A 141,498-nucleotide genomic window follows, 5' to 3' on the forward strand; every position below is an offset into this window, starting at 1 on the left:
ATCGGGTCACCGTGTGACAACGCCAGGCCTCTCACCTCTCTGGGCCTCGTTCGCCACATTGGAAATGAAAGGTTAGGCTTGAGGAGAGGTCCTCAAGCCACAGACAGGGTCTGGCCCTCAGGCAGCGGCAGGAAGGCAGCTCGGATTGGTCGGCTCCGTCCCTCGGACTGATTCTCGGTGTCTTTGATGCCCCAGAGCACAGGTGAGGTCTCAGAGAAATAAACAAGCACGCTCATCAGGAATGGGCCGGGACCCCTGCACCAGACGGTCCCTGCCTGTCGCCTCCCCACAGTCCCTGCCTCGTCCTCCAGCTGAATCTCCTGCTCATCCGTTTCCTAAAGATCATCACGGAGGCTCCGAACCTTCCCTTTTTAACAACTCTTGCTGATGGAAAATTCTTCCTCATACCTAATCTAAGTCCATCTGCTGCAATTTCTGTCTATTTTCTCTCGTTCAGTCCTTACTGGAGATGGAGAACAGCTGGTCGACACCCTCCATATAACATCCCCTCCTAAACCAAAATCAGTTATTACATCACCCCTCAGCCCGTTTTCCTTCTGGTACAGCACCCACCATTCCTTCCGACCTGCCTGCACAGGATTTCGGCTCTGGAAGCACCGCTGAGCGCTGTGGCCTGCGCCAGAGCAGCTCTGTAAACCCGAGTCCTTCTGGAGCTGTTACATCCCCAGCTGGATTTAGGACTCCGGTGGCAAAATGCAGAGAGAAGGTCAGAGCAGAAAAGGATGGATGAGAACACAGTCCAAGCCCCGGGCTTTACATGAAGGTCAGAAAAGGAAAATAGATGCAGAGCCCAAGGTCAAATCTGAGGAATCAAGCTTCAGCTGCTAGACCCCAGATCCTACCAGCACTACGCCCTGAGTAACTGCAGCGTGTCCATGGGTAAGACCAGAACGAGCCTTAATGGAAAAGCAAAGAGCCACAATCGCACAGACACTCCAGATCCAAACTCACCGCCCAAATCCCATTAGCAGACAAATGAAACTCCACTTTGAATCCCATTAAGAGCTCAAACACCTCCGAAAGTGACAACACTGTTAACTATTCACACTTTAGTACGAATAAGTCAATTGATCCTAACTCTTGATAGAGAGATTTAGGGGTGAGGAGAGAACAAAAAACAAAGAATGGGAGACTGACCAAACCGACGCCAACGCGTGCTGGTTTCCAAGGTCAGTCCTGCGCATGGAGGCTACGGGAGGGTGGGGCTCAGCACAGCCGGTGGGAGGAGGGGGCGTGACCCCGTGCCTGGTGGGCATCCGTGTGCATCTAGCAGGTCTGTGGCCACCGGCCTCACACAGGGCGGCTGCACCACCCCCGGTGCCCGGTGAGGTCTAGGACTGAAGACAGTGCTCCCCCAGGGCCAACGCCAGGTGCATTCCAGAATTCCTGACACCCCCGGTTCACTGTTTCAGAAGTAAGGTAAGCATGGTGTCTAATATTAAATCTCAACCTCTAGGGTGCCCTTAAGTGACGGCAAGGAAGAACCAGAAGGGAAGGAAGAAAGGACAGGCATCTATTGGGATGAAGTAAGATGGTTCAGGTCCCAGCTTCAGTGTGAAATCGCTCCCAAGTGAGGAGAGAGGAAGGGACCACGTGAGTGTACGGAAAAGGCAGACAAGCAAATTAGTTACTGAAAATTTGGGCTACGAAATGGTCCTAAGCGAAGAACAAAGAGGGAAAATAACAGAGTAGAGTGAACCCATTTCAAAACAGCCTTCACCGCATCTTGAATAAACAGAAGCGTCACACTCCAACCGCTCCACCTTTCAGAGGCCACTCCAGACTCACTTCCGACCCCTAGACACACCCCAGCCCCCAGGATAACTGGGAGTTCACACATCTACCAGAGAAAAAGAAGACGCTTCAACGGCGTTTACAAAAACACTTAACACAATAAACGTGCTGATTTGATTTCCCCCAAACCGCAACACTAAATCTTAAGATAGAAGACTCAAAGGCTCGTCTCTGATCAAAATCTTAACATGTTTTCTACCCTACTTCAGGGGACAGTTTTCATTAATAGCGTGATTGGCACAAAATGACAAGATCAAAGCAGGTTGGCAAACAGATTATTTACTGATGTGTTGATGATGAAAGAATGGGAAAGAGTAGCAGGAAAGTAAGGAAGGGACTTTGGCCAGGTAAATCACCCGGGGCTTGTGAAAGCAGAAAGAGGCAACCCCTCCACAGCACAGTGGCTAAAGGAGAGAAATCCTGTTTGGCCAGCTGGAGGTGCTTATCCGGGGTCCAGGCACAAGCTATCACGTTTGATGAAATGACAAGTGACAAATTTAATTTCCTCAACACTAATCAGTCCCTTCAGACACAAACAGGTGCCTGGCTTCACAAGGAACTAGTCAGCCCAACACCAGCCAGCAGTGAAATTCTCCAAACTGGATCACGCAGTGGTTGGACCCTGGGTTTCACGCCCCATCCAAGGGGAAGTTGCAGTGATGGTGTTTTGAGACCCTTCAATTATTCTTCAGCTCCCATTATGCTTTTTTTAGCCTGAAGTTGTTATTTTAATGATCTTTGTTCCAAATAGGGAGCTACAAGGAAGCCGGAGGAAGAGGAGAGGGAGGGAGGAAAGCGAGTGTTTCCAGCGGGTCCCACTTGCACTTCGCAGCTCCCTCTGCTCCCGCCCCCACCCAGCCTTCTGGCTCCGCGTGAGTCACCACTTCGGAGCCGGTTTCAAAGCCTTACTTTGAGTGTCCTCTATCACGATAGAAATCTAGCAGATCGGCATCGGTGGGAGGGACCCACGATTTTGCTAACTGTCCCCGGTTCTAGATACCCCTCCAACTCCAAAGCATGTTCTCGTGTTATCACTGCCTTCATGAAAACCAAGGTGCCCCTTTTCAAAATCTCCCACTTGCTGGATGTCTTCTCTCGTGGGCTCTCTGGGGGTCACCTGCCCCAGACAGACCACAGAGGAGAAGGTCTTGGGCCAAAGATGCCCCAACAGGCAAGACAAGTTCAGCCTCCACTCCAGCCTCCCAAACACAAAGGCATTCTCCTCTGCGGGGTTGCAAGCTTGTTTTGTTGACTGCCAGGCAACATGTGCAGAGGAGAAAGCTGACTGTATCCTGACCAAGAAAAACAAAAGTCGGGCAGCTGGTTCTTTTTTAAGCATTGTGAGTAGAGCTTAGGCAATAACATCTCCCACCCGAAATAGCTGTGTAAAGGGGGCGGAGGAGAAGCCCTTGTGGAGGTTAAAGAAAACAAGAATTAAAGCGCGAATGTGATTCGTGGAGCCGGAGAATGGAGGCATCTACACCTCGGCGGGAAGGGTGTCCTGGGGACCAGGTGTCCTGGACGAGTCCTCCCAGCACATCCCCATCCTGCCAGGACTGGGAACCGAACTTCCCAGCTTCGGGTCTAGGCTAGAATTCAGAGGGACTCAGGGATGTGGAAGATCAGTCCTGGACCAGCTGCTTCTGAGGACCCAGCAGGTGGGAGGACACACCTGGCCAAGTGCTGTGGAACATTCAAATAGGAGCTGCCTGCACCAAAGCAGGAAGGAAGTTTAAGACCAAGCACATCACCTTCTCCCATGGGGACCCTGCTTCCTAGGAGGCCCACTGACCTAATACCTCCCGGGTGGCAGAACGTGGGGAGAAGGACTTCTCCTCAGGACCACAGGTGGGACTCAGAGCAAGCAGGGCCCTTGTGGTCCTAACTGTTCAGAAAGGAACAAGGATGCTACAAGCCTGGCCCAGCCTGCTGCCGTGGCCAGCCCTTCACTTGAAGAACAGTCATCACAGGCAGCAGGGATGGTGGTACCAGCAGCCCCTCAGCCCCCCATGCACCCAGAGCCTCGGGCTTCCTTAGCACCCTACGGCCTGCCCCTGGTGAGGGTGTAACCTTCACACGGGCTGCAATTTCACTCCATCCCCTCTATTTCAGTACACACCAAGCCCAGACAGTCTTCCAGAGTTTTCGGGAGCTAATCAGTGGAGTGACGGTTTTTCCTCTGGGAACCGTTTTGTTGCTTTCTCACCAAGTTATGTGACAGGCAGACGCCCATCAGGTCAAACAGGACAGTCGCCCACACCCCAGGAAATGTCTCCTTCCACCACATTAAATGAGTGCAGACAGAGTCGGCAAGCGGGAGGGGCGAGGAAGGAGACAGAAGTTTGAGGAAGGACTCAAACTGAAGGTCACAAGAGTTGGGGGACAGCAGGTCAGGAGAAAGTCAAGGGGGCAGACCCTATGGTGGAAAACCCAACCAACCCATCACGCTTCCCAGAATCAGCCTCCCAGCAATGGGTCCGCCAGGAAGCAGCACATCCAGGGTTCAACCCCCTTCACCCAACAAATCCAAATCTACACCCCAACAGGCAGGCACCCTAGCCCAAGACCAGACCTATTTCCACAGACCTGAGCGCGGCTAATTGAGAGAGTAGTAAACCAATCCAGTTCTAGACAGCACAGAAGTTTCCCAAACCGTCAGCTTGTTTTCCTCCCAACAAAACACGGTGACTTCCCTCCGTTGTCACATTTCCTCCCCGAAACTTTTCTTTCTGCAACCCCTCTACAGAGGCTAAACTGCAAGCCGCTGAGGACGGACACGCAAGAGCAGCCCAGCCGGGATGCAGCAGGAGTAACTTCTCCGTGGAGCAGAGGGGCCAGTGCCCAGAGGCTCGCTGCCCTGCCGAGCCGTGGAGGGCTGCTGTCGGGATGGAGCACGCTGAGGATTACACGTCCCCGTCTCTGCGACCAGACCTTCCGGCGGCTCGGACCAACTGTGCGAGCGAGGCACTTAGCAATTATCTGCTGGCGCTGACGCCCCGCCCGCTGCTCCTGCGATTGTCTCCCGGGTCCCGGGCAGGACCGCATTGGTTTCAGACGACCTCACTCATTGCCTTGGCTCCTACTATTACCTGAGCCATCAAAGGAAATAATTCCAGGTTTCATTGACAACCTGTAAGGCTCTCCTCCAACCCGGTGTGGGAGCGGCCCTGGGAGTCCAGTGGAGGGAAAAGGGGAGAGTAGAAAAAGTGGGGGTGGGAGAGAGGGAGAGCCGAGAAAGGGTGGAGGGTGAGAGAGAGAGAGGGAGGGAGAGAGGGAGGAAGGGAGAGAGAGAGAGATGGAGAGAGAGAGGGAGTTATCAAGCAATCAGATTCCTGCACCAGCATTTTAACTTCCACAAAACAGAGCCCATAGCCACAATTTTCTGGCCTTATTTTCCCCCCAACTGGTGAATGTTCCTGAGGGCAGGGAGAAATATGACGGTGGTGTTTCTGCCTGTGTAACACAGGCTCTGGGAAGCAGAGCAAGGTAAAGCCTGGAGGAATCTAGTGATGTGTTTCCCGGGGCCACCCTGGAGGGCATGTGAAGGTCATTTTAGATTGTTTGGGAGGACAGAGTATGCACCTTCCCTGGATTTATCCATCCGTTCTTTCCCTCATGGTCCACCCAACCTGAGAAGACAGTTTCCTTTTGCACCTCATTCAGTCTCAGGAGAGCTGATTTTAAAGTCTGCGAAAGTCTGGAAATCCTCACTGGCCTCACAGGGAGGTCCAGAGAGACAGGCATTCCCCAAGCTAGTAATTCTGCTTGGACCCTGACTTTTGCTTGTTCTCACGTGGCTTCAGTGAATTGCTTAGACTCACATCATCAACCAAAGCAAGGAAGGAGAGGAAAAGGAACTCATCACGGGGTGAGAACAGTCCAAATGCTTTTCCTTGTTCAACAAGGAATCATAGAGCATGAGTCTTGCCCTTTTTCTTTCCTTAGTGTATATTTTTCACTGTATGGAAAGGACATCATTTGATAGTGGACAACATTTGATAACTGAATTTTTTAAGAGGAAGGAAAAGAATTTTAAAAGGGCCTTTTAAAGGAAGCTCTTGGAATATCAAATTTCAGATTAGTTAGAACTCGCCTTTCACCCTTTTCCTTCTGGGATCCGCATGTCTCTGAGCGCAGGCTATGGTTCCAGTTCATCCCCTGTAGCCTCAGACAACTGCAATCTTTATCACCATCTGCATCCTTGGAGGCAAAAGTTCCTGCTGCCTTGTTCAGTGAGCTTCTGCTTCATGGGGATATGCCTGGTTTCCCGAAACACATTGCAAGCTCTGTAGGGGCAGAGCCGGTATCATGTATATCTTTATAACTCCAGTGACAGCACGTAGCACTCAATAAGTGGGCTGACTAATAAAACCCAATTCAAAACGTAGAGCGTACCTCTGAGCCTCCTGGCATCATTATTCCACTGTGATCACTCATCCAGCTGGCGGGGTGGGGAAGGGGCCCATCCTGGATTCCAGGAGGTAAAAATTCAGGACAAAACACTGTGACAGCTACCGCCGTCCCTCCAAGCTCTCAGTGCCCCTATTCTCTCTGGAAAATGAGGCAGCTCTTCACTCCATGTCTTCTTACTCCCTCGAGCGCTGGAAGGAAATGAGAAGATGAGGGACACACATTTTATTTATGAGACATATACCTCAAAAAATTAAGTCATTTCCATAGTGGCTTTCCAAATATCAGCATGGGTCAAAGGAGAGTGACCCTCTATTAAGAGTCAAAAAATAGGACAAGGGGTGTAGCAAAGTATTTGTTTTCTATTTCCTTCCTTTGTCTAGGTGAAATTCTTACAAAGCCCCAAGGATGAAATTAACCTTAGCTGGTCCTTTGAAATTGACCCTGTCCCAGAAAATCTGGCATGTTCAGTCATGGAGTAAAAGCCATAAATAATACTTTTATGATTTAAGCCGTAAGATTTCCACATCCACAAGAAAGCAGAGAGCGAGAGCAAGAGGGAGGGGATATGGGGATGTATGTATAAGTATAGCTGATTCAGTTTGTTATACAACAGAAACTAACACACCATTGTAAAGCAATTATACTCCAATAAAGATGTTAAAAAAAAAAAAAAAGAATGCCTTTGATGGGCTCATTAATAGACCGGACAAGACTGGGAAAGAATCAGTGACCTTGAAAACCTGTCAACAGAAACTCCTGGAGCTGAAGGGCAAAGAATAAAAGAATGAAGAAAAGAACGAAACGCCCCCCAATCTGGGAGAATTACAAAAGATGTTAACACTTGCATAATGGGAAACCCAGAATAACAAGAAAGAAAGAAGCAGAAGTCTATTTGAATAATGGGTGGAATCCACAGATACGGGAATCTCAGGGAACATGAAGCAGGATAAATACCAAAAATTAGACACCTGGGCACATCATACTCAAACAGCAGAAAACCAAAGACAAAGAATATCTTAAAAGGAACCAGAAGATATTAGGAAGGGGCTTGCCTATAGAGTAACAATGATATGAACTGAAGCAAATCTCTTGTCAGAAACCATGCAAGCAAGAAGAGAGTGAAGTGTTTAAAGTGTTGCAAGAAATAACCCCAGCAAACTAGAGTTCTGTATTCAGTGCAATTATCTGTTAAACATGAAGGAGAAATAAAAACTTTCTCAGACAAACAAAAACTAAGGAAATTTGTTGCCAGTAGACCTGCCTTGCAAGAAATATTAAAAGAAGTTCTTTAGCAAGAAAAAAAAGGATATAAATCAGAAACTCAGAACTGTATAAAGGAAGAAATAAATGAAGGTAAAATGAAAAAAAAAATGCAGGCTTCAGTTCTGTGCCTTCACACTATCCCACTTCTCCCCCTTAAGAAAAAATACGAGAAATAAACTAAATTAGTTTATTTAGGCGGGTAGAGGCACCGAGTCTTGCAGCGCGCACAGGTCCTCACAGCGCGGTAAGAAGCCGGCCGCGCTGTGGCCGCGCAGCTTCACCGAGTCATCATGGCCCGAGCGCGGCCTCGGGGACGCTGGCTGTGGACACGATGCCCACACCCGCCTGGGGACCCGGCTCGCCTCCCGGCCCCTCAGGCGCCCACCGCCCGGCGGCTGCGACCCACAGCGTGCGCAGAACCCGCGTCGCAGCCAGAAGACGCAGGGCCACGGGCCCCAGTTAGGCAGACCCCTCCGTGCCGCGCTCACTTCGGCGCCGGCCTCATCGCCCTCCGCGCCGAGGGGCTACCGTTCCAACCGGCAGGCGGCCCCGTGGGGGCGGGGCTCGAGGACGTCAGTGCACTCGCCGTGCGTCCGCACGCAGCCCCGCCTCCCATGGGGACCTGGCCTGAGGAGCAGGGCAGCCGGAAAGGTAGGAGGTGTGGAGGATTTGGGGTTTTCAAAAAGCGTTTGCTGACTGATCCAAGCAAAAGTGAGACATGGTTGTATCAACGCATTTTTTTTTTAATATTTAATTGCGGGGGAACGGGCGGCGGGCGGCGGCGGCGGGCGCTGCGCCGGGAGGGGGCTGCGGCCCGGCGGCGGCGCCCGGCCGCGCACCCCGCGCCCCCGGCCCGCCGTATTCCCGGGGAAAGTTTGTGGGGAGTTGCTGTGGGGGTGAAGCACCTGCCTCTCCGGGAGGAGCCGCCGCCGCCACTGCCGCCGGCGCGGCGGAGGTGGGGCTGGTGGCGCTGTGCTGCCGCCGGCTTGGGGTAGGGTCAGAGCGGCCGGCGGCGGCGCGGCCCGGCTCCGGCCAGGCGGGCGGGTGGCCGGGTGGGCGTCCGCGCTCCCCGGCCGGCCAGGGCCCCGGCCGCGGCCCCCGGCTGTCAGCGGGCGGGGACCGCGCCGCCGCTCCGCCGGCAGGCGTGGGGCGCCCAGCGCGGACCCCGGGGTTTGTTTACGTCCGGGCGGGTGCCCGGGGGCCACCCGCAGACCCCGTAGCCGCCCCGCTCTTTTGTGTGCCTGCAGGAGCGGCGCGGAACCGGCCCCTCCGCGGCCGGGGACCCAGTAGGGGCGCTTGGGGAAACTTGCTGGGGGCGGCGGGCGCCGCGCACGCGGAGCCCGGGTGTCGGGTGTCGGCTGTCCCGGGGGCGCGGGTAGGGGCGCCGGAGGAGGAGCGCAACTTTCCCCGAACGCAGGCCCGGCTCTGCGCCCGGGCGCGCGGTTTGTCCGGGCCGGGGGTGCTTGCTCCCCGGCGCCTGTCCGGGCGGCCCTCTCCCCGCGCCCGGGGGCTCCCGCGGACCCCTGTAAACACCCCCCCCCCGCTTCTCTCTGATCCTCTCCTCCGAGGCCCTGTTCTCCCAGCAGGGTCCGCGGGGGGCAATGGACCGCGCGGCGGGTCCGCTTCGAAATGCCTACTCCGATCGGGTTCTCGAAAGCAAAGCCCCAGGGGCCTCGCTGGACTGTGGTGTGCTGGGCCGTGGTCCACGCGCCGAGCCCCGGGCGCCGAGGGGGCATCGTGCTGGGGCTCCACATCCGGCGCCCGAGCCGCAGCCGTGCCCAGGGGGCGCGTTCCTGCCTGCCAACCCCCACCCAGGGGAGCAGCGCGCCCTCGGGGTCCGCCCGGGAGCTGCCAGCTCCGCGCTCGCGGCGCCTGGATGGCCCCGGGACTCTGCCAGGCGGATGTTGTGCGTAGCCGGAGCCAAGTTGAAGTCTCATCAGCGCTTTCTAGAGACTTTTGCCATCCTGATGGTTTTAAAGTGGCATTTCAGCGTTGTGATTTTTCTCTGATCACCGAACTAAAACCCCCAACAAATGGAAGATGTTAGCATTCTTCATTCCGGAGAAGACCACAGTTTGATAATCTCGAGAAGTTTATCAGGAGACCACCTGGGACCAGATTAAAGGAACCAAGAGAAGCTCATTAGGAGAAGACCACCTGAGGCCAGATTAAAGGAGTGCAGGCCTTGCACACACCGGAATCTTTATCAGCAACCCGCCCTTGAACCATTACTATAAAACTCCTCACCAAATCCTCCCGGTTTAGGGACAGTTTTGAGGGGCACGAGCCCGCTGTGTGCCCCTTTGCCTGGCAGAGCAATAAAGCTATTCTTTTCTACTTCACCCAGAAAAAAAAACAAAAAAAATTTAATTGCAGTGGTTGATTTTTTTATTATTTTTTTAAATTTAATGTTACATATTTATATATAAATTTACATTTATATATATTTATATTTATATATATATATTTATATTTAATTAATTTTATATAATTTAATTTTTAATTAATTAATTTTTGGCTGTGTTGGGTCTTCGTCTCTGTGTGAGGGCTTTCTCTTGTTGCGGCAAGTGGGGGACCACTCTTCATCGCGGTGCGCGGGCCTCTCACCGTCCTGGCCTCTCTTGTTGCGGAGCACAGGCTCCAGACTCAACGCATTTTAAAAGTAGTAAAACTCCCTATAAGTGTCTGTGCTCGCCCCGCCCAGGAGAGAGCGTGCCCTCCGTGAGGGACACGTGAAAAGCTGAGTGAACGTCTGCCTGTGGTCTGTTACCTGGTGCACGGGTGTGTGAATTTCTGCAGAGAGCTCAGTTTCTGTAGTTTCTGCTGACTTGACACGGTGGTTGGCAAATGGTGACGTGTTCCATGCATTCAGGACGTGATCGTGGTTACTAATAATCACTTTGTTCTCTCTGTGCATGTCTGTGTCCTAATATTTTCTTTTTATAAGGACCCCAGTCATATTGGACTAGAGCCTACCCATTTGACCTCATTTGACCTCAGTTACCTATTTAAGGGCCTTATCTCCAAATACAGTCATATTATGAGGTATTGGGGGTTAAGACTTCCACATATTAACCTGAGCAGGACACAATTCAGCTGATAATAGAAGGTAAGAGTAATTTAAGCAAGTAAGTAACTATTTTTTAAAGTGAGTTGCTTAAAGACATGAATTGACTCAAGAAGAACAAGAAGAAATTACATAACACTGTATGTTATACAAAGGTATTAAATTAATCATCATAACATCCTGTGAGATCCACATGAAATCAGACTAAACAAGATTAAGCAACTTATCCAGAGTTGTATAAGTTAGTACTTTCCAGAATTTAAACCAGGTATTTTCCCAGTTCCATTCTACATTATATTCTCATTTCATTATTTGAAATGAATTTTGAGTCTTCATTTTGCTTAGTTTCTGAAGTTCTATGGAGATAGAATGGAGTTGGATATTTTCAGTGACATTCACACATGGGGAAGGAAATTGAGTCCAGAAGCTTCTGCGATGTTTCCATGGAGAACGCTAACAACAGAACCAGAAACACCGTTATCCTTTTGGTTCAGTCATCTTCCGTAACACACTACAAGAATTAATTTTAAGAAGCCCAGTGTTTTCCAAACTTTCACCAATGGGCTCTGTAGGGTCCTCTAATAATATCTAAGAGACTCATTAGTTTCACATTCCAAGCCACTTAAGACCAGGAGTTCTGATTGTTCTTTGTGAGAAAATCAAGTGACAATCATAGCTCGTAATTTAGGATGGTTTCTTCAGGGCCCAGGCAAAACCTAATACACAGTAATAATCATTGTTAATTGCATCTTTGACAATGATTAATCGGGTATCAAAGAGGTGTATAAATTGGGAGAAGTTATGATCAAAGAGAAACATAGGCCACAGATGTTTAATTAATGCTCAATTATTTATGAGTTTAACTTTGGTTAAGCTAATTTTCCTTCTTCTAGACAATTTCCAATTCACCTCTACAAAGAGACCAGAATAATTACCTTCCAATACAAGATTTATTGTGTTCCTTTAATTAAGAGCCTACAGTGACTTGTACATTCACTCCACGAAGTCTTGCTATGAGAGAAAAGGAGCCATTATATTTTGTCTTGAATTAGATATGCCACCATACTTGACTTAGCTCATCTTACTGGAAGCACTTTGAGGGCAGATCCTACAGTCTTGTCTTACATCCTCTACAGAATCAAGCCAAGGTAATCACACATAGTTACAGCTGGAAAAACACTTGTTCTGGGTTGATATTTTTAGCCTTTACCACCAAGACTTTATCACCAAGACCTATCTTTACAGTCTCTAAACAGAAGACCTTCTTGCCTTCCGTTTTCATATTGACTAGGAATGTAAAGGGAAGAACTGAGAAGTAGCCATAGTCGGCTAGCAGCCAGCCCAGATAAATCATCTGTGGAGATATTGTTTCTTTCAAAAGATATAAACATAAGAGGAAGTCCTAGAGTTTGTAACAATTGTGCATAATAAAATTCCATGAAAACCTAGAAATCCAGATGCAGATCAGTAACATATTGGTTAAATAAGCTGTTCTGTTCATGCAATGGACAAGTGTACAGACATTAAGAAGAACGAGATACTCTTTTCTATGAGATTCTCTTTTCACTGAACTCATCAGTGCTGCAAAGACAGTGTTACATCAGGCATCTTCATCTTGTCCTGTATTTATTGCCAGTGTTACTAAAGGTTATCATTTACCTCTTTCTCTTTTAGATATATAATTTCTTCTTACTGTGGAAGCATTCATCAATCCCTATTTTACTATTTTAAATTGGAAATGAATATTGAATTTTATAAAATGTCTGGGGGATATTTCAACTGATTGTATAGTTTTGTTCTCTTTTGACCTTGTTATATGGTAAATTATATTTTGTTATTTTATATTATGCTATTTATTATATATGGTATTATGTTTACTAATTACACTTATTATATTAGAATTACATTATAATTAAGGTAGCATTTTGTTTCAGATAGACAAAACAACCAGTGGAATAGGAAGCATCTTAAAATTAGATGCAAGAGCGTAAGGGATTTGAGATTAAAATAAAATTGACATTTTGGATCAGTAGCCAAACTTATTCAACAAAAGTGGGAAAATATGGCTATCATTAATAAATTCTAGATAGAGCAACTAGTTAAAAGTAAAAAAATCATGAAACTGTAAAAGTATCAGAAACCTGGGAGACTTGAAATAAATTATTCATGAGGAACATCTTTCTAAGATACAAAGAAAAAGGATACATTTAATTATATAAGAATTAAAATTTTCCTCATGGCAAAATGCACTACAAAGGTCAGAAAACAAGCAAAAGAAATTGGGAAATATATTTAGAAATAGATATGCTCTCTTTACAACTTTTGAGAGAAGCACATGTTTCTTTTTCCTTTAACCTGTTATATGGGTATTAACCTATAATGTAAGTGCATGGTTCCTTTCCTTTAACCTGTAAGGTGAGATTTCATCTGTATGGTAAGTGCATGCTTCCTTTCCTTTCATCTGTAATGTGAGTGTCAACATGGGGCACTGTTTCCAAGCACAGACTTTGGATGTTCCTGTACTGGTCCCATCACTGACCATCCACAAAAACTTGCAAATGTTGCTTTACTTTCCTGGGGGTTAGAGTCTTAGCTAAGAAATGGAAGCAAAATAGAACCTTCGCCCAGGGATAATAGAAGGTTTAAAGGAGTAAATATGTAAATGACTTAGGACAGTGCCTAGTACAAGAGAGGTCAATATAAGTACTTATCAATTTTTTACAGAGACAGATGAAAGAAATAAAATGTGGTGATTTCAATCTATTGATATATATTCTTGACATTAAACTACCTTTTCATTCATTGGATGACCTAACTTGCTCATGCTTTTTCTTACTCTAGTGAACCTGGGTAGCTAATATCATAGCTTAAAATGTTTGCTTTTATATTTACAAGTAAATTTGACCTGTAAGTTTCTTTTTCCTTACAGTCCTAATCTATTTTAAGTATTAGGATTATATAGACTTCCTAAGATGAATAAAGGAGCATTCTTCCTTTGCTACTCTCTAGAAGTTTTTCTTTATTAATACTGATGTTATCTGTTTAATAGACGTTTGATAGAATTCCCCACCCAAACGTTCTGGGTGGGTCTGGTATTTTCTTGGTGAAAGACTGTAAACTATTGACTTAATTCCTTTACTGGTGAAAGAACTCCAGCTATATAATTTCCTCTTGGGTCAGTTTTGGTAAACTTTAGGAGCTAGGAAATTGTCCACTTTACATAAATGTTCAAATTTACTGGCATTTCATATATTCTCTGTTTGTACTCTCTGCTATAACATTGTCCTGATTCTTTCTGTGTATTATTTACTTATGTTTTTGTTTTGCTTAATCGAAGTGTGTTTTTAAAATCTTTTCAAAGAATATTCTTTTGATTTACTAAATCACCTCAATTTTATACTTTTTTCTGTTTTATTAAGTTCTCATATCTTTATTATCTATTTTTTCTATGTTCTCATGGTTTATTGTTTTGCTCTTCTGATGTCAATTAAAACACTTGGTTTTTAATTTTAATAAATCTTTTTAGTTATAAATAGTTGCACTTTTTGAAGATGCCAGCTTAGTTGTAAGTGTCTAAGGGTCAGCACCTCCACATTGTTGCTGGCCTAAGCCTTAGTGCACCCTATAGCAATGTATATATTGACATTTTTTCCCCTCGACTTTCTGTGTTTTGCTACTTCTCACTTTTCTTTGGAGAGAAGCCCTCTGAAATATCCTTTAGTTATTTTACAGCCAATAAGTCTTTAAAACATGTGTACTTTTTTAAAGATAAATCTACTTACATAATTAGGCAGAAAATCTGATTTGCCATATTTTTAAAAAGAGCATAATTTCACTCTTCTCCATGATTAATCTGCTGTTTTACACAACCTTTGAGTTTTTAGCTTTATCAATGACATGTACTTTAGAAATTTTTTAAAGAGCCTACCCACTCTTTTAAAACATCCTGTTCCTTGTTTCAGTTCTAGTTTTATGTCTGTTTTCTGCCTTGCACCTGATAATTCCAACATTCAATGGATGGCCTTGGGAATCTAATTCTGGTATTGATTGTTTTTGCTGATTCTCTCCCATTGTAGCTGATTTCTTCATTATTGTGTAAATTTAGATCATGAGCTCATGTTTAGCTAAACTTTATCTGTGGGAACGCTATAGGCCTGGGTTGAAGGTCTACCTCTCCAGAGAGTGTTTAGTTCTGTGTTTGGAATACCACCCATCTGGGAGCATTTTAAGGTAATTTCTTCCCTTCTGTTTGCAAGACCGCAAATAAATTTGCAACTCAAACACTGTGAACACAGATCTGGGGTTCAGAATTCTCAAGATGTCCTACCTGTTTCCTACCCAGAGCAGAGGCCACGAGAATTTGGTCTTAGTCTCCCTTTGCCAGCAGATATTTTTTTTTACTAGCACACCCTTTCATTAGAGGTGAACCTAGGGATAGATGGGTTTAGTTCTAACTTCCCATCTAGGAGGGATGGAGTCATCTCCTGCCTCCCATGTGGTCATGGCCATTTTAACAGCAAGTCTCTGTGTCAGGTCAGGTGTGTCATTAAACTATGGCCTGTATTCCAAATCCAGACAGATGCCTATTTTTTATGGCCTATGAGCTATGAATAATGTTCACATTTTAACTGCTAATAGTTTAAATGGTTACTTAAGTACCTAAATAATATCCTCAATTTTGCCTCTTTGGTCCACAAAGCTTAAAACATTTGCTATTTCGCTCCATAAAAACAGGATTGCCAGCTTCTGTTCTAAGCTATCAAGATCTTCAGTCCACTCTTAATATAGCTATAACTCTCACACATGTACCCCCCTTCTTTCAGGGGTCCTGGAAATTTCTACTGCACACTTCAAAAATCAGACATGCACTTAAAAATAAGTTGTTTCCATTTCACCTAGCATACCGAACTCTTTTCTTTTAGGAGAGTTTTTCAAGTAATCTTGCCCACCATATTCTTCAGAGCTTCATTAATAATGGCAAAAATTAAAACAACTTAACATTCAACAAATGGGAATTGTTCATAACAATTATAGAAGCACATACAGTAGAAAACTATAAACTGTTCTTGAAACGGTGAGACATAACTAGTTTTATTCTTTGAGAACTATGTTTATTTAGGTCTCTTTTGTTTAAATAAGTATATTTCTGTGTATGTATGTATATAATCATGTATTTATACACACATACATTATTTATATGATATATTTATATAAATATGTGAAATACATACCTATACACATACCTTTGATTTATATCTGTCTACATACACAGGAATATAATTATATATATCATATATGTATATACAGTGAACTGAAAAGTGGTAGTATACATATATATTGTGTATAAATGTATATGTGCATGTGTAGAAAAACAGGTTGAGAGATATGTAAGCATGATTTAGACAGGATTCAAGATTTTAAAAGTAGTTATGTGTAGGTAATGAGATTATGGCCCATTTGATTTAAAATATTGCATATTTTTACATCAATTTGTATGAACAGATTCCTTCGTAAATAAAGTTATAAATAGTTATACATATTTGTATGTGTAGTGTATAATTAAAATATATATACTTTTATATAAGTATTATATAATATACTTGTCTTATAAACATTATGTATTGTGTTATATAGAATACATTAAATATAATGTATTCTATCAGATAATAATGATATATTTCTATATTATGATATAATTGTTTTATAATCAATATTACATGATATATTAATACTGTGAACATAATAAACATATAAATACATTGCATTAGTCATATAGTTTGTACAATATATGCTATGCAAAAATACGTGTTAATATAATACATAATTGTTATACATTCATATAAACAGTAATATATTACATTTATACACCAATATAATATTTAATATTGGTATATGTATATTATATTTAATATATGCATAGCTAATGCTCTTTAAAGCCATCTGCTACAAGAAGTAGAATGAGACCAGGAGTATGGCCAAAACAAATTCTAAAAATATTAGATTATTTATATTCACTTATATGTCATTTTCCTGGAATCTGCATCTGACTGTTAGAGAGCACACACAGCAAAATCCCGATAAAGTGCCCAGGAGGACATGGGATCCTTTATTTACTGGGACCTCAAAGGAAACATAGTGCTATTCAGTCCCCCATCAAAGAGCTAAGAGCAAATCTTGAAGCACCCAGTAAAAGCCAGTTCAAACAAAAAAGCTTTTCCACTTCAACTTGAAAAAGTTAAGTTCCCAAGAGACCCCCTACATCAACCACCGAAGCTCATTTGGCAGTAAAAACAATAACATTCAGCGAACAACAAGAAATCTAAAACAATAGTTGTTTAAAAAAAAAAAAAAATCCAGCAGCTAATCAGTGTCTTTCCTGTTTGAAAGAAGGCAGTGGGAAGTGGACAGAAGACCTGATAGGAAAGATAAAAAGAAGAGGAAAAGGAAAATAAAAGTTTCCAGTTTGACAAGCTGTCTTCTGCATCCATTTCATCCCAAGACCAAGCCAGCGTGGAGGCTTTTTCCTCCTTTCCTTTTCGTGAGACTGATCTCAACCTTGCCAGGACACGGTGAGCAAAGGGAACAGGAACGAGGAGCTGTGTGTCCAGGGCTTGGGACCTCGGGGCTGGAATACACAACACAAACACAGGATGTGACTTCTGAGCTGCTGCAGAGGCCGGGGTACTGGGGGAGGGGAGCCCTCCTCACGTCCTGGGCCAGCGGCAGGGCCAGATCAGGGGACAGGAAGTGACCAGCAACTTCCCAGGGAGAGAGCAGAGCAGTGGAGGGCTGAGGCTCTGAGCCATCCCGGGAAGGGAGGCTGCCCCCATTTTCCAGACCGTATGGGAGGGAAGCCTACCCTCGCTGGCAGCTCAGTGATAAAGGTGAAGACTTGTCTGCAAATAGACCGTGGGCTAGAAGGCCTGCAGGAGGGAAGCAGGGGTCTTGGCAATGCATGCTCTTCTGCAGGGAGTCCTGTGTGTGCAAATGTCCTAATGAGAGTCTCTGAGTCCATCTCGACCGGCACCTTAAGGACAGCCAGACTTTCGTCTCCTTGCGAGACGAAGTGATCTTGAAGCAGAAGGTCACAAGCCACACGAGATGCCGCCTCTGTTGCCTTTGGGCCCCTCCCAGAACCCTGACTCTAGTGCAAACAAAGCAGTGCTTTGAATGGTTCTCATGGGGCGGGGCACGCCAGGTAACGCCAGGTATGTGTCCTGCGCTCCATATCCCTCCACTGGTAGAGGTTTGGGTTTGGGGAGGCTTTTTTTTTTAACAAAGAGAGATGTATCTAAATTAAGAGCTGCACTATTCACAATAGCCCAGACATGGAAGCAACCTAAGTGTCCTTCGACAGAGGAATGGATAAGGAAGATGTGGTACATGTATACACTAGAATATTACTCAGCCATAAAAAAGAATGAAATAATGTCATTTGCAGCAACTTGGAGGGACCTAGAGATGATCATACTAAGTGAAGTCAGTCAGAGAAAGACAGTTGTCATATGATATCACTTATATGTGGAATCTAAAATATGATACAAATGAACTTATTTATAAAACAGAAACAGACCCACAGACATAGAAATCAAACTTCTAGTTACCAAAGGAGAAAGGAGGTGAGAGATAAATTAGGAGATTGGTATTAGCAGATACAAACTACTATATATAAAATAAGCAAGGTCCTTCTGTGTAGCACAGGGAACTATATTCAATAACCTGTAATAAACCATAATGGAAAAGACTCTGATAAAGAATATATATATATATAGTAAATCAACTATACTTCAATTTAAAAAATAAAATAGAATAAATTAAGGGCTGCCAATGGAGACTTCTCCTTCCCCAGCTCTTACGGGAATTGCTCTTGAAAAAGACTCAATGGATTTACTTATTGAGTACCTATGCATGTGAAACACCATGCCAAGCATCATGAGAAGGATACAGAAATGAGGATGATTTTGGTGATGCTTGTAATCTGGTAAAGGAGACAAACATATACATAAATCACCAGCATCAGGCAGACAACAGTCATACAAGACCATGGAAGATAAAAAGGGACTTTTTCCTCCTGGGAGGATGGAGCACGTTGGCACGGACTCGGTCGGCAGTCAGAGGAGCGTAGGGCCGTAGCTGTAAGAGAGGCTTTCCATCAGGACCCAAGCTGGGAGGAGGGGAACAGTAGGAAACTGACTACTTGGGTGTGGTTAGAGTTGGCCTTGGATGGAGGGTGTGGTAGGAGGGGGGAGAGAGAGAGTAGCGTCAGGTAACAGGCTGAGGTTTGGACTCAGTTCTCTGTGAAAGCGGGAGCAGCGAATGTTTTTTTTTTTTTTTTTTGGTTATAGAAGAATTATTTTATTCAGTGATATTCAAGACATTATTAGGTCATGGCCTTATATTCACAGTTTCAAGTTGGAAATAATTCAGAAATAATGATTAACATTTGGAAATTAGCCATTAGTTATGGATTCAGAGGAAAAAAGAGCTTTTGCTGAGTGAGTCATAAAGGATGCTAATCACATTAAAAACAAATTTAGTAAATAGTATCAGTCAACCATGCAAATAGATGAAAAATATTTACCAGCCCACGAAACGTTTTACCAGCCCTTCTGCTTTTGTGACATCCCAAATGTAGCGAATGTTTTTTAAAATGGGAGCAAGGCTGTCTGGATGGAGTCGGCACAGAGCAGGGAGGCCCATCGGGAGCCATTGTGAGAGTCCAGGAGGGAGGGGGGGGGCTTGAGCCGTGGGGAGGGGATCCTCGGGGTCCTAGTTACTCCGCGTCCTTCTCAGCGGAGCCTCAGGGAGCCAAGCGTGTCCAGGTGGAGATACAGCGGCTCCGTCCATACCGAGGGGAACGGTGGCCACAGTGCATCCAAGGACACACGTGGGTGGTCCTGTGTTATATGTTTCTCTGGATTTGTGCTACAACCTGGGGTCTGCAGTCACAACCCTTTCTTCTCGATGCTTTAGTGAAGGGGGAGAGAAAGACCAGAAAATAAGCCAGACCCATGTTTGGGGGTGGCAGGGAGCCAGCAACACTCTACAAGCCCAGTTGAATGGGGATGCAGGCTGAGCGTTTTAGATTTGACGAAGGTTTATTATGTGCTGTGCTGGCCACGTGCTGTGCCTCTACCCCCAGATCTGCCCTGTTACATTCCCGGGGGCTCCCTTGTTGTCTGCTCTAGAGTTGGGCTTGACCTGCTTCGAAGGAGTCGGATTTCAAACACGTGCTCACACGCTGTACCAAGTGGCATCACTCACTGTCTCTGGGAACAATAAATTCTTGTCAGTGTGCCAGCTGCTTCCTGCCAGGACCCTGACAAAGGTACTATGCATCCTCTGTACCTACTATTAATCCTCACAGCCCTGGGAGGCAGTCTTTCCATTTCGTAGATACGGAAAGTGAGGCGCAGGAGAGGCTACCGGACCAGACGTGGCCTGGGGGCCGCCAGGAGCAGCGCTGTCTGGACGCACAGAAGACGGGGTGGCTCTGGCGCCACCCGCCCCCTCCGCCCGGGCGACTGGGGAGACTCCTCCTTGGGAGGCGTGAAATGGGAAGGTCCTGGTGACCTTGGCCACGGCAGGGAGGACAGCTTCCTCGGACCTACAGCCAAGCTTGCCTGAGTGAAAAATAAACTTCTACGCGTCCGCCGAGAGATGGGTTAGCTCAGGACCCATCCTGAGCCACACGCTTCTCTAAGTCACTTAACCAGTGAACGGCAGGACCAGGTTACAGGCAGGATACGGACAGGATGCGGGAACTAATTAGGAGGAAGAAAAAACCCCACACGGTGCTCCGTCAGTTGAAACCAGAGCCCGGGGCATTTTCTCTTGCTCACTTTTTCCACAGCTGTTCTGCTGTTACTAACATCACTACCCATAACATTAGGAACTTAAATTTCTCGAGTGCTTCACGCTTGTCAAGAAATGTGTTGAAGGCTTTACCTTATCTCATCTGGTCCTCTGCTGAGATGTGCACTGTTATTATCTATGTTTCTCATTTCAGGGAGCTGAGCTCAGAGAGGTTAAGTAATTTTCCAAGTTCACATGGGTGGTAAGCGTCAGCACTGGGGTTTTAACTCAGAGTGTGTGACATTACTTTCTACTGCCTCCCAAGACCAAGGCCAATGCCCACAAGGAAAGGAGGTGTGAAAATGCAAACACACACAGACACACATTGAACCACTTAGGATGGAAGGGGGCAGATCCAAAGAACCCTGAATGTTGAAAACATTCCCCCAAGGTCCTGCCACAGTACCTGAGCATGTGCTCGCACCAGCCAAGATGAAGACGTTTTCCATCAGTGGTTTTGAGCTGCTCTGAAGAACCCCATTGCTGCTCCTACACTTGACACAGTTTCTGTTTTGCAGGGCCAATGGGTCAGGTTTGAGGAACCAGCTTGTTGTAGCTTGCTCACTACGGTAGCTACCTAAGCCCAGGCAACCACAGGGTCTTAGTCCTGGTGGGACAATCACGCCCCAGCAACTGCAAGTGCCACCGTGCAAACCATTCTTCTGGGAGACAATTAAATTTACCTACGAGTGGGCCTGCCCTGGTTAGCATCCAGTATCCAGGGACCCATCCCACACACACGTGACATTAACCACATCGCCCAACACACCTCGTCCTCTTACTTAGCAATATCATTTTTCCTCTACGATCCTGTTTATTTCTTTATCTGTCTTCCATTTGGCCCATATAATTACACTATGCTAGCAAGGAATTCATGTTAGCAGAGCAAGGATATATCCTTTTTTAAATGAAATTAGAAGATTAAGTTCCCTAGGGACTTCCAAAGTGAAGGAGTAGGTCTGGGGATGGAGATGTGATCAAAGGCATTGTGTTCCCACCTCCCCATTTCTAATGATATGGCAGAGGGAATCCAAACATAGGGAAGACCCTTCATTGGCACTGCAGACTCGTTAAGGATGACATTCACACATCAGAAGTACTGAGTTTCTGCTGGCTGTTAAATAGTCAATTTAATCGAAAGAAGGGCTAACCTGCCTCTCAGCCCTTATCTAAAAGAACAGTTTCGGGAAGTAAATGGGAAAGATCTTGACCTCCGAAAGAACCTGCATTGTAGTCCTTGAGTCTGGAGGCCCTGAGTGCTGAGTTTTACCAGTGATTGTACCATGTTTGTACTTCTAGAGGCACTCCCAGCAGGAACCTTCTAGGAGTCCTTTTCTCGCTTTCTCCCTGATGGCAGTGGGCACAGCTGTGCTGGGCAAAGAAAAGGGACTGCCCCGACGGTGGGTTAGAGCTTCCTGACCACAGCAGAGTCAGGCTCAGGCGTACCTCACTTGGAAGAGGAACTGTGGGACACACATTCAAAACACCCTTTTCTGGCTTCTTTCCAATCCCCCCAGCTCACTAAATCCTTGACCTGGAAGAATAAAATCACAATAAGTTTAAGCTCTTCCTAGCTCCCTTTATCTGGGCCTAATGGACATATTTCAGTTGATTAAGTGGTAATTCGAAATGAATACTTTTCTTTATTTCTTTCTCACTATGATTTGACTAATTTGATTAATTCATATTTGCCAGACTGATTCTAAGAGAACCAAAAGCTTCTTTTTCTCAGTACATAGTTATAAATGTGTAATTTTGTTTTACAACACACAGAAAATCACTGGTGAAAAAATAATACAAATTCACTCTATAGCATGTATTTTTACGTGAAACTTTTAGTGTCTTCAGTATAAAAGTTAAGCGTTAAAAACTGAGATAAACAGATAGTGGACCTATACGATTTACCCTTGTGTATTTAGATGTGTGTGGAATCCCTGTATCTGTTAGTGAAGGTTATTTACAATATCGCTGCACATGGGCCTTGACCCTAGCCTCCCATCACTTAACTCTTCTTAGGTTTCCTCTTACTCGACCTGCGTGCATCTATCCACATGGCTACCTTTTAATAAGAATATTTTTATATTATGTAAATTCTTAATCAGCCTGTCCTGTTTAGATTGTGTATGTCATTGTATCTGACATTCTTATAACTGCTATGTGATCAATCAGATTCCTGTAAGAAATATTGCTTTTTAAGAAGAACAAAGATACCATACTGGGAGGGGTGACTTATATTCCACATTAGTGGTGGTCACTTTAGTTATAGGATTTTAAAAGAAGTACATTTTTAAAAAATTTACTTGATTCAAGTCTACTTGATTTACAATGTTGTGTTAGTTTCTGCTGTACAGCAAAGTGATTCAGTTATGCATATGTATACATTCTTTTTCGTATTCTTTTCCATTATGGTTTATCTCAGGATATTGAATATAGTTCCCTGTGCTATACAGTAGGACCTTGTTGTTTATCCATTCTCTATATGTAATAGTTCGCATCTGCTAATCCCAAACTCCCACTCCATACCTCCCCCTCTCCCACCCTTGGCAACCACAAGTCTCTTTTCTATGTCAAAACAAGTACATTCTCAACAAACTAAGGTAGTAAGGACACAACTAAACACTGTCAAAAAAAAAAAGATTCACAGGGCTGGTGTTTTAATCCAATTCCTCCTTGGTGTGTTAACACTGATGTAAGCTAGTTCTTTTCTAAGCAGGAAAGTCTGAGTGTGCCTTTTTTTTTGAATAAGGTTAGAAAACTGAATTATGTCCTCTTCTTAGGTTTCCTCTTACTCGACCCAGTCTTTGTAAAAAATGGGAGGCAGCCGTCAGAAGGAAAAACTTGAAGCCCACCAAGTACAGCAGCATTTGCTCAGAACACTTTACTCCGGACTGCTTTAAGAGGGAGTGCAACAGCAAGTTACTGAAAGAGGACGCTGTCCCCACAATATTTCTTTGTACTGAACCACATGACAAGGTAATAAGTGTTTTAAAATATTGGGTGGTTTTCTGTTTATAAAATTAATGTGTTCACTGTGGAAAATTTGGAAAATCCAGAGTAGTGTTAAGAGAATAAATGTTGCCTGGAACCCATCACTTGTAAATAACCACTGTTCACAGTGAAATACTTTTTAAAAATACAAAGTGCAGTTTATTAAAGTTAAATATCCTCACGCTAAGAAACTCAATCTAGCTTCATAACTTACTTTGAGATCACTCTGTAGTCCTACTTACATGTTGATAAGTTTTGATTTTTCTTTGTCAGTGATAGTTCAGTTTCAAAGTATTTTTCCCCTCAGTTTTAAGTGCTTAGTATTTAATTAAATCTTAATAATCATTCTGTGTTTCTTGCACCCCATTTCTACTTCAGAAAGAAAAGTACAATTAAAACTTGAACTGTTTTCTCATTTTAGAATGTTTCTATACCGAGGAGACAGAAATGAGTCTAGTATTCTTAAATTCCACAGATGAGTTCTTGTGAACCGTTTCGTCATAAAACTGAAATGTGCTCTGCATCTTTGGTTTAGAAGGAAGATCTTCTGGAGCCCCAAGAACAGCTTCCCCGACCTCCTTCAACACCCCCCGTTTCCCAGGTCGATGCTGCTATCGGGTTACTCATGCCTCCTCTTCAGACCCCTGATAACCTCTCCGTGTTCTGTGACCACAACTGCACTGTGGAGGACACCATGCACCAGAGGAAGAGGATTCACCAGCTCGAACAGCAAGTAGAGAAGCTCAGAAAGAAGCTCAAGACCGCACAGCAGCGGTGCAGAAGACAGGAGTGGCAGCTGGAGAAGCTGAAGGAGGTCGTGCACTTCCAGAAGGAGAAAGACGACATCTCCGAGAGGGGTTATGTGATTCTACCAAATGACTATTTTGAAATAGTTGAAGTCCTGGCGTGAAGAGTGAAATCTGTGTTGGTGTTCAATGGGGCAATACCACCTGCCCTCTTCTAGCCTGTAGAGGAGTTTCGTTTGAAAAAAATTACACTTGGTCACTTGTATAAAAACAATTCAGAATATTTTTTTAAAAGAATAAATTAGATATATACTGTAAACTTGTAAATGTTTTGTTTGTAATTTCAGGGTTTTTACATTTTAACAAAATATTTTTAAAGTTATAAACTAGCTTCATTGTAAGTTGGTTTCAAGATTGGGGATTTTTGTTTCTTAATTTGAGTATTTATAGAAATGATATGAAAAAAAGTAAAGAGAATGATAACAGTGCAGTAAGGGTGATTTAAGTTTAAAGTTTAAAATTTTAAATGAACAGTTTATTGAGAGAACTTAGTCACATTTTAAATCAGAAGCATAGGGCAATAACGTCTCAGAATATATATATATATATATATATATATATATATTCTTATTCACATATTCTTATTTGTAAAGTCAGCAGATTCATTTATCTTTCTTAATCACTTATCAAAGATAAATTGGCAAGTCAATACTTAAAAAAAAAAAAGATTGGTTGTCTTTAGAGCAGAAAATGAGTCATTCCATACCTACTCAAAATGGTTAAAAGACTTTAAAGAATGGATTTTTAAAAAGTGGACCCTTCTTTTCCCCCCACTGTCTGGCATTATAGAATTAGAAGTGTGTCTCCACTGGAAGATACACTCTCCAGTAAGCAAAGTAGGCATTGTTATCAGTGAGGTAATGACCAATGACCAATGGGGGCTGATCCGTGGCTTGCCTTTTTCTTTCACTGCCCCGAGCTAAGGGACATCCAGTCCCCAACTGTAGGTGTACCTGCATCCAGATCTCTGCCAGATGTGTTGTGTGGGTAGAGTTTGACTTGTTCCATAAGGTGGAAATCTTGCACTTGACTAATTGATTTTGGTCAAGACTTCACGTAAAAAACGATTTCTTCACTTTTACCACAAGTTAGAAATTACATCCCATTTACCTTAAGGAGTGATTTGCATTCAAAAGCGTCCTAATAGGTAATGTTTATTTTACTTAATGCCGAGACTCAAATACTGAGGTTTCTGTTCAAACTGTGAGTTGTGTTCTGACTTTGTGAGAAAGTTTACATATATTTGAAATGAAAACCGTTCTGAGTAAACAAGTACTGCTGTAGGAATTACCTACTGAGATTTAGAGTAACTGCTCCAACTGTAATTATTTCATATTTCAAAGTGCTGCACAGACCTTTGAAGGCTGTATTAAAGATACGCAGTGGTGATGTCCAAGAGTGTCTTTTGAAGACCTGATTTTCAGTGTAATTCACTGCCATGCCAGTACTTTGATTCAGGGAGATTCGACTTTTTATGAACCAGTATTTCAAAAATAGAAAATTATGATGACTTGAAATTATATCATCTGATAACACTTAGAACTAACTCTAAGGAATCAGGATTTTTTTCTAGTTATTCATGAGTCTCATCACTGATTTTAGAAGCCACAAAATCTGTAAGTAGTTTGTTTTTACATTTCATCTCTCTAGCGATTCCTGGAGAATATGTGGGTAAATATTTTGCAAAGTATATATCTTAAATCTAAATTGTCATCTACGTAAAAAAAATCTGTGTGTGTGTGTGTGTCCATGTCCTCAGAACCAAGAATCCAACATTGAATTGTAAAAGTGATCATCATAATTACTTAATGTCTTAGCGTTATGATTTAACCTGAAGCTACTTTTTTTTCATGAGACATAAATCCCTATTTGGAGAGAACTGAGCAAGCAGCATGTATACCAACTGTTTGCATTTAAATCATTTATTATGTTTAACACAGGGAGTTTGAGGTACAGGCGCTTATTTCTGAATTTGAAAGGAACATTTGTTGAAATGTTTTAAAAATTCATTTTGTTAAAATTCATTTTGTCTATTGTATCGTTTATGACATTGCCAAGAGAAGGAGAACATTTAGGCTAAAATAGGTCCTCTTCAATCATAGTGAAACTTAGTCTGAAACAGCAAGGACAAGGTCTCAGTCTGGAACAAGTGGGGAGGAGACCCTTGTGAGTTTCACCATAGTATGAAAGATGACATTTATTTTAAGCACCAATAGTGACATCCTAAAGTTTCCATCTATGAATGATATAATTTGGCAATAATAGAAGAAATAACTGTTTCTTAATAGAACTGCTAGGAAAACTGTAGAATTTTAGAATTAGAATGGACCTAGAAATCACTGAACACTTGCCTAACCTCCAAACCCTGCAGAATCCCTTTGTGAAATACTCCTGACAACTGGACATCTGTTCTCTGTATGCCATTTACATTTAAGCAATTCTGTTCAGATTCTTTAAAATGGGTTTCTGGAATAGAGTAGAATTTGTTGCCACTTTTTAAAATACTTGTTTATAATGCAACTATAAACTTTGCTTTAAACTACTGCATAGTTTGAACTATCAAATTCCAAATTAAAGAAGTTTCAAAATTTTGTAAAATCTAAATGTTTATTAGTTGTGTACCTGTTACGTGTACTAAAAATAATTCTGTCATTACAGTAAAGAAACATTGGTGTCTAAAGTTATTAGCAAAAATTTTTGCTTGGAAATTCAAATACATGAGGAGATTTTTTTCTTTTAACTATAATTTGTGTAATCCCTTTCTTAGAAGTATAACCATAATGGTGAAGGCAGTTGAAAGTTTCACTTGATACGTTTTTTTTTTTAGATTGAAGTAATATTCTCTGATCATCTTTAGTTATTTAAAAAATTATGCACACATACACATACCCACAACCTATGGCTTTTATAAAGTCAGTCATAAGTGACATATCTAAAAGTCCATGTGATCGATAAAAGAAAACTCCAGCTGTGTTCCAGAATTTTAAAAAGATAGCCAACTATGAATAGCATTTAAAGGAAAAAGAGAACAAATTTGCTTGTTGGGTTATTACTCTTCCTGATATTGGGGACCCTGTGAATTGGATAAGCAGTGAGTGAAGAACATTGCTCTTGGCTGATGGTAACCGGTGTTTCTGGACATGACGGTTTTATATAGTTGTGTATTAAAATGCAATCTTTGATGTGAAAGAAAAATATCCAAGCAAACAGTGATTTACACACAAAAAAGCAATTATAAGTTTAGCCTTAAAATAACAATAGTTTGCTTGAAGTAATATTCTCTTACAATTCCATGTCTGGATACATTTTTTTTTTACCTTGGATGTGGTTTTACTGAGATATTTTTCTGAATGATACGTATTTTTTTTAACTCTCAAAATCTTCAGGATTTTTATTCATTTCTAAATTCATAGTTTGGGTTTAGAGATTATAAAAGTTTCATTTTTTAAACGTCATAAGGGATATGAATAAACTTTCATTGTTTTAAACTGGTGAGACAAACTGTACAGTATTAACAATAAGTAGGTAAACAACTTCTGGAATGGCTGCATGAGAAGCTCTGAACTCCTCCACACCATAACTACCGTAAGTGGTGAAAAAAAAAAAGAAAAACATTTAAAATCTGTGCATGTTGTCCTAAGGGCATACAGCAGATGAACATTCAGGAACATGTAAATCTCATAAGAAAGTTAAGACTGTGTGGCATGTATGTTTCTTCTCCTCCCAGTTCCCAGTCATGGGCTATAGTATGTATCTCCCAGGGAGGGGAGGCTGCCAATATTTCTCAGGCCCCCCACCTTTGTGTTGCAAAGGCTAAACTCCAGGCAAGTGCAGCCAAGAGGTCAGGACTCCCTTCCTCCACTCAGCTCCCACTATAGGATGGAGGCTCTACCTCAGGTGCAGCAGGCCAAGAATACTGGGACCCTGATCACCTTCTCCCTAATATGCTCAAAGGGTGAAGTTTCCATGCCCGCAGAGGCAAGTCAAGGGGACCAGAGGCTACAGTACAAACAGCTCTGCTCATAATGCAGGCATATCAGTGCTAGAGAAGCAGACCGTGGGCCCCACTGCCAGCTCCAGAAGGTGTCTGAGGTTTTTTTCTCGGGGGTGCGGCAGGCTATAAAGACAGAGAACTCTGAAGCTCTCCCCAAAGGAAATTATTTTATTTGCAAGTGTGTAGGGGAAGTTCACGCCTAAGGCGCTCTCAAGAACGATGGAGAACCCGGTGGTTAGCAATTAAGAGGAGGCTGGTAGCTCCACAAGAGCAACAAGTTAATTGTACAAGAGAGAACAAGCTAACTTACCAGAGAGAACCAGGGAAAGAGGCAGGTAAGAAAAGAAAGAAAGATCTGTTAAAACCCGTCACCCCAAGTGACTGTGTGCATGCCCAAGGCTGCACCTTCAAAGGAATGAAACTGGAGACATCACACTGAAAGGAAAATAAACCTCACTAAATTAGTCCAGCCAAGTGATTAAATAAAGAAGAAAACAATCACAGCAAGCCGGAGGTGGGGGTGGAGAGTAACTGGAATCAGTGTTCAGAAATCCCACAATATATAAAATGCCTAGTTTTTAACAAAATGTTATGAGACATGCAAAGAAACCGGAAAACATAACTCATACACAGGAGACAGAGTAGGCAATAGAAACTGTCTGTGAGAGAGCCCAGACGTCAGAATTAACAGACAAAGATTTCAAAACAGCCATTGCAAATCTGTTCAAGGAACCAATGGAAACCATGCTTAAAGAAGTAATGGAAGATATAATGACAATATCTCATCGAAAAGAAAATATCGATAAGGAGATACAAATAAAAAGGAACCAAGTGGATATTCTGGAATTGTAAAGTACAATAACCAAAATGAAAAATTCACTAGAGAAACTTGATAGTGGTTTGAACTGGCAGAAGAAACTCAGTGAACTTGAAGGTAAGTAGAGATAATGCAAGCTGAATAATGAGAAAAAAGAATGAAGAAAAATGAATAAAGCATCAGAGAAACATAGTATACCATTAGACACACCAATATATACATAATGGGAGTCCCAGAAGAAGAAGAAGAGGAGAGAGAGAAGCTGAGGAGGGAGGGAAGGAGTGGGGAAGGGAGGGAGAGAGAGAGACAGAGAGAAGAACAGAAAAAAATATTTGAAGAAATAATGGCTGAAAACTTCCCAAATTTGAGGAAAAACACTAATCTACACACACAGGAAGCTCAACAAATACCAAATAGGATAAACACAGAGATCCACACCCACACACATCATAGTAAAAATGATCAAAAGCAAAGATAAAGAGAAAAATTAGAAAGCAGCAAGAGAAAAGTGACTATTTATATACAAAGGAACACCAATACAATTAACAGCTAAATTCTCATTAGAAAAAATAAAGGCCAGGAGGCAGTGGGATGACAAAGTGCTGAAGAAAAAACCTGTTAACCAAGAATGTAATTATGTAACTACATAATGTTACAAAACTATCTTTCAAAAGTGAAAGTGAAGAAAGAGGTTTCTGGCAAGATGGTAGAGTAGGAAGCACCACGAATCTGTCTCCCAACCAAAGCAACAATAGTACTGGCAGAGTCTATCTGATATAAGTAGTTGGAACTCTGGAATCTATGAAAGGCTTGTAACTTCCAGGCGAAGGCTTGGATGGTAAACAGTGGTTAATTTTGGTCAATTTCAGCTCTTAGCGTAGTGACAACTACCCATCTCACACCTCCAGCCCATGCAGGCAGTGGAGGAGTTGCAGGAGACCTTGCACACAGCTTGTGAGAGCCATGGTGGGCAATCAGGTCCTTTCCTCCAATATCAGAAGTCTGTGTTCTGTTTGCTGATTGCTCCTTCTGATCACAAAGGTACAGACACAGAGGTGGGCAGCCATCGGCGCATGCCCCTCACTACTGCAAGCTGCTCCGCCTCTGGCTAAAGTGACTTCAAAGGATTTAAAGAACTGGCGCCTTCTCCTCCCCACTTCATTTTTTTCTCCTATCTTCGGAACCAGGCATTAAAGACTAGGGCACTCAAAAGCAACTGCACATACAAGGAAAGCAGAAAGTCACCATGCATACCCAGGGAAAGGCTCAGGCTCAGGAAAGGCCTGAGATGATCTTAAGTTTACACTTCATGTTGATCTTTGGCAGGTCCTTAGGAGACAGCCTAAAACAATAAAAATATAACAAACAAACAAACCAAAAAACAAAACCAGAAAAACCCCAAACCCAGAAAAAACCAGTAAACCCTGAGGAGGGGGTAGAATCTGGTTACCACATCATTAGATCCAAACGTCCAGTTTTCAACAAAAAAATCATAAAGCATTCCAAAAAATAGTCAAGTATGGCCGAATCAAAGGAAAAAGTAAACCTACGGAACTGTCCCTGAGAAAGACAAGAAAGCAAACCTACTAGACAAAGACTTTACAACTGTCTTAAAGATGCTCAAGAACTAGAAAGGAAGATATGGAGAAAGTCAAGAAAACTAAGTATGAGCAAAATGGAAATATCAATAGGTAAAAAACCTTTAAAGAAACCAGAAATAAACTCTGTAGCTGAAAAGTACAATAAAAGAAATGAAAAATTCACTAGAGGGGTTCAAAGGCAGATTTAAGCAGGCAAAAGAAAGATTCAGCAAACATGAAGTTAGGACAATTGAAATGATCAAATCTGAAGAAGAGAAAGAAAAATGATTAAAGAAAAGTGAACAGGGCCTAAGAGACCTTTGAAACAACAATTAATAGAGCAGCATATGCATGGTGGGAGGCCCAGAAGGAGACAAGAGAGAAATAAGACATGAGACATGTAGAAAACAAAAAGCAAAATGCTAGACACAAATCCAGCTATATGAATAATAGCCTTTAATGTGAATGGATTAAACAATCCAATCAAAAGGCAGAGATTGTCAGAGTGGATAAGAAAAATAAGCTCCAGCTATATGCTGTCTATAGGAGACACACTTTACATTAAATATAAAAAAGGTTGAAAATAAAAGGATAGAAATGACATACCAGGCAAAGAGTAGCCAAAACAGAGCTGAAGTGGCATTGCTGACATCAGACAAAATAGATTTTAAAAGAAAAAAAAATAATTACTGAATATAGAGGAATACTTTGTAATGATAAAAGGGTCAATCCATCAGGAAGATATAACCATTATAAACATATATGCATCTAACAACAGAGCCCCAAAATACATGAAGTTAAAAGTAATAGAAATTAAGGAGAAATATCAATTCAATGCTAATAATTGAAGATTTAATATCCTACCTTCAATAATTAATAGAACTAAGTAGAAAGATCAACAAGAATATGGAAGACTTTAACAACAATATAAACTAACCAGACCTAGAAGACATCTATAAAACACTGTACCCAACTACAGTAGAATACATATTCTTTTTAAATCACATAGACCATTTCCAGGATAGATCATATGCTGGGCCTTTAAAAAGTCTAAAGAAGTTTTAAAGTATTGAAATTGTACAGTGTGTATTCTCTGATCACAGTGGAATTAAATCAGAAATCAATAATGGAAATAAATTTGATAAACTCACAAGAATGTGAAAAGTATGAGACACTCTTAAACAACCAATGGATCAAAGGAGAAATCACCAGAGAAATTAGAGAATACTTTGAGATAGATAAAAATGAACACACAAAATACCAAAACTTATGGGATGCAGTTAAAACAGTGCTTAGAGGGAAATTTATAGTCTGTACTTTAAAAAAGAAGAAAGAGCTCAAATCAGTAACCTAACTTTAAGACACTGGGAAAACAAAAGAGCAAAATGAACCTAAAGCATGCAGAAAGAAAGAAATAATAAACATTAAAGAGGAAATTAATGAGAGAATAGAAAAACAATAAAGAAAATCAAAGAAACCAAAAGTTGGTTCTATGAAAAAATCGGCACAATGGACAAACTTTAGGAGACTGATCAACAACAATTAAAGGCCAGTTTGGCTGCCTGCTAAAGATATGAACAGGAATTTCACAGAAGTGGAGACACATTTAGCTAATAAACATATAAGGAAATGTTCAATGCCATCAATAATTAGAGAAATGGAAACAGAAACCATAATGAGATATAATTTCATACCCATTTGATGATTAAAAATGAAGAAGTCTGACAATACCAAGTGTTGGAGAGAATATAGACCAATGTGATATTTTATATATTGCTAGTGAGAATGTAAATTGGTACACCCATTTTGGGAAACACTTTGGTACTATCTTGTAAAGTTTAATATTCAGGTGTATATAAATTAGCACATCCATTATATTTATATTCACAAGAGAAATTCTTGCACAAATGCACCAGAGACATGTACATAGAAACAGGGTCAAAGAAAAAAAGAAAAAAGGAAACAGTTCCAATTCCCATTGATAGAATAGATAAATTGCAGTTTAGTCACATGATACAACATTATACAACATTGAAAATAAATGATTTAGAGCTCATGAAATAACATGGATAAATCATTGTAGCAAACTAATGTGCAAATCTTATTTTTTTAATGAATTTTTTTAAAGTCTGTATTGAATTTGTTACAATATTGCTTCAAGATTGTGGTTATCTCTGGGAGGGGAGAAGGCTAAAGAATAGGACAAGATAAGAGCCTTTAACTAGATGCAAGTTATTAGTAATACCTAGTCCTAAAACTGAGTGGGCTAGTGTGTGTCTGCTATCATATTAAATCAAGTTAATATACAAAAATTAACACAAATTAAATAAAATGAAGAAAACAGTACCATACACAGGCCAATAAAGATAGTGGGTTGTGAACCAAGCATTCTGATTAATCTAATGTTGTACACCCGAGGTTCCAAAAACAAAAGGAGAAAAATAACAACAAATAGCTGATTTACTAGTGGTTAATGTACATTAAAACCTTGCCAAACAGTTCATGCCATTTGATCCTCAGGACACCTCAATGAGTCAGAGAGGTACTATTATTATCCTCCTGTTGTAGCTGGGACCACTGACGTAGGATTTGAACTCTGGCAGCCTGACCCCAAAACCTGCACCCTCAACCATCATGTTACACTGCCTCCCTAAGAAGTAAAAAAATAGTCCTAACTCTAGATAATAGAAGAATATGGTGAAGAAAACCAGACCTATTAAACAGGTTACTATATTCTTTACAAAAGTGAACAATTTGAAAAATCAGAGCCTGACTAGTGTTCCAGATTCTTAAGAAAATGAAATGGTTACACATTTTGAACATGCTGAATTCCAGCCTCCCGTGAGGAAATGTTTTAAATATTAGAAGCACATTGGAGATGACCTCAGGTACTTACTTGCACAAATTTCAGGACCTGTGGGAAGCTTATGAGTATTTGAGCAAAATTAAGTAACATCTATGAACCTCATCTCCAAACACTCATTATTTCTTGGTGTAATTTGCTACCAAAGCTTCTGTCGAGGCCCTTTCAGCTAAAAACTGCTAGCAAATGAATCATGCATCTGAGGACACAGAACTGGACTTTTTCTTCTATACTGTTTCCTCAGGGAGGTCTCCCAAGGTCTGCACTGCAAGTTGTAGGCCGTTGAACTTGCTTGTAATGTCTCTGGAGAACAGGCTGACAGCTATGAAAGATGAGTGAGTTTGCCTCATTCCTAATCAAATGAACACTCACAAAACTTGGGACAAAGAATAACCCTTCCCTCTCTTCCATGTCCCCAGATTTAATCAACATTTTTAGATTATTTCTAGAAAATGTCAGTGATCTTCATTCACCAATAAATATGCGTTAGAGGCTAAAACACAAGGTATATGGATGACAAAGTCAGATTTTAACATCTACACTACCTTAAAATTTTGTTTTAAGTTGTAAGTTGCTTAAATATTGGTCTCTGTTTTTTTCTCTTAATTGAAAAGAAAATTTTAAATCTTTTGAATAAATAGTACGTGCAGGTGGTACAAAATTCAAATGATACCTTTTGACATACTCTCTACACTCCCCGAGATCACTGTAAATAATTTCTTGCATATCCCATAAGAATTTCATTCACTTGCAGAGAAAAAGACATTTTTGTACCACAACTCCTTTTCTATAATCATTATTCCCAAAGAAAAGTGGTTTGTGGTTGCTTAAAAATAAAATAAATGAGGACTTCCCTGACAGTCCCGTGGTTAAGACTCCATTCTTCCACTGCAGGGGGCTCGGGTTCAATCCCTGGTCGGGGAAATAAGATCTCACATGCCATGCGGGGCAGCCAAAATAAAATAAATGAAAGTAAATTCTTAGAAAATGCGGAAATTTTACATAAGCATGGACTAGTCTGTGTGTGTGTCAGACCATGACTGAAAGAAAGAGCATCGTCATGAGAAAACACTGGTTTGAGAACGAGTTTAGCGGCCATTGTGCTAGATCAAGACTCAGGAAACTGGATTCTAGTGTCAGTCTCTGAAGTCCTATGTGAAATGTGTCCTATATTTAGCAATTCTACTTTCTGATCCTGTGTCTTCCATCATGCTCTGTTCTTCTTAGGTAACATTAAAAAAAAATCTTCCTTCCATTTATAAATACAAGTACAAAATTTTACCTACCAGATTTCATGTTTCAGCTTATTAATTAAAACATCTCAGGGACGTCCCTGGTGGTCCAGTGGCTAAGACTTCACCTTCCAGTGCAGGGGGTGTGGGTTCAACCCCTAGTCGGGGAGCTAAGATCTCACATGCCTCGCAGCCAAAGAATGTGAAAACAGAAGCAATATTGTAACAAATTCAATAAAAGACTTTAAAAATTGTCCACATCAAAAAAAAATCTTAAAAAAATATACCAAGGAGTGACCATATAATTTTTTTTCAAAAAAGGGACTTCCCTGGTGGTCCAGTGGCTAAGACTCTGCGCTCCCAATGCAGGGGCCTGGGTTCCATCCCTGGTCAGGGAACTAGATCCCATATGCCGCAACTAAAGATCCCGCATGCCACAACGAAGACCCCACGTGCAGCAACTAAGACTCGGTGCAGCCAAATAAATAAATAAATATTTTTAAAAAATGTCTTAGTCTGAAACCAGCTGATTTAAAAATGGTCAAAGGACTTGGATAGACCTTTCTCCAAAGATGATATACAAGGATCCAATAAGCACATGAGAAGGTGTGCACCATCACTAATTGTTAGGGAAATGCGAGATACCCATTAGGATGGCTATTATCAAAAAACAGAAAACAACAAGTATTGGCAAGGATGTGAAGAAATTGCAACCCTTGTGCACTGTTGGGAATGCCAAATGGTGCAGCTGCTGTGGAAAACAGTATGATCGTTCCTCAAACAATTACAAATACAACTACCAAATGATCCAGCAGCTCCACTTCTGGGTATACAACCAAAAGAATTCACAACAGAGTCCTGAAGAGATATTTGTACACCCGTGTTTATAGCAGCATTGTTCACAATAGCCAAGAGGTGGAAGCAACCCAAGTGTCCATCAATAGATGAATGGATAAACAAGATGTGGTCTCTACATACCATGGAATATTATTCAGCCTTAAAAAGGAAGGAAATTCTGACACATGCTACAACATGGATGAATCTTGACAGCATTATGTAAGTGAAATAAACCAGTCACAAAAAGACAAATACAGTATAATTTCACTAGAGTAGTCAGATTCATAGAGACAGAAAGTAGAATGGTGGTTGGCAGGGGCTGGCGGGGACAGGAACATGGGGAGGTGTTTAATAGGTATAAAGTTTCAGATTTACAAGATAAAAAGAGTTCTGGTGATGGATGGGGATGGGAATGTACTTAGTACCACTGATCCGCACACTTAAAAATGGTTAAGTTGGTACATTTTATGTTATGTGTATTTTACTACAATCACATAGAAAGTGATGTGGATTATTGAAGCCCAGGCTGGTGAAACAGGTCACACAGCTGTCATTTTATGAAGTGTCTGCTATTCCACCTAAGTCTCACCATATCCTTGTGAGATGGGTTCATATTAACGCTACAGTATCGTAGGGGACTAAGCACAGCCCAGGAACACCCTCCCACCAGCACCAGGGCCCGCTGATTCCTGGGGGTGGGGACAGCTGGCCTGGAGCACGTCTTTCCTGCACAGACTGGCAGATCCAAGGCCCACCCTACCCATCCCCTTCTCTGCTCTCATACACACTGAGAACATTTCCCCTGCCCTGAATCACCCCAGGGCCAGGCACGGGATGACTGGAGACCGCCCCTGTAGCCCACGCCACTGGAATAATTCAAGCTAGCCAGTCCTCAGTGAATACTCTGCCCTGTCTTGCCTTTCTCAAGGACACCCCAGTAAAGGCTGTGGCCTCTGCTTAACCCTGACCCTAACCCTAACCCTCCTCTTGTCTGCTGCCACCTGAGCAGACCCGGGTTTCCCCCTGTTGCCCTGCATGGCATGGTGTCCCGTTCTCTTGGGAAATGTAATAAATCCTTCTTTCAGTGGTTTTGACCCTCTGTCCTGGCACTTGATCACCTTCATAAATTAAAATCCCGCAGGGGTAATTTTAGAACACAGGTCTGAAAGGCTGGCCTCTGGAGGTCCCTCATTCTAAAAGGCCATTCCCTCCTCTAGGAAGTTCCCACAGTTAGGGCTTCACCTCAGTGTCCCCTTTGACCCCACCCCCTTCTCCCACACACATAGCTGGAGAGTAATTATGGGACTGGAGGCCTGTTGGTGCTTCCACAGTGCTGCCAGCTGTCTCAGCCCAACCGGCCACCGACCTGCAGGATGACAAAAATGCAGGAACTTTGGGCTCTGCTGCCTTCCTGCCTGTGAGCTTCCAAAGAAACACTGCAACCTCCAGGTGCTGGTGATGGGCACCTGGACTCTGGACCCTTTTGCACAAAGGAATCACAGAGGGGGGTTATTAACTTACCCAAGGTCTCCCAGCAACAGGTGGTTGCCCTGGGATTGGAAACCAGGTCCCAAATGTCAATTTTCCTGATTTTCACAAATCCCATCACTGCCCACACTGCCTCTTACTTTTTTTTTTTTTTTTTTTGTCTTATACTTTCTCTGCCCGGCATTCACCCGCTCCAAGCATAAAATGTCGCTATTGCATGAAATGTGGCTATTGCACGAAATGTCGCTATTGCGCAAAGCAGCTAAGTGACAGTTCAGGACGGTATGTAATTAAAGGCCATAATCAGTGGTTATGACAAGTCAAATGACTGGCTTTTAACAACTTCTTGCCTTTGATGACTCTCCTCCTCCCTGGAATGGTCTCTCCTCCCCAGCACCTGGGAAATAAACGCCTCTGGTTCCAGTAGACCTGACTACACCCTCCTTGGTACTCAGGAGACCTTTTATCATAGTATCTATAATACAGTAGTGAACTTAGTTGTTACCATGACTGTCTCTCTCTGCTGGACTGCACGGTCCTTGAGAGCAAGGGTCCACTCCCTCCCCTCAGTCCACTGGTAGGTATTCAGCACACAATAGGCATTCAGTTGTGTTCTCACCACAAGGTAGAAATATTTTTTTCTTTTTCTTTTATTTTGTATCTATATAAGATGATGGGTGTTCACTAAACTTATTGTGGTCATCATTTAACAACGTATGTAAGTCAAACCATTGTGCTGTACATCTTAAACTTACGTAGTGCAGTATGTCAATTATGTCAATAAAACTGGAAGGAAAAAAATTTTAAAAGAAAAGAAAGAATATCCAAAACAAGGAAATAAGGCAAAGAATGCCTGCAAGTCCCTCCAGTGTCCTAATAGAGCGTGATCTAATAGGCCCACCAAAGACTATATAATTCTCTAAGGAACTGTAACTTTGTTTGATTTACTATTTACTACTGATTGTGAAACGGAGCAGGACCCTGTGGTCCTTCCCTCCTATGTCCTCCACCTGCCTTTTGTCTATAGAAAAACTTTAGTCAAAGAGTAAGTTTAGGGACTTCCCTGGTGGTCCAGTTGTTAAGACTCTGTGCTTCTAATGCAGGGGGCCAGTGTTCTATCTCTGATCTGGGAACTAGGATCCCACATGCCACACGGCCAAAAAAAAAGGAATACGTTTAATCAGAGAAGTGAGAAAATGCAGAAGCAAAGGAAAGTGGTCAAACATGACAAAATAACAGTAGTTTAGTCATTAAGTAAATTCAAGGACCTTTAGTTCCTCTTCAAGAGCTATACACAATATTCTGAGCTGTATCCTGTGAGCTGTTTTGTAGATACTGAAACCCCCAGCAGGTGGAAGAAGTTAACGGCACGATGACCAGGCTGTAGCCATGACATAAGCTACTCCATCTTGCAAAATTCCGAGAACTGGTCTCAAAGAAGTGGGAATAAACTGACCCTGGAACTGAAGATTAATTGTACTAAATCAAGATGACGCTGATCAAACCAGTGCAGGACCAATTTCAAGACGACTGTCAGAGTTGACTGTGCTGTTTCTACACGTAGCCCCTTCCCTCCTCCTGTACACCCCTGAAACACCCCTTTCAAAGCTCTTGCCCTCTGATCGGCAGGAGGGGAGTTGGCCTTTGGGCATGAGTTCGCCCTCTCCCCTGGTTGCCCGCCTCCTGAAAAAAGCAAACTTTCCTTTCCACCAACCTTGCCTCTCGAGTGTTGGCTTTAGAGCGGCGAGCAGCTGGAGCCCACTCTCGGCAACAATTAGGACTAAGACTCTTACCTGTAGGGCTGATGGGATTTCTGTCTGGTAGAAGAGGTCACCTCGAAGGTTGCAGTTTTATTGCCTGTACAAACGTGAGCCTGTTTTGCATCCAATCCAGCCTCCGTATTCCAGCATCTGTAGTCAGTACCTATACACCAGTCTTTCACAGGCTCTGCTGGCTCCCTCGTGGAGTTAAATAAATCTCTGACATATGCTCACTTTCTATTTGTATGATAAGTCATGCTTTTAATTTAAAAAAAATTATACTTTGACAATTTGGAGGCCCCACCAGGATGTCCACGTGGACTCACCTGTCTGAGCCTAAACTGTGTTGCCCAAGAAATAGGCTTCATGGGCTGTTTAACCCCAGACACATCTTTTCTTGGCTACCAGAATGAATCCCAAGTGGAAACAGAACTTTCCTTTCATTGACTTTCTGATTCTTTCTCTTTCTTTTTCTTCTGAATCCATGTTTTTGATTTTGTTTCTGGTTCTTGGTCGTCTGTTAGTTCTTTCCTGGCTCAGGCTCTGTCTTTTTCCGTTACTGGGTCCAAGGACTGGCATGTAATGGACTGCTAAGTCAGCGTCGATGAGTGGCGAGAGAACACCCTATGTGTTGGGTTGGCCAAAAAGTTCATTCGGGTTCGGTATCATGGAAAACCTGAACGAACTTTTTGGCCAACCCAATACATGGGACTATGGTGTGTTTGTGGCCAACAAATTGCTCCCCATTGGTGGCAGCAATTTTGGGAACTGTGTTTGGCAGTGCTTGGGAACCTGATTTTACTGTCCACATATTTGGTGATCTCTGTTGAGATGGTGGGGGTCTAGTCTCTGTTGGGTGAGAGATAAGAGATAATCTGCTTTTGTTTTTTTTTTAATCTATTTGTGAGTTCAAATTAATTAGGAGGATATCTTCTTATTTGAACTGGTGAGGGTTTTTTTTGTTTGTTTACTTTTGATGAGTGACTGATGCTGTAAAATTGAAGCTGTAAGTTCTCTGGGTGTTTGTGTGGCTGTTATTGAGAAAAGGCTTTGCTTTTCTTTATGTGTATGAAATATTTTCTTATCCCTGGAAGGCATTCAGAAATTAGATGACAGTGTCAAAACAGGAGCTCCATTCTGGTTGGTTTATAGAGACTAATTAAGCACTTTCATAAATCTAGTGCTTCCAGAATTCCCAGAAAGTAAAGAAACAAAACTTCTAATATGTTAAACCTAATAGCTTTTTAAGAAAAATCCTTCTCACAGAAACTGCTAGCTCAGAAGCAATTTTCTATAAGAAACCAGGTTCATGTAATCAATGTTAATCCTTGGACAAATCAGACTGGTTCTATTTTCTCATGGGCATAGAAGGAAGCCCTTTCTCTTCTTTCATAGGCTCCTCTAATATATAATTTCATATACTATACATTTGTAAAGTGAAATGAAGTATTACTTAAATGTTCTCACTGCCCCTCAGAATTCAGGAACAAATATTTCTACTAAGTCTTTAGTTTTTGTGGCAGAGAACAGATAGTGAGAATATGCCCCAATTCATTTTATGTGACCACTATAACAGAAGCAGACAAAAGAGTGTAAGAAGGAAAATTACAGGCTGAGCTCACTCTGAAATAAATTCAAGTTATGTTTATCCCTCAAATGCAAGAATGGTTGAAGTCTGGGGAAAAAAAATATCTATTAATGTAATTCACTAGATTAACAGAATACAAGAGACAAACCAAATAGAATTATCAATATGTGCAGGGCCAAAAAGATAAATTTTTTAATAAATTTATTTATTTTATTTTATTTATTTATTTTTGGCTGTGTTGGGTCTTCGTTGCTGCGCGTGGGCTTTCTCTAGTTGTGGCGAGCGGGGGCTACTCTTCGTTGCGGTGCGTGGGCTTCTCATGGCGGTGGCTTCTCCTGTTGCGGAGCACGGGCTCTAGGCGCGTGGGCTTCAGTGGTTGTGGCTGCAGGCTCTAGAGCACAGGCTCAGTAGTTGTGGCTCACGGGCTTAGTTGCTCCGCGGCATGTGGGATCTTCCTGGACCAGGGCTCGAACCCGTGTCCCCTGCATTGGCAGGCGGATTCTTAACCACTGTGCCACCAGGGAAGTCCCCAAAAGATAAATTTTAACATACATGATTTTTTTTAAAAAAGTAGACTCTTAGAAAACGAGGACTGAAGAGTACTTCCCGATAAGATCAAGGGCTGTAACAAAGGTGGTGGTTTTCACCATTCCCATTCAATGCTGTGCTACATCCCAGGACAGTGTAATAGGAGCAGAAAAATTGTTAAGAGGAATAAGAATTTGAGAGGAGAAAAAAAAATAATCGAAATTCTTAGAAAATACGATTGCCTTTATAGAAAATTCAAAAGAATCTACAAATAAAGTCTTTGCTGTTAATGAAATAATTTCTGGACATAAAATCAATATAAAAAATGAGTTACATTAATATACCCATCCTAATACCGAAAAAGGTGAGTTAGGGAGTCTCATTTCAAAACTACACATTTATAGTATTCTAAAAATATGAAATATCTTGAATCTAATAAAAGAAATGCAAGATCTTTCTGGAGAAGATTATAAACCGCTATTCAAGATGACCTAAACAAAACATATTTGCCAATAGAAAAATTCAATAGTAAGGGTTCTCCCCAAGATGATTCATATATTCAGTGCAAAAGTCCATCAAGGGAATGAAATGAAGCCCTCTAGATGTATCACTGCACACCCATCATAACTGCAAACATTCAGAAATCTGACAATATCAAGTGTGGATGAGGATGGGGAACAGTGGGAACCATTATACACTGCTGGTCAGAGCGTAGTACATTGATAGAATCGTTCTGAGGAACAATTTGGCAATGACAAGAAAGACAAGATGTGTAAGGATTACGGCAAGACAATGACAATACCTTTATCTAAGAACTCAGCATTTACACACGGCAACATATCCTAGAATGGTCAGAGAAACAATGTTTGCCGTAGTAAAAAATTGGAAGCTATCTAAAGACCCACCAGAAAGAGTATGGGCAAATAAATTATGACATGTCCATTAAATAGAAGTCTGCACAGCTGTGAAAATGACTTCACTGGTTGACGAGGAAGAATCTCATAAATGTAACGCAGGTTTAAAAAGCAAACTGCAGAGCATTTCATACAAGATACCATACAGAATGATATCATTTATGTGCACCTCAAAAATATGCAAAACACCAGCATTACTTAGAGATACATATATATGTAGGAAAATTATAAAGAAGTGTGTTGGGATGATACAAATATAATTCAAGGTCATGGGTATTTCTGAAGAGGAGGGAGATGCAGTCAGGGAAGGGGAGACAGGAGATCTCAAGCTTTATTGATGATACTTTGCTGCTAAAGCTGGCATATTAATGTTTGTGGTGGTGTTCTTTATACTTTACCTTATTCAGATTTTTTTTTAAATTAATTAATTAATTTATTTATTTAAGCTGCGCCAGGTCTTAGTTGCGGCACTTCATTGAAGCATGCAGGATCTTTAGTTGCAGCATGCGGGATCTTTTTTTTAGTTGTGGCATGAAGACTTCTTGGTTGTGGCATGCACGCGGGATCTAGTTCCCTGACCAGGGATCGAACCCCGGCCCCCTGCATTGGGAGTGCGGAGTCTTACCCACTGGACCACTAGGGAAGTTCCCAGATTTTTTTAAAAATTGCATCCAACAGCCAGTAGGTGGCAGGGAAAGCTTGGCATTTGCAGCGTCTGAAAGAAGAAGAATGCTTCCTTTAAGTGCCTGTGATCACATGTCACTCTCCAAATTAAAGTGAATTAACTGAAACCTTTATTTTCCCTTTTTGTATACATTTGCATTCTGGTATTCATCGTCCCTAATAATAACACTTTCTTTCAAAACTTATTTAACTTTCTGAGGAGGCAACTCTGGCTTTTACTTCCCTAGTGTAACTACTGCAATGCTTTGCTGAAATGGACTTGCACAGAAAGTTCATGATAACAGAGGGTTATTGCAGCACTTGCACACCACACACACACACACGACACACACCACATACACACACCACATACACACACCAGACATACACAGAATAAATCACTGTGAGTTTCTCACCATCTTCCTCTCCTTAGGTGCAGACCACCAGCCATATTCCTGAAATCTGCTTTCCTACTCACTCCCAAGAGTTTTCTTCTGTCTTTTTAAATTTTTTTGGCCCTGAAATTCCACAGAAATCAAACATTTATCTTATTTGTTACGTAGAGCAACTAGGCAGTGTAGCCTAGCTCAGCAACAAGATCCAGCTGCGTTTTCCTGAGTGACACAGCAATCCTCTCCTTAGCAGACAGTTTTCCCCCAGAGCATAGTTAGAAAATTGAGGGTTATGGTCTGATTCTGGCCAGCAGGTATATTTTGTGAGGCCACCAGCAAAATAGCTTTGTCCAAATTAAAAATCGAGAGTGGGGCTTCCCTGGTGGCGCAGTGGTTGAGAATCTGCCTGCTAATGCAGGGGACACGGGTTCGAGCCCTGGTCTGGGAAGATCCCACATGCCACGGAGCAGCTGGGCCCGTGAGCCACAATTGCTGAGCCTGCGCGTCTGGAGCCTGTGCCCCGCGACGGGAGGGGCCGCGATAGAGAAAGGCCCGCGCACCGCGATGAAGAGCGGTCCCCGCACCGCGATGAAGAGTGGCCCCCGCTTGCCGCAACTGGAGAAAGCCCTCGCACGAACCGAAGACCCAACACAGCCAAAAATAATAAATAAATAAATAAATAAATAAATAAATAAGAAAATCCTTAAAAAAAAAAAAAAAAAAAAAAATCGAGAGTGATCACGTAGAATTGAAATTTTGCATTTCTCTTAAAAAATCAGAAATTCTGGCGACATCATTCCAGGTGGCCCAAGGGGCAGGGGCTGAGCAGGGCATCTGGCAGCCTGGAGGGGCAAGTACAGGTCAAGTGCCCCCGCCCTTTTGCTCTTGGCTGTTACTTATTTGGCTCTAAAGGTGTTTGAGTGGCAGTCCTTGCCTAGAGCCACAGGCTTAAAAATAGTGAATATTTTTACTTGCTTTTAAAAATAGTGAATATTTTATAATTTTTTAAAAAATTATTTATTTATTTATTTATTTATGGCTGCATTGGGTCTTCGTTTCTGTGCATGGGCTTTCTCTAGTTGTGGCAAGTGGGGGCCACTCTTCATCGCGGTGCGCAGGCCTCTCACTGTCATGGCCTCTCTTGTTGCAGAGCACAGCTCCAGCCGCGCAGGCTCAGTAGTTGTGGCTCACGGGCCTAGTTGCTCCGCGGCATGTGGGATCCTCGCAGACCAGGGCTCGAACCCGTGTCCCCTGCATTGGCAGGCAGACTCTCAACCACTGAGCCACCAGGGAAGCCCTAAAAAATAGTGAATATTTTAAAATAGTAAATATTTTAAATCAGCCGTAACAAGAATGAAATAATGCCATTTGCAGCACATGGATGGACCTAGAGATGGTCCTGCTAAGTGAAGTAAGTCAGACAGAGAAAGGCAAATATCACATGATATCACTTATATGTGGAATCTAAAAAAAATGATACAAATGAAATTATTTACAGAACAGAAACAGACTCGCAGACATAGAAAACAAATTTATGGTAACCAAAGGGGAAGAGGGGTGGGGAGGGATAAATTAGGAGTTTGGGATTAACATATACACACTACTATATATAAAATAGATAATCAACAAGGACCTACTGTATAGCACAGGGAACTATACTCAATATTCAGTAATAACCTGTATGGGAAAAGAATCTGAAAAAGAATGGGTATATGTATATGTATAACTGAACCACTTTGCTGTACACCTGAAACTAACACAACATTGTAAATCAACTCTACTCCAATATAAAATAAAAATTAAATTAAAAAATAATAAAATAAAATAGTAAATATTTGCTTGCTTTTTAAAATATTTTCTCCCCACTGCCCTACGTTTCCCTCACGAACCCTGTGGGATGTGGCAGGTGGTGGGAAGCTGGGTTCTGTACACGCTGCCCTGTCTCCCTCTCTGTTAGCAACAGTAGGAACAGCTGAAGAATATAAGACCAGGGTTTTCAATCGTCTCCAGTTTTGTTGCCTTAAAAAAAAAGGACTTGGGACTTCCCTGGTGGCACAGTGGTTAAGAATCTGCCTGCCAATGCAGGGGACACGGGTTCGAGCCTTGGTCTGGGAGGATCCCACATGCCGTGAGCAACTAAGCTCGTGCGCCACAACTACTGAAGCCCTCGCACCTAAAGCCCCTGCTCTGCAACATGAGAAGCCACCACATTGAGAAGCCTGCGCACCGCAACAAAGAGTAGCCCCGCTCGCCACAGATAGACAAAGCCCATGTGCAGCAACGAAGACCCAACACAGCCAAAAATAAATAAATAAATAAATAAATAAATAAATAAATAAATTTATTAAAAAAGATCTTTATTATATTTTTTAAAATCAGAGAGATGAGTAATATAGTTTTCTTCTTTTCTCAGATCACCCATTAGCTTCAAAAGCCTAGAAGATTTCCAACATCCTTTTCTTCTGTGAAATTTTGAGTCAATTCCCTCATGAGGAGGTCATGAACTCATGAGTTTGCTGGAGATGGGCATCATATTTAGAAATTTATTATTTTTTTCACAAGTGCATTGCACATAAAAACTGTGATGTTGCAAGAAAGTACATCTTAGCATCAAGATAAAGGACATGTGTGAAAAAAAGTACTAAAGTGTTTGCACTACTTATTTGTGTGCAATTTAAATGTAACCCACTGTGCACTTTTCTTATGAAAAAAAAGGAGACTCTTTATTCTCTTATAGTCTTTCCTAAACTACAAGGTTTTTGTAGCAGGCAATTCAGAAACTCTGCCCTTCCATGTTTTTTGCTTGTTTATTTTATAAGGCAATATGACCATGCCTTCTATTCTCTGTTTAATAAATTGGCTTTCTCTTAAAATTTCATATTAAAAAAGCTTATGTTTAGGGCAAATTTTAATTTCAGACAAAAAATTCACTTGATTAAATTTGTTAGAGGTTCTCTAAATGTCTTGAAGAATAGAACAAGGGGTTTTCAAATGAGTGCCATATATATATATATATATATATATATATGAATGTATGAATGCCATGGTAAACAAAATAGCTCAAACTTTTCGATCTAGTCTATGTTGGCCACTGTTATATATATATGACCTTAGGATTGGAGTCCTTGAAGTAATTTGACTTAGTATTCAGCTTGAGACCTATCATAAGCCTGTCCTGTAGCTCCCTGACATTTCTCTTTACACAGAAGGAAAGGGTCACTGGCTAGCCCAGCAGGATTCAGGCAGTGTAACCACAGGCTCTAAAGCTTTCCTCCCTCTGTGATTCCAGGTCTTGTCTGGGTGGATCACCTTTATAATCATCTTGCCTTTACTATCTCACTGGTTTATGCATAAATATAATCTCCATACACTGTATTTATGTACTAGATCATTCCCTCAGTCAAATAAACACCCACGCTCACTGCTAAAGATGGAACTATCAAACATGACCACAGCCTTTAAGAGGTTGTCTTCTGGTTCGGGTAAGTGGTTTGGAGTTGGCGTTTCCATGCCTTAATTAAGGTTCCTGAGGGTGAACACTGTGGTTGATCTCAAACACCCACTCCACCCTGATGGTTAGGCTTTAAGTCACTAGTCAGTTCCATGCTCCTTGCCTGTGATTGATTTAGGATTGGGTGGGTGACTTGGTTCTGACCGTTGAGATGAAGGGGAAGTCTGCTGGTGGCGGGGGTCTTTCCTTAGAGAGTCACAGGAGACAGACTTCTGGTCAGATGTGATGGGCTGGAAAAATGCCTCTCATCCAACTGAAACTCCATTAAAATGCTAAAAGGGATTAAAAAGAGGATAAGTTCATAAGGGCAAAGATGATGGGAGAAAAGGACAACATTTTGGAGGCTAGAAGAGAGATAGATGGATGATAACTGAATTAATGAAACCTAAGCCTGCAGTGGAGAAAGCCCTTAGTCAGTGGACTCTGCAGTGTCCCAGAAAGGCCAGGAATTGGAAGCACTGGACACTTATGAAATGAGGGATGTATGTGAGGCAAGAACAGGATGATTTCAGAGTGTCTGCTCCTCACCTAGCTCAGCCTAACAAAAGGTCTACTTCGGAAGGCTGGAGCCAAGAAGACAGGGCCTATATAGGCATAAAGTTTCTATATCTCACTAGAATTAAGTTAGTAAAGATCTGAAGTAGATTATGATAAGTTAAAATGTATATTGTAAGCTCTAAATCAACCACTAAGAAAATAAATTTAAAATACAGCTGAAAAATTATTAAGAGAAATAAAGTGTTACATTAGAAAAATTCACTTCATACAAAATATGACAGTGAAGGAGAACCAGAGACCAAAAAGGACACCACAGAGACAAAAAGTGAAATGACAGAGGTAATACCAATAATAACATGAGATGTAAATGGATTAAGTAATCCATTAAAATGCAGAAAGTGTCAGACTGGGTAAAAAAGAATGGTCCAACTATGTGCTGTCTATAGGAGATGCACTTTAGGTTCAAAGATACAAATGGGTTGAAAGCAAAAGATGGAAAAGATATACTATGCAAACAACAACCAAAACACAGCTGGAGTGGCTATATCAGACAAAATAGACTTTAAAACAAAATGTTAGTAGAGATAAAGAAGGACATTTTAGAAAGAGAAACTGGCCAATCCATCAGGAATATCGAACAGATAAAAACATATAGGTGCACCTAATAACAGAGCACCAAATATATGAAGCAAAAACTGACAGAAACAAAGGTAGAGAGATATAATTCAACAATAATAGTTGGAGACTATTAAACTCATACAGTGTAACAATGTATATTCTTTGATCACAGTGGAATTAAGTTAGAAATTAATAACAGAAAGTAATCTGGAAAATTCAGCAAATATGTGTAAATTAAATAATACATTTTTTTTTTTTTTTGTCTGCACCACATAGCTTTCAGGATCTTAGTTCCCCAACCAGGGACCAAACAGTGAAAGTGCCAAGTCCTGACCACTGGACCACCAGGGAATTCCTAAATAATACATTCTTAATCAGTGGGTCAAAGAGGAATTCACAATGGAAATTAGAAACTTTTTTGAAATAAAAGAAAACAATAACACAATTTATGTGATGCAGCTAAGGCAGTGCCCAGAGGGGAACTTACATCAGTAAAAATATATATTAAAAAAAGAGAAAGATCTGAAACCAATAATCTAATCTATTTTAGAAACTGGGAAAAGGAGAACAAACTAAACCCAAAACAAGCAGAAGGAAGGAAATAGTAAGGACTAAAGTGGAATTAATGAAGTAAAGAATAAAAAAATAGGGAAAAATAAATGAAACCAAAAGTTGACTCTTTGAAAAAAACCAACAAAATTGGCAAACTTTTAACTAGACTGACCAGGAAAAAAAGAGAGAATAATGAAATTACTAAAATGAGGGATGAATGTGGGGAATGATTACTACTAATTTTACAGAAATAAAAATAAGGGAATATTTTGAACACCTGTATGCCAAGAATTAGATAACTTGGATGAAATAACAACTTCCTAGAAAGACATATAGATCAATAAGAAGTAAAAAGATTGTTAGTAATAAAAATTTTTCTTTAAATCTCCAATGAAGGAAAGGCTAGGATCACTGGTTTATTCTACCAGAGAGTTAAAGAATTAACATCAATCCTTCATAAATTCTTTCAAAAAATAGAAGAGGAGGGAACCCTTATCAATTATTTTCTGATATCAGTATTACTCTAATACCAACATCAGACAACAAATTACAAGAAAACTGAAGTCCAATATTGCTTATAAATATAGATGTCAAAATCCTCAACAAAATACTAACAAACTGAATCCAGAAACATTAAAAAGAGGATTAGGGCTTCCCTGGTGGCGCAGTGGTTGAGAATCTGTCTGCCAATGCAGGGGACACGGGTTCGAGCCCTGGTCTGGGAAGATCCCACATGCTGCGGAAGAACTAGACAACTACTGAGCTTGCGCATCTGGAGCCTGTGCCCCGCAACAAGAGAGGCTGCGATAGTGAAAGGCCAGCGCACCACGATGAAGAGTGGCCCCCGCTTGCCACAACTAGAGAAAGCCCTCGCACAGAAACGAAGACCCAACACAGCCAAAAATAAAAATAAATAAATAAATAAAAATTAAAAAAAAAAAAAAAGAGGATTAGACACTACGACCAAGTGGGACTTATCCCAGGAATGCCAGATTAATTTAACATCGAAAACCAATTAAAATGGATTTTTTTTGCAGATACATGTGAGTCTTGCTTTTTTACGTTTTACTCTAGTATTCCAATCTCTGCCTTTTAAACGTGTATTTTGATCATTTACATTTAATGTATTTATCAAAATGGTTGGGTTTAAATCTACCATTCTATTATTTATTTCTGTTTGTCCTATCTTTTATTTACTTTCTCCTCTTTTCCTACCTTGTTTTGTATTAATTGAACATGTTTATTATTCCATTTTATCTCTTTTCTTGGTTTGTTATCTATGTCTTTTTTGTTGTACTATTCTAGTAGTTGCTGTAGGTTTATAGTATACATCTTTAACTTATAGCAGTCTGTCTTCATGATTTCACACATAGTATAAGGACATTACAACAGTATATTTTCATTTTTCCTCTCATGACCTTTGTGCTATGGTTGTCATACAATTTACATTCACATGTGTTACAACCCCCATAATACATTTTTTTTTTTACTTTTGCTTCAAAAAGGTGACTATCTTCTAAAGAGACTTTTAAAATAAGAAAAAAACTTTTATATTTCCTCACATATTTACCATTTACCAAACTCTTAATTTCTTTGTCTGTCTAGATCCAGATTTTTAACTGGTATTATTTCCCTTCTTCTTGAATAGCTTTCTTTAACATTTATTGTAGCATAGGTTTGTTGATGATGACAGCTTCCCTGCTTTTATGTGTCTGCAGATACATTTATTTCACCTTTGTTTGTGAAACATATTTTTGCTGGGAATAGAATTTTAGGTTGACAGTATTTTTTCCTCTTATGCATATGCCTAATTATGCATATATTAGGCACCCAATATTTAGGGTGGGCCCTAAATCCCATGGACATACAGCAATAGAGGGAAGAGGTCATGTGAAGACAGAGGCAGAGATTGGAGTGATGCTCCCACAAGCCAAAGACACCAAAGATTGCTGACAACCATGAGAAGCTAGAAGAGAGGAAAGGACCAGGTTCTCCATCAGAGCCCCACAAGGAACCAACCCTGCTGACACCTTGATTTCACGCTTGTAGCCTCCAGAACTGTGGGAGAATAAATTTCTGTTCTTTTAAGCTGCTCAGTTTATGGTAACTTGTTATACCAGCCCTAGGAATGAAGAGAATGCCACAATTCTCTCTTAGCAGTCTGGCATGGAGATGAAAGTGCATAAGAATGTTTTAAAGAGAGAAATAGAATTTGGGGTTGAGAAATCTCTGTACCTTCTAACTAAGTCTGATGGATAACTTATTTGGTGATATTACAGTTTCCTTTCCTTGCGAAACAGTGCCTTATACAAAATAAAATCATTCTAAAAAACTATGTTACAAACACAAATTTCAAAATTTCTCTTGGGTGGAGTGGGGAACTGAACAGAGGATTGAGGTGTGACTTCACTGAAAATACTTCTCAATTGATAAAAATTTTGGAACCCCATAGAATCTACACACTATCACTTTGTTGTCAACTTACATTGCATATTTAATTTTGTGGTAGATATGTAGTGGTTATCAAGTTTATTTTTCAAAAACTTTTCCTTTGAATCTGTCAGATCAAAATACCACCAGAGATGAAAAAGACCAAAGTGGAGTGTATTGCTTCCTGGGCAAGAGAGAAGTACATCACTCAACCAAAACACAGCACAACACAATGAAACACAAATGAGATCAGTGAGTCTCCCTGAGCAGAGATTGAAATGGCTAACCACAGGACAGGAAGAAGGATGGACACCAAATAAGACCTCTGGTTGACTCACCAGGCAGGTTGCAAACTCTTCTTCTCAACCGGTCATCATAGGAGTGAACTCAGTTCTCAAGGAACTCTGGGGTGGGTGGAGTTTTTTGTTTTTTTAACTTTAATTTTATATTGGAGTATAGTTGATTTACAATGTTGTGTTAATTTCAGGTTATACCAAAGTGATTTAGTTATACATATTGATATATCTATTTTTTTTCAGATTCTTTTCCCTTGGTATTACAGAATATTGAGTATAGTTCCCTGTGCTGTACAGTAGGTCCTTGCTGATTGTCTAGTTTACATGGGATGGGTGATTTAAGGCTCTAGTAGCCTCGGGGTCACATAGCAGGCAAATTAACATGTGCACACTTAGAGGCTTGGTGACATTTTTCTTCAACAAATTCAAGTCGGTGAAGATACTTTAAAAAAATACAAAGTTCCCATTATAGGTCCAACATCTGTTGCTTCCATCAGGCCATATATGAATACATTAAAAATCATTTTTGTATTAGTATTAGACACAGGCAGTTAAACAGCATATTCAACTGTGTTAGCAAGTTTGGAATTGTAGTCCTCTGATAGAAAAAATATTTCTCCTTAGCAAAAGAGATAGTCTTCCTTCAAATATCAGCACTAACTTCTTATGAGATTTGGAGGAAGCTCGGTTTTCCCTGTTGAAAATATCCATCTATGTGTTATTTAATCAAAGAGAGATAGTTGGTGAATTTTCTAGAGAAGAAGCACCTCTATATGTTTCCAACCTTTGAAACTAAAATTTTAAACTACACAAAGTGATAAATGCATGTTCCTACAATCTGCGTGGAACTTTCCTATGTCCTCAAAAGACTTATGTATTTTCTCAAGAAATGTTATTAACTTTTCCATGATTTAATAAAAGTCTCAAGAGAGTGTCTGAATTAAATGGTAAAATTCAGGGTTTAAGGTGGCCGCTCTAAGACATAAAAAATGTGGAGCCGGATCAAGGATACACCATGGTGGTTGATTAATTTCACTATGTGTGTGTGTGTGTGTGTGTGTGTTTACTTGTAGCTTTACTGTGTAGCTGGGTTTTACCAGCTGATAGAATATGTGCTCTTGTGATTTTTGGAACATGCTTGGATGGCTTCCTCTCTTGAATCACCCTGCTAGGCCAGGGTGGGGGCCTTGGGAATACTTAAGCGCAATTGTAATACACTCTTAATATTGCTCACTTTGTTTGTTTACATTTAGGAAGGTCTAATTCTAAACGTGACACTTGGCAGCTCTCTTGCACCACTAACTCACATAACTAATTCTTCGTGCATCTCCAGTATCATTCCCTCTCCAGGTAAAGTTTAGAGAAGGGGAGTGGAATTTATGTAATAATGCTCTGATACCGTCTTTTATATATATATTTTTTTTCTCAGTAGTTGTGGCTCACGGGCTCTAGAGCGCAGGCTCAGCAATTGTGGCACACAGGCTCAGCCGCCCCGTGGCACGTGGGATCTTCCCGGACAAGGGCTCGAACCCGTGTCCCCTGCATTGGCAGGCGGATTCTCAACCACTGCGCCACCAGGGAAGCCCCCTTCTTATATTTTTAAAATGACAACACTGGCGCATTGGGCTACCACTGCGTATCTGCTCTTGTCACTGTATTGAGTACAGCTGAGAGAGCTGGCTAGGGCCTTGCATCCATCTGGTCGAGTCACCCCACCTTAAGGAAGAAATGGCAGCCTGGACAGGTAAGGTGACTCCATTAGGGTCTCCCCGTGAAGGGGGCCGGTGGTGGTGTCAGTAGATCTCTCGACCCCGCCATGGTGGCCTCCAGCACGCCGCCTTGACGTCTCCTTTTAGGCCAGAGTCCACTTCCTTTCCCACAGGTTTGATCTCCTCTATGAGTTAATCTATGAGCTGGCATCGCTGAGTCTGGACATGCGGGTTCCCAGGCAACATCTCTTTTCGATTCGAGGAAGAGGGAGGTGTTCCGATGTGGGAGCTCCGTTAAAGAGGGCGCTGGGGTTTGCAGATGGAGACTGTGCCTGGCCGGCGGCGCGGCTGACACCCTTGTTGGAAGGTTTATGAAAGTCTGGGTGAGGCCTCGGGCACGAGCAGCCGTGCTCTGGCACGTTGCTGGGGGCATTGGTGGAGGGGCGGTTCTTTCCGGCACCCCCTGCCCGGACCCCTTCTGGCCCCATCTCTCATCCCCCTCCCCCGACCTCAGACCCAGGACGGCCCTGGCTTTTGGGAAGACAGCCGAGCTCAGCAAAGAATCGAGAAGGCCTGGGGTGGCCAAGCTCCCCCCGGGGGCCCTGACAGCAGCCTGAGTGACAGGCTTGGGGAGCGCAGCTCTCTGCACGGCTGGTGCAGATCAGGACCTGAGATTAACAAGATCTCAGCTGTGCTCCAGCCGGTGAAACCCGAGCCCTAAGAGTTCTGTTCATCATTAGCTTTACCTCCTCCCAACCCTAAAAAATAAAAGGCCGAGATAACATTTAAGACCTGCAAGAAAGGGAAGTTGGGGGAATTCTCTTGGAATTGATGTTCCATTTTGCATTTTTACGGACAGAGAATCTTCTGTACGGTATATATTCTTTGATACTTGTTGAGACTTTGTTGGTTCCTAAGAAGAGGTTAGTTTTTGTAAATATGCCATGAGTACTTGAAAAAAATAAATGTGTATTTTCTACAAGTATATTTCAGTATCTATCACTGTGCCCAGAACATAGCAGGACTTAGCCAATACCCAGGTTGAATTAGCCTTTTTTACACACAACACGGTGCCCATATGGTAGCTTCAGACTATCTCTAACATTTTTATCTTGTGATGTGCACATTTGCTGGGACGCGTGTGTCCCAGAAACGTCTGACCCTGTAACATCAGAGCTGCGCGGGTGGGCTGTGTGGGGATCTGCCGGCAGCCCTCCAGAGGACCGGCTGCATTGGGATCAGCTGGGGAGTTTTTTAAAGATGTGGCTTCTGGGTCCCACCCCAGGCCTGTGAATCGGAATTTCTGAGGACGGGGCCGGAATCCGACCTTTTAAGAATGCCTCCTACTCTCGATTCTGCTGCACACTGACATTTGAGAGCTACTCACCAGAAACCGTCATCTAAGTGACTTTTCAGGTTTTCCTCTTTGAAAGAACAAGATCTGTATCATTTCAGGTAAAAGCAGTCTTACTTTCTGGGCCTCCCCACTGGTCCCCAAGGTTTGCTGTACACATGGAAATGTTGCTCTCTGGAAGAAGAAAATCAGTGTGCGTTGTCCCTATGGTACTTCAGTAGCTGCTATTATGTACATTTTCTGATTAGATCCTCACCACAATCCTGTGGAATGCTGTAGTGGGGTGAATGGTGGCCCCTAAAAAGATATGTCTGTCTCCTAACCCCTGGTACCTGTCAATGCGACCATCTCTGAAAAAGAGTCTTTGCAAGATGTGATTAATTTAAGGATCTCGGGATGAGTTTACCTAGTAGGATCTAAATTGAATGAGTGGCTTCCTTACAAGAGACAAAGAGGAGAAGGCACAGGCAGAGAGCAGAAGGCCATGTGAAGACAGAGGCAGAGGCTGGAGTGATGTTGCCACAAGCCAAGGAACACCTGGAGGCCCCAGAAGCTGGAAGAGGCGAGGAAGGATCCTCCCCTAAAGCCTTCAGAGGGAGCATGGCCCTGCCCACACCTTGATTTTGGACTGCTGGCCTCTGGAGCTATGAGGTTGTATTAAGCCACCAAGTTTGGGGTAATTTGTTAGAGCAGTCATAGGAAACTAATACCGATTGGTATTGTTATTCCCATTTACAGTTATAGAGCTGGGTCTACTATAGTGGAATACATTTTATAACTGCTGGGTCCTGGGACAACGGTAACCTTGAATTGAGTTTTCCTTTGAGGAGATTTATGATTTAAACACATTTCTTTCTGCCTTGTTGGGCCCAGAGATAATTGCTGCTCATTTAGTGCAGTGAAAAGGCTGGGGAAGTTACAAAATCCCCGAAGTCCTGTGTAGGAATCACTCTGGCTGGAAAAGTGTGGTACTTAGTGATGTGCACGGCACAGCTGGCAACGGCACCCCCAGGCGTGGATGTGGCTATACTCCCATTCTCCCGGAGCAGGGAGCTTGCCTGATGTCAGCCTGAGCCCTAAGCAGGGCAATCTCCTGGGCTTTCACTTGTCTCTGGTACTGTGTTCATCACTTCAACTCCCTGTACAAATTAGCCATGGCCCCCTCAGCTCACGTGAGAGATGCACCGTGAATGATAATGAAGTTAGTGCTAACCGTGGCCCATTTCAGTAACAACCTTCTAAAAAATATATTGAACTTATAAAGTATTCATGGATCTAAAAAGCACTTGAGTATAGCTTTAAGGTGAAAGCATTACCTTTAGAATCAGACAGACCTAGATTGGAGTCCTAACTCAGCCATGCAGCCTGATGGGCCTGTAAGCAAGTTACTTAACCAGCCTGAGGGCCAACGTCCCCACTTCCAAAACTGGGTCTCACCTCTTAGGGATGCTGTGAGGATGAAAAGAGAGATGGTACAGGGCTTAGCCTGGTGACTGGACGAGAAGTGCTGAGCGAGCGTCGTCACTATCATTCAACGTCTGAACATCTCAGCGAGCTTGACCCCAGCCCAGGTTCTAAGGCTTTCTCTTTTTCTTAAAATGTACGTGGACAAAAGGTTGTACAGTTCATTTGAGCCTCTCTTATGAGCTATTTATTAAATGTTTCTATGTGGTCTAAAATGATCATTGAATTTGAATACTCCCCTTTTGCTATTTTATTTTTCTAGGGTGGGAACTGTCAAGTGGGGTGGATTTGAAATACTACTGACTAGGGATATTAAATATGTGAGAGTTTAATGACAGTGGGTTTTTTAATATAAAAAGACAAAGCCAAGCAGATGGGATCATTAAATTATTGATAATGTTTTACTGCAATGATTTGTAAATAATACATGTTTAAAGGGTTATTTCCTTTATATTTCTTTAGGGACAACTAAAGAGTCTTCTCGTTTGGAGTTTAAAGAGAACAGACAGGTGGAAAAAGGTCAATGAAATGTTCATTCGTGCAGTTTCTATGCCCCAAACCCCTGAAACTTCCAATAAAAACATAACAAATTTTATGCAACCATATCAAATAGTCTCCTTTATTTTTAGAGCAGAATGAAGCAATGGCTTTAATTTAGCATCTAGGGAGGAAAAGCTTAAAATATATTAATAAAAAGTTTCCTATTAAACAGTATCACTTTTTTTTTTTTCCTCAGAAAACCTCCAAATTGAAGTTCGCTTCTATGAATAAAAACCAAAAAGGAACCCAAAGATTAGTCTCTGAAGGCTATCAATTTCCAGACACATTAGCTCTTTAGAATATGTTATTTTAAAAAGGGAAAATGTGGAGTGACTGGGGAGAGATCCTGGGGAACGACGAAGCCAGCTACGGTTACTGTCTGCCCGGCTGCCCTCCACGGGTCTGGGGCCACGGGTACTATACGGCACGTGGTGTTTGATGCACGTGGTGTTTGATGCACGTGGTGTTTGATGCACATAGGTGGGCGGGGGGAGCGTAGGATCCATAGTTTTTAATCAGATGTTTATGGTCTTGAAGAAACTTAAGATCCACGGCTTCTTCCTTTTTCCTTTTGGAACTGGCTGAGAGGAATGAGGGGGTGAGAGGGCGCAGGTTATGCGGGGGAAGGAAAAACGCCCGCCCAGCTCGTCCCGTGTCAGTTAACCTCTCACCTCCCGGCAGCCTTTCCACCTCCATAAACCGTGATCAGCGCTCAAAACTGGTTCAACAAGGCTAAACAAAAACTGATTACAGAATGTGAATGTGAAACGGTATCCAGCAACCGCAGGGAGAGACAAATTGTCTTTAAATCTTTTGTTACTTGAATTTAAAAAAATTCTTTTCTTTGGAAGTGTGCTTATTTTTTTTCCCTGTATATTTGGTTTTAACCTCTTTCTCTGCAATTTTCCAAAACGGTTTGAAGCAGGCTATAAACCCATAATTCAATGACAAAACTCAAGCATTTTTCTGATGATGAGGGGATAGTTTAAATGTTTTCTTTGAATGGGAGAATGTATTTTCTTTACAAGCTGTTAAAATATATTCTTCTTGAATATATTTAAAATATATTTTTAAAATATTTTAAAATATATATTTAAAGTATATTCAGGCCTGAAAGTGACTTAGTTGTGTTACCTATTTGTACTGGTAAGAGAGGGAGTGAAAATTCCATGAAAAATTGGGTAGGGAGAGATTAAACGGTTTATGTTACCGAGTTTAATCACATTTTTCTGATGAGGAAGGGCTGAGGGAGCTTCAGTAACTTGCTCAGCATCCGCCAAGTGAGGGTCAGGGCCAGGATCCAAATCCGGGTCTGACTCCAAAGTCCACATTCTTTCCTCTGCCTTCTTCCCCTCTGGTGAGGTTCCTCTGTGACCCCCCTTCCCCACTCTGCACCTTGGCAACAAGGACAGATGCCTGCAGGTTCCTGGAGGAAAGGGGGACCGTCCCAGAGAACCCCTCCTCTACAGGGGCTCTTTATGCTGACAGGTGATGGCCATAGAGAAGGATGGTTGGATAAAACAAAAGACCTGAGACAACAGTTTTCCTGAAAGGCTGTATCCATTAGAAAGTGTGAAGAACAAATCGATCAAAGTCTGGGCAATAGAAAAGGTCGAAAGTGTTGGCGCTTTGAAAACAGCCAATCTGATTTGGGTTTTACCCTAAAAACTAGGGAGGCACTGCCCCATTTGGGGGTGTGAGGTGGCTTTTTATCCATCATGATAAAGTGTTGTCCTGATGCCTTCTCTCTGCAAACTCCACAGGACACTTCAGCAAAGGACAAAAAGCCCATCTGCTAAGAGGAGAATTTTTTTTTTTTTTTTTTTTTAATGAGGATCTTGAATCAGATGTGTATGTTTGATTGATTGATTGATTGATTGATTGATTTTGGCTGTGTTGGGTCTTCGTTTCTGTGCGAGGGCTTTCTCCAGTTGTGGCAAGCGGGGGCCACTCTTCATCGCGATGCGCGGGCCTCTCACCGTCGCGGCCTCTCTCGTTGCGGAGCACAGGCTCCAGACGCGCAGGCTCAGCAGTTGTGGCTCACAGGCCCAGCCGCTCTGTGGCATGTGGGATCTTCCCAGGCCAGGGCTCGAACCCGTGTCCCCTGCATCAGCAGGCAGACTCTCAACCACTGCGCCACCTGGGAAGCCCTAAGAGGAGAATTTGAGTAACATCTTAAAGTGACATATCTGAGGCACCCAGCCCAGTGCCTGGTCTAAGTTTGGTGCTAAATAAATGATCGTTCCTTTTTCGTTCCCGCAAGAGATATGAGGCCAATAGAATTTTGAGAGAAACCGTTAGTCTGAAGTCTGCACGATTGCCAAGTGTACAGTTTCTGTGATGATGTCACAGAATGTTTTGATAGGAGGTCCCTGAGAGACCATCTTCGGCTCTGACTCCTTTCCCCCAGCTTTACTGAAGTATAGTTGATGAATAAAAAGTGTGTATATTTAAGGTGTACAATGTGATGATTTAACATATGTTACATTGCGAAATGATCACCACAATCAGCCCAACACATCATCACTCAGTTACCGTGTGTGTGAGTGTGTGTGTGTGTGTGTGTGTGTGTGTGTGGTGCAGAGGTGGTAAGAACACTTGAGGTCTCTTTTCGTAGCAAATGTCAAGAATACGATAACTGTAGTCACCACCGTACTGTACATTAGATCACCAGAACTTGTTCATCTGGTGACTGCAAGTTTGTACCCTTCAACCGACATCTTCCTGTTACCCGCACCCCAGCTCCTAGCAACTACCGTTCTGCGCTCTGCTTCTGTGAGTTTGACTTTTTTGGATTCCACACAAAAATGAGATCATACAGTATTTGTCTTTCTCTGGCTTATTTCACTCAGCATAATGTCTTCCAGGTTCATCCATGTTGTCACAGACGGCAGGATTTCCTTCTTTCTCACGGCTGAATAATATTCCATTACATATATGTATATGTATATCACAACTTCTTTATTCATTCATCCATCGATGGACACCAGGTTGTTTCCATATCTTGTGAATAATGCTGCAATGAACGTAGGAATTCAGATATCTCTCTGAGAAATTGATTTCATTTCCTTTGGATATATTCCCAGAAGTGGGATTGTTAGATCATATGGTTGTTCTATTTTTTAATTTTCTGAGGAACCTTTATACTGTTCTCCATAGTGGCTGCACCAATTTACATTCCAAACAGTGCACAAGGTTCCCTTTTCTCCACGTCCTCACCAGCACTTATTACCTCTTGTCTTCTTATAGTACCATCTTAATAGGTGTCAGGTGATAGCTCATTGTGGCTTGATTTGCATTTCCCTGATGATTAGCGGTGTTGAGCTTCTTTGCATATACCCATTGGCCATCTGTGTCTTTGGAAAAATGTCTGTGCAGGTCCTATTTTTCAATTGGGATGTATTTATTTATTTGCTATTGAGTTTTATGAGTTTCTTACGTCTTTTGGATATAAACCCCTTTCCAGATACATGGTTTGCAAATATTTCCCCCCATTCTGTAGGTTGCCTTTTCGTTTTGTTGCTAACTCCCCTTTAGCCAACACCAGAATCTGACCAGAAGGCCTAACTCATCAGAATGTTATTGACGCTAAACTTATAGAGGAAAGAAGCAAATGATAAGGAAACCAGTTGGTGACAAGGATGTATAAATAAACATAGAATCGTCTAGACAGCATCCTGTGTTCAGTATTCGTTCTTCTCATTCTCAGACAGCTAATCTCTAGTCCTGGAGGGTGATTCCTAAACTCAGAAGGACGAGGCACTAGAAGTCAGACAAAACCAAATTAATCCTGTTCTCCATGAGGCACACTTTACCAGGACTCCTGTTCTAGAATGTTTTCTGGTAACAAGGTTAAGCCCTGACGAGCTAGAGATCTCGGTGAATCAGAATACACTGATCGGGACCTGCCAGGCGCTTTGCCTACAGCTGGAGCTCAGGAGACGTGTGTTTGCTCCCCTCAGGACCGGGGCTGGGAAGAGATGCACAACAAAGATGCACTAAGCACATCACAGTTTTCTGTCCCCTCTCGGTGCCGTCCGCCCAACACCCCCGTCCTGCTTCTCCTCCCGTTCCTGCATGAGAAGAGATGTAGGGTGTCAGGAAATGGGCTGACTCATCTGACATCAGATTGAGTCCTTTTTATTTGCCCTTTTGGTTGGCCTCAGTCTCTGATATTGGGAATGACCATGTTATGTTTGTGAAGGTTTTCATTTCACAGAAGACACTTGGACTGCAGTGGACTCTGGTGATTAAAGGTCCGGTGTGAGTGGCTGCCTGATAGCTCTTTGTTTCCCACAATCCTTTGACTAGAAAAAGAAATCAGAGTGTGTTTTAAACATGCTGCCCCGCGAGGGTCAGGGATTCCTTCGCTTTGGGCTGTGTCTCTGGTGGTATGTATTCACACTTTGCTTCAGAGGTAGGTTTTATTTCTGCTTGTTCTCATATTCCCTTTTTAGCTACATGTATTTCCTAGTTTTATTTTCCTCCTTTTCTAGTTGTGCTTGGCTGAGCAGAGATGAGATATGCTATGGATAAATATGTAGAGTGTCGGCACAGGAATTACTCCTCTTATAGCTGCTAATTAATCTATTCATTTTTAGTTGGTTGGCTTAACATGTAAAATGAGATTTCGGGGGGATGGGGTGGGGAGGACAAGGAAACATTGTAAACCATGTTTTATTTTATTTTCCCGATGAAAAATAGGCAAAAATAACAGTGGTACAGTTTTCTATCCATCTCCACTATGGATGTATTCAACTTCTTTACCTGTATTTAATATTTTTTCAAAACTGTGGTTTATTAGCTGATACTATTCCTCAGTCTATGAACCCTTCCATTTTGTAGGTAATCATCTTCATTTTGGGAAATGTGTCCTAAGAGTAAGATCATTCATTTTCAAAGTTAAGGCTTAGAAACGGACAGCTGCTGCTCTGTCCATGTCCACAAAGCCACATTTCCACGTGCTGTCGTCTTTTCAGGGACTTGCTTGTCAAGACTCAAGGAGGGTTTATCTGAAATGTCTCAAAGGAAAAGAAAAACCTCAAAGGAGGAAAATGGGTAACAGGAGGATTTTTTAATTATCTGTTTTATGTAGAAATATTTCTATCTTTATTAATTATGATGGCAGACAATGATGTTTTACATCTAAAATTGTTCTTTCCTGCTGAAATCTCAGTGTTTCCAAATGCATCTGTCAAACAACACTTTTTATTTAGTAATATAACAGCTATCCTTTCCTTTGTTTTTGCCTAATGAGTTGTTCAGCCCCTTAAATTTTTTTTCTTTCAGGGTATAAATCCCTTTGGGAAACTATAGAATAGTATTTCAGGTATCAAATTTGAATTCTATAAGGAAAAATATAGAGGGGGCCTTAATGAGATGAATTATGTCAAATGAAGGCAAGTAACCTACATTTAATGCATTCTTGGGAATATACAAAGAGACATGCATTACATTGTTGTCTAAAATTTAATGACTGAAAGTGCTATTGTTTAAGAACTTTGGGGATTCTATAAAAAATATTTTAAGTAAATTTTCCTTAAAAACTTTGCACTCTCACACATCTCCAAGAATTGAAATTCAGAGTTGATTTTAAAAAGAAGGAGAGCTTAAGACCTTAATGAAATTACTAGTTATTTAAGTTTGATTGAAGAAGGTTCCCCAGCTACACACCCTGCTGGTTGTAGAAACAAGAGACCAGTCAGATCAGTATTTTGACAAGAAAGGGCAGGACTTTTCTTTAATCACCGGATCAGTAAGACGGTGGGTTCTGTTCAGTGACATAACTGAACATCTCAAGCCTGTGTCTATCTATCCCTTTACACTGTGCTGCCATAGACTTTAGAAGTGCTCTTACCAACATCATTTTGTTTGCTAGCGCACTAGTCCTGAGATGCCGGTATTACTCTTTTCATCTCCGTGGTGAAGGTGAGCAGCCTGGCCAGGAGGGGCAGGTGCAGTGGTGCTGGGGGAAGCTGGTGTCCCGCACCCGCCTTCCCGGGATGGAAGCCCCTGGAACCTCCCCACCAGCCGGCATCCTTTCTGCTTCTCTAACCCCTCTCTCTGTATGGTTCCACAGGATGTGCAGGCTGTGCGTCCGAGGAGAGGCTCTTTCACAAACTGTTTGCTCGTTATAGCCAGTTCATCAGGCCCGTGGAAAACGTTTCCGACCCGGTCACTGTGCATTTTGAAGTGGCTATCACGCAGCTGGCCAACGTGGTAAGCGCAGGGGGGGGCACCACGAGGCCTCGGAGGCCCCAACTCTGAGGAGTCCAAGCAATTCCCACTCACTGCACTGGGTAAATAAAGGGATTTTTGAACACAAACAGACACAAGTCTACAGAGTGCTGCCCTTCAAAGCCGGCCCGTTGGGAGGGATCCACTGTCCCCAGGGTTGCTGTCATTATTCCCCTTAAGGTGATGTTTTTCTGGAAATGCTCTCAGAACCAGTTTATGAAACAAAGAGGCGAAGGGGCATTTGAAGGGGGAATACAAAGGGAGCTAACTTCATTGTGCACCTATTATGCACCAGTGTCCGCACTTAGTGGCTGTCATCTGCATTTTACAGCTGGGGAGAGGAAGTCTCAGGTAAGAAACTTTCCCAACGTCAGACTATTACAGATGGTGGCACTGGGGTTCAATCAGCACTGTTCAACCCCAAAGCTCATGCTCTTCTGACTCCGTATAAGAAGAATTGCTTTAAGTCTCCTTTGTTATAGAAGAAAGAGAAAATTCACCTTGTTTCACATAGGGTTCCATCCAGCCCTGAAAAACTGATGGGAATTTGGAGGTCTTAGTTTAACTTATTGTTACCCTGTTTAAGGGGCAAGGAGGACTAGAGTTCTTTCTTTTGAATAATCTTCACACCCTAGATGCTGGGAGAGGAGGTGTGGGACCTGATACCCTAACAGAGGTCAGGGTTCCTGGCTCCAAGGCATGGCAGGGCGCAGGCTGCCCTGAGGCACTGGACTCGGACCAAACTCCAGGAATAGGCAGGCTCAGGACGTAAGGGGTAAGGGACGTCAGGAGCATCTCTGAGACAATGGTGCCCAGACCGAGGGAGCAGCCCAGGCCCTGGACGGGGGCCGGTGGGGCCTCCTTCCTCTCAGCTTTGCCTGGAGAAACAGTGGTGGCTCCAGGTGCACCTGGGGGAAGACCTCAGTTATGGGTATGAAGTCCGGGGTCACCGTGTTTCTCCGGTCCGTGCTTCCCAGCAGACTGGGCTGACCCTGACCTGGTCCTCTAGCTTCTGGCCCAAGCTGGAAGTGTGTATATGCTGATAAATACTGATTTTCAAAAAAAGTAAGCCAGATGTTTTATCTTACTTAGATGGGCCCACTCCTTCCTTTAATAAACATTTATTTAGTACCTATTCTAATCCCGCCTCCCCTCTCCCCTCAAATAGCTTGGCACTGGTTACTGGTCTCCTACCAGGCTGGAAGCCACACTTGGTATGAATTGGGCTGTTATGAATGGAGAACTGGACTGAGTTTCCCCTAAAGTTTGTGATGCAGCATGACTTCAAATCCATGATCTATACACCCTTTCAGGACATTGTTCTGAAGATGGTGGGTGGAGGATTGCTGAATACAGATTTTGGTATTTGCATTTGGCTGCTATCAGAGATTGAAAAACACACACATGCTCTCTCAGCTTATATAAAACAAGTTTATTTCTTTCTTATGTAATAGAAACATAAAGGTTAACAGCCCAGGTTAATACCAGGTGGCTTTGTGGTAGTGGTTGCATCACAGTGTTTGGTTGCCCAGGTTGTGCACTGCACAACTCCTGAGGATGTTAATCACATGAGCTATGATGCTAAAAGCATAAACTGTGACAGGGACCAAGGTTCCTTCTATCTTTCTATGTCACCATCCTTAGCATGTGATTTCTTCCCTCAGTGTTGCCTTGTGGTCCAGGATAACTGCTGATTTTCACTCATCATATTCACATTCTTGGCAAGAAGCAGGAGGAAGAGAGAAAGGGGCACATACCAGACATCTGTGACTTCCTTAAGGAGTTTTATTAGAAGTCCTACTGACAGCTTCTGCTTCCTAGCTCATTGACCACCCCTAGCTGCAAGAGAGTCTTGAGAAATGTAGTTTTTTAATTGAGATTTTATTTATTGAAATAATCATAGATTCACTTGCAGTAAGAAATAATAGAGCCCTTGTATTCTTTTTTGACCGATGGCAACAACTACTGTGTCTTTCATTTCTAAAATTCTGTCGTTTCAAGAAAGTTATACGTAAATGGAATCACGCAGTATGTAACCTTGTGGACTGGCTTTTCCACTCAGCATATCAGTAGTTCATTTCTTCTTTTTTTTCTTCCAGTTTTATTGAGATATATTTGACATACAACACTGTATAAGTAAGGTGTGCAGAATAGTGATTTGACTTACATACATCATGCAGTGGTTGCCGCAATAAGTTTGGTGAGTCATTTCTTCTTATTGTGAGTAGTATGCCATGGTATTGATGGAGCACACTTTGATTGACCTTCCACTGGTTGAAGAACATTTGGGCTGATTCCAGTTTTAGTCTTTTACAAATAAAGCTGCTATGAACATTTGTGTACAGGTTTTTGGGTGAACATTAATCGTTATTTCTCTGGGATAAATGCCCAGGGGTGCAATTCCTGGGTCATGTGGTAGTTGTGTGTTAGTTTTAAAAGAAACTGCCAAAATGCTTTCCAGAATGGCTGTACCCTTTTACATTCCTACCAGCAATATGTGAGTGATCCAGTTTATCTACAGCTTTGCCAGTATTTGGTATTGTCACTGTTTTTTATTTAAGTTATATTAGGTATGAAACGATATCTCATTGTGGTTTTAATTTGCATTTCCCTAATGATTATTGATATAAAACCTCTTTTCATGTGCTTATTTGCAATCTGCATATCCTCTAAGGTGAAATGTTTGCTCACATCCTTAAGCCCATTTTCTAATTGGATTGTTTGTTTTTACTATTTAGTGTTGAGAGTTCTGGCTATATTCTAGATACAAGTGCTTTGCCAGTTTTGTGGTTTGCACATATTTTATCCCAGTTTGTAGCTTATCTTTTCTTCCTCTTCACATGGGCTTTCACATGAAGTTTTTAATTTTGATGTGGTCCAATTTATCAATTTTTCCTTTTATATGTCGTGCTTTTGGCATCAAGCCTAGTAATTCTTTGCCTTATCCCAGATCCTAGAGGTTTTCTCCTATGTTTTTCTAAAGGTTTTATTTATGTCTTATGTTTAAGACTATGATCCATTTTGAGTTAATTTTTATATAAGATATGAGACCTAGATTTTTGTTTTTTAGACCTGTGGGTGTTCAATTGCTCCAGCACTATTTGTTGAAAAGGCAATCCTTTTCCCACTGAATTGGTTTTGCACCTTTGTGAAAAATCAGTTGAACATATTTGCATGGGTCTATTTCTAGGTCCTCTATGCTGTTTCATTGATCAGTGTGACTATCCCTCCACCAACACTGCACTATCTTGATGACTGTAGCTGTAGAGTAAGACTTAATATTGGCTACAGTGATTCCTGACACTTTGTTCTTCTTTGTCAAGATCGTCTTAGCTATTCTGAGGCCTATGCCTAGAATAAGCTGCCTATGTTCACAAAAAGCCTTGCCCTGATTTTGGTAGGAACTGCATTAAACCTGCAGATCAGTCTGCGGAGAAGTGACGTCTTTACTCTGTTGAGTCTTCCGGTCCGTGAATGTGGGATGTTTCTCCATTTATTTAGCTCTTCTTCCTTCAGGATTTTGTGATTTTCAGTATACAGATCCCATTGTATTGTTACGTGTATACGTAAGTATTTTGTTTTATCTGGGGGCGACTGAAAATAGTATTATGCTTTTAATTTTGGTTTCTCCATGCTCATTGTTAGTATATAGAATTTTAAGACTTTTGTATATTGATCTGTATCCTGTGATCTTGCTGAACTCACTTAGTTTCAGCATTTTTATAGATTCCATGGGATTTTCTTTGTAGGCAACCTTATAATCTGCAAATAGAGATAGTTTTATTTCTTCCTTTCCAGTCTATGCCTTTTCCCCCTTTTTCTTGCTTCATTGCAGTGGCTAGAACTTCCAGTACTATGCTGAATAAGAGTGGTGACAACAGACATCCTTGACCTGTTCCCAATCTTAAGGAAAAAGCATTCAGTCTTTCACCATTTGGTATAAAGTTAGGTGTAGATGTTTTGTAGATGCTCTTATCAAGTTGAGGAAATTTCCCTTTATTCCTAGTTTCACAGTTTTTAATCATGAATTGACGTTGAGTTTTGTCAAAAGCTTTTTCTCCGTCAATTGATGTGATCACATGGTTTTTCTTCTTTAGTTTGTTGATATGGTAAATTACATTGATTAATTTTTGAATGTTGAACCAGCCTTGCATCCCACTTAGTCATGGGGTATAACTTTTTATACATTGTTGGATTTAGTTTGCTAATATTTTGTTAATGATTTTTGCATCTAAGTTTATGAGAGATATTGATCTGTAATTTTCTTTTTTTGTAATGTCTTTGTTTGGGTTTGTGTCAGGATAATATTAGCTTCACAAAAAGGATTTGGAGTTGTTTCCTCCTCTTCTATTTTCTGGAAGAGATTGTGGAAAGTTGGTATTGATTTTTCTTTACATATTTGGTAGTATTCTTCAGAGAAACCTACTGGGCCTGGAGATTTCTTTTCCAGGAGCTTTTTAATTATAAACTCAATTCTTAAATGGCTATAGGGTATTCAGACTGTCTCTTTATATCACTTTTCAGATTCTTTTCCCTTATTGTTTATTACAAAATATTAAGTATATTTCCCTGTGCTATACAGTAGGTCCTTGTTAGTTAGTTTGTGGTTTTTGAGGAATGGGCCCATTTCTTTTAAGTTGCCAAATTTATGATAAAATTAAAGTTGCTCATGGTATTATCTAACTTTTTAATGGCTATAGGATCTGTAGTGATAGCTCCTGTTTCATTCCTGATATTGGTGATTTGTATCTTCTCTCTTTTTATTTTTGTCAGTCTTGCTAAAGGTTTATCAATTTTGTTGTTTTTCCCCCAAAGAATCAGCTTTTTGTTTCATTGATATTCTTTATTGTTTTCCTTTTCAACTTTATTTATTTCTGTTTTATCTTTATTTTTCCTTCCTTGTACTTGCTTTGGGTTTATTTTGTGCTTGTTTTTCTAATTTCTTGAGGTAGAAACTTGTGTTATTGACTTGAGAGTTTTTCTCATTTCTAATGTAAGCATTTAGCTATAAATTTTCTTTTCAGCACTTTTTTTAGCTATGTCCCTCATATTTTGATATATTGTGTTTTTGTTCCCATTCAGCTCTATGTGTTTTAAAGAATTTCCTTTGAGACATTCTCTTTGACCCATGGATTATTTAGAAGTTCAATTTCCATGGGTTTAGAGATTTTCCTGTTGTCTTTTGGTTATTGATTTCTAGTTTGATTCCATTATGGTCAGAAACACACTATGATTCCAATTCTTTTAAATTTGTTGAGGTTTGTTTTATGGCCTATGATAAGGATATGCTCTGTGTTGGTTAATATTATATGCATGCTTGAAAAAATGTGTATTCTGGTGTTTTTGAGTGGAGTATCTATATATGTCAATTAAATTCTGTTGGTTGATTATGTTGTTCAGATCTTCCCTATTTTTGCTGATTTCTGTTGAGTTTACTGAGTTCTATTGGTTTCTGAGAGAGGGATATTGAAGTCTCTAACTGTAATTGGGGATTTGTCTGTTTCTTCTTTCAGTTCTATCGGGTTTTGTTCCATATAATTTGAGACTCTGCTGTTTGGTGCATATATGGTCAGGATCATTGTGTCTTCCTGGTGGATTGATCCTTCTTTCATTATGGAATGTCCCTCTTTGTCTTTAGTAATTTTTTTCCTCTGCATCTACTTTGTCCACTATTAATATAGCAATTCTTATTGGTGCATTAGAGTCTACTTGTCCTCATGTGGGGCACCAGAAGTTCCTGTGGGCCATATTCATTGTTGTCACTGAGCCATGGTGAGGTCTGGGAGTGACTGTGATGCAGTACAGCCCAGATGCACAATTACCAACGCCCTTCTAGAAGACTATAGGCCGTCTGCTGCTGTTTGAGCCTCAGGCTTGGCCTTAGAGCACCAGAGAGCTCTACATGGAAGGGTGTTTGCTGCTGCATAGAACGAACTTGGCCACAAAGTTTAATGAGTGGATGATCTTCAGAGTAAGTGTATCTCCACTGTCCCCCTCATGGGGCCAGGACAAAGCCCCTGCCCAGCGTTTTTGATGGCCTGGCGTATCTGACATGACAAACCTGAAGGCTCTCAAAATGTAGCCCGCCTGGCCTTTCTGGTCTCAGTCTCTGAGTCTGTTGCTGCTGCTCCAGAATCTAGTCCATTTGAAATTGTAACTCCAATCCTTTAATTGAACCAGGTGCCAACTAATTTATTTTCCCAAGAAGGAGATGCAGGGTGATGGTCCCAGGAATGTGGGGTTGTACTGTAGGTCTCTGGCCTCCTTCAGCTGGGCTGTCTGATAGCAGTTCCCATGGCCACAGGTGCGGCCTGGCATTGGATGGAGAATGGGACTTTCCAGACCCGGTCCTGACCCATAAACTTGGCTGGCACCTCTGAGGGTGTCCATCCACCATGAAGCAGGTCCACACCACATGAAGCTTCACCAGCCTGCGGAAGTATAGACGGGGAGACAGGAATACTGTCGGGATGATATTGCCAACTGATTTTAAATCTCAGAATACAACGTTCTAGTTCACAGTGTGCACTAGTTCTCTAACCAGTGTACTAGTGGACAGAGAGGAAGCAGTTGCTGGAAGACGCTTATGACTGTTCCCTCCGAGACATTTCTTGACTGCTAGAGCTAGTCCATTCCTGACTGACAGCCAATGGATTTACTGACATGGCCCCTGCTTGAATCTGCTGGGCACAAGGTATGAGCAGAAGACACTGTCCTTAGACTTGGGTAATTGTAAAGTCATGAGTAAGTAATAGTGCATTTCTTTGCTTGCCCTGACCAACAGAAAACCATGAATGTAACTCCTTTTGTTGACCTTTTAAAACCTTGGGGCTTATCATGACTTGACACAAATGCCTTTGAAGGAGGAAGCTGGTGAGGTCTCCAGGTAGCATTTTCTGGGGGCATGGAGAACTGCAGAGCAGCAAACCAGAGTGGGCTGGTGTCCAGCCCTGGCCACTGCTTCCTCAGCCAGTGTGAGGTGTTTACTCTCGAAGGTGCTCATGTGTCTGGGGAAACAAGGTTGGTAAGTTTTGGGAACCCACTGCCAGCCACTGGGTGACCATCAATAGCCTCCAAGTGTTGCGCTGTGAGACTGCTGAAGGTTCTGGATGTGTCTTCAGTAGCTGCTCCACTGAGAGGTAGTAGCTGATTAGGAACACATTATATTTGGGATGTCATCCTGGAACGCTTTTATTCAAGAGATCCATGACTCTTTGCAGGTCACTTAGGTACCTGCTTAAACCACCTCCTCAGACAAGCCTTCCTGGATCATCCTGTCTAAAAGAGACGTGTGTGCGTGTATGTGCAGACACACACACACACACACACACACACACACACACCACTCAATCCCTCTTTATTTTCTTTCACGGGACTTATCACTATCTTACATTTTACCATGTATCTATTATTGATGTTCTGTCTCCCCAGCTAATAGCTTAGGCACATGTAGGTAGGGATATTTTCCATCCTGATTACTTCTGTAGCCCCAGCATTTATAGAGCGCACAGTAGGTACTCAATAAATACTTGTTAATGAATGACTGAAGCAATCGGCAGTGGTTTGGGTGGGAGCAGTGCTCTGGGGAGTGGCAGGTTCCAGCTGGCAAACTCCATGGTGAGCTGAGGCTGACACCTTGAGGGGCAGTGGGGCTCAGGACTCAGAACCTAGAGGGTGCTGGGGCACAGCTGAGGAAGAAGATGGCAAAAACAATGATACCCATCACCATCTGCAGGGCTTCCCCTCCCTCCCTCCCACTCTCTCTTCTCTCCCTTCTTTCCTTTTATGGGATCAGAAATCTTTATAGGCTGCAGTGGTCAGAAAGGCTTCACAGAAGTGGGACCTCAATCAGATTTGAAAGACAGTCATAAAGCCACATTTCAAAGTCAGCAGGGTCGGGACCAGTGTGGAAATATTGTATTTTTGGCTTTTTATAAGTTGCCTTTTCAGTCTTCTTTTTTTCCCTCCGTTAGCATGAATAACTCAGATTGGCTATTTTTAGTTGTAATTTTTGCTCTAAGATTCACTTCTATTAGCAAGTACATTTGAGGCTAAAAAATATTGTTTCTTCTTCCCAGGATGAAGTAAACCAGATCATGGAAACCAATCTGTGGCTACGTCACGTACGTGTCTACGTCACACGTTCTTCTCTTGGAATTGTGTCACACTCGTGTGTCAGTTTAACAACGTCCAATGGATAAAATCCACTAGCATTCCCTCTTTGCATCTCCACCTTATGATAGAGCATAAAATATTAACTAGCTCCAAAGCCCAAAGTTCAATCTAGTAACGGCTGGCTGGGTGAAGCTTCACGGTGCAGAACTGAGTGACAGAGTTCTCTCTGACTGTCCTTCGGTGGTTTCTGCTCTCAAGCCTCCTATTTTTGTCTGAGTCTCGAGCTCCAGAGCCAGATGCTTGCCCACTCTTTGATCCTGCTCTGGGTTAGATCCCCACCGTCTCGTTTTATCAGTCAGACCATCTTGTTCTTCCTTCCTGTCTCAACCTTCTATGCAGATTTTGTAACAAACCCATCGTCATACACTTGAATTCTCTTTTTAATATTAGCAATGGATTGCTACTAGAGATCAAGCACAGTCCATGGAATATGGAAGCTGAGCCTATAAACTTGGCTAGCTAATTAATAATCAACAGATACTTATCTAATATCTATGTTTGCCCCAAATCAGCTCAGCTACCTTGTTCCCCATGGATTTAATCTTCCAACTTTTGGTAGGAAACCAACTCTTTAAATAAGAAATTTTTCAAAAAGTGGTTGAACCAACATAGAATTAACATTGGAAGAAAGTCAAGAATTTTTTAAAACTGACTTCTATTCCCTTTAGATCTGGAATGATAATAAATTGCGCTGGCACCCAGTGGAATATGATGGCATTGAGACTCTTTGTGTTCCTGCAGAGAAGATCTGGAAGCCTGACATTGTTCTCTACAACAAGTATGGGCATCTGACAGCCAGTCTCTTTCCAAAGTTGCCTTTGGTACAGGCTGACCGAAAGCACAGGGGGTGTCACTAATGGTGTCTGATTTACTTTGCAGTGCTGTCGGCGACTTCCAAGTCAAAGGCAAGACAAAAGCTCTTCTTAAATACGATGGCATGATAACCTGGACTCCACCAGCTATTTTTAAGAGTTCCTGTCCTATGGATATCACTTTTTCCCTTTCGATCATCAAAATTGTTCCCTGAAATTTGGTTCCTGGACCTATGACAAAGCTGAAATTGATCTTCTAATCATTGGCTCTAAAGTGGACATGAATGATTTTTGGGAAAACAGTGAATGGAAAATTGTCGATGTTTCTGGCTACAAGCATGACATAAAATACAACTGTTGTGAAGAGATATACACAGACATAACCTATTCTTTTTACATTAGAAGATTGCCGATGTTTTACACCATTAATCTGATCATCCCCTGTCTCTTTATTTCATTCCTAACTGTGTTGGTTTTCTACCTTCCTTCTGACTGTGGTGAAAAAGTGACGCTCTGCATTTCAGTTCTGCTTTCCCTGACAGTGTTTTTGCTGGTGATCAGAGAAACCATGCCATCCACGTCTCTCGTGATCCCCTTGGTGGGCAAGTACCTGCTGTTCACCATGATTTTCGTCACCTTGTCCATCGTGGTGGCGGTGTTTGTGTTGCACACCCACTATCGCACCCCGACCACACACACATGCCCACGTGGGTGAACGCAGTCTTCCTCTGGCTGTTACCCCAGATCCTGATGAGGAGGAGGCCTCTGGACAAGAGGAAGGGGACAAGATACGACAAAAACCCCAAAGGCTTCTCTGGTAGGCCTGCCAAAGTCAAGTTCGATCATCGCAGAGAGCCCAAACTTCTTAAAGAATGCTGCCACTGTCGTAAGTCCGGTGAGATCGCCACCAGCAAGAGACGATTAAGTCATCAGCCTTTACAATGGATGACTGAAAATTTGGAGCCCTCACCTGAAGTCGAAGATGTAACTGATAGTGTTCAATTCATAGCAGAACACATGAGGAACCAAAATGAAACAAAAGAGGTAAATGTATGCCTCTTCTAGCCTGTTCACCCGCAGCAGGCCTGGGGGCCCTGCATAGACATGTCAGATCTTCAGTGTGAGTTCTGTTTGCAAGACGGTCAGGGAGTGGTGCCCTAAGAGCCAGCCCTGTGATGATGCAGTTATGGGTGAACTGCCCTGGGGGGGGGGTGGGGTAAGGTGTAGCCTCAGAGCAAATCTCTGCCTCCAGAAATGTTAACTCAAGTAAAATCGGGTTAAAATAAACACTCAGGGCAACCTTGGTTTATTAAACTGAGAGCCCCTGCAATAAGGACGGGTGGGAGAGGGAAAAGCCGGCTGAGCGGCAGGAGGAAAGCCTGCAGGGCCGCTCACAGTCTGGGAGCCTGGGAGGAAGGTGGCGTGAGCCTCCGGCAGCTCCAATCCCACTTACTCCGCTTGACGGGGATCCAGGTGGTGATTGAATGAACCTCAGGGATATTTTTAGCGTCAACACAGTCTGCTTCTGTGGCCCAGAGCCTAACTATAGCAGCTCGGACCTCCCCATCCTCCAGAGAGAGAGAGCTCAAGAACTTTATGCCAATTTTCCATACCATCAGGATGACTAGCTGGGGGCCTCTGAAAACTCCTGCCGCCAGGGGTCTGGGTCTGACCTGAAGGCAGTAGCCATCATCCTTATCTCCTAATGAAGGGACATGGCAGACCTGAAGTCCACCCATTGGTGCTGAGGCGGACACGGGCTGCATGTCACACAGGCCGGGGAGGGGGTGCATCAGGGGCAGGTGAGCCTAGGACTCCCCTCTGTGGTGACACCTTCGTCAAACTAGGGGACAGTTGCCTCTGACTTGATCACCACCAGGTAGGGCTCTTGGAGGTCGGGAACAGGAAGGACGTGAGAGATGTAATGAACTCTCCCTGACCAGCGTGATCCCGAGTTCTAGAGGGCCACCTATGCCTGATGGGGGGCCCATCACATCGCACGTCCTACACACCCCCCTTCAAACCCATTTCCCAGACTTGCCAAGGAGTCAGAATGTCCCGTGGTGCCCATGACAAGGGTGGATGAGAAGTGTCACCTGCCCTATCAGTAAACGAAGGATGTTGCACCCCCCAAGCCATCAACCACTGCAGTCACCCCCAACTGTGCACCCTGAGCGGATTCAGGGTGGAGAAAAGAAGGATGTTGTCCCTACATAGCTAAGCTGCATATCAAAGGAATGATTTCCATGAACCCAGACTCTTGCATCTTCCCATACATAGAAAAGCACTAAATTCCTTAACTTGAGATGTCTGGTTTTCTTTAATTAACAGTCATTTTTTTTTTTTTTTTAATTGTATAGCTACTTTATTTATTTATTTATTTATTTTTGGCTGTGTTGGGTCTTCGGTTCGTGCGAGGGCTTTCTCTAGTTGCGGCAAGTGGGGGCCACTCTTCATCGCGGTGCGGGGACCGCTCTTCATCGCGGTGCGCGGGCCTCTCACTATCGCGGCCCCTCCCGTTGCGGGGCACAGGCTCCAGACGCGCAGGCTCAGTAGTTGTGGCTCACGGGCCCAGCTGCTCCGTGGCATGTGGGATCTTCCCAGACCAGGGCTCGAACCCGTGTCCCCTGCATTAGCAGGCAGATTCTCAACCACTGCGCCACCAGGGAAGCCCAACAGTCATTTTTTTTAAACATTTTTTAAATTGAAGTATAGTTGATTTACAGTGTTGTACTAATTTCTGCTGCCTAGCAAAGTGACTCAGTTATACACATATATACATTTTTTTTTGGTATTCTTTTCCATTATGGTTTATCTCAGGAGATTGGATAGGGAGGAACCACGATATGTAGGAGGTTTTGCAACAAAAACCAGGTGGTCGGAACATCAAAGGATTACTGTTGCCATCAAATGCAACAAAATGCTCTGCAACAGTAATCTTTCAATGTTCCGGCTACCTGGTCTTTGTTGCAAAACCCCCTCTATGCCCTGGCTTTTCCCTTACCTCTTCAGCGCAGTCCCTCAGAGCGATCTGAGAGGCTGCCTCCCGGGCTTGAATTCCTCAGAAAATCTACTGAATAAAACATAATTCTCAACTGTTAGGTTGTGCATTTTTTTTTTCAGTCAACGCAAAAGTGGAGCTCTCCGAGCAGCTCTTTCTGGGGTGCTGCCTGCAGTCAGGGGAGGTCCTGTGCGCCCACATAAGCCTGCTCACCCTGCAGCCCGCTGTCCCAGGACTGATGGGGCGCACGCACCCACCCTCTGCAGACAAACGGAAGTTCTCTGTGTGCTACAGAGGAGACACGGGTTAACCAGAATCACAGGGATATTTGCTTTAAAATCGCCAGGAAATCTTCTGTGAAAAGGAAGCAGCTTATTTATGAGACAAAGCTTATCTCCCATGGTTTTGATTTTTTTTACAGCTGCTTGACTTTTGTCTTTCAGGTGCAGAACGACTGGAAATACGTGGCCATGGTGGTGGACAGGCTGTTCCTGTGGGTGTTTATGATCGTCTGCGTGTTTGGAACTGCGGGGCTGTTTCTCCAGCCACTCCTGCGGAACACAGGACATTCGTAAGATGGATTTTCCCTTTAGCTTCAGAAACTTACAAGACACTGTGTTTGTTCCATGTTTCCCCCACCACGAGAAAAGGGATAGAAAGCTTTGCACCAAGTGCCCATCTAGATGGAAAAAGAGGACTTTATTGCCAATCAGGAGCCTGGATGCCCTCCCTTGGGGCACAGAGGAGCACTTTATGATCCCAGTGTCTGGGATCTGACACTGGAGCCCAGAGCTGGCAGCGCCTGCAGGCTTCTCTTGTCTGTACACGTTTGGCTTCCGGGGCCGTGACCCACCCACAGAACAGCAAACCGTGGGATCAAAGTCAAGCCACGCTAAGAGGTTCTTTTGCTTCTCCAGTTTATGGGCTTCTCAGTATAATGACACCTGCCAGACGTGAAACTCTGGACCTTGGACTTGCTGACCTCTGCAGCACCTGTGAACTTGTGTATGCTTGCTTTCTCCTGCACAGCTCTGTGATGTAGAGCACACACTGCAGCATTGTTTGATACATTATTTGGTAAAAAAGTATCAGCAGGTAGTCAGTCTAACCAACAGGCTGTATTTACTCCCCTTTTAAAAACATCTTATTGAAGTGTAGTTGATTTACAATGCTGTGTTAATTTCTGCTGTACAGCCAAGTGACTCAGTTATACATATATATGCATTCTTCGTCATGTTCTTTCCATTTTGGTTTATCACAGGATACTGAATATAGTTCCCTGTGCCGCACAGTAGGACCTTGTTGTTTATCCATCCTATATATACTAGTTTGCATCTGCTGATCCCAAACTCCTGGTCCTTCCCTCCCCCACCCCCCCGTATTTAATTATCATTCATCTGGCAAGAGGCTTGAGTGGTGACATTGCCACAGTCCCGGAAATAGGTTCTGTCCATGCACTTGGAGCTTTGTAGGAAAAGTCATAAACACAGAGATCTCCAGGACCAGGTATCACGTGGGGAATGTAACCAGAGCAACGAAAATAAAGCATGGCGTGGTCTGGCCGGAGAGACCTGAAGCAAACTTTGCCGTGGGTCCAAAAGGTGTCTCTTCTCATCAGCAGTTTCCATTTGCTCTTTGTAACTAAGACTGAAAAGAAAAGTGTTTCTTCTGTAGGAAATGGTGATCTTGTACCTCTTAGAGCAATTCCCTTTCTGAGAGGGAGAACCTTGGGTATTCTGTTTTATTCTACCCTCGTTTATTATCTTCTTATTTTTTGTATACACTTATTATAACAGTTTTAAAGATGCATTTTAAAGTAGAAAAAAAAATCTACCCTAACACAGGAACTAATTTCATTTTGCCTTTTCCGTTCTAGTCCTTGTCTAAATGCACACATAATTTGACACTTCAGTTTTACCTTTCGGTTTTGTATTTTGCTACTTTCTCAATATCATGTCAGCAGCATTTCTCCGAGATGTTAAGCAGTCTTTAAGTATAATTTTTGTGGTTGCATAACCTCCATTGTGTTGATACCCTACAACTTCTATTACTCATACTGACCAAGGTTCTTGACCTTCCCTTAAGCAATAGAAATTGACAAGAGGCCAGACAAGAAACTCAGGCAAGGCTTTATTGGGGCTCCTGAGGCGGCAGGAGCGAAAGGAAGGAAAACAAGTAACAGCTTCCCTTGCTCACTCACCGAGGGGGGCGAGCTAGTTCCTTACATGGGGTGGGGGTAGGGGTGTGTCCAGGGGTCGGGCCGGAGGGGGGCTTAGGTGGTCCGCCCACCCCTTAGGTGGGGTTGTGTGCAGGGGGGCATGCACAGTACCCTGCTTTTGCTCCCAACTCATCGGAAGTGGCAGTTGGGTTTTTTTTTTTGGTCTTTTTGTATCTTCTTGTCCATAATTTGCCACAACTGCACATATACGCAGCTATTTTTACTCCCTTATAGTTTCTTTGTATTTTTTTGCTCAAGGAGATGTTTGTCCAGGTGCAAGCCCTGCAGCAAAGGGTCCCAGGTCCCAGATCCCAACCTGTCTCATTACCATGTGCTAATTCTTCCTTGTCTACCTCATCCTGGAGCTTAAGGCCGGTTGTAGTACCCCAGGCACAAGTTACTCTGTTTTAAAGTACTTTTACTCTCTTCATGTCCTGTGATTGTAGCACCTCTATTTTATCTGTCTTTACAGAGGGTTGCTTGTTTCTTGATACTTTTTTTTTCTATTAAGTCAAATCACTATTTCAAGTCACTGTTTAAAAGTTTTCATGGTGGTAAATACACATAACAAAATGTACCATCGTAACCCTTTTTAAGTGTACGGTTCAGTGGTATTAAGTACATTCGCATTGTTGTAAAATCATCAGCACCATCCATCCCCGGAACTCTTTTCATCTTGCAAAACTGAAACTCTGAACCCATTAAGCAATAACTTTTTAATTTTTTTGAGGGACTGTCACACTGTTCCCCACCGCAGCTGCACCATTTTACATCCTCACTGACAGCGAGCAGGGTTTCATCTTCTCCACACCCTCATCAGCACGTGTTAGCTTTTTGATGGTGGCCATCCTAATGGGTGTAAGGTAATATCTTGTGGTTTTGATTTGCTTTTCCCTAACGATGAGTGAGGGTGAGCATCTTTTCATGTACTTATTGGCCACTTGTGTATCTTCTTTGGAGAAATGTGTATTCAAGTCCTTTGCCCTTTTTAAGATTGGGTTATTTGTTTTCTTGTTGTTGCGTTGTAGGCGTTCTATATATACTGGATATTAACCCCTTATCAGATATAAAAAGAAGACTTTTAAGAACTGCAAAACAGGAAGATGAGAGGAAAGTGCTCCCAGCCAGGGGCGGGAAGCCAGGATCCTGACTTCTTAGCATATTCTTTTGTGCATGAACAGACATCAGCCTTCCCAGCCCAGCTTTCCAGAAGTTGCTTGGTGATCCTCAGGGGCAGTGACAAACTAGCAACATACATTTTAAAGAAATAAGCATTTGAATAAAAGGGGCATCACAGCGTGGAGATGTCTTTGTGTATCAGGTCTGTAGAATCAGTGACTTTGAGAGATGGAACGGAACTCATAGATTATATAGCGCAACTCTTTTTTTAATCTCAAGAGGCAGAGTGGCTTGCCCGTGATCACGTAGCTAACAAATTCAACTCTGAAACCCACATCTCCTGACTCTTAAACCATTTCCCTGCCCCTGGATAATTTAGTCTCTCTCATGAGATGGGAATCGAAAAAGACAGAAAATCAACTGATTTGCCCATCTCCTCCCTTCCCATCCCCATGTCCTCCCAAAGGCCAGGGAAAACACCTTTCACTGTCAGTAATCGGAAGGAAAAAAGCTTCTAAATGTAAACCAGGTTAGAGAGATGAAGCAGCAAATGTTCTCTTAGTTTAGGAAAGTCAGGACTATTAGTGTCAAAGTTTATTTTAGCAGGGGCAGGGGATACAAATAACTTTTGTGGGCTATATGTGAGTCTTCAGAACGAGATCAGTCATTGCTGAGTTGAACTGCAGACATTCTTGGGAATATAAGTCCCAGGTCAGAGTGGAAGCATTTTTCTCCCTCACTGTCCCATCTGTTCCTGCTTCCCTTGGCTGAGGCAGCAGAGCGGGGGCAGAGGAGAAAAGCTGGACGTTAGCAGATGCTGAAGCGTAAAGAGACTGACCAAAGAGGGGCCCATCATGCAGGGTCTGCTCTCTGCAGAAAGGCTGATTTGCCCCCCACTGGGCCCCGGGCCCTTGCCATCATGCTGAATGTGGGCCTGGGTGCTTGATCTTCTGATTTTTCAAGATACACTGAAAATCCAGCTTTTTATACAGAATCTCCTAGTTTTAAAACGTGGCAACTAAATTAAGAAGCAAAAATAGTCTCAGTGTCAGCTAAACAAAAAAACCTGCCTGCAGGGCTGTGAGTTGGCAGCTTTTGGCTAAACAAACCAGGGCTTGATCGCTTCTGTCCGGCAAGGTCAGGCAGGAGGGGCAGAGTCAGGGGCAGGGAAGTGCTGGGGTCGGGGTGGGGAGGAGGTGGACCCCGGGATCACGGAGCTCCATCTGAGGGCCTAGAGAGGTCTACACGGGCTGTCCCACTGGCCCCAACTTCCCCCGAGGCCTAAGGTGTGCCTCTTGGGTGTAGTGAGGGGACAGCGAGATGAGAACAGGGGCGTCTCCCCTCGCCCATCCCCACTTTTGACTTGGGAACTATCATCTGAACTCTTTAGCAGCAGCAGCAGTTTTCAGCCAGAGCTGCTATTGTACCCCTTACACACACACACACACACACGATTTCCAGCTGGTGTTTGGAAACGTCTAAAAGGGTATTTTGGGTTGTCACAATGAATGACTGGGGTGCTTTGTCACTTAGGGTCTGGGGCTAGGGATGTAAGCCTCCTGCAGTGTGAGGGGCAGGTCAGTGTAGAATTGTCCCAAACAAGATACCCATAACTCGCAAAGGAACGTCTGAGCCTCTCACGGGTGGTCAGTTTGGAGCACAGGCCTGTGAAGACCCGCACTCTGTGGGCTGGTTGAGGGCAGCTACACACCACACCCAGCACGCACTCCACACCCTCTGCACACACCACACACCACACACATTACACACACACCACACACACCATACACCACACACATTACACACACCACACACACCATACACCACACACATTACACACCACACACATTACACACCATACACCACACACATTACACACACACCACACACACCATACACCACACACATTACATACACACCACACACACCAAGCCCCCCACCCACGCCACACGTATCCCACCCACCACACACCCCACACGTCGCACCCTCACTGGGCCCTTGGTGCAGAAGCGCCCATCCTCCTGGAGAAACTGTAAGTCTCCTTCCCCACTGTGTTTTCCCCTGAGGATACAGTTCTGCAGGTGGAGGGGACCTGCATCTGTAAACATGGATGTTGATAGTGCTTTCCACACAGCGCTGTTTGGAAGATCGCCTGAGTCAATCTTCACGATGTGTACTCTTCCTTCTGACCTCCCTGTGGATCTTGCACTCTTCTGGCCTGGCGGAGATCACCCCTGAGTGTTCGGGGGCACGTCTAGTCCTGCAGCAGGCCAGGCTGCTCTGCCCTACCGCCGCTACTCTGCCTGCCCGGAGGGGTGTGACAACGCACACAGCGGATACACTGCTGCTCTCGGCTAGTTTGCCTGAAACTAAGATTGTCTACGAACCGGAGAAATAACGTTACTTTTATTTTCACTGCTATTTTACTGACATACTGAACAGAAAGTCTTAATACAAAGAAGGAGTATATGTCAGGTTAAACATAAATGGTAGTCACCATGGTTATTAAGTAAACAAATTCACATTAATACATAATAGTAGTAGGTGCTTCCAAGGAAGAATTATGACACAACCAAAAAAGTCCATCCCAGCATAAAGATATTACTCTTTGGAAACTACAGTGTTCTAATGTAGCTAGTTAGAGACCATTTTTAAAAGGACCAAGGTCACAGGTAGGAGTCTCTGTAACTTTGCTGTGTGTTATGGCCACAGACCATACTTGTAAAATTACCAGTGGATTAAGGTCACCTTAATCCAGGGATTAGTCTTAACGCTAATGACGAGACAGCCCAATAGCATGTCCCCTTGTATGGTAAATAGAAACCACACACCATCATCGACGATGTATTCTGCCAACAGTATTGAACTAGATTATAGTTGTAACTTCCAATTTACAGGAAATACAGGACACAGAGGGACAAGCTAAATGACACCAGAAGCAAGTAACAAGACAAATCCTAAAAATGAGACATTCTTGGGGAAAACTGATCTACTCCTTTCAACAAGTTAGTGACAAGAAAGAAATTAAAATAGATTTAAGAGGCATAGCACTATGGATTGAATCCTACTTTAGACAAGCTATCTCTTAATTTAGGCTGTTCTTGAGATAGTTGGGGAAGCTTGAATATGGAGTTATTGATTCTTCTAAGTGTGATCATAGTATTTTAGAATTCTTTTAATGTAAGAAAATGGTTCTTTAAGGGGCATACTGAAAATTACACATGCACACACAGAGTTGGAAATATTGGGTGGAACTGAGCAAGAATACAAATTTGTCCTCATTTTAGACATATAACCCAATCCAAACTTTGTGATACTGGGTTAATTAATGAACAAATATGATTTAAGCCTTGACCACGTACTCAACTCTCTTAGATGCTGTTGGGAATGTAATGGAGGATATGCTACAGAATAGCTGAGGAAATAAAATTCACAGAACAAAGCAATAGAGAACAATTATGTTCTAAACTACATATATATCAGAGACTGAAAACACCACAGGCTCTCGGAGACGGGGGCTCCGAGTGGGCTGCGTGTTCTGTGAGGACTTCATGAGGAGGGGGGTGTGAGCAGGGAACTGAAGGATGAGAGCAATTGAGGGCAGCTCTCTGTGTGCCCTCACCTGTGTGTGCCCACATGTGTGTGTTCCACACCTGTGTGTGTGCCCGCATGTGTGTCCTGCGCGCTCACATGTGGGATGCAAAGTTGTATGGGTCTTCCAACATCCACTGGTTGGAGTTAGCTGGAACATTTTGCCCGCAGATTTGTCTTGCTAAACATTTGAATGTAAAATTGCTTTGCTTTGAAGTTAGGTTTTGTAGTTACTCCTTAGGGTTATCGTGCTATATAAATGTTTATCCTTTCCCACACTTGAGACCGTTATCCCCTCCCAGTCTAGCTGGGACAAGGCTTAAGCTTCGTGCACACATAGAAATGCTTGACCTTTGCTGTATTTGTGTCTGGTCAGAAAGAGGCTTGGCGTGGAAAGTGTTTCACGTGGCATTTTTCATAATTTAAAACTGAATTCAACTCTAAATGCATCTTTCCAAGATTAGTACTGTCATTTACCCAGCAAACTAATGAGCTAAACAAAGTTAAGTAATGAGTTAAGTCAACAGTGTTCTCAATAAAAAGAAGAACAGTGATTTGCCCTTTGAGTCCATAATCCCGTCAGGGATTTAAGGCAGGGAATCCTTGATTTTCATCACAGTGTAGTCCAGCAAATCCTGTCCTAAAGCAGCAATAAAGCAGATTATGTTTTCCCAAAGGAACAAAGTTACAATTACAAGCTGTGTGGTTTAAAATTGTGAAAGTTCCAGTATTTAATCTCTAAAGTATAGAATTTGGGGGCAGGAGAGGTCTTCAAAGTCATAACCTCTTGCTATTGACCAGAAAACTAAAACCCAGAGAGGATAAGTGACTCACCGAAGACCCCACAGTTCACACAGCTAGGTAATGGCTGGTCTAGAACCCAAGAGTCCTAGTGCCCTGGTTTCTGCTTTGCCATGTTGCCTCCCTTTAAAAATTCAGCAAAATATGCGGAAAAGTGATGACTATGTGGATCATATGAGGGGCCCCATTGTTCCATAATGTGAGCACATAGCACAGAAAAATACAATTCTATACAACAAAATTTGTTATCTATTGAAAACAAACACATTGACCACATTAAATATTATTTAAACACCTAAAATATATGAATATGATTTCTTTTCTTTTTTCTTTTTTTTTTTGAATTTAGAATTTCTTTTGAGGGTGATTCGAATGGGATAAATCTAAAAAACAGTCCAGGCTATTTGAAAAAATTCTATCATTTCTGTTCATTATGGTTCTGTGCTTTGTTCTAAGAATAGAGCAGATCTGGGTACTTTGTAGGAAAGGAAGCCTCACAAGACAGGAGGGTAATTAAAGGAAGCATTTCCAGGAGGAGGGGTCAAGGGCACAGGGAAGGAGAGATAGGTATGAAGGAGAAGGGCTGGTTGGTGTGAACAGGATGGAGATCTGCCTGGAAGCAGGAAGGGCAGTTTGGAGACTTCAGCAAAGGTCCAGCAGACTGAAACAGCCAGGCGTGAAGAGCCCCACGAGAGTGGATGTGGTCCTCCTGCCATGTCTGACAACACATGTGGATCATTACCTTCAAGACATGCCTCACTTTTTTTTGGCCAATAAATTCACAATTCTATTCCCAACAGAATCATCTTTCTAGTCCTCACCCATGTCCAGCACCTACCAGGCTGCAAAGTCAAGATCATTCAGTCCTTAAAATAGATCTCACTCTTCTCATGGTGTGATCCCACTCTGGGTGATTTTTCAGTGTCCATTTGCCATCGACAATTGAACATGTCTATAGGGGTTGGGATTTAGAAAAAAGGTTTAGTATAAATGACTGGTTGATGTGTTTCCTTCTTCTTCTTATTTTTTCGTCTTCTAAATCCTACTGATATTTCAGAAGAAATGTGAAATGAAAACGAATCCATAGGAGTACTGGAAAGTTGGCTGAGGTATCTTCATAGACTGGATCGGTGGGGATGGCTGAAATAGGTAGGACAGATGAGATCAGATTTATGGAAAAACCTAACAGAGCAGTGGAATTTGTGGTACCATGCAGGAGAGTTGGGACCACCAAAGAAATTATTTTTTTCTAGCAAACCCCACAATAACCCTAAGATTCTACATGGGGAGATGAGTGAAGGGCGGAGGAGCAGCTGCTGGGGTTCTCCTCCCTCACAGTGGCTTCTGCAGTCTGTCCCCACTGATGCGGTCATTCTGACACGTGGAGAACTAGAGTGGGCACCAGATCAGAGAATTAGGGCAGTGCCGAGATCACTTACAGCTACCGTGAAGGAAGGGGTGTCCCAAATGTAGAAGATGAACTACACGCACACCCTAGAGAAATGCTTGCTTGGACACAAGACAGTAAAGGAAAGTGACTGAAGCTAGGTTTCCTGTAATTGGAAATGGTTTTCGCTGTCAGGAGAGTAAACAATATCAAAACTCACTGAACATTTGAATAAAATGACCACAAAAAGCATCAAAAATCAGCAGAAAAATTAACCGCTACAGAAAAATTTTTATTGCAGACAGTAGAAGAAGCCTTTTATTTTTTTAAGACTTTTTTATTTATTTATTTATTTTGGCTGCGTTGGGTCTTCATTGCTGCACGTGGGCTTTCTCTAGTTGCGGTGATGGGGGCTACTCTTTGTTGCGGTGCGTGGGCTTCTCACTGAGGTGGCTTCTCTTGTTGCAGAGCATGGGTTTTAGGCGTGAGGGCTTCAGTATTTGCAGCACTCAGGCTCAGTAGCTGTGGCTCGTGGGCTCAGTAGTTGTGGCGCACGGGCTTAGTTGCTCTGCAGCATGTGGAATCTTCCTGGACCAGGGCTCAAACCTGTGTCAGCTGCATTGGCAGGCGGACTCTTAACCACTGTGCCACCAGGGAAGTCCTTAGAAGAAGACTTTAAAGTAACTATTCCCCTAATATATATTCCAGAGGGTATGACATCCAAAAAGAAGAATTAGAGTTGTTGGAAATCAAATACATGATTTATCCACAGACAAACCAATCCCCCACCTGGGTAGGTGGGCTGAATAGAAGACTAAACAATAACTGAAAAGCAAATTAGTCAGCTGTAACATCAAACTGACAATGGAAAGAGTTAAAGAAATAAGAAGTATGAGAGAAAAGTTAATAAGTTAATAAATATGGGAGACATCTAGGAATACTAAAACCCTTCTGTTAGAAATTTCAAAAAGAAAGGGGAGGAAGAATGGAAGACAGGAAATAATGAAAGAAGACAAGAAAATTTGCATGAGTTGAAGAAAGACATTAGTCACCACGTGCCAAGACAAGGAGAGAGAGAGTAAGTCTTACACTTAGACACATACAGCATACAGGTGACATTTCTAAAGTCCAAAGATGAAGAGAGAAGCTTAAGCTTAAGAAGCTTAAGGAAAAAACAGGAATCTGTAGCAATGAGAATACGAATCATCCCTCACCATAGTTCTCATCTATAACGGGGGATATTGTAGAATAATGTCTTCAAAGTTCTGAGGGAAAATGATTTTGAACTCAGAATTCCAGGCCCAGCCAACCTATTCTGTGAGGGCAGAATGAACTACAATTGCAGAAATGCAGGGATTCAGAAAGTTTACCACACTCAAAACTTTCTAAAAGAATGGCTTAGAGATGGATTCCTCTGAAATAATGAAATGCATTGGCAAAAGAGAAAAACAGGATTAAAAAAAATTGGAAAACTTAGGATTAAAAAAACTGGTAAACCAAGAAATGAATAAAACGATTAATTGTTTAGAATATGGTTGTAGACAAAATGTATTGTCAAGACATTATTCAGAAGAAAGAGACACATAATATAAAAATCAATAATCTGGAGCTAAATTCTGGATGATTTAGAGAAAATATAAAAGGTGATAAAGAAAGAGGGGAAGTGAAGGTGATTTAGCATCTTGTTTTGTTTAGAGGGTAGTGGGACAGGTGTTAATTCTCAACACTGGTAAAAGAAGTTTGTATGTGCTTATTAATAAATTAGTAGAAAAGGGTGCATACTTTTCAAATCATTAGAGAAGAAGAAGGAACAGACAAATTCAGTCAAGGCTGAAAAGGAGCAAAATAAGAAAGAACAAGAAAACATTACACAGAAAACACAAACAAAATGGCATAAATAAGGCTAAACATATTGGTGGTAACAATTTATGTGAAAAGATTAAATACTTAAATTGGGTTTTTAAAAGTCCCAGCTGCAAAGAGTTTATACGAAACATGCCTTGCACAAAATAATCCAGAGAAGGCTTGGATTTAGAACTGGGAAAGGAGAACAGTTATTTCAAGCTAAAATCCAGGATTTGGCATCATCGAGAGAGAAGACTGTCAGCCTCTCCCCATAAGTCTCAGAGAGGGAGTCGGGGTGGATGGGGGAATGAGGTGCTCCCAGAGGGCAGGGAGACACATGCAAACAGAATAGGAAGAGTCTTGGTGATGGTTTCTTTGGATCTGACACCAAAAGCAAAGGCAGTAAAAGCAGAATAAACAAGTGGGACTACATCAAACTAAAAAATGACTGCACAGCAAAGGAAACCATCAGCATGAAAAGGTAAGCTATAGAATGGGAGAAAATATTTGCAAACCATATATTCGTTAAGAGGTTTCTATTCAAAATATGCAAGGAACTCATACGACTCAGTAGCAAAAAACCAAATAACTCAATTAAAAAATGGGCAAAGGATCTGAATAGGTATGTTTCCAAGGAAGACAATCAGATGGCCAGCAGGTAGATGAAAAGGTGCTCAACACCAGGGGAATGCAAATCAAAACCACAATGAGGTATCACCTCATGCTTATTAGGATGGTTGTCATAAAAAAGACAAGAGATAACAAGTGCTGATGAGGGTGTGGAGGAGGGGACCCCTTGTGCACTGCTGGTGGGAATGGAAATTGGTGCAGCTACTATGGAAATCAGTATGGAGAGTCCTCAAGAAATGAAAACTAGAACTACCATACGATCCAGCAATGCCACTTCTGGAAACGAAATAATTCTCTTGACGAGATATCTGTATCCCTATGTTCACTGCAGCATTATTTACAATACCCAAGACATGGAAACAACTTAAGCGTCTGTCGATAGATAGATGGATAAAGAAAATGTGATATATATGCAATGGAACATAATTCAGCCATAATGAATTCAGCCGAATATAATTCAGCCATTTGCTGACAGGACAGCAAAGGTCCTGTCATTTGCGACAACATAGATGAACCCAGAGGACATGATGCTTAGTGAAATAAGCCAGACACAGAAAGACAAATACTGCATGATCTCACTTATAAGTGAAATCTAAAAAACAAAGAAAAAAAAAAGTTGAACTCATAGAAACAGAGAGTAGAGAAGTGGTGGCCAGGAGCTAGGGGGCGGGGAAATAGGGAGAGGTTGGTAAAAGGGTATACATTTTGGGTTATAACATGAATAAGGTCAGAGGATCTCATGTAAAACGTGACTACAGTTGATAACACTGCTTTGTGTAATTGAAATTTGCTAAGAGCGTAGAACTTAAATGTTCTCAGAAAAAGAAGAAGAATAAGGAGAAGGAGAAGGAGGAAGAGGAAAGAAACAGAATGGAAAGCCTGGAGAGTGCAGCTGAAATGGATTAGATTAGATGAAGGGACATAAAAAACCATTATCGGAGCATGTTCAGAATTTCAGTTTTCTAGGAGAAGGCTGGGTCTGCCCACACCTCCTCCTGGAACTCTTCATGGGCCACTGCCACAGTCCTAGTGTGTCTCGGCTCGTGACCTCAGGCCTGGACACACGATTCCTCCCTGAATGTCTGCACAAGCCAAGGCAGGGGTCTGAGGAGGGTCTGTCTGATGTAAACCCAACTCACTCTCATGGCAACCAAGGTTCAACCTCCCTGAGGATGACACAAGACGCCGTCTACACTCGGGGCCTCCTGATAAGCACATGAGCCTGGACGCTGTATACACGTGGGGGCTGGATGTCAGTTCTAGGGTGTAATTCTGTCTTTATGTGTTTAGATTGCTCTGGAGACTTGTTCCTAATGGTAACTGCGTAGCCACATCTTCAAAGCAGGGGTGAAAATCAGAACTGAGCCGGTGACAGACGCGATCAGAAAGAGCCAGAGGAAGATCCGGTCGAGAACTTGAGCTGCAAACTTCCAGTCCTGCACCACCTGCAAAAGAGAAAAAGACGCCTCCCATTCAGGATGCTGGGCAGCTGCTCTGAATTCATTTCAAGGGACTTCAGGAAGAGTCCTATTCAGATTTACAGCCCTGCAGTTTTCCAAACGCACCTGACACATCCCCTGCAATATAGGCTTCCTGGGACCTCACTGGCGGTGCCCAAGAAAACAGCCCATAATTCAAGTTCATGGGAAAACACTTTCATCACCGTTGAGGATGTAAAATTGAAAGAACAGAATCATTGATGCGTTTGTAAACGTTACTGATTGAAATGGGAAAAGCCTGATTTTTATCCAAATAAAAAGCCAGCATCTCTTACTGTGATGCTTCCTGATATGGCATAGGAAATAAATCACAAATTTATAAATTAAGAATTTTTGTGGTCACTTGACTCAGGCCCTCTTTTCCTCCACTCCCCAGGTGGGTGGGGCTGCAACGGACACTCCTGGAGGAGATGACAGGAACTGGTGAGGGAGAGAGGAGACCAAGTCCCTCTGGAGGAAGGGAGGCTGGGGAGACTGGGCAGTGGCCAGTGAGGGCAGCGTCAGAGCAGGACGAGCTGCAGGGTCGGCGGGGGTCGGGGGGAGCCTCAGAGATGGGGCCAGCAATCTTTCAAGGGAAAATAAGTGTCCCATTTCCACTACGTGGGGATTTGGTAAAGATGAAACCAAGCAGGACGCCTGCCGTTCTAGAAGGAACATAGAAGCTGATGCAGAACTTGAATGTATTTTGTGCACATAGAGGTTTAGAAATAAAACCTTGGGGAAAACCACGAAGAAGACAGATGAAAATGTTAAAAGTTTCAAACTTAAGTGGGGGATTATTAACGATGTGAATCATCTTAAATGTTTTGTATTTTCCAAATTCCCTATACTGATGATGTGTTATTTTTATAATTTTTAAAAAAGCTATTTAAATCTTTGTATTAGAATTTCTAAAAGGCACCAGGAACTATATTCAATATACTGTGATAAACCATAATGGAAAAGAATATGAAAAAGAATGTATATGTATGTATAACTGAGTCACTGTGCTGTACAGCAGAAATTAACACAACACTGTGAATCAACTATACTTCAATCAAAATAAAATTTAAAAAAGAATTTCTAAAAGATATAAAGAAAGAAAGAAACAAAAAACCCTTAAGGATAGCTGTAATGTTTTTTCTATAGCAGCATTTTTTCTAGTGCTGTTTAAAACATTTTTCAGTGGATGAAAAACATGACAAATTGTAAGAGAGGAGAGGTACTAGGCAGTGTCTACATGAAAAGTAGAGGATATTTCTAAAAAACCCTATTCTTTCATAAGTTTGTTTATGAGATCAGGATCTTGGCACTAATTTTCACTGATTTTAGAGTAAAATAATTGAACCCTATAAACTGGTGTAAGTATTAACTCGTTTTAAGCAATAGACCTGTTTTTGTGCTGAGTATTTATAGGTCAAATAATATTTTCCTTCCACAGGGGATGGACCATGTAGAGGAGGGAGGGAAGACGGGGAGAAGAAAGATGAGGATTGACATTTACTGACTGCTTACATTATCATGAGACCACGTGCGCTGGGCACACAGTGCATGTTTTATACGTGACGTCACTAATTCCTCACAGTAACCCTTCAAGGGAGGTTTCAGAAAACTGAAGTTCAGGTCAAGTAGCTTTTCTCAAGTCATATGGAACATGGGTAGCATCTGCATGCAGGACCGTTTTGAGTCTGAAATCCACACCCTCGTCACATTTCAAAAAATAAATCTGTTTAAATCTGTGAACTAAATATCTGTTGTTGGGCTTCCCTGGTGGCGCAGTGGTTGAGAATCTGCCTGCTAATGCAGGAGACACGGGTTCGAGCCCTGGTCTGGGAAGATCCCACCCACATGCCACGGAGCAGCTGGGCCCGTGAGCCACAATTGCTGAGCCTGCGCGTCTGGAGCCTGTGCCCCGTGACGGGAGGGGCCGCGATAGAGAAAGGCCCGCGCACCGCGATGAAGAGCGGTCCCCGCACCGCGATGAAGAGTGGTCCCCGCTTGCCGCAACTGGAGAAAGCCCTCGCACGAACCGAAGACCCAACACAGCCAAAAATAAAAAAAAAAATAAATAAATAAATAAATAAGAAAATCCTTTAAAAAAAAAAATATCTGTTGTTACACCATGTTTTTGTATAAATTTAAAAATTGATTCTTTCTGTTTTCTTTTTTCCAAATATGCTGAATAGAGATAAACATCATCCCACTAAAAGTGAGAGATAAATGACCAGAGACCAGGATAACCAACTTAAAATGTAGAATTGAATTGTTTTAGATAGAATTAAGGCTACTTATAAGAAATAGTGCTTAATCTATAGTTGCTCCTCTTTTGCTCATTCTGTTTTTGTGAACCTCTCCCTGAAAATCCGTACTGAAGTCTCTATTTTGTGTCAGGGCTTGTTTGAAGTTTTATGTGTGTCAAGCAGAGAGCTAATAAGGTCACATTTTAAACAAGGACGCATTTGCTGTAAACAGACGTTAAAATCTCAGTCCTGGCTTGCGGCGGTCCCCTCACCTGACTGATGAAATGCTCTTTCTTCACGTGGCTGGAAATGTATCTGATGGAATCCGCGGCCTTTTCCAGCAAAGCGACCAGAAATTTTTCTCCATCGCTAATTTGCTTTTGTTTCCTTTTTTCGAGGACTTTACCTCTCACTGCCCGTTTACTCTCCTCTTTATCCGGGAAAGAGTAGCCATCCACATGGTCCTTCATGCAAAGTAATTTAGGGAGTTTTTGCAGAAATAGCCGCTTAACCCAGGGGGCCATGGGGTGGTAAGTGGAGGGAGATCTGTGGTGGACGTTGATGACAAACACGGTGACGATGATGGACAGAGTGACGAAGACCATGATGAACAGGAGGTACTCGCCAATGAGCGGGATGACCTTGGAGGAGGACGGGATGATTTCTTCAATCACCAGGAGAAACACTGTCAGGGAAACCAAGACGGAGGTGGATAAGGAGAGCTTCTCCCCCTCGTCAGAAGGCAAGTAGAAGACAAGCACTGTCAGAAAGGACAGCCCCAGGCAGGGGATGATGAGGAAGAGGGTGTAGAACAGGGGCAGGCGGCGCAGCACGAAGGAGTAGGTGATGAATGGGTACCGGTACGCGCCGTCTCTCCTGCTCCCCGCCGTGCCCTTGGCGTTGAGGATCTCCCACTCTCCGTTGTCGAAGAAGTCTTTTCTGTCCACGTTCTCGTCTATCAGGACGAGGTCAACCATGGTCCCGTCGTAAGTCCAGGATCCGAACTTCATGGAGCAGTTCTGCCGGTCGAATGGGAAGAAGGTGACGTCCATGGTGCAGGAGCTTTTGTAACTGCCGGGAGGCGTCCACACCACGGTCCCGTCGGATTTCACAATGGCCTTGGTCACGAGCGAGCCTTCGAACTGTCCATCAGCGCTGTCGAAAAACGGTTCACCTGATGGTTAGTTGAACACATATTAACTGTTTTTTTTATTTTCCCCACTGTCGTACTATTTGTATTTTATGACTTTCCTACCACAGGGTCAAACAATATTTCCAAAAGGAATAATTTTCTCGTTAAAGTTGTACCTTTCTCTTAATTATTTTGGCACAATCAGGCTTTTCTATTTCTCCTCCTAATCCGACCCGTGCACTTTTCTACCGTGATACTTACTTTTCAAAGAGAACTATGTCAGGAAGCCAGAGAGATTCTGACGGAACTTTAATTGAATGAATTCCACCGTATTCATCTGGATTCCAGCGTAATTTGTGGTCTGTCCATTCCTGTGTGAAATTAATATACTGTAATTTTGTTCTGAAAATTCAAGGTATTAGAGTTTGGAATCTTCAAGTTTATGTTAATTTACTAATCCAGTGTTTTATTTTAAAAGGGAAATTCATCCACTTCAGACCTTATGACCCTATCCGTGACTCAGGGCAGGTCAAGATACAGTTCGAGCCAGCCTGGTCTTTGATGGTGCCCAGACTCTCACACCTGTCCAGTCTGGGATTTCCAAAATTGCCGTAACTACCTCACAATTTAGAGGCTCAGCAACAAACACCCCTGATTCATGACCTATTTTTTCAGCCTATTTTCTCCTAAGGAACAAAAGAAAAGCAAAGATAGCTCTAACTCAGTTTATTCTAGGAGAGTTGGTCCAGTGATATTGTAATCTCATGATAATGGTATTGAGACAAATGATTTTGAATATCAATCAAGAGTCTTGGACAAAGATGCATGCAGCATGTTAATGGGAAACTTCCAGTATCTGCTGACTACTCTTGAGGACATTATAACTTTTACCCAATGAAAAAATATTTTCCAGGAATCTCCTTTTAAGTTCTAATCTGAATTTATTTTGTGAGTACCAAATCCAGTTTTAAATTATATTCCTAATGCTGTTAGCCTCCAGATGCTTGCATATTTTTCCTTGTAATAGAATGAAATCATTTAGCATGTTTTACAGGGGCTGGTGGATCCAGATTAACAAAACTGACCATTAATTGATTGAATTATGAAGGATGATGTATGGATGAGCCAGTTACAGCAGAAGTGGACTTAAAAAGATTTACGATCTAGAATCTTATGAAATCTGACCTGAAAATTAATTATTCCACTGTCTGTCATGTGGACAGTTGAGGAATGATATAGGAGAAGATTAAATGACATTTCAGGAAGTTGGTATGCCCAGTGTGAGGCTTCCTGGAGCCCAGTGATGCCAACTTTGTCATTAAAAAATCAGGAGTCAGCAGATAGATGATTCACTAGATGGTAAAATATTGAAATATGCATGATGCCTGGAAAAGGATGGAACTATACACACCAGATGAGACACCATCTCTCTTAGGCAATATTTGTGAGGCTTAATCCTTGAAAAACAAATTTAAAAAGATCTTTAAAAAGGTCTTTAAAAAGCTACGCTCTAAAGGATTAAATAAAATTGCATGACTACTTATGGAAAACCATGCATATGAAGACTGACAGTTTAAGAGCCCAAACTAATAAAGCATTTACCATGCTTACTTGGTACTCACAAGCTTCTCTCTTCCTTCCTCTTCCTCTGCCCATTTTGAAAAGCAAATATAATTTCCTTCCTATGAATTATTTGTCTCCTGCTAAGGAGATTTCTACTACCGGCAGCAAGCCTGAATCCCAGAAATGCTGAAGGGAACTCAGAGCAGCATTTTTGGTTTGCTTTCACTTTTACATTTTAAAATTTTCCTTACAATAAAAGTCATTCTACAGTTCTACAGGCAAACAGTTGGATAATCACTAATGCCATCAAGATACCAGAATAGCTCTGTTGCCCCCAAATTTTCCTCGGGCTGCCCCTTTGTAATCAACCCCTCCCATATCCCCAGTCCCTGGCAACCACTGATCTATTTTCTGATCCTATAATTTTGCCTTTTCCAGAATGTCACATAATAGAATCATACAATAGGTAGCCATTCCATCCTGACTTCTTTTACTTATCAGAATACATTTTGGATTCTTCTAGGTTGTATTAGTAGTTTGTTCATTTTTATATTAGTGAGAAGTATTCCACTGTATGAATATACCACAATTCTTTCTATCCATTCACCAGGTAAAATATCTGGATTCTTTTCAGTTTTTAATGATTATAAATAAAGCCACTATAAACATTTTGTAGTTTTTTGAGTGAAAACCATTCTTTTTTTTCTCTTGGGTAAATACCTAGGAGTGGGATGGCTGGGTCATAGAGTAAGTGTACGTTTAACTTAATATGGTACATACCGGAGAGGCTGAATCATTTTGCATTCCCACTAGCAACGCATGAGCATTCCAGCTGTTTGGCATCATCTCCAGTACCGGGTATTGTCACATTTAAATGTTTAACTATATTATAATAGTTGTAAAGTAGTATCTCATTATGGTTTTTACTATGCATTTTCCTAATGACTAAATGATGTTGAGCATTTCTTCCTGTGCTTACTTGCCATGCATACATTTTATCTGGTGAAGTGGTTGTTAAATCTTTTGCACATTGTTAAAATGGGTTGTCTGTTTCCTTCTTACTGAGTTTTTAGTTCTTTATATATATGGAAAGTATATTTCTCTATATAAAAATAGATCCCGGGCAGGGAGCGAGCTGCAGGCCCACAGGCGATGAGCCCCGGGACAGACGTGCACTCGGGCAGACTGGCTGGAGCTGGGCTCTTACACTCTGGCTCCGTCTTTAAAAATCAGTGTTAAGCGAGCACAGTCAGTGAGTCCAAACCCACAGTTCCTCCGCTTGGAACCTAAAGATCTGGAAATCAAACTGCCTGCTTCTGGAATTCAGTCTTCTCTCTTCTACAGGCACTGCCCGTCTTTACCGAAGCCCGGCTCTACAGCCAAGGAGGACGGTGGGGAGCCCACATTCTGGGGACACGTCCCAGCAAACGCACACCGGCCATACAGACTGTGCTCAGGGAAGCGGGCCAAGCCCCGGAGGGAGAGGCTGTTCAGTCAGAAAGATTTGTCTCGCTCACCGGACAGCAAGATGAACAGCTGTGGCCAGAGGCAGCACAGAGACGGTGCTTCAGGAGGCTCACAATTTGGGGGGAATTAATTCATTCCACAAATATGCGAGGCTTATACCAGCACTGCTCAGGGCCGCCTTGCCCTCCTAGCCTGGGGCCGTCTCAGACAAGAACGAGTAAACTAACCGGCAAACCATCACCACACCCTGTGGTCACTGCCATGAAGGGCGCGGTTCGGGTGTAAAGATGCAGGACGGTGAGTGGACAGGGAAGGAGGTTCGGATGTGATGACATCGCAGCTGAAGCAGAGGGTAGGAAGGGGCAGTGGGTGCTGTGGAGGGCAGGTCAGCCGTGGCCGCTGTTCCAGGATGAACAGCAGACGTGAGTGGATGGATGAATGAGGGACACGTCTCAGTCCTCGAGGAGGATATAAAGACAGCTCCAGTGGATTCAGGGTGTGTTCTTGACCAGTAAAGGAAAAGGGGCAGGTGGGACTTGAGGTCATTGCCGCTTACTTGGGGGTACCCGAGAGAGAGAGAGAAAGAGAGAGGCAGCCCTGAATTAGAGTTCCACCCCTGCACTGTTCTTTACTAGCTGTGCTCCTCTGCGGGGTTAAGGGAGACATTCCTCACCATCTTGGGGTCCTTCTGATGCTAGACCTGGGGAATCAGAGATGCTCTCCCCCACGACGTGCCCATCAGAGCGGCTCACAGAATTCCCAGCAGGTTGTGGTCCACCATGATGCTGGCTGAGCCCCACACCCCAGGGCCACTGCTCGTCTTGGGGTCAGCTGGGTCAAGGTGAGGATTCAGAGCCCAAATCCCCGGTCCTGCTCTCTAAGGAGCTGTGAGGCTTTCTGGTCACTTCCCTGCTCTCTCCGAAACCGTGGAGGTGTTTGGAGATTGATCTCCTGTCTCTGCCTTCTTAAAGCAGTAGATTAGAAACAATATCCAGTGTTCACGGAGCATGTCCTGGCCAAGATTCCCAAAGCCCTGTACAATCATCAGCTTCACTTTGCAGCAGTCCCGGGCTTGAGAGCTTGTTATCATAGGAAACAGGGGAGCGCAGGGTAGGCCAGGGCCAAATACCAAAGTTAATCTCTGACTGAGAAAAAAAAATGGAAACATACTCCCAGTCTAGCTCTCTTAATTCTGAAAAGTGCAACTTCAAATCCATATCATATATATTCCCTTAAAACTGTCTTTTCTTACATATATTACCTGAAATATCACCCATAAATGTCGAGATATTACCAAATTTCATTTAAACCTAAATCATAAGACTTTTTAAAACTATAAGTCATGACTTTTTTATAATAAATAAATTCTTCTAATTATTCTTAATAATTAGAAAAAATATTATTATAATAATTAGTAATTCTTAATCCCAAGACCAAAAGATAGTAAGGAACAAATATTCCTTGCTGGTGATTGGCAACCTCTGGGACACCCTTGGTATCTTCAGTTATCTCAAAGTCAGGTGTGAAATTCCTAAAACTGAATTAATGTTGATTCACTTTAAAGACAGCAACATGACATATTATATGTCTCATATTCCCATAATATCTATGAGTTGTCAAGGCCAAGAAATGGGCTTTGTCATTAAGGATGAGAAAGCCTACAAAGGTGGCACCAGGAAATGACTTTTATTGAGTCCCCACTATGTGCCAGACCATGTAGGAGTCACATTCATGCACACAATCCCGTTCAACCTCCCAGCGACACTGTGAGCTAGGCATTGCCTCTATTTGCTAGATGAAGAGACTGAGGGTCAGAGAGGTGAAGTGACCTGCTCAAGTTTATACAGCGAGACTTTGGATTCCTGACTCACTCTGCTTGAATCCATGGAATCAGAAGACGACATTGGTCTCCTCTGCTAAGGTCAGAGTGAGGCTGTAGAAAAGGAAGGAAAATAAGATGGTGAGGGAGGTCTGAGGTAAATTCCTAGACGTACAAGTGCCATTGCAGGTTGTGGAAGGCTTTGGGGACATGGCCCAGACCTCACGGCAAGGCCGTCCTTTCCTTGGGTTATGAAATAAACCAGCTTCTTGGTTTTCTGCTGCAAGCCAGCTGCAGGGATTCATCCAATGAGGCCTTCATCATGTTTCTGAACTTTTTGTTGATCTAAAACAGGAATCAGGTGTTGGAGAAACAACACCAGTCTAAGGTGTTGGCCTGGGCAGAGATTAAGGAAGCTTGCTTCCCCTGGGGTCACCATGGAGCTAGGATAGCAGCCGGCTCTCAGCAACAGTGAATCTTACTGGTTCATTGGAGTATGCCTCCAGCGGTGCAGGCCCAGTGCCCTCCACCATCCCCGGCAATGTAGTAGGTGCTCAGGAAGTGCTAGTTGAGTGAATATACTTGACATCTGTCGTCAGAGTGATTATTCACACGATAACATCTAGGCAAAGGGCCAACCCTCCTGTCATTAAAGAAGGGATATTTTCATCTTCCATCCCCTTTTGGGTACCTACGGTGCGGTTTTCCTACCCTTGACAACGACGAAGCAGAATCTGAGCGGCTAGGGCAGTGAGTATTTCTCATGGAGTTTTAGTGAGTTAATAATCTATTTATGATTTATATGGTCTTGATTACTCTCTGGAAGTACGAAGGAGGAAGACAAATGAGTTTGCAAAATAAAATCAGTAACATAAAAATAGCTCCACGTAGAGGACTTTTTCAGGATGTCACTAAATTTGTGCTTGTAAAGGTCTGTGGTTGAGAGGATAGAAGAGAAATGTCTAGATATATCAGATGAGAATGAAGGAAATAGAAGATACAGCAGAGGAATTGGGTAAACAAACAAACAAACAAACAAAAAAACCAAGCATCTCAGTTGCATATGCTATCAGGAGACATGCTTTTGGTCCAAGTAGGTAGAATTCTATTCTCTCTGTGGAAATGAACTAGGGAGCATTTTTCAGTGTCTGAGAGGGCAATGACAAAAGAGGAAGGTTTGGTCATTTTTGTCTTTATTTTGACTGAGGTAGACAGGGGTGATTGGAAAGAGTTTCCTGTAGGTTTGCTCTGGTGTGAGAGCTTTGAGAAGTCGAGTTATTGGGAAGCCTATTCAGGTGGGTCACAACTTCTCCACTTTTATGGCTTGTAGAACTTCTACTGATCCTGTAAGAGCCAGTTTAAATGTCTCCTCCCCTTGGAAGCCTTCCCTGATTTACTCCCTGTTTCATTGTCATTATTGTAATGACCCAGTTCCTTATGTATATACTTTCTTTATGGTGTTTATCATATTACAGTAGTTATTTTTTACACAACTAACACCAGATCCTCTCCTTGAAGCAGGGCTGTTTTGTGCTCTGTACATCCAGGATCTAGCAGAGTGCCTGGCCCTTAGCAGCCTCTCAATAAACCCTGTGGAATGAATGGAAGATGGAGCGAACCCTAGCCTCATTCTGTCCCACATGTCTTTCTAGACCAACTCCATGAGACGTCCCAGAGGTTGAGGAATCGAAGCCTTAGAAGGCCAGGATTAGGAACCGGACTCTACAGGGACAGTCCTGAGAGGAGGGCCGGACGTCTCCCGTCAGCTCCCTCCAGTCTGAAGAAGAACATGGTTTCTTTATACAAGCCAGGCTGCACCTAATAGTGTGTAACCCGAGGCAAGTCACTCCAGTCCTCCAATCCTCAGTCTTCTCATCTGCAAGGTGGGAATAATAACAGGCCTGTCCTAGGAGGTGGCTGTGAGAATTGAATGCATTCATTCCCGTGACACAAGCGGCAGAGTGACTGGGCACTTGGCAGGTGCTCAATAAATCTCAGTATTGTTGTTGGCTACTCTGAAACTGACATCTGTGTAAAACTCTAATGGTAGTTTTTTTTAAACATCAATTTTATCTTCTTTGTATCATCCCTTTTCTTCTGTCCTTTCTTTTACCTTTTAAGTTTTAAAAAGCTTTAAAAAAAAGTATAAAAGTAACATTATGGTGGAGCTCCAATGCCTCCTCTTCCAGGCAGCCTTCCCTGCCTGCCACCCAGGCCATAGATTCTCCTTTCTTTTTTGTTGCCACATTTTTTGTGCCACAACGTAGCCCTTATTGGCTAATACCTAATGTGACATTCCCACTCCAAATCCAATCTGTGTGAGTGGAATAGTTTCCTAATATTCTCGGTGGTTTCTCCCACTTTGGATCCTCCTCTAATTTAGAAACAGGTCTTGATATTTTGTGCGAAGCTGGATGTTCAGACAAGGCCCTAACTGGGGAAGGCTGGTTCCAGCCAGGTGAGGCAGACTCTTCAGTCTCTGGTAACGGGGGTAATGATACCTGCTCTGCTAATTCAGAGAGGTTGAGAAATGTAAATGGATAAGAGCCATGACAACCCATTGCAAATTAATGCAATGAAACCGTGTTACTCTCGTTACTTCTATGACATGGGAACCAAAGTCCCCAGCTGGCTTTTCTAAGTGTCAGCTAGCAAGCCCCCACCTCCCCCTGGAGATTTCTCTTGCTCTGTTTTGGGTGTTGGGGGTTTTTAGGTGTTGGTTCTGTCTTGCCCCGGAGGCTCTCACCAGGCCACTGTGATGCTGGGGCATAGGTTGCGAGAGGTCATTTCTAAAGTACAGCTAGAAACCAAGGAGCAGTGGTTTCTTCCCTCCGTGTCTGACATTGTTCTCTTTGGCTGAAATAACTCCCTATTTCCAAAATCTCAAGAAAAGTGAAAAGTCCCTACTATCTCAAAGGTCAAGGGTCCTGGACCACTGTTTTAAGTGTAAGAGCTTAACCTCAAGGAGCAGCTGGAGGAGGTGTGTGTGAATCAGTGAGAGTCTGTTCGTTTGTTTTATTTTTGCCAAATTCCCAAGCCTATTTACACTTTAACAGAAAAGTTTTTCTTCTCTTCGCTGAAAGCTCAAATACAGGACTTCTTACTGATTTTTATGAACTCAAAATACCTCCAAATTCTACTTTAGAAAGTGCAAAAGTGGGATAAGTTCTGAGGAATGAGATAGGTATATCGAAAAGTACATTTATTTAAATTGTATTTTTATATTTACATTCCTAGCTTATTATTTTCTCCTGCACATTTTTATCTGCAGGTAAAATAATATGCAGATCCATTTCATAACATGTTAACGTACCTACCAAGAAAAGAATCAGAGAACTAGAAACTAGTAAAATTTATAATGATTATCCAACTCTGATCAAAGTTTTGGGGTGGGAGAAATTTGATGACACCAGATGAAGTCTAGGGAATCTCCTTACAGTCTCTTTTATCCATTGTTCCTTACAAACAAACCGTTAGCAGAAAGACCTGAACAAGTCTACTAAACCTGAATAGATAACTAATTCATTTCAACATAAACAAGTGAAAAATATTATGTTTGTACATTGAAATTAAGTGAGATAATTAACATATCCCCACTGGGAAGATTTTGAATCTCTGGGAGATGAGGCAACATCCCGTAAAAAACCAAATAATTGCTAACAAAAATGAAAAGTAAGCAATTAAATCAACCTTCTCACCTCCTATCAAGGAAGTGCCAATATTTTCTCCTTTACATGACAGATGCAAACTTGAATGGTAATTATTTCCTGGCAACTCCAGAAAGAGCAGGAAACAGGCTACGGCCAAGCTAAGAGCTGAAAACCATTCACATGCTTTTCTAGTCATATCAGGAAAACGGAGATTCATCATTTTGACTTGGGCTTCACCTTGTTCTGAAGTTGGTGGTGAGTGGCCTCTGTCGTTCCCTGTTTTCTGTTTCTAGGGAACAACGTTAGGGGAAGAGTCATCCCAGGGAGGACCAGGGGGGAGGAGGGAGATTTTAACATCCCTGATTTTCTTATCCAGTTGTGGTAGCTTACATGGGGATAAGTTGCGCCCTGGAACCTTTCCCCCCTTTCTCCACGTAGCCCAGGGACCAGTGTCAGAGTCACCCTCCTACCTGCCCACGCCAGGAGCAAGAAGACAGGGCAAGGTGTGCCTACGAGCTTCCAGACTGACCTCTGACTCGTGCAGGAGAGAATACAAAAGAATAAACCCTTCCCCAAACTCTCCCAAATATCTCCCTGAAGAACTCAATATGCTCTTTGAAATCATTATTTCTCAACGGGAGCCTTTCCCAGTAGAAAGAACAGGAACAGTTAGGGGGGAGCTACAGGCCTGGGACTGACAGGTACCTGCTTGAGCCACACGTTTGTTGTCATCAGCTGATTCTTCTCATCCTAAGAGAATGAAAATTAAATTCAAATTAAGTGAAACTGTGTACTGGATTTTTTTTTTTTTGTCCGAGACTTCCTGAGTCTTACCTTTGAGGGGTCCAAAGTGAAAAGGATTCTCAACTGAAGAACAGTTAAATGGCATTGAGACCCTAAAGTATTATGCATATTTTGCTTAAAATGAAAAATAATAATTAGAGCAAGTAGTAGTTCACTGTGGTGATATTTATATAAAATTGCATAACCGAAGGCATGGTAAGGGTGTGAAGTAGAATGAAGTATTAGCTAAATGGGAGACGGGCTTTGCATGATTTTCTAGAAGGAATCCTGGGCGTTGAGTCAGCTGGGTTGGACGCATGTGTGCACTCGTGGTGGGGGGGAGGATTTGGGCAATGGCGGAGGATTATTCTGCGACTTTGGGGACCACGGCAGAATGATTCTGCAGAATCGGGGTTGTTGAAGTTCATGGATTTCCCCAGGGACATCATGGCAGAAATGTGAGCCCGACAGGAAAATTAGTGGAGAGTGTTAGGGTGTGGCGTGTCAGGGAAAGGTATGGGGCCCTGAGGGGATCCGGGAGGGGATGGGGTCACCCAGGCACTCACTCTGGTGCTGTCACCACCTGCTGTCGCTCCCCGCAAGCACCCCTGCCAGCCCCGGCTCAGCCCCCCCTGCAGCCCTGCCCCTCCCCCTGATGCTCACCTTGGTGGCTGCGGCAGGACCGCCAAGGGCGATGCCCTCCTAGCAGGCACACGCCCCACCTCCCCCGGGGAAAACGCCCCTCCTCCACGCCACCCACGCCCCGCCAACAGTGTTGCAATGAAAATGACATTCTCATTCTTTCCGCGGGTCACTTCACTGGCTTCTTGGGGCAGGTTTTATTTTTAAAACTGAAACGGCAGACGTGGGGAAAGAAAACAAAATCAAATGTTAGCCTCGAGAATGGGTGAAGGAATGCATGTTCTTTGCAGCTGAGGGCCGAAGATTACTCACCACATCCACCAGCTGAGATATTTTCAACCCAAAATATACTTTTATGGTGTCATTAGAGTGTAATACAGGGCGAACCCATTTCTGGTAACCTTGGAATAAATGTCTGAGCAGCGCATCTTCTTCTTCGGCTATGGACCTGAATCCTGCGGCCGCTGTAAGACATGAGGGGACCCGAATTAACCGGGGAGGCGGGACGGCTGGGTCCACATTCTCCAGCCGGACATCGTGTATTTCTAAACAGCCTGATTCAGCAGAGGCAGGGTTGAGGCTACAAGGGTTCTCTGTAAACATTCTCCTTACCCACCCCAGCTCCCTCCCCAAACGCACCGCTCAAAGTAGACTCTCATTCTACTTCTTTAATGTTGTATCTGGATGAGGCAATGGACGGTCACTGAACTTATTGTGGTCATCCTTTCATGACGCATGCAAGTCACATCGTTATGCTGGGCCTCCTAAACTTCCACAGGGCTATATGGCAATTACACCCCAATAAAACTGGAAGAAAAAAATAATTAAAAGTAGACTCTATACCTTACCCAGAGCTTTGATTTCTTACAGGGCTTTCTCATCAAGAGGTCGACACCTTGACCCCAGAAGGATCATTCACAGCCACGTCTTGCCCCGTGACCCCCTCCTGACGGAGGCGGTCTCTGCCTGCTTGCACTGTCCATCACTGCGCCTGGTCTGGACCCTTCACATCCCTCATCAATTTGTCATGCATCTGTCCCTGTCTGTCCTCCCCTCGGGTTCCACGATGGCAGGCACAGTATCTGTGCTGTTTGGTGATGTTCATCCAGCACCTAGCACAGTGTCCGGCCACAGCAGGAGCTCATTTGATGTCTACTTAATGAATGAACCAATGAAGGGAGAGCCAGGCCACTCTCCATACGTTCAGCACATGTTCACAGAACACCTACCGCATGCCCCACAGGTTCCTTCCCTTCCTCCTGGGGAAGTCCTCCCTTACGGAGAGCTTCCCTGGCCAAGAACCAGGTTCTAACAACAACTCTTTTCCGCCCCAAGTGTACAAAAGCCTAAGAAACACCCTAATTTCAAGCTTTAACACTCAAGTTGAAGAAATGGTTTAGGAACGTAGTCTAGAGGTAAGTTTTGTTTCTTTTCAGTGCTGTGCTATCCAATTTCAAACCAGGAAGCTCTTTGTTGTTTTAAATATGGCCCCTTTCTTCCTCTGTCCAGCACCCTCTGAAATCCTACAATGACTCATTCTGCACCATCCGCTTTCCCATAGAAAACCTCTTCTTCCCACTGAGAGACACACGTGGCTGGCAAGGTCACATGCAAGACACACCCGCACGTTTACCCAATGAAAACCCAGAGAGTCTTAGTGGGAAGAAAAGCAAAATCACACACATGCTCCACATGTGCATGAGACCTTCACTTTACTGGGGAGTCGTGACTCAAAATGTAATTCGGAATGCTCCTCCTGGGGTGAGCAGGGCGCGGATACGAGGGGCTGCGTGCCGTGGCTGTCCCCACCCTTTCTCTTCTGCTCTAGAAAGCTGGTGAAGATGAAGATGCTGAGGGGTGGTAGAGGTGTAACCTTACGTCTGTGCTTATTGACCCAAAAGCCTAACGGTTCTCAAACTTCGATACGTCAACTACTCTTAGCCAGCAGAGGGGCATCAAGAAGCAGGTCAGCGGGTGGCAGCCAGGACAGCCCTCTGTACAGGCCCTAAAACCTTCCTGGCAATGTGGGCAGTGGGAGGATAGGGAATTGAAATTCCCCGAAGCCTCTGAGGGAAGAGGCTGAACTTCCCGAATTCCCTACCCGCACCTGGGCTTAGCTTCCTAAGCAGCGCGGCAGCTCTGATGGCTTCCCAGCTCCTCCCGGGACACCACCCTGATCTCAGACTCCATCATCTCCCTCTTGGATTCGTGTGCTGCCTCCTAATTGCTTCACTCTTGCCCCTTTTATAGTCCATTTTCCAGCAGCTAGACCATTGCTTAAAAGCAGAAGAGGATTATGGCAGTTTCCTGCTCAAACCCTCCCCATGGTTTCCCATCAAACTTAGAAAAACACCCCCAGTTCTTACCGTGGCCTCCCAGGCCCTAGAGGGTGCCCACCCTCCCCCACCCTGGCCTTGCCCCTCGTCCCCAGGCCTCAGCCCATTTGCAATCTTCAGAACTTGCCCAGGAAGCTCCTGCCCTAGGGAGCCCACACTCACCTCCTCACGGCGCCCTGCCTTGCTCACGTCTCCTCCTCAAGAGGTCACTGAGGTGACACCATCTAAGGATCCCTCCCCACACTGCGTATGCACTTCATATCCTGTACCTTTGAATGTGGGCACTGTATCCCGCATCGGAGCTCCTGATGGTGCTGTGTGCCCATCTGCTTGTCGTCTGGCTCCCCTACAGCATGCCAGCTCTCAGGACAGTGCCGGCGCCGTGGCTGCCGAGCTGGTACCAGCGCAGTTAGTTGGCATGTGTTTGCCGAGTAGCCTTGGAGAGTTTGGGCCGGAGCTGGACCCCGCAGGAGAAGGAGGAGCAGGGGGGCCGCGGCTGTCCCCCACGCCCGCCGCCCCCCTCCCTGTGCAGGCAGCCCCTCCCCTAAGGAGGAAAGCGCTGTGTGCTGGGCTCCGCGCTGGGCCTGCAAGTACCTGCCCGCCAGCTACTCGGCCTTCTTCCCTGTACAGGTGCCAACTCCACTCAGGAGCCGCGGCGCCAGCTTCAACCCCCCCTCGCGGCTCCCCTCCAGCCAGGACGCCGTGACCTTCCTCAGTCCCTGCGTCCCAGCTCCGCCCGTGAGAGCAAGTCACTGAGGACAACGTCTCATGATGGTGGAGGTACACCAGGAAGGCGGAGGACAACTGCACGATGTCTGAACCAGCACACACACGCCACACACACCCCATACACACACTCACACACACACCATACACACACAACACACCACACACACACCACACACTACACACCACACACACACCCCCATACACATAGCACACACACACCCCATACACACACACACCACACACACCACACACACCACACCACACACTACACACCACACGCACACCCCCCATACACATAGCACACACACACCCCATACACACACTCACACACACACCATACACATAACACACACACACACACACACACACACACACATACACACACACCCCCATGGGCTTATTAGCTGGGACGGCCCTGCATTATCATGATTTTGGACATGTGAGAAGGATTCTAAGACTGCACCTTGGACCTTCCTTCCTGGCAGGATAACTTTACTGTCAGTTTGGAGGCAGTGTGAGTTGCATGTTGGGAAGGATCTCCTGAGACTATGACCTGACCTCCCCAGCCCCTGCCACTCCCAAAGCTACCCCCTCTGTGAGGACAGCTGGACCCTGCTCTTCACCAGCGTCCAGAGGGAAGTGAGCAGATCTGCTCTCAGAGACCCGTGTGTTTGTTTTGACCCTGTTGCCCATGTCAGAGGGTGAGCTGCCATCTGAGTCAAGGAGGCAAAGGCGTAGCTCTGTACTGGCTCTTACGGACTGGATGTGTGTCCCTTCAAATCCATACGTTGAAGCCCTAACCCCCAGTGTGACTGCATTTGGAGACAGGGCCTCAAAAGAGGCAATTAAGGTTCAATCAGGTCATCAGGGTGGGGCCCTAGTCCGATAGGATTGCAGACCTCATAAGAAGAGGAAGAGAAACCAGAGATCTCTCCCCAGGCAAGCACAGAGGAAAGGCCATGTGAGGACACAGCCAGCAGGCAGCAGTTTACAAGCCAGGAAGAGAGCCCTCACCAGAAACTGAGTTTGCTGGCACCTTGATCATGGACTTCTAACCTCCAGAACTGTGAGAAAATAAATTTCTGTTAAGTCACCCAGTCTGTGGTATTTTGTTATGGTGGCCTGAGCTGGCTAGTACAAATCTGCATTGCCCAAAACAGACCTTACCAAAAAAGAAAAGAAAAAGGCCAAAGGTTGAATGTTTTCTGCCTAGTATCTTCCCCAAAATAGAAGCTGAAGTCACTATTGGAGCAGATGTAGAGACAGGCCTAAAACTGTTTCTGGTTTGTTCTTCTTGTAAAATAGAATGTTATGACGAAGGGCAAGGGCTTCCATGTTGATTCTTTGAGGCTAAGGCCTCAGTAAACATTAGATGACTTTAAGTGAATGAGCGAATGAATGAATAAATGCACAAAAGGCTATAACGGCACTTTCTGTGCATGGGAGACCAGCTCACGGCTCCAGAGGATTTGGAACCACAGATGTTCTCAGGATTTCCAGGACAAGTGGTCTCTTAAGAAATAAATGGATTCCTTCTAAAATATGACACAAATGAACATATCTACAAAACAGAAACAGACTCACAGACATAGAGAACAGACTTGTGGTTGCCAAGGTGGGTGGGTAGGGGAGGGGTGGAGTGGGAGTTTGGGATTAGCAGATGCAAACTATGATATAGAGGATGGATAAACAACAAGGTCCTACTGTGTAGCACAGGGAACTATATTCAATATGCTGGGATAAACCATAGTGGAAAAGAACATGAAAAAGAATATATACATGTATAACTGAATCACTTTGCTGTGCAGCAGAAATTAACACAACATTGTAAATCAACTATACTTCAGTAAAATTTTAAAAATACATTAAGAAAAAAGTGGATTCCTGAAAAGTTGTGTGTAAACCAAATTTTTGCAAATGGACTTCTATTTCAGCTTAATTAGACAAGACCACTATTCTAAGATACATCTCAGTGATTCATTGACAAGTCAGGAAACTGCTCTTGGAAGATGAGTGAGTCTCCCACCCACCTCTGCCATGGGGGTTTGCAGTCCCCAAAGTCAGCTTCCTAGGGGAGGGACGGGAGGACATTTGTACTCGTAAATAATTTCAGCATTAATTAAAGAGGAAGGAAAGAGAAATGATAAAGACGTGAAGACAGCAGAGTCAGAAGGGACTTTCATGGTGATGCGAGCCCCTCATTTTACGGGTGCAGACCCAGGGGACCTGCGAGGGGTCACCCAGCGAATGGGGGGGGGCGGGCTGGCCTTCTGAATCCCAAGCTGCCATCTGTCCACCGTCCCATGAAGTTCACTGAGGACTGAGGAGGCAAAAGACTGTTCCCTCCACCGTGGTCTTACTGCCATATGAAAACTGCTCCCACAGTTCACTTCCATGAACACATATTGACTGTTGCTGCTCTTTCTGCTGCTGTGCTGTCAGCACTGTATTCTCCAAACTGTTGCTTCACGCTGTCTATCGCGGGGAAGCATGGTGCTCTACAACCAGGTCCCGGGGAGTACTTGTTTTGTCAAGGGGACACACTCGGCCCTGCTGAGGGTGCTCTGTAATCGCCCACCCCGCCTCCCCGAAACCTCCCTCTGCTGCAGGTGGCACCTGGCACGCTGCTTTGCTGCGGGGTTCGTTGGGGGGACTCTTGAACGGGCGCTGCTCTGGGGTCGCTCTCTGGGGAGGGGGACGTCCAGTGCTTTACAGTCACAGAGCAGAGCCACCCTGCTTCAGACCAGACAAGGGTCTCCCCGCATTCCCCTGCAGCCCCTCCGCAAAACACACACACACACACACACACACAACACACACTAGGTCTAACGCACATCTTCAGAGGATGTGTGCTGCCTGTTAGAGATGCTTTTCACCATGTCTTTTGGTAAAAAAGGAATTTTCGTTTCTTCCTGAAACATCTTTCTCTCCCATTCTTCTCTTCTCCCTACTTAATTTTTTAATCCTTTTTTGCTTCCATGCTGCACTGCTTGGGGGATCTTAGATCTCCAAAGAGGGATTGAACCAGTGCCCTCAGCAGTGAGAGCGCAGAATCCTAACCACTGGACCACCAGGGCAGTCCCATCCCTACTTAATCTTTGTCTCATTTTTCTTTGTCAAAATCTTTCCCTTGGAAAGACAAGCAGCCCCGCAGGCAGAGGGCAAGAAGAGGGAGAACCAGACAGCACATGTGGACAGACGGACAGACAGAGATGCAGCACCCTGCCTGATTCCAGTGCTTTCCTCCACGTGGAACCTGGCTGGGGCAGAGCTGCAGGAGGGTGCGCTGCTCTTGGCTCCGGACACCGAGTCTCCTGCCAAACTCATCACTCGTTAGAACGAGAGTCCAATGAATATTTATTCAACGTTGAGAGGCCCTGGACTCAGACCCAGAGACAAGAGGTCTGGTCCTGATTCCAGGCTGTGTGAGCTCAAGCAAGACCTTTAGCCTCTCCCAGTGAAAATAGGGAGCAGTGATGGGGAAGGTCCAGCCACTCACACGCCCAGCGCTTCTAGGCTCTTTACGTCCATGAGACAGCCACAAACGTGACCTCTTAATGCCAACATCTGCTGTTCCAAAGGTACACAGAGAGCTCAAGATTGAGATGCACCCTTGATTCGAGAACAGCCCTTCACACCTGGCTGCAGCAGAGAAGGCATCCAGGTGACGGTGACCAAAGCTACCCCGGGACTAGACACTCCCTGGGAGGACCTTAGGGCTCTCTCGACCCCAGTGAGTGGAATCACGACAGATCTGGATGGGGCGCCCAGAAACAGCTTGAGACAAATTTTTCTTTGGAACCCACGACTTGAGTTTCTGGTCTCTTTATTCTTCGTGCTCCTGTGTCCTTACCTTTCTTCAGGTGCTCAGACCCTCTGCTCTCTCCTCACCCCCATATCAACGACTGCTTTCAGCAAAATTTTGACAAACTCTTTTTTTTTTTTTTTTTAAATTATTTATTTATTTATTTATTTATTTATGGCTGTGTTGGGTCTTCATTTCTGTGCGAGGGCTTTTTCCAGTTGCGGCAAGCGGGGGCCACTCTTCATCGCGGTGCGCGGGCCTCTCACTGTCGCGGCCTCTCTTGTTGCGGAGCACAGGCTCCAGACACGCAGGCTCAGTAACTGTGGCCCACGGGCTTAGTTGCTCCGCGGCATGTGGGATCTTCCCAGACCAGGGCTCGAACCCGTGTCCCCTGCATTGGCAGGCAGATTCTCAACCACTGCGCCACCAGGGAAGCCCTTGACAAACTCTCTTATACCAAAGTATAAATAATTGATAAAACTTAATAGATGATAAAAATACAATAAACTAGTGAATATAACGAAAAAGAAGCAGACTCACAGATATAGAGAACAAACTAGTGGTTACCAGTGGGGACAGGGGAGGGGTATCATGGGGTAGGGGATTAAGATGAACAAACTATTAGGTATAAAATAAGCTACGAGGATATATTGTACAACACGGGGAATATAGCCAACATTTTATAGTAGCTATAAATGGATTATAACCTTTAAAAATTGTGAATCACTATATTGTACACCTATAAGTTACATAATATTATAAAGCAACACTACTTCAATCAAAAAACTTAATGGATGAAACTTCCCATGATTATTTACAATTTTATTGAAAACAATACCATTGTTTATCCTCAGCTAGGAGAGTAAAGAAGTAATTGAAGAATTTCAAACCTCAGCAAGTATGGTTGGGAGAGGCGTATTTTTTGTCTGACACCTTTTGGTATATTTGGGGTTTGCCTTTCATTATCATCACCTCGTCCAAAAAAAATCATACCACAAATAGCCTCTTCTGCCGACACGCAGAGCTAGTCCTCAGGGTGGACTCAAATAATAAATATTTCATGGCTTCCTGCTAGCATGAGAGTTTCTTAAAACAACCTTGTTTTATTCCTCCTTGCATCCCACATACTGGAACGATTACTACAATATGGTAGATCTTCAATAAATATTTTTTTGAATGAATAACACACGTCATCAGGTGGAAAGAGTGATGGGAAGATGAAGAAGACGCAGTCCCTATTTCTGGGAGCAGACACAAAGCGTGGCCATGACAGTGATCCTGCCACCAAAACCAGAAATGCAGAGATGAGGGCTTGTCCCTTGTAATTCGAAAAAGGTAGTCTTGTGTAACAAAAAGAAACTATTTTCTTTACAATGAGTAGTCAAGTTAAAGAACTTAAGGAAAGGTGGTGCAGATCTAAAAATAGCAATAGACTCCAGTGGATCTAGAACTACTCACAAATTCCAGAGTTACTGCCGGTTACTACATGGATTTGTTATAGATCAGTGACGGATGTATACAGCTCAGTCTACATTCCCAAACTCTTGCAGCCCACACAGGAAGACGGGGACCAGGCCCTCCTCCGATTCCAACTTTCTGTGTAACTTACAACACACAGAGGAGGGGGCACAGGTGAACCAGAGGGTGGTTTCTCTGTGGGCAGAATGGTAGGAATCAATTCTTTCATAGGAAATAGGATGCTCTCGTAATTAAGGCAGAAAAACACCAGACATTAATTGTACAGAAACTGATTACTATTTTCATGATTAATTGCATGCTAAAACACACAGAAGTTGATTATTATTTTTATGATTGGCAAGTTGCACTTAAGACTTTGCAGAGACCAAATTTAGTGATATTTGAACGTGGGTTTGCCAGTCTCTGCACTTAGAAATGACTGTGTGTTTCTGAGCCCCAGGTACGTAGCAAAGGCTACATTTTTGAAGATACAATGACGTTCAGGTGTGTGTGCCTCACAGCCTTATGACTTTTAATTCCAGGATTTATTTCAGGACTTGGGCAAATCTATCTCAGGGCCTCTGGTTCTCTACCTGAAAATTACAATAATCAGATGTGGCAAAAATACTAGTGACAAATAAATACAAATTGCTAAAGGAAGAACACTGTTTTCTCACCATCTGGCTCCTAGCTCTGTATGGTTTCTGGTGTCATGGAAGAGCTTTCTGTTCTTAAGCTACAGGAAAAGTGAAATGATTCCAAAACCCAGAAAACTGGCAGGAGACAATGACCATTTTCCCCTAAACTTTTCAGTTATGTTCTCCCTCTTTCCTTTTCACTCTCTCTCTCTCCTTTTATTTGCCCTCATCCTTTATTAGGAATTCCTCTATTTTCTGGTGGATAATAGTCACAGAAAACTCACACAGGTTTATAGACGTCTGATATATATTTCATTTAATTCTGATGTACGTACATACTGAATATACCTACATACACAAATTTATGAAAATATTTCTATGTCTACATGATATTTTGGATAATTATCTGCACACAGATATAGTGATTGTTCATAGATAGGATATTAAAATGTTGATATAGTCAATTCCTGTGCTAAATATTTTAACAATTCTCTGAGCACCATTCAGTGCATTTGGTAAGATTTTCCCTGCTTTTATATCTTCGTACCAAGCTGATAACGATTCAAAAGGAATAACACAATAAATGACAAAAGCGTAAACATTATGGAATTCATAGATATGATTTCTTTAGCAATATACAGATTTCATAGACTTACTCATCGGAGCCACATTTTAAAGGTTATCCTAAAGATACCTACGCATTACATTTTGTAATTCTAACATTATCAGCACTAACGATGATCAAATCTTCATTTGTTTTAGCTTGAGCTTACCTGAGCTGGTGACACTAAGGGCACTGAGCACCGGGATGAAGTCTGCCAGCATCGTGACGTCAGCTTGAGAAAGATAATTCCTTCCTTTTTCACAACAGGGTATTTCCATCGGAAAGGACAAGAAAATGCAGTGCTTCAAAGTTCAGTGCGGAACCCGGGGAAAGGGGACACCTGGAGAGGGTAAAATGGGGTCGAACCAGCTCACATCAGCGCGATGTCGCTGAAAGTACACCTCATTGATTTCTAGTCGGCTGTCAGATCGTGTAAGTCTGAGAAATATCTCTGGGTCCTAACTCCTGACTTATTAGTTCACTCTCTCGCAAAGAGATGCAGGGCAATGGAGAGAAGATGAACTCAGACAACTTCTGACTGTTCTGAGCTAGTTTTCTCATGGTTGGAGAGCTGTGTGAAAGGGAAAAACCACATATGAAAACATGCAACATGGAAGCTAGTGGAAGTTTCTCCTACACAGTGTTCCTCCATCATTCTTCATTTTGGACTTGGAGCTTCAGAGTAGTGAACACGAGGGGGTCAAAAGGTACAGACTCCCAGTTGTAAAAACAAGCCCTGGGGATGTAATGTGCAGCATGGTGACTAGAGTTAACAATACTGTATTGCATATTTGAAAGCTGCCAGAAGAGTAGATCTTAAAAGTTCTCATCACAGAAAACAAATTTTGTAACCATGTGTGGTGATGGGTGTTAACTAGACTTACTGTGGTGGTCATTTCACAATGTATACAAATATCGAATCCTTACGTTGTGCTCCTGAAACCAACATAATGTTATATGTCAACTGCACCTCAGTTTTAAAAAGGAATAATGACTACGTCCTTTAGGGCCCTCATCTAGCGGTTCTCACGTGCTTTAAGGTCAGAGCATCCTCTGTGGTTTCCTGGAGGCGGCAGGTCCGGCGGACCCTCCACAGGAGAAAGGACAGTCGGAGTGTCATCTTGTTCACCACGCTTGGATTCATCTTGTTCACAGTTGGTCCGATTCTCACCTAGCTCAGTGCTGTCCACATGCAGAGGCCCTCAAGAAATGCAAATCTGGCAAGAGAAAGTTAGGGCTGGAAAGAGAAGAGGGCCAGGTGGGAGCAGAGTCACCCGATGGGGCCCCAGTTCTGGAGCAACACACTCTGGGCACTGACCACTGACCTGAGCTACACTGATTTAATCCAATCTAAAATTTCCCTGTATCTCATTCAAGTCCCCACCGTGTGCATTAGCAACTTCCAAAGTGACGCTCAGCAAGGTACCAGCACAGAATCCAAACAGCCCTGGCCAAGGAGGGGGAGGCAGGACTGCGTCCCCTCCTCCAACCCCCTCTCCGCTCCTCCCTCAGAGACCCCCTCACACCATGCGGCTGTCCCCTCCCCAGGCCACGGGCTCCTGAGGACGGGCTGCGTCCTCTTATCCTCTCTCCATGACATCCCCAGCGCCTATCACTTGTGAATGCTTCAGAACGAAGAGGAAGGAAACAATTAGACATTGATTTCCTATCCATCTGAATTGCGTTCCAGGCCCGCAGTGAATTTACAACTGTCTCAGGAATCAATTAGCCACTAACCCAAGGGTGCAGGAAGTATCACCTTTCTTTATTTTCAATAAATCAAATACAATGGAGCTTGCCATTCCACCGAGCTGGCAGGAAATTCTGTCTGTGTCATTACAGGAATTCCAGCCCCTTGCCTAGGGTAGCAAAAGAATTGGGAAGGCTTTTGTGGCCCCCCAAACACAAGCAGGCCTGTAGCCTCCAGTCCGTCTTGACCACAGCAGAGGGTCAGTGGCCGGCCACGTTCTGCTACCCTTTCCTGGTCAGGAAGTCTGGGTGACAGGATTCCCCAGTGGCTGGTCCCCGCTGCTGGAGGGACCGGCCAGTCTCTGGGAATTTCTGGCCTATCTCCCTTTACAGCCCCCTTTCCCCCTGAAAAGACACTCCCCTCGTCTCCATCCTGCTCTAGAAACCTCATATAACCTCTTCAGTGAGTTTAGACTCTTGGTGAAAGCGGACATCAAACAAATAGGAAGAGAGGTTGTCTTTAAGGGGCTTCTGCCTTTGGTCTCTACAAACGTAAGGAGCCCTAGCTCCATTCTTGGGAAATGTAGGGGAAAGAAAATTCCAGAGAACAAAACAAGTTCATATCCCCCAAATCATCCTGTTCTGAGCCAGTGTGTGCTCTTTCCCTCACCTGCTCTATAACCAATGATAAACGTCAGCTGGGTGACTGCCTGGGGTGCCGGAGTGGGTCCACCAAAGCAGAATAATCAGAAGGTCTCCATCGTCAACAGGGGACACGTTTGCATCCTGGGAGCCCGAGCAAACCCGCTGCTCCTCCATCACTGACCAAACACGCTCCCCGTGGGGAGTGAGCCTGCCCCTTCTGATGACGCGGGAACACCGCCCAGACCACTTCCAGGACAGACATCCTGAGAGCCGCAAAACAAAACTGAAGGTGCCGCGAAACAGATGTACTTTCACTTGAAGGTTTACAAAGTTATGATTAGTAATTTTTAAATGGTAAAAGTAGTATAATCTTAACAGTAAATTTTAAGAAGATTTATAATCCATCTTCCTAATCTAACCACCATCAAGGTGTTGGTCTATTTCCCTCCAGTGCACGTGCCCCTGTGGGTATGCGCATGTGCACACACACACACAATCGCATAGTTGCTATCTAGGTTGCATACAAGTTTAGCCTTCAGCTGAACTGTTACTGACTATAATATAAAAGTTGACACCATTAAAAAGGAGAATGTTTTGATATCGACTTTGAGAACAGAAGAAACTTTGAGAAAGTATTTCCTGATTTTTATGTAGACAAAAAGAATTGTAGACGCTTCCAGAGTACAAATAAGTAACCTCAAGGCTAGTTGAGCAACCACAAACAAGAGTGTTGGTTAATAAATGATGCCAGCCTGGAAGGAGGTCTCCAGCGGTGGTCTCCCCTGTGGCAGCATGGCTCTGACACGTTTAAATCTCTCAAGTATTTTCTTAAAGGCATGGAAGATATGCTTATCAGTTTTGCAAATAACACAAAAATAAGAGGATCAGCTTGATTTCCAAGGTCCCCTCCAATACTAAACCATACAAGCTTGTCATCCACTGTGAGTGATAGAATCAAGAGCCAGAAAAAGCTCTAAAGCCTGGGATGTTGGGCCCATATGAACAAGGTAGAATAGCTGAAAGTGACCAGATTTCTGTAAATTGGGACAAAATATGTCTGTTACTGAGTTCAAGCTCACACTGCTCACCACATGACAAGCCAGTAAATTGAGAGATGAGATGCTGGGACAAGGACTAGCGACTTTACTCGGAAAGCCAGCAGACAGAGGAGACGGCAGACTAGTGTCCCAAAGAACCATCTTACCCCAGCTAGAATTCAGGCTGCTTTTATACTGAAAGGGGAGGGGGTGTGGCTAGTTGTCATAAACTTCTTGGTGCTGGAATCCTTTGTTCTTGCTGCTGTCCCTGTAAGTCAGGTCAGGATGTTCCTGTAAACCTCTAACAAGACAAATGTTATTCTCTGTTCTGCAACTTCTTACCTCTATGCAAATAAGTCTTCAAAGGGTCTCTGACCCTTTGAAGGTCAGAGTCTTGAGAATGGGCCATCATGTATATTTCAGGTTTGTTCTTCTCTGTTACATGTCTTTCTTATTTAAGATTTTATTCTACCAAAAAACTTTCAGAGTTAGAAACACTAAATTATACTGAGGTGTTCAATTAATGAGTTGCCTTTATCACAAAGAATACAATTACACAGCACTGAGTCTGTGGGTCCCTGTGAGAATGGCGTCTGGGACACTGTCTTTGTTTAGGGCAATGTGTTTTAAGACAGTTAAATATGTTCATCCAGGGGGAGCTGGGAGACCCAGGGTCCAGAAAGGAGGTTTTATGAGAAAAATTAAAGGGCAAGGAGTTTAGATCAGAAAAAAATGTCTTAGGAAGCTTTCTGCTATGAAACGTTTACACTTGATGGCTAACCCCTCTGCACCAACACCATTTTACAGGCGAGAAAACTGAGGCCCAGGGAGGTGGAGTCATTGTCTCGGGTCGCACGGGTAGAATTGGGCCAGAATCATGTATGCTGCCCCCAGGCAGACTGTACCAGCTCATGGAGAAACGCGAGAGGGGAGGACACCCAACCTGCCTTCTGACGGCCCATCCGTGCCATCCCTGTCCCGTCATCCATCAAAGAGGTCCCAGCCCTCTTCTCTGGGCCCTCCCTCCACCCTTGGTCACTCCTGCAGCCTGTCTGCCCACGTCTAGCCAGTGCCGCGCCGCTTGAGTTTCCGATGCGCACCCGCCAGCAGTGGGGATGTTGTGTGGGAGGGATGGGTGTTAGTGCTCATAGGAGTCAGAAGGGCTGGAATCTCAGTGCCTGAACTTGAAAATCTCATGCCCTCCAAAATAACCTCTCCTTTGATAGCTAAAATTTCACCCTAAAGAGAATTCCTAATTTGACTTAAAACTTATAAAGAAGCTAATTTACGTTAACTTTAATAAGTTAACATAAATTAATTCTTTAATTTGGTTTAAAACTTACTAAATCCAAGACCCTGGGAGGGGCAAAGCCTCAACCTTTTTTCTTCCTCTGCACCTGTATGACATCCTCCCAGTAGTAACATTTCTCATTATCCATAGCGATTTGAAAATCATGGTTTTTACGTGTGTCAATTTTTTTCCTGAGGTCGAAGGATGAAAGCCAAGGGCTCCTGGGAAGCTTTGCGGTCCCCCAGGTGGCGCAGCACAGAGACCAGGGCCAGCGGGGAGCCAGTGGCGCGCACGGGGCGGTGCGGGGCTTGGGCGCCCCCTGTTGGACCGTCGATCAGACTGCAAGCTAAGGCCGACAGGCCCCTTTTTAAAGGAAGTACGCTTTAGACGTTGTTCCTTAAAATTTAACTTTAAAAATAAAATAAAAACTTTAAAAGGCTGCCTGAATCCAAAACTAAGCACTCGAAGGCAGTGGGGTGTTGGCGCGACAGCTCCACCCACCCACGCACGGCTCCCAAAGATGGGCGCTCCGGACTCGGCCCGGAGAACTCGCTCAGGGGGTGAGTTGGTGCCCCGCCCGCCCCTGGAGTGAGCCAAGCCCTGGAGCGGGAAGCGCCCACCGTCGGAACCCTGGTGTTTGTCCAGGAAGGGGGCGGGGGGGGGGGCGTTAAACAGAAAGAAACCATCTCTAAACGCATCGATCACGCCAGCATCTCCCAAACATACCTGTGCATCCCAGCCATTCCGGGAGCTTTCGAGAAACACGAATTCCGGGACGCTTTCCCAGGGAGTTCTGGTTCAGTGGGTCTGGAATGGGGCCCGTGTGGTTTACAGACCACAGACCACCAACCGGCATCCTCTTCCAAGTTCAGGCACCACAAGGACCAGGAGAAAACACTTGATGACAGGGGAACAAACCACATTAAACCACTGCAAACGAGGAGGTGGGGCAGTGAGGGCCCAAAGCCCTGGCGGCCCTAGAAGCACCGTGTCCTCAGGAAGCCGGCTGTGACACGGGGAGGGGGGAGGAAGCCCCGGGCTGAGGGGGGGCTTCTCATTGTTCTTCTGCTAAAAAAATGACTTAAGAAGACAGTTGAGGTGATACAAACAGTTGACACTTCATGAAGTGGACGGTCTCCTTTTGGAAAACTGGGCAGAAGGCAGGAAGCTTTTATAGGATAAAGAATAAAAAACAAGGAAGAGAAAAATGGAAAACATCGGGTTGTCTGGGGCCCCAGGGTCAACCTGGTTTGGGATGAGAAGCCCAGAGTTGGCGTGGTGGGTGGGGACAGCTGATTGCATTTACCCTGAACATCCAGGTCAAGTGGGCCTTTACAGGGACGCGAAAGTTACCTACGTGCCACGGCACCCCGGGCAGGAGAGGCTCCATCTTGGACCTAGAAGTCTCCTTCAACACTGCCAATTTCATTCTTTACTTGTTCTTTTCTTTGTTTGCTTGTTTCTTTTCTGAGGGTTTACGACATCCTCTTTGAGTGACACAAACTTCCTTCACTGTTGTCATTTTCCGGGGCCTTTTCCTGGGCAGGGTAACAGCTGAGCCCTTCCTAGCCCGGTTGGCTAGGGCCCTCACCGGTCAAAGGCATGTTATTTCCTTCTAGGCTCCGCGTCCTCAGCAGTGGGGCTTGTTTCGGGCTGTGGAGCAAGTGGTCAGCCGGCCAGGCTCCCCCAGGCATGAGAAACAGGCTGCTGCGGCTTTTGCTTGTTCTACAAAGTCAGCTCTGTAGCTAAAGGCGCTTCATCTTCGCCCCTGCTGGTGGAGTGCCGCCAGGTGGCCCCTGGACCCAGGTGAGTGGTCCCAGGTGCCCAAAGCAGATGCGCTGAGGGACCTCCGGAGGCTGAAGGGAGAGAATGCCGGGGTCAGAACCGCGGAGGCCAAATCTGTAACCAGGGGCAGAGGGCATCCCTGGGCCAGGAGTAGGGGCTGGGTCTGAATCCTTCAGGAGCAGCTGGGAGGGAGGAAAGTTGGAAGGAAGCAAGAGAAGAGAGTGTTGGATCTCAGCCGTGAGCACACAGCTGGCCGCTCGGCGGGGTCCACTTTACTGAGGCCCAGACGGGGTGTGGGGGTGAGTTGTCCTAGTTAATTGCCCTGGGCGGTGGCGAATTGCAGGTAACTCATCAGTCAGTATCTGCAAAAGTGCTGTGTGTGGGCACAGAACACTGGCCTACCGCCAGGAACCCTGAGTTTGCCCCTAATTAATTGTGCGATCGTGGACAAATAATTTTTTGTGGTGTCAGATTCCTCCTCTATTGGGTCAAGATGTTGGATTAGATTAGCTGTTCTCAATGCTCCCTTGGGGAGCTTTTCAGAAATACTGATGCCTGCTATTGTGCCCAGGGATACTGATTTTAACTGGTCTACAGTGAGGCCTAGGAATCATATATTTTTTAAGCTCTCCAGGTGTTTCTAATCTATAGCCAGCGTGCTGAACCACAGACCAGAAGAACTCTCCTTTTGGGTTTGAAATTCTATGAGTCTGGGTTATAAGTAGGGTGACCAACCACCTCGATTTGCCCGGGACTGTCCCAGTTTTCACACTGAAAGTCCCCGGTCCCAGAAACCCCTCAGTCTCGGGCCACGGTCTACATCACTCCCCCTCTGACATCGGTATAAAAAGAAAGAAGAGAGGCACTCTCAGAGCTCTCTGGGGTGTGTTGTGAGTGTGGGTTTTGTGTGTGATGTCACCAGGCCTGTCAGTAAGCAAATGTATGACTCCACCACTTACCTGCTACATAATTGCTGTGTGTGCAGTTAAGTACACATTTGGATAAGGCCTACCTCCATGGATTTCTAAAGATTATACACCAACCATCCTAGCTTGTTTCCTGTTCTCCAACCTGATGCTTTGAGAAAGCAGGCTTTTACTTTTTCTTTCTGACTCTAGTAAAACGAAGAAAAATTAAAAGCAGAACAGTTTTAAAAGACATTCATTCACTCAAATCTATTCAGCCTCTGCCTGTTGATTCTTCTTCTCTACTCTGCATCCAACCTACTACCCAGGTGTATTTTCTCCGCCTTCAAGACATATCCTGAATCTCAAATATATCCCTTCTGACTGCCCCACATCTGTCACCCTTGGGCAGCGGTTCCCAGACCTGAGGGACATCAGAGTCACCCTGCAAGCTTGTTACAACTATAATGCCAGGGCTCGAGTTTCTGATTCAGGAGGTCTGGGGTGGGACCGATTATTTGCGTTTCCAACAAGGTCCCAGGTGTTACCTGTTGCATTTCGGGGTGATGCGTGGAGATCTGGCAGGTGGGACCCTGGACTCCAGAAGGGGGACGTGAGCTGTGGGCTTTTAAAAAAATTGTGGTGAGATACACACAACATAAAATTTACTGTCATAACCATTTTTAAGTGTACAGTTTGGTCGTGTTAAGTACATTCACAGTGCTGTGCAATCATCACCACCACCCACCTCCATCTCCAGAACTTTTTTCATCTTGCAAAACTGAAACACTGTACCCATTAAACTGTAACTCCCCATTCTCCCCATCCCAGCCTTGCCAACCACCCTTCTACTTGCTCTCTCTGAATCTGATTATTCTAGGTACCTCATATAGGCAGAATGATAGAGCTTATATTTGCATTTGTCTTTTTGTGACTAGCTTATTTCACTTAACACAGAGCTCTCAAGGTCCATCCATGTTGTAGCATGTGTCAGAATTTCTTTCCTTTTTAAGGCTGAATAATATTCCATTGACTGTATAGACAACGTTTTCCTTATCCATTCATCCATTGATGGACACTTGGGTTGTTTCTGCCTTTTGTGAATAATGCTGCTATGAACATGGGTGTGCAAATATCTCTTTGAGTCTCTGCTTTCAGTTCTTTTGAGTATATACCCAGAGGTGGAATTGCTGGATCATATGGTATTTCTATTTTTAATTTTTTGAGAACCCTTTATACTGTGTTTCACAGTGGCCGCACCATTTTACACTCCCATCTGCAGTGCGCAAGTGTTCCAATTTCTCCACATCCTCATCAACCCTTGTTATTTTCTGTTTTTTTTTTTTTAATAGTAAGGCATGCTGGGCTGTGGAGCTTAAGCTACATGATTAAGGAAATTTGAGAAATTGCCATTTAAAAAAATCCTTAATGGGAACTTAATGCAGGAAAGAGGATAAATGTACTTTGAAACAGAAACATTCTGACCTATGTTTTGATGAGACTTCTTTCATCTACTCCCTTTGCCTTTATTCTCCCTACTTACTTTTCTTTTTCTATTCTGTTCCCATATCTGTGTATTCCTTAGTATTCAACAGCTTCTATCCAACGCTTCATCTTATAGGATGATCATCTTACCCACAAGGCAGCTGTGTCCCTCTCAAAACTACTCAAATCTTTTTTGACCCAAGAGCCAGAACGAACTAAATTAATCAGGTTTTAAACCTGAAGTTTGGGTGAGTCCTTGGGAGCTTCTTAAACCACACTCATCTTTTTCCACAATGACAAAGCAACTGTACTTTGGTCTATAAAAGGAGGAATAAGGCATGGTAATATGGGAGTCTAAGGTATTACTTTTTTTCTTTGCAACTGCTAACAACAATTTATAATTTCTTGCAGTTCAGAGGCACAGATCTTAGAATTGCTTCTCCCTTGCATTAAATAAGAAGTTAAGACATAAATATCAGAAAAACAAAGATGGCGGCGCATAGAAAAGAAAACAGAGATTGTCCTTCTTCTTCACGGTTGATATTTTTTTGTGTTTTATTTTTTTGTGAGTTGTGGATTCTGGAGTGGTCAGAGGTCCCAACTGACCACTGAAGGATGGGACTGGAAATGTCGAGTCTTCTGTCCCTAAAGGGCTGGAGGCAAAAACCCCAACAGTGGAGAAATGGTCTCAACTGATGAAGAAGCTGGACCACAGAGACCACCTGCCAACACAAGCTTTCTGGCCCCCATGAGTGATATGAGAAACATTCAAATAATTGGAACTTGAGGGTCGTGGAATGAGTTCTCGATTTCCCTGTGCCATCTAACTAGACATAATTATATGTATATATAATGTACGTATTAACTGCTAATTAAATACTAATATAAGTGTTAAAAAGTAATATTATCCATGGAATATAGGCAGATGTACCCATGATACAACAGTCCTTCCATGCTTTAAAGATTGTCCTCTTAGACTAACCAGCCTCAGAATGACCCTCATGAAGGGAGGAAGGGCACCATGTCCAGAATGTCAGCCGAGTCACCTCGGAGATGAGCAGGGTGACCTGCCACAGACAGGCTGTCCTTAACTGCGAGCACAGTTCCTCTCAGGCAAGGTGAAGCCATGTTGGTTTGGGGATAGTAAAGCAGGTAAATTTCTGGCTCATTCAGCCACGTGAAGACTGTTGTTTACAAATTGCCACTGCTCAGACTAGAACATTCAGAATTAATCAACAAGTGTCCCTTGAAAACCAGTTTTGAGATCCATCCGTGTTAGAAACTGTGAGTGATAACAAAAATGGTGAGACAGAGTCCTGTCCTTGATGGCGTTTCCAGTCTAGAATCACCAGCACTTTCTTGGTTACAATGGACGAGACTCCAGCTCACACCTGCTTAGAATAAAAGCAGGGGACACTTACTGGAGTGATCCTGGGGATCTTATGGAGTCAGATGAGGCTTTGCATATGCAGGAAGGCTGGGATCAGGACTGCGCAGCGTGGAGGCCAGGACCGGGGCTCAGAGTCAGCAGGACGTCCTCTCCCCAGGTGATGCTTTGGTCCTCCCGATGGAGACGGGTTTCTCCGCGTGATGGACAATATAGCGCATGGGACACTCAGCCTCACGTGTGCCTTTCAACAGTCCCTGACCAGAGGGGAGAGGAGGCTTCTCTCCCAGCTTTGAAGATGTCAAAAAAGGATTTTGGCCGAGGGTCACTGTGGCCAGGGGTGAGGTATTATGATGCATCCGGCCTGGTCCTTTGCCCCCTCTGTAGCTAAGGAACTAGCAGGGTCCTTTCTAAAAAGGAGAAAGGATTTGGGGTCAGACAGAGTCAAGTCCCCACAGTCACTGTGGCAAGATGAGACGGGGGCACGGAGCAGCAGTGAGAGCTGCCATCGTGGCCGTGGAAAGGGCAGCGGCACAGGTGAGGGCCATCTCCCAGCCCACGCTGCCACACCCCCTGTGGCTCTCGGGCTACCCAGGCATTGCAGACATGCAGGGTCATCTCTGAATCCAGGAACTGAATCACAGAAAGCATTTAATTAGGGAGATTTCACGTTCGCTTCCTTCTACATTAGAGTGACCACAAAGGAGATGCTACGGCTCTTAGATTTGATTCAGAAAGTTTGGTTAAATGCACTCCTTGATCTCACCAGCTCTGCAATCCTGTGTGAGTCCTCTGTGGCCTGGCTCCAGGCAGAAGAGGTCCTGCACACCAAACATTGTCATAAAATTTGCATTTTGTTACCTTCTTATATCTGACAGTCTCTACCCCTACCCCACCCAATGGCTATCGTGGAGTCATGGGGTTCATGTTTTACTGCCCCCTTCCCAGGGGCTTAGCAGTAGGGGGTGTTGCAAGTTTGGGGCAGAGACAAGTGGGAGCCAGTTCCTGGGTTTTGAGTATAGGCCCTCATATCTGGTCAGTTTAATCCAATGCTTCTCAACTGGGGGCCATCTCGGTTGTCGTACTGGGACATCCAATGGGTAGAAGGCAGGGATGCTACAAAACGCCCTACAGTGCGCAGGAAACCCCACAACAAAGCCTTGTCCCGCCCCAAAAGCCAGTGTGCTGAGGGCAAGTTCTGGTTCTGATCGAACATGCAGTAGGAGTCCAGTTCTCTGGAGGGTTAAGGACAGGTGTCAGATAAAGTGAAAGAACGTTCTAGATGTTCTAGGAAGTGGCAAAGAGTAGGCACCCATGGGTCTTCCTTCCTCAGCCTGTGGCCCAAGGACATCAGCAGTACTTAAGTAGACAAGCGTGTCTTCAAAAACACTCCTGTTCTGACTTGTGGTTGCCAAGGGGGAGGAGAGTGGGGGAGGAATGGAGTGGGAGTTTGGGATTAGCAGATGCAAACTATTATATATAGAATGGATAAACAGAGGACTATATTCAATATCCTGTGATAAACCATAATGGAAAAGAATATGAAAAAAATGTATATATATATATATATTTATGTATAACTGAATCACTTTGCTGTACAGCATAAATTAACACAACATTGTAAATCAGCTATTCTTCAATAAAATAAAATTTTAAAACAACAACTTCTGTTCTAACAAACTCTAGAGACACAGCAGCAGCCTTGCACCAAACAATTCCCTTCCACAGTCCCAGGCTGAGCCTTCACCAGCCTGGAAGATATTCCCCATCATCCCACACCCCTCCCCTGGGTGGAGGGGCCTTGACTTGCCCAGGTCCCAGGCTGGCAGGGCTGGCTCTCAAAGAGAACTTCACTCTTCTCAGGTGGAAAAGCTTGACAGTTTGATTTTTATATTAAGCCTTTGGTGAAAAACCCAGGTATCCATATTTTTTTGTATGTGTGTTTCAAACTATCTTGACTCTTAATGTTGCCAATTCCCAAGAGAAGAAAATGTGAGATTATAAGCCAGCTCTTATCACTGGAAAATGTCACCATGGGACACAAATCATGAGAACAGGACATATTCCAACAAGGAGGAGCACTGAGAAAAATACCACTTAGATATAATTATATTTCATCAAAGACACAATAGAATTGGAGGGGAGGGGATGAGAGAGGCTTGTTCTAATCATGAAGCCCTGAGGAGGACCTACCACAAAGAAAACACACATTTAGGAAGGATCATTAAGCTGTTTTACTGAGGCTGTAAGGTTTCATCCACCCCTCCGTCCACTACGCATCATTCATTCATTCATTCATTCTGATTTTCTACTCTGTTCAGGGAAGCCAGTGCTGAAGGCACAAAGGATAAAACAAGGCTTAGATGATAACTCCCACCCTCAAGGAATTTAGAGTTGCCTGTGAAGCCGGCCGTGTGCTTTGACGTGAGAACTTCTGTTTTCCTAATGGGAGTTCTGATCTCACTCTGTCGCGTTCCAACTTATGATTCATAAACTGAGCTAGATTTCCCTCACTCACATGGGAAATAAGAGGCTGAGAAATTCCCTTTCAACTGGACCTGTTTTGTGCTCCAGGGGGCACCATCATATCGAACACACTTAGATGGGGGGCTCAAGGCAGAGTAAGCACACGGCTTTCCCTGTGCCAGATATCTGGGGATCAGGGAGCTGTCTTGGAGGATTCAGGAGGGAAGGTTCTCTGAGATTTTCTAAGTTAAAGGGTAACATACATCAAGGAAGGTATACAAATACTAAATACACAACTCAGTGAAACTTTGCACAGCTACACACTCAGGTAACCTCCACCCAGGTGAAGATGCAGAGCACCTCCAACCACCAGAGGTTCCCTACTGCCGCTTCCCAGACTACACCCCCTCCCACAAGGATTATTCTGATTTTATCATCATACATGGTTTTACCTGTCTTGAACTTCACAAAAAGGGAACTATGCATATGTACTCTTCTTTCTGGGGTGGGGGTAGTCTGTTTCTTGGGTCCATGTTCACATCTGCCCATCGTCCAAATCGATGCGTTTATCGCTAGTCCGATCTCCTTACTGTCCCATAGAATTCCACTGAAGGAACGCACTCCGATTCATTCATCCATCCTCTCACTGATGGGCATTTAGGCTGTTTGCAGTTTGAGGTGCTATGACTAAGAAGGCATGCACATGGGTTTTGGTGCACACTACTCTTGACACATACATAAGAGTAGAGTCTGAGAGTATTTTTAGATTCTAAAAATGTTCCTAGATAAAACACACTAGTTTTTCATCTCTGAATATGTATACAGATGTTTATATATCTGTATACATATATATGTACGTGTATACAGCACGTGTGTTTCTTAAAGAGAGAGCCATCTGCAGTCCACAGAAAATGGATTTTCGATTGCGAGTGACCCCACTCTGGACAAGGCACACTGCTTTGCTCTAAAATCATAGGATGGGGAATTCCCTGGCAGTCCAGTGGTTAGGACTCAGCGCTTTCACTGCTGGCCTGGCTTCAATCTCTGGTGGGGGAACTAAGATCCCGCAAGCCAGCATGGTCCGGCCAAAAACAAATAAATCAATAACAAATAAAATCAGACAATGAACAACATCGACATTTATGTCGCATAGTGGACAGATGAGACCATAAGGGGAGTGGTGTCCTTTGTTCCTTAAAGTTAATTGGTTAAAATTAATTGGTTAGAAGCACGTGTGTATGTGTATACACGGAGCTGGCTCTGGAAAGCATGTGTTTCTTTTGACAATGACAGCTGGGTGCCAGCGGTTAGAGCCTTGAGGTCCTGCTGATCTGTTATCCTGGAAAACGTGAAGACACTGTGAAGGGGGGACCTCCAGGCCTGGGTGCCTGATGGGATGAGGCAAGGGAAGGAGGGGGGCAAAGACAACCCGAGGTTCCAATCTGGAGGAGGAAGAAGATGCTTATGCTATTAAGAGAAGCAAGAAAATCAAGAGGAAGTGGAACAGCACCAACATATACCTGCCCTCCTGTGCTGAAACATACACAAAATGTATCCTCTTTATTTCTCCATAACCAATCGTGAGACCTCACCTTCTGGAAAGTTCTGGAAAGGACACCTGGACTTCCAGCTTGCTGGGTGGAGTCTCAGTGTCTTTGGATGATTCGCTCTCTGGGGCAAATGCTCAGCTCCCCCCCACCCCGTCCCCAGCTGCCTTTCCTCTGAGAGGCATGTAGGTACAGGGTGTTGGAACTGGCTGCATTGCCCGGAGTCTTGATAATCTCATGAAAGTTAAACTGATTATAAAGTTTATGACCATATAAACTATAAAAAGAATGGATAGTTTGTTTATTCACTAAAACATAAAAGCAAAAATAGCCAGGAAGCCCCTGAAAAAGAACAATGGGGGAAACAGGAAAATATTATAAAACCCTGTAACTGGATCAGTGTGGTATCAGCACAGAAATAGACACACAGACCAAGGAACAGACTAGAAAATCTAGAAAAAGATCCATTGGTCTATGACAGTTTCTAATGAAGGAGGCCTTTCAAGTCAATGGGGGAGAAATAGAAGTTTCAATAGGTGGTTTAAGGATACCTGGATGGCCATGTGGAAAAAGATAAAATTAGATCCCTTCTTCACATGGTATACTGACATAAGTTCCAAATGAATCAGAGATTTAAATGTGAAAAATTAAGCCCTACAGCTACCAGAAGAAAACATGGGTGAATTCCTCTGTAACTTGAAAAATGAGAAAACTTTCCTAAAGCTTAAAATCCAAAAGCAATGAAAGAAAAGATTAGTAAATCTGATTACATAAAAAAAAGTTGGCAAAAAATACCATAAGCAAATTATAACAAACCAGGACAAAATACTATAGACAAAGTGTTATTATCCCTGATATAAAAATAGCTTCTAAATTAAAAAAGAAAAAGGCCAAAAAATCTATAGAAACACGGACTAGAGAAATGGAGAAGTCAGAGAAAATAAAATCCAAATGGGCCTTACCCATGTGAAAAGATTCTCAACCTTGCCTACAATAGGAAAAATGCAAATTAAAACTCATTGAGATACTATTTCTCACCTAGCAGGTTGACAAAAGGCAAAATGTTTGACATATTCTGTTGGCCAAGCTGTGGGGAAACAAGCATTCTGATACGTTGCTGGTGGGAATGCAAAATTCCCACCAGCAATGTATAATTCCTATGGAGGGAAACTTGGAAATATCTATGAAAATTACATATGCTTTTATTCCCTGAACTGGCTTTCCTGCTTTTAGGTATTTGTCCCAAAGATAGTGTAGCATGAATAGGAAAAGATGCATTCACTTTCATGCAGCACCGATTAACAAAAGTTTGGCAACAAAGCAACTGTCTGTCAACAGGGATCTGGTTGAATTACTTACATTTACAAAATGAAGAAGTATTCAAATGAAAAAAAGGAAAAAGAAATGTTTCTATATACTACTACTGCATAGTTATTTCTGGATTATATCAATACGTGGAGAAACAATATATCATTTATATGATAAAGGGGAGGGATGTGAATATACACACACATATTCTTTCTATAAATATATCTAAACTTGTGTTTTTAAAAATGGAAAGATAAACCATAAAGAGAGGGAAAAAAGGTTACTGATAGGGAGAAAAAGAGAATGGGATTGAAAGAACAGGTGTGGAAGCTAGACTTCTCTGACTATACCTCGTCTAGTAGATTTGATTTTGAAACCAAGTAATTATTTTGTATAACTATAAAACAAAATTAAATTTAAAAAGGAAAAGAGAAATATTCTAAAAATTGAAAGAAATGAATCTGACTATATAGTGAGTTGGTGGCATATGCACAGAGGTGAGATATTTCAAGGGACTTTAATTCACAGTAATTTGACTGTACATCTGTAGTCAGATAGATCCTGATGACAAAGAGAAGTACCCCCAAAAAAAATCCACACCCCAAACCTGTATTGAGTAATCACATTATTTTTTTAAATAAATTTATTTATTTATTTATTTATTTATTTTTGGCTGCGTTGGTCTTCGTTGCTGCACATGGGCTTTCTCTAGTCAGGGTGAGTGGTGGCTACTCTTCATTGCGGTGCACGGGCTCTAGGTGCGTGGGCTTCAGTAGTTGTGGCACGCGGGCTCAGTAGTTGTGGCCCATGGGCTTAGTTGCTCCATGACATGTGGGATCTTCCCAAACCAGGGATCAAACTCATGACCCCTGCATTGGCAGGTGGATTCTCATCCACTGTGCCACCAGGGAAGTCCAGTAATCGTATTATTGATAATGGTGTTGGTATTATTATTTTGAGATTGTTGTCAATGAATTGTGAGATGAAGCAAACTGTTACCAAACTCAGGTTCAGCTGCTTGCTGTTCAAAAGCCAATACTCAAGAGACAGGAGTTGGTTGGAAAGGAAAGGTGCTTTATTTAGGAGGCCAGCAACCTAGGAAGAAGTTGAACTCATGTCCAAGAACCAACTCCAAAGACTGTGCTCTACCATGAAAGTTTTTAAAGGAAGAAAGGGAAACTTAATCACAGTAACATTTGAGGAGAGGGTCAGAGTCTTTGTTATCTTGCACTGTGTGCAAACTTTCTTCTGATTGATTGGTGGTGAGGTAACAGGGCAGCGCTCCAGGACTCCTGTGCTCAGTCTGAAGTTACCATCCTCCACCTGGGTGGGGACATTAGTTCCTGCAGAAGAACTCAAAGATATTGTTATAGCCCTTGAGGAGGAACCAGGACCCTGCTTTGTCACTGCACAGTTGTTTCTTTTTCTTTTTTTTTTTTTTTTTTTTTAATTTTTATTTATTCATTTATTTATTCATTCATTTATGGCTGTGTTGGGTCTTCGTTTCTGTGCGAGGGCTTTCCCCAGTTGCGGCAAGCGGGGGCCACTCTTCATCACGGTGCGCGGGCCTCTCACTGTAGCGGCCTCTCTTGTTGCGGAGCACAGGCTCCAGACGCGCAGGCTCAGCAATTGTGGCTCACGGGCGTAGTTGCTCCGCGGCATGTGGGATCCTCCCAGACCAGGGCTCGAACCCGTGTCCCCTGCACTGGCAGGCAGATTCTCAACCACTGCGCCACCAGGGAAGCCCTCTTTTTCTTTTTTTAATTGGAGTATAATTGCTTTACAATGTTGTGTTAGTTTCTGCTGTACAACAAAGTGAATCAGCTATATGTATACATATATCCCCTTCCTCTTGGACCTCCTTCCCACCCCCCCATCCCACCCATCTAGGTCATCGGATTCCACTAGCTATCTATTTTACACATGGTAGTGTATTTATGTCAAACCTAATATCCCAATTCATCCCACCCTCCCCTTCCCCCACTGTGTCCACACATCCAATCTCTACATCTGTGACTCTATTCCTGCCCTGGACATAAGTTCATCTGTGCCATTTTTCTAGATTCCACATACATGCATTAATATACAATATTTGTTTTTCTCTTTCCAGCTTACTTCACTCTGTACGACAGACTCTAGGTCCATCCACATCTCTACAAATGACCCAGTTTGACTCCTTTTTGTGGCTGAGTAGTATTCCATTGTATATATGCACCACATCTTCTTTATCCATTCCTCTGTCGATGGACACTTAGGTTGTTTCCATGTCCAGGCTATTGTAAATAGTGCTGCAGTGAATAGTGGGGTACAGGTGTCTTTTTGAATTATGGTTTTCTCAGGGTATGTGCCCAGTAGTGGCATTGCTGGGTCATATGGTAGTTCTATTTTTAGTTTTTTAAGGAACCTCCATACTGTTCTCCATAGTGGCTGTATCCATTTACATTCCCACCAACAGTGCAAGAGGATTCCCTTTTCTCCACACCCTCTCCAGCATTTATTGTTTGTAGACTTTTTGATAATGGCCATTCTGACCAGTGTGAGGTGATACCTCATTGTAGTTTTCATTTGCATTTCTCTAATAATTACTGATGTTGAGGATCTTTTCATGTGCCTCTTGGCCATCTTTATGTCTTCTTTGGACAAATGTCTATTTAGGTCTTCCACCCATTTTTTTGATTGGGTTGTTTATTTTTTTGATATTGAGCTGCATGAGCTGTTTGTATATTTTGGAGATTAATCCTTTGTCCATTGCTTCATTCGCAAATATTTTCTCCCATTCTGAGGGTTGTCTTTTCGTCTTGTTTATGGTTTCCTTTGCTGTGCAAAAGCTTTTAAGTTTAATTAGGTTCCATTTGTTTATTTTTTTTATTTTCATTACTTTAGGAGGTGGGTCAAAAAAGATCTTGCTGTGATTTATGTCAAAGAGTGTTTTTCCTATGTTTTCCTCTAAGAGTTTTATAGTGTCCAGTCTTACATTTAGCTCTTAATCCATTTTGAGTTTATTTTTATGTATGGTGTTAGGGAGTGTTCTTATTTCATTCTTTTACATGTAACTGTCCAGTTTTCCCAGCACCACTTATCGAAGAGACTATCTTTTCTCCACTGTATGTTCTTGCCTCCTTTGTCATAGATTAGGTGACCATAAGTGTGTGGGTTTATCTCTGGGCTTTCTATCGTGTACCATTGATCTATATTTCTGTTTTTGTGCCAGTACCACACTCTCTTGATTACTGTAGCTTTGCAGTATAGTCTGAATTCAAGGAGCCTGATTCCTCCAACTTCATATTTCTTTCTCAAGATTGTTTTGGCTATTTGGTGTCTTTTGTATTTCCATACAAATTGTAAAATCTTTTGTTCTGATTCTATGAAAAATGCCATTGGTAGTTTGATAGGGATTGCAGTGAATCTGTAGATTGCTTTGGGTAGTATAGTCATTTTCACAATGTTGATTCTTCCAGTCCAAGAACATGGTATATCTCTCCATCTGTTTGGGTCATCTTTGATTTCTTTCATCAGTGTCTTATAGTTTTCTGCATACAGGTCTTTTGTCTCCCTAGGTAGGTTTATTCCTAGGTATTTTATTCTTTTTGTTGCAATGGTAAATGGGAGTGTTTCCTTAATTTCTCTTTCAGATTTTTCATCATTAGTGTATAGGAATGCAAGAGATTTCTGCGCATTAATTTTGTATCCTGCAACTTTACCAAATTCATTGATTAGCTCTAGCAGTTTTCTGGTGGCATCTTTAGGATTTTCTATGCATAGTATCATGCCAACCGCAAACAGTGACAGTTTTACGTCTTCTTTTCCAAATTGTATTCCTTTTGTTTCTTTTTCTTCTCTGATTGCCGTGGCTAGGACTTCCAAAACTATGTTGAATAAAAGTGGTGAGAGTGGACATCCTTGTCTTGTTCCTGATCTTAGAGAAAATGCTTTCAGTTTTTCACCATTGAGAATGATGTTTGCTGTGTGTTTGTCATATATTATTATTATGCTGAGGTAGGTTCCCTCTATGCCCACTTTCTGGAGACTTTTTATCATAAATCGTTGTTGAATTTTGTCAAAAGCTTTTTCTGCATCTATTGAGATGATCATATGGTTTTTATTCTTCAATTTGTTAATATGGTGTATAACATTGATTGATTTGCATATATCAAAGAATCCTTGCATCCCTGGGATAAATCCCACTTGATCATGGTGTATGATCCTTTTAATGTTTTGTTGGATTCTGTTTGCTAGTATTTTGTTGAGGATTTTTGCATCTGTGTTTATCAGTGATATAGATCTGTAAGTTTCTTTTTTTGTGATATCTTTGTCTGGTTTCGGTGTAAGGGTGATGGTGGCCTGATAGAATGAGTTTGGGAATGTTCCTCCCTTTGTAATTTTTTGGAAAAGTTTGAGAAGGATAGGTGTTAGCGCTTCTCTAAACGTTTGATAGAATTCACCTGTGAAGCCATCTGGTCCTGGACTTTTGTTTGTTGGAAGATTTTAAATTACAGTTTCAATTTCATTACTTGTGATTGGTCTGTTTATATTTTCTTATTCTTCCTGGTTCAGTCTTGGAAAGTTGTACCTTTCCAAGAAGTTGTCCATTTCTTCCAGGTTGTCCATTTTATTGGCATATTGCTGTTCGTAGTGGTCTCTTATACTCCTTTGTATTTCTGTGATGTCAGTTGTAATTTCTCCTTTTCATTTCTCCTTTTTTATTGATTTGCATCCTCTCCCATTTTTTCTTGATGAGCCTGGCTAAAGGTTTATCAAATTTGTTTATCTTCTCAAAGAACCAACTTTTATTAATCTTTGCTATTGTTTTCGTCATTTCTATTTCATTTATTTCTGCTCTAATCTTTACGATTTCTTTCCTTCTACTAACTTCGGGTTTTTGTTGTTGTTGTTCTTCTTCTTCTTCTTTCTCTAGTTGCTTTAGGTGTAAGGTTAGATTGTTTATTTGAGATTTTTCTTGTTTCTTGAGGTGAGATTGAATTGCTATAAACTTCCCTCTTAGAACTGTTTTTGCTGCGTCCCATAGGTTTTGGGTCATCATGTTTTCGTTGTCATTTGTTTCTAGGTATTTTTTTTCCTCTTTGATTTATTCAGTGATCTATTGGTTATTCAGCAGTGCACTGTTTAGCTTCCATGTGTTTATGTTTTTTACAGTTTTTTTTCCTGTGATTGATTTCTAATCTCATAGTGTTGTGGTTGGGAAAGCTGCTTGATACAATTTCACTTTTCTTAAATTATCCAAGTCTTGATTTGTGACCCAAGATGTGATCTATCCTGGAGAATGTTCTGTGTGCACTTGAGAAGAAAGTGTATTCTGTATTCAATCTTTCAGGTGGATTGTCCTATACATATGAATTAAATCTATCTGGTCTATTGTGTCATTTAAAGCTTGTGTTTCCTTACTTATTTTCTGTCTGGATGATCTGTTCATTGGTGTAAGTGGGGTGTTAAAGTCCCTCACTATTATTGTGTTACTGTTGATTTCCCCTTTTATGGCTGTTAGCATTTGCCTTATGTATTGAGGTGTTCCTATGTTGGGTGAATAAATATTTATAATTGTTTTATCTCCTTCTTGGATTGATCCCTTGATCATTATGCAGTTTCCTTCCTTATCTCTTGTAACAGTCTTTATTTTAAAGTCTATTTTAACTGATATGAGTATTGTTACTCCAACTTTCTTTTGATTTTCATTTGCATGGAATATCTTTTTCCATTCCCTCACTTTCAGTCTGTATGCATCCCTAGGTCTGAAGTGGGTCTCTTGTAGTCAGCATATATACAGGTCTTGTTTTTGTATGCATTCAGCCAGTCTGTGTCTTTTGGTTGGGGCATTTAATCCATTTACATTCAAGGTAATTATCGATATGTATGTTCCTATTACCATTTTCTTAATTGTTTTGGGTTTGTTTTTGTGGGTCTTTTTCTTCTCTTGTGTTTCCTGGCTAGAGAAGTTCCTTTATCATTTGTCCTAAAGCTGCTTTGGTGGTGCTGAATTCTCTTAGCTTTTGCTTGTCTGTAAAGCTTTTGATTTCTCTGTCAAATATGAATGAGATCTTTGCTGGGTAGAGTAATCTTGGTTGTAAGATTTTCCCTTTCATCACTTTAAATATGTCCTGCCACTCCCTCCTGGCCTGCAGATTTTCTGCTGAAAAATCAGCGGACAACCTTATCGAGATTCCCTTGTATGTTATTCGTTGCTTTTCCCTTGTTGTTTTAATATTTTCTCCTTGTATTTAATTTTCATTAGTTTGATTAATATGTGTCTTGGTGTGTTTCTCCTTGTGGTTATCCTGTATGGGCCCTCTGTGCTTCCTGGACTTGGGTGGCTATTTCCTTTCCCGTGTTAGGGAAGTTTTCAACTATAATCTCTTCAAATATTTTCTGACTCTTTCTCTTTCTCGTCTTCTTCTGGGACCCCTATAATTCGAATGTTGGTGCATATAATGTTGTCCCAGGGGTCTCTGAGACTGTCTTCAATTCTTTTCATTATTTTTTCTTTATTCTGCTCCTTGGAAGTTAATTCCACCATTCTATCTTCCAGCTCACTTACTCGTTCTTCTGCTTCTGTTATTCTGCTATTGATTCCTTCTAGTGTATTTTTCATTTCAGTTATTGCATTGTTCTTCACTATTTGTTTGTTCTTTAGTTCTTCTAGGTCCTTGTTAAACATTTCTTGTATTTTCTTGATCCATGCCTCCATTCAGTTTCCGAGATTTTGGATCATCTTTACTATTCTGAATTCTTTTTCAGTAGATTGTCTATTTCCTCTTCATTTATTTGGTCCTATAGGTTTTTACCTTGCTCCTTCATCAGTAACATATTTTTTTGTCGTCTCATTTTTTTTGATGGGTGGGGCTGTGTTCCTGTCTTACTGGTTGTTTGGCCTGAGGTGTCCAGCACTGGAGTTTGCAGGTGGTTGGGTAGAGCCAGGTATTGGTGCCAAAATGAGGACCTCTGGGAGACCTCACTCTGATTAATATTCCCTGGGGTTTGAGGTTCTGTTAGTCCAGTGGTTTGGACTCTGCGTTCCCACCACAGGAGCTCAGGCCTGAGCCCTGGCCTGGGAACCAAGATTCTGCAAGCTGCGAAGTGAGACCAAAAAAAAAAAAAAAAAAAAAAAAAGGAGCAGAACAATAACAAAGAATAAAAAATAAAATAAAATTAGATAAGTAAAAATTATATTAGAAAAAAATAAAAATATAAATGAAACAACAAGGCAAAACAGAACCACAACAGCAAAAATAATAATAATAATAAGGGCCAGGAAAAGCCTCGGCTGTGAAGGGAGGGTGGGGCTTAGGCAGGGGTTGGGGCCTAGGCTCCAGACCCACTCAGCTGGAAAACATCCTAGTAGGATGGCGGGTAGGGGCTTAGGCTCAGCACGGCTGAAGGGGGCTTTGGAGGGCAGAGATTTAGGCCTGGGACCCCAGCAGGCTCACCAGGGCCTGAGCGGGCTGGGGAAACACTGGTCCCATTCCCCTCCTATCTCCTGATTCCACGAAGGTCTCTCCTGGTCCCCGCTGATCCCCTCACTGTGGGTGGGCCTCTCCAAGCATGGGAACCCCTCCCCTCCCCCAGCCGCCCCTCAGGGGTGCCAGTGCCATCCTGCCTCCAGTTCTCCTCCCCCCACCACATCCTACCCGGTCACATGGGGGTCCCTTTGTCCCCTTAGGTGTCCAAGGTCCCCCACCAGTGCCTGGTAGGTGCCCTATTTGTGAGGAGACACGAACTCTGCGTCCGCCTACTCTGCCATCTTCTGCACAGTGATTTCTTGGCTCCTCCTCCTTTGTTTCTGCATTCCCTCCCTTCCCTGATTAGCAATTGTTTGAATCTGCCCTTTGGAACTCAGGAAAGGTCAAGGAAGCTGAATGAAGCCTCTTTCCTACAAACAAGAAACGGAGGAACATGGAAAGGATTTGCACCCGGGAGGGCCCCACAGGGTCCTACTTGATTTCAAAACCAGTAATTACAGTGGTGTCATTGAGAATCAGGATTTGGGCATGGGAAAGAGAAGACACAGATGTAAGATTGACAAGATTAAGAAAAAAAAAACAGTCGTCCTGATTTTCATTCAGAAGTATAAATACAAATTCATGATGCATTTTGTCTTTTAAAAATGTGTTTCTTAATTCTATCCACTGAAAAGACCTAGGAACAATGATCATTCCACAAAGAGTGAGCACTCCTAGCACCAGATTTTTGCATCTAAACACCATTTCCTGCTAAATGGAACCAAGAGGAGAGTTCATTTATGTGGCCTTTCCTGATCAAATTGTAACTCATCGTAAGCAAATAGTTGATGAGGGAAAGCTCTTTAAAGAAGTAGCCTAGCAAATGAATGAAGAAGAAAGGATAGGATGTCATAATTTGGCAACACATAATTAATGGTTCTATGCAATGATCACCAACAGTTGCTGACATCACTGAACGAGTGTGCCTCTTTGCCCAAAAAGTCCACCTCAATCTGAACAAGCCATAGCTTTAACCTCCAACTTATAGGAAATGCAGAAGACAGAGGAATATGTCAATCCACCCCTTAGGGGGCTGATCAGAAAAACCAGAAACTTCATGTCTCTTCAACAAAGAAACCATAAGGGGGAAAAAGGGTGATGAGAGGGAACCAATAGATTTTTTAAAATAAGAGACATATCAACCAATTGCAATGTGTGGATCTTAATTGCATCACAATTCACACAAACTGTAAAACAATCAAGGATCACGGGCAGGGGGCAGGGGGGAATACTTTTCCTCTACCCTTCTAGGTTCTTCTGGCTGGTCTTAGAATTAGATCGACATGAGACATTAGCAGGAGAAAATAAACTTAATTACATAAGTATGGGGGCTCCCTAAGAATGGGGCTCCAGGACAAGATAGGCAATTGAGGTTTATGTGCCACCTGAGAGAAGGAGAAGGGGGTAGGGGCTTGGGACTTCAAAGGGAAGGAAGGCAGTTTATAAGAGGAAGAGCAAACGTTTGGCAAACAAATGTTTGTGGGCCACGCAGAGACAATGGGACACAGAGAGGACTTTGATTTCCCCCAGGCTACCACACCTCATCCTTATTATACTTTAGTTTTCTATGGTGATACTTCCTCCTGGAACAGACCCTTTATCAAAATTCCTCAGTTAAGGGGAGTAGATAAAAGCTCTTCCTGAGCCTTTTGTTTCTTAAAAACAATTAGCCCAAAAATAATTCTCAAGTCCAAGAGACACATTTTGAGGTGGCTAATTATTCTCCCTTACAGGACAGTCAGGAAAATTTGAATACTGGTTGGATATTTAATGATTTTTTTTTAGGATGGTAGTAGGTAGGTTATAGATGAACACAACTGATCATGAGCTTATAACTGTTGAAGTTGGGTGATGAATATGCCAAGACTTACTATCCTCTTCTGTCTACTTTTGCATGTATTTAGAATTTTCCATAATAAATGATTGTTTTTGAAAGACTGCTCAGGATCTCTAAAGCTGCCTATTATCCACCTCCACTTTGCATTCCTCCCACAGCAAGCCAAACCCTCCAGAGGGCAAATGAGTGGTCAGAAGCCACACATGAGGGGTTGTAATGGAGAAAAGCAGCCGACAGATTTCCAAAATATTATCTCCATTTCAGAAGATTTATTTTTGATGGAAGATGATAAGTTCCATTTTACATGTGTTGAATTTGAGACTCCCAGTTCCAGGAGGAGTTGAAAATGCAAGACTCCAGGCTGGAAGACATATCAGGGCTGACACCAACAGTAGAAAAAGAGTGGGCAGAAAAGAAAAAAGCAGGGACTTGAGATAGAGCCTCTTCCTTCCCTCCTTCACCCACTCATTCATTCAAAAATGCATGTGAAAAGTACTTATAAGGTATCAGAACCTGGGGATGAAAAAATGAAAGGTGGGGTTCATTGAGGAAGAAAGGCACTTAAACAAAAACATGAAAGCATTAAATTTTGTCATCAAGGTACCCAAGAGGTACAGTGGGTACACAGAAGACCTTTTAAGTTTGCCTGGAGAGATCAGAGAAATGCTCTGATTCAGGAGAGCAGAGAAAAAAGGGAAGCTGAGACCAGCAGCCACTTCTCAGTTCTGGCTAATGAAACTACTGGGGGGCTTCTGTGAAAATGTTTTTCTCCCTACTAAAAGGAAAGTCCTTTTCTGCCCACTTCCTTCCTTGCTGCTTCCTGCTTTTGAATGCAGTGTGAGGCCACGATACTTGGCTCAACTGCAGCCGTCTTGTGACTAGTAACCAACAAGCATGAGGACAAAACGTCAATATACTGAGCATGTCTGAAAGGGCCTGGGTCCTTGATGATGTTGCTGAACTGCTAAACCAGCCCCAAATAGCTCACCTCTGTTAAGTCAGCAATAAATTGAAGACACTGTTGATGAAACTCTATTACTTGCAGTGAGATGAACTCCCAACTGATGTAGTGTGTTTTTCCTACCAAACCATGAATTACTTGGAGAAGCAACATGGCGTAGTGGTTCCAAAGAACCTGCGCTGATGTTTCTGAGACTAGTAATGACACTAATGAAAGACTGGTGTAGGCAGAAGCCAGACTCTAAAGGAGTGAGTGGGTGGTAGACGTTAGCTTCTAGGAAACCGCCCACCCACTTCAGAAGAGTATAAAGAGGGGTGAAGGTCAAAGCCAAGTATGGGTGGAGTCAGAAGGTAGTGTTGAATGAGTGTCCTGGCCTCTGGGTGCTTCCTCTTTGGCACCATCTTCCCGCCACACAGATGACATCTCACAGCAGAGCAGGGCTGCCCCTGCTCCAGCAGTCACAGGCACTCTTCCTGTCAGGAAAAGGAAGTAGTAATGGCATCTTGAGAGAGTAGCAGGATCAAGGGGAGAACTTCTTTTAGGGTAGGAAGCGTTGAGCATATTTGTGGACTGAAGGGAAGAAGAAACCGAAGACAGAGGAGAAGGGCAAGATTGATGGAGCGATATGGGAGTGCTAGGAAGGACCACGAGATCCAAGCAGACAGGAGGAGGTAATTCTTCTTGTGGGAAAAAGGCCAAGAGAAGAGAACGTATAGAGACATGTTGAGAGGAAGGAAGAACGGAGGATTTTCCCTGCTGACTCAGTCTCAGAAAGTGGTGTTGTAGTTTTGGAGAGACTGAACAGAGTCCAGTCTCCGCTGGCCCCAGAGATGGTACCTCCCCGTGGGATCCGCAAGGTCAAGGGAGCGACGTCAACCCTCTGTTTTAGAAGTCAGTGTTGTCAGTGTGACCAGAATTGATTAGACTGAGAACGATTTTCTTACACTAACCTAGTTAGTCACTCTCTGGACTTGAGACCCAGCTCTGTTCCCAGAGCTTGACAAGCCCTTCAATCTTCCTAAGCTTCAGTTTCCCTATTTTTTTTTAAATAAATTTCTTTTTATCTTATTTCTTTATTTTTGGCTTTGTTGAGTCTTCGTTGCTGCGTCCGGGCTTTCTCTAGTTGCGGCAAGCGGGGGCTACTCTTCATTGCACTGCGTGGGCTTCTCATTGCGGTGGCTTCTCTTGTTGTGGAGCACCGGCTCTAGGCACACGGGCTTCAGTAGTTGCAGCCCGCGGGCTCAGTAGTTGTGGTGCACGGGCTCAGTAGTTGTGGCTCGTGGGCTCTAGAGCCCAGGCTCAGTAGTTGTGGCTCACGGGCTTCAGTAGTTGTGGCACGTGGGCTCACTAGTTGTGGCTCACGGGCTCTAGAGCGCAGGTTCAGTAGTTGTGGTGCCCGGGCTTCATTGCTCCGCGGCATGTGGGATCTTCCCAGACCAGGGCTCGAACCTGTGTCCCCTGCATTAGCAGGCGTATTCTTAACCGTTGAGCCACCAGGGAAGCCCCAGTTTCCCTAATTTCAAAATGATTTGGAATTTATCTTGAAGGGCTGCTGTTACAGTGGAACCTGATAGCTCATGTAACACGTGAAGCACAGTGCTCACTAAGATGTTAACTATTATAATTTACTCCCTCAGCAAAATGACTGAACTGCTCGTGTACAGCAGGCGCTGTGCTGGGTGAGGACAAGCATCAGCACAGAACCAACAGAGCATCCTTGTCTTCGTGAAGCTCTTATTAGTGCTGCCAACCGAATCAGAAACAGCGAGGGGCAAGTTCCCACCTGAGAAAGTCCAGGGTCTGTCCTGGGCTGCTGACTGTGGAGGCTGAGTAAACACATCTATTGTATAAACCACACGGATGCATTCAGTTTGTATCAAGACTCGCAGGCATCAAGTGACAGATCAATGTGGCCAGCTCAAAACAAAATCAGAACTTGCTCAGCAAATGTGGCATCAGGTAAATAGTGTCCTCCCAAACTCACGTCTGCCCAGAGCCTCAGCATGTGACCTTATTTGGAAATGGAGTCTTGCACATGTAAATAGTTGAAATGAAGTCACACCAGGCGACTTCCCTGGTGGCACAGTGGTTTAGACTACGTATTCCCAATGCAGGTGGATGGGGTTCGATCCCTGGTCCAGGAACTAGATCCCACATGCGTGCCACAACTAAGGAGCCCTCCTGCCATAACTAAGACCCAACGCAACCAAATAAATAAATATTGAAAAAAAGAAATGAAGTCACACCAGATGAGGGTGGGCCCTAAATCCCATAGGTGTCTTTTTTTTTTTCTGGCTGCGCCAGGCAGCAGGCAGGATTCTAGTTCTCCAACCAGGGATCGAACCCGGGCGCCCTGCATTGGGAGTGCTGAGTCTTAGCTACTGGACCGCCAGGGAAGTCCCACCATATGTGTGTCTTTATGAGAAGAGGAGAGATCACACGGAGAGTCAGAGGAGAAACAGGTGGTGGAGATGCCATATGAGGGGGATGCAGAGAGCGTGTGTGCGACCACCAGCCAAGGACCCCTGGAACCACCAGACACGGGGAGAGGCCAGGAAGGGTCCTCCCTGAGAGACTTCGGAGGAACACGGCCCTGCTGACACCTGGGCTCCTGACTTCTGGCTGCCAGGACTGTGGGAGGATACATTGCTGCTGTGTTAAGCCCCCTGGTGGTAGTCGTTGTCACGGCAACCACAGGGTGCTACTGCCCGGGCCAGGCGGACCAGCCCGGTGCTCAGCCTGTGGTCCTGCTCATCAGCCTGCTGTGTGGTTCTACCCACCAGGGCCCCGAACGGCTCCTGCTGGCTGGTGACGGCGCCTTCCTCTTGCACGGAGCTGGGGCCTCACCCCATGTGGGGGCTTCAGGCTGACTCATCCCTCCCGCTAACTCTTTCCTTCTTCAATACAAATGATGTGCTCTCACTGAACCTCCACCGCGGCGCCTTCCCAGGGCAGACTGGCTCCGGAGTTTCTCAAACGGGAACTTCGACAGATCACATTTAGATTCCGCTTTATTTAGCTCAGAATCCTGGTGGGTCCTGCCCGTGTCCTCTTGTACTGGTCGCGTGGTGTGTGAGCATAGATGGATGCCCTTCAGGAGAGAAGGGGCCACGGAGAGAGCGTCTGGGGGCCTGGGAGGCATCAGGACAAGACCATTCGTCTTTCTTCACTAGACACACGTGGTCAGGAGACTCAGCCAAAATCTTGTAGGAAAATGATAACCCCAGAGTGTCTATTCTTCCCCCTCTGATTCCTTTCCTCCCCTCCTGCGTCCTTTGGATTTAAAAATAAATCGTGTCCCCAAAATATTGAGGCCAACTAACAATGATCTCATCAGAATTACTCTGAGCCTCTAGAAGTTTTTGATTTCTCCTTGCTCATGAGCGTACAAACGGCCCGTTTATAAGAATAACAACTTGGCCTCCTATTTCTGAAATGCTAGCAAGTGATAAAGTAAACACGAGCACAGTATAGCGCACTTGCATGTAGCAGGACCGACAAGAAACAGCTGACGGAAGCACGGGCAAGCTCCTTCCTGGCTGCGCTGGCCCCGGATCACAGCTCACACTTGCTGTCAGCTCTTTCCTTTCAAGAGGTGCGTGCCTCCCTGTCCTCCCGGGTCAGAGTTATCCCTGGGTGTGTTGATCTTTCTTCTTCAGGTTTCCAACCACGGGGTCGAAGACTACAGGGGTAAGTATTTGTGGTCCCAGGACAGCGCTTTTCCCACCACAAACACTCGGTAAATGCCTTAGGTTGAATAAGAGTTACTTTCATTGCCCTTACTTTTTGGTATTTTGCTCTTAACGCCGTTACATTAAAAACCTTTTGTTAACGGCTGACACAAGGGGTGTCCTCCAAACAAACTTGGTTTTCTCTTCCATTGTCCTTTTACTTTTTTAAAATTTTTTATTTTTTATTTGAAGATCATTCTTTTATTTATTTATTTATTTCCAGAGTGGCTGTACCATTTTTAAAAAATATTTATTTATTTATTTGGTTGTGCTGGGTCTTAGTTGCAGCAGGCAGGCTCCTTAGTTGTGGCTCGAGGGCTCCTTAGTTGTGGCATGCATGTGGGATCTAGTTCCCTGACCAGGGATTGAACTCTGGCCCCCTGCATTGGGAGCACGGAGTCTTAACCACCGCGCCACCAGGGAAGTCTCTGTCCTTTTAAACATACTCACTGAAGGCAACCGTTCTTGGCCTTGGATGGAAATCAGGCAGACCCTGACTTCTCTGCTCAGTCTTAGATGAAAGGCAGTCCTGTGGTCCCGATAGGTTCTCAGAAGTGAGAATGATCAGCCTAACGAACTAATTAACTGCTTTAGCCTTCCTGCAAAGTTAAGTTCCCCTCCTCTCCTCCCATCTCCATGCCAACGTAGGTGGGCAACCTGCTCTCAGGGGACGCTGTATGCCATCAGGGAGGAGGAGGAGGGCTGCAGGAGGGGGACAGCCTCTGTCCTCACGTGGTCAGTGATGGCTCGGTTGGGTGCAGAGCAGGCCAGAGGCTGGTGGGAGGGGACAGAGCTGCTGACTATCGTGACCCCACTGGCCACAAGAAGGAAGCCCCATGCCTTGCAGCTTGTAATTAGGGCTGAATCGCAGTGCCAGCGCCAGCCTGTTTGGCCCCCAAAGCAGAGCAGATGTCGGCAGAGAAGAGCAGTGGGAGAGACCCCTTCCCTCCGCTCCTGCCTGCAGGGGTGCACCGAGCACGGTCATGGTCATGGCGCCCTCCCTCCAAGGGCAGGGGTGGGGTGAGGTGAGCGAGGCACTCACTGCAGGCCCAGGCCCTAAGGGGGGCCCCAATAACTCAGCTGTTGAGATAAATAATCTTTTAATGCAGTATTTTAAAAAAATCAAAATTAATGGAAAAATCCATGATGAACAAAATGTTACTAATTTTCCCTTTTGCCTCAGGCTCTGGTGTGGTAGTTAACAGACTTTAACTGACCCTGTCTTTTTAAAATTTTGATGTTTTGCTCAGCATGGACTTCTGGCATTAATTTCGAGCTTTAGGCGAGCTTTAGCGTTAAAGCGCACGCAGCCATCCACGTGAATGCAGGTTAACAAACGCCGTCTTGAGTGCAGCTAGCAGCAATGTTCTGATATCAACCTCCTGGTTTGGATGTTGTACGGTAGGGTATACAAGCCGTCAGCGTTGGGGGAATCCCATTGTTGCAACTCCCTGTGACTCTATAATTATTTAAGAATTAACATTTTGATAACAATGACTTGTATAAATGAGTGAATGTTTCTGGCACTCACTTCCGTTTGGGGCCACAGCGAGCGTCTCACTCGTCTCCTGCAGTCCTGGCCCTGCTTGTCCTGCTTTTTTTTTTTTTAATTGAAGTCTAGTTGATGTACAATGTTGTGTTAATTTCTGCTGTACAGCAAAGTGACTCAGATATACATATGTATACATGTTTTTCATATTCTTTTCCATTATGGTTTATCAGAGGATACTGAATATAGTTCCCTGTGCTCTGCAGTAGGACCTTTTTGTTTATCCATCCTATATGTAATAGTTCGCATCTGCTAATCCCAAACTCCCACTCCATCCCTCCCCCTTCCCCTTCCCCTTGGCAACCACAGGTGTGTTCTCTATGTCTGTGAGTCTGTTTTGTAGATAAGTTCATTTGTGCCGTATTTTAG

General features: G+C 43.3%; 3 protein-coding genes and 1 long non-coding RNA gene across 5 annotated transcripts; 2 read left to right on the top strand and 2 right to left on the bottom strand.

The window, feature by feature from the left end:
- Positions 1-4,990: 4,990 nt before the first annotated feature.
- Positions 4,991-8,036, bottom strand: LOC103001202 (uncharacterized). Of its 2 annotated transcripts, none has more exons than XR_009006541.1 (3): positions 7,898-8,036; positions 6,211-6,416; positions 4,991-6,101 (listed from the first exon to the last, which is right to left on the bottom strand). It is a non-coding gene; the product is annotated as an uncharacterized LOC103001202 (long non-coding RNA). The 2 variants fall into 2 exon arrangements; XR_009006542.1 differs by having other exon boundaries at positions 7,701-8,036.
- A 4,766-nt stretch (positions 8,037-12,802) lies between these two features.
- LOC102999485 (THAP domain-containing protein 1) lies at positions 12,803-24,722 on the top strand. The gene is made up of 4 exons (XM_057537494.1): positions 12,803-12,815; positions 16,995-17,127; positions 23,191-23,386; positions 23,937-24,722. Exons 1-4 carry the CDS (start codon positions 12,803-12,805, stop codon positions 24,309-24,311), a joined length of 717 nt encoding a protein of 238 aa, XP_057393477.1. The 3' UTR covers positions 24,312-24,722.
- A 35,451-nt stretch (positions 24,723-60,173) lies between these two features.
- CHRNA6 (cholinergic receptor nicotinic alpha 6 subunit) lies at positions 60,174-74,683 on the top strand. The gene is given in 8 exon segments (XM_057537384.1): positions 60,174-60,252; positions 61,915-62,054; positions 70,151-70,195; positions 70,916-71,025; positions 71,127-71,236; positions 71,239-71,754; positions 71,757-72,103; positions 74,504-74,683. Coding segments are annotated over 8 exon segments (1,479 nt in total). The 3' UTR covers positions 74,636-74,683.
- Positions 74,684-86,961: 12,278 nt separating this feature from the next.
- On the bottom strand, positions 86,962-110,216 carry CHRNB3 (cholinergic receptor nicotinic beta 3 subunit). The gene is made up of 6 exons (XM_057537351.1): positions 110,165-110,216; positions 100,738-100,889; positions 99,706-99,750; positions 90,763-90,872; positions 89,642-90,524; positions 86,962-87,096 (listed from the first exon to the last, which is right to left on the bottom strand). The coding sequence occupies exons 1-6, from the start codon at positions 110,214-110,216 to the stop codon at positions 86,962-86,964; spliced, it is 1,377 nt and encodes a 458-aa protein (XP_057393334.1).
- Between the last annotated feature and the right edge of the window lie 31,282 nt (positions 110,217-141,498).

This window comes from Balaenoptera acutorostrata, chromosome 21 (assembly GCF_949987535.1).
Source record: "Balaenoptera acutorostrata chromosome 21, mBalAcu1.1, whole genome shotgun sequence".
Lineage (NCBI taxonomy): Eukaryota > Metazoa > Chordata > Mammalia > Artiodactyla > Balaenopteridae > Balaenoptera > Balaenoptera acutorostrata.

What these genes read in the sequence shown, in the direction of transcription:
- LOC102999485 (XM_057537494.1), top strand. An exon ending in CTCAACCTTGCCAGGACACG is followed by an intron (nt 17,128 to 23,190) that starts GTGAGCAAAGGG and finishes TCCTCTTCTTAG; the next exon opens with GTTTCCTCTTACTCGACCCA. An exon ending in GTACTGAACCACATGACAAG is followed by an intron (nt 23,387 to 23,936) that starts GTAATAAGTGTT and finishes TCTTTGGTTTAG; the next exon opens with AAGGAAGATCTTCTGGAGCC.
- CHRNB3 (XM_057537351.1), bottom strand. Translation starts at nt 110,216, where the DNA reads ATGCTGGCAGACTTCATCCCGGTGCTCAGTGCCCTTAGTGTCACCAGC. An exon ending in CCTTAGTGTCACCAGCTCAG is followed by an intron (nt 100,890 to 110,164) that starts GTAAGCTCAAGC and finishes CATGTCTTACAG; the next exon opens with CGGCCGCAGGATTCAGGTCC. An exon ending in TATCTCAGCTGGTGGATGTG is followed by an intron (nt 99,751 to 100,737) that starts GTGAGTAATCTT and finishes TCATTCTCTTAG; the next exon opens with GATGAGAAGAATCAGCTGAT.